This window comes from Arvicola amphibius, chromosome 7 (genome assembly GCF_903992535.2).
Source record: "Arvicola amphibius chromosome 7, mArvAmp1.2, whole genome shotgun sequence".
Lineage (NCBI taxonomy): Eukaryota > Metazoa > Chordata > Mammalia > Rodentia > Cricetidae > Arvicola > Arvicola amphibius.
Window position 1 is genome coordinate 116,184,429 of NC_052053.1, and position 130,970 is coordinate 116,315,398.

At 40.9% G+C, this 130,970-nt stretch overlaps 3 protein-coding genes and 1 pseudogene across 13 annotated transcripts; 2 read left to right on the top strand and 2 right to left on the bottom strand.

Moving 5' to 3' along the window:
• Window positions 1–4,789: 4,789 nt before the first annotated feature.
• Mia2 (MIA SH3 domain ER export factor 2) lies at window positions 4,790–75,402 on the bottom strand. 10 transcript variants are annotated; one of them, XM_038336532.1, is made up of 30 exons: window positions 75,062–75,401; window positions 70,345–70,478; window positions 67,608–67,694; window positions 63,500–64,595; window positions 53,877–54,059; window positions 53,677–53,777; window positions 47,817–47,948; window positions 46,717–46,738; window positions 46,531–46,619; window positions 43,682–43,750; window positions 42,095–42,121; window positions 41,492–41,602; window positions 38,890–38,961; window positions 37,402–37,506; window positions 33,348–33,470; window positions 30,840–30,960; window positions 29,031–29,077; window positions 28,275–28,365; window positions 25,914–26,052; window positions 25,215–25,316; window positions 23,429–23,489; window positions 22,929–22,964; window positions 21,520–21,587; window positions 20,341–20,423; window positions 17,906–18,034; window positions 14,612–14,767; window positions 9,457–9,573; window positions 7,828–7,886; window positions 6,586–6,820; window positions 4,790–5,341 (listed from the first exon to the last, which is right to left on the bottom strand). In XM_038336532.1, the coding sequence occupies exons 1-30, from the start codon at window positions 75,174–75,176 to the stop codon at window positions 5,160–5,162; spliced, it is 4,092 nt and encodes a 1,363-aa protein (XP_038192460.1). In that variant the 5' UTR covers window positions 75,177–75,401; the 3' UTR covers window positions 4,790–5,159. The 10 variants fall into 10 exon arrangements, with proteins under 10 accessions (XP_038192460.1, XP_038192457.1, XP_038192461.1 ...); XM_038336529.1 differs by having other exon boundaries at window positions 63,272–64,595; XM_038336533.1 differs by having other exon boundaries at window positions 63,272–64,595; window positions 70,345–70,507; window positions 75,062–75,184.
• A 13,348-nt stretch (window positions 75,403–88,750) lies between these two features.
• Window positions 88,751–88,955, top strand: LOC119819549 (annotated as a pseudogene).
• A 7,348-nt stretch (window positions 88,956–96,303) lies between these two features.
• Pnn (pinin, desmosome associated protein) lies at window positions 96,304–105,208 on the bottom strand. The gene is made up of 9 exons (XM_038337863.2): window positions 105,029–105,208; window positions 104,313–104,384; window positions 103,571–103,639; window positions 103,112–103,184; window positions 102,917–103,011; window positions 102,721–102,796; window positions 99,884–100,039; window positions 99,666–99,804; window positions 96,304–98,707 (listed from the first exon to the last, which is right to left on the bottom strand). The coding sequence occupies exons 1-9, from the start codon at window positions 105,139–105,141 to the stop codon at window positions 97,341–97,343; spliced, it is 2,160 nt and encodes a 719-aa protein (XP_038193791.1). The 5' UTR covers window positions 105,142–105,208; the 3' UTR covers window positions 96,304–97,340.
• A 3,647-nt stretch (window positions 105,209–108,855) lies between these two features.
• Window positions 108,856–124,527, top strand: Trappc6b (trafficking protein particle complex subunit 6B). 2 transcript variants are annotated; one of them, XM_038337811.1, is made up of 6 exons: window positions 108,856–109,172; window positions 116,809–116,876; window positions 118,150–118,267; window positions 120,583–120,666; window positions 122,981–123,074; window positions 123,902–124,527. In XM_038337811.1, exons 1-6 carry the CDS (start codon window positions 109,092–109,094, stop codon window positions 123,931–123,933), a joined length of 477 nt encoding a protein of 158 aa, XP_038193739.1. In that variant the 5' UTR covers window positions 108,856–109,091; the 3' UTR covers window positions 123,934–124,527. The 2 variants fall into 2 exon arrangements, with proteins under 2 accessions (XP_038193739.1, XP_038193740.1); XM_038337812.1 differs by lacking the exon at window positions 108,856–109,172 and adding an exon at window positions 112,188–112,336.
• Window positions 124,528–130,970: the final 6,443 nt, after the last annotated feature.

A 130,970-nucleotide genomic window follows, 5' to 3' on the forward strand; every position in this document is an offset into this window, starting at 1 on the left:
TTGGACTTATGACATGAATCAGTGGCTCTTTGTGACACGAATAACTACTGTGTACCTGGAGTAATATGCAGACAGATATGAATGATATGCAGGGGCCCCACACAACACTGGAATTGCTTCCTGGCCTTTTTCACATTCTCACAGAAAACACCATACAGCATATCGATAAACACTGGAAAGAATTGGGATCCCCACACCACCCACTAGCCTGAAACATTTGTATTTTCTTTATAATTACTAAATAAAATTTTTGTTTTTTTCAAGACAGGGTTTCTCTGTGTAGCCCTGGAACTCGCTTTGTAAACCAGGCTGGCCTTGAACTCAAAGAGATCCTCCTGTCTCTACCCCCAAGTACTGGGATAAAAAGGTGTGCACTGCCACTGCTCGACTAGCAAAATTTTTATAGAGCTTTTTCTGCATTTCCTGTGTGTGTGAATACACCTGCATATTTTCCTGCCACAGTGAATGTGTGCAGGTTAGAAGACAGTTTGCGGGGTGAGTTCCAGGGATCAAATCCAGATTGTAAGGCTTGCTGGCAGGTACCTTTTCTTACCCACTGAGCAATTCCCTGCCTCTTGAATAGAACTTTCAAATTTAATCTTGTCAGTTGTCAATCTCTTCAAAAATTTAGTATCGCCAATACCACCAAGAAACACCCAGCAAATGGGTGATAATGTTTTAAGCCTTTTTTTCAATATCCATTTGAAAATACATGTAATTAAAATTAAGACATTTAACAGCTTGCTTGCTTGCTTTGGTAGATAATTGCTTACTATAGGAATTTCAGTTGTAAGTGGATTTTTTCATTATAAGTACTTCCAATGAGTGATGCTACAAATGGCCCAGCTCCAATTGTAACCTCCTCTCTAGATCTGCTACTAGCTGGGACACCACTGGCAGCAGGCAGCAGCCTCCAGCAGTTGCTTTAGGAAAGTTAACAATTTTTTTATGTACATTATGCATGAGCAGGAATTACAGAGGAAAGCAGAGTGAGGAGCTCAGGTGGGGACTAAGGCTACTACACTGTTGTGGAATAATCTTTTTGTACACTGTGAAGATGTGCACTTGGATTGGTTGTAAGAGCTAGCTAAAAAAGAAGCCTAAGCTTTTGGCCAAGCTTTCCTGCTTAATAAGCCTCTGTGTGGTTATTTGGGAGGTGGCAGGTGGGACCGAGAGAGACTCGCTACAAATGGAGTCCAACAATAGGGGCATGTATTTCCCATAGAACAGGAGAAAGCTTTAAAAATGGTTGCAAACACAAAAACTGAGCCAAACTTGGTTTTCTAGTCCCACAGTCTCTCATGTGGGCCATGGTACAGTCTCTCAACCACTGCTATGGGATTGAGCCGCCAGAGCACCATGATTAAGCTGCTCAACAGTTTAAGATTTTGCTCATGTAGACAGAAAAGGTTACAAATACACAGTAAATCAGGTTCAGATGGAAAAAAAAACTCTATAAACAGGTTACAGTGTGTTTAAAGATGTGCGTAGAAAATGGGTATAGGCAGTCAGAAAAAAATGATTTACAAATAAGATAAAGTCTGTAAAGAGACAATAATATAAAAGGAAAAACCACATAGAGATGGGAAGCCTAGATCATGTATCACTGGTGTTGTGTTAATTTTGAGTTTTTTAAAAAATATTTATTTATTAGGTTTACAATATTCTGTGTGTAAGCCTGCAGACCAGAGGAGGGCACCAGACCCTTATACAGATGGTTGTGAGCCACCATGTGGTTGCTAGGAATTGAAGTTGGGACCTTTGGAAGAGTAGGCAATGCTCTTAACCTCTGAGCCATCTCTCCAGCCCTAATTTTGAGTTTTTGAATGCTAGTGAACAGAGAACAGCAGCTGCTGAGAGGCACTGGACTTACTGAACTAAACCAGCCTAGGTATTTTAGGAATGCAAGTCAGAAAATGTATTACTTTGTGGGGGGGTATGCTTTTGTTTCCAAGGCTGACAGAGATCAGGTGTGATCAGGGGAAACCCCCTGAAAATCCTGGCTACGGGCATAAAGAAATAAACCTGGAAAAAAAAAAAAAAACTGCAACACAAGTGATGTATATTTTACCTGCTCAAACATTTTTAAAAAATCATCTTTGCCTGGCTCGTGTACAACTCATAGTTTGTACTTGTGTTAATACAGATATGTATGTTACCTTTGAAAGTTTTTGTGCCTTCAGAGCAGGGGAAGAGCCCGATGGAAATGGGTGGCCCGGGTGATCAGCCCTTCAGAGTGCCTCTGTCAGTTTCCTCAGCTCTGCATCCAAAACAGCTTCAAGGCTGCTGGATGAGATGGTCCAGCCTCACAGACTATTCCAGCCAGGACCACAGATAAGCTTTGTACTTTTCCATTGTACAGAGACTGGACAACAAATGTTATGGCTAGTTTTTTCCAGAACTTGACCATTATCCCAATTTTCTCAGGGCTCCCCAAAAATGTCATCACCTCCAGACAACAAGAAGCAATCTAGAGAACATGATATCCACATTCCCAAGAGGTGCAGTAGGTAGTTTTTGGTTATTCAGTGGGTTATAGATGTTTGTCATAACTTAGGGGGCTTGGTTACAGATTGTTATTATTGGTCATGGTCAGGGAGAAAACTAAACAAAAGAGGCTAAATTTAAGTATCTCTAAAGGGAAAAGGGGGGAATACAATATTGAAATGATGAGATAAAAGAGTGGATTGTTGAGTCTACTTTTGTTTTGGGTTTTTTTTTTTTTTTGGTTTTTGTTTGTTTTTTTTGAGACAGGGTTTCTCTGTGGCTTTGGAGCCTGTCCGGGAACTAGCTCTTGTAGACCAGGCTGGCCTTGAACTCACAGAGATCCGCCTGCCTCTGCCTCCTGAGTGCTGGGATAAACAAACGACAACAACAAAAAAAACATTGTAGCCCATACTGGCCTCGAACTTGTGATCCTCCTGCCTCTGCCTCCTTCAGCAAATCCTACCGGCATGCACCACCACAACCGACGAGTCTACTTTTGAACAATCACTAGAGTCTCGTATTTTATATTGGTATAGGTGTTTGTATATTGATACAAATAAGATTACTTTTGTTGTATTGTATATATGCTTCTATTCTTTTTAAGATGTTGTACAAATGCAGCTCATTTAAAAATGCAAAGTTTTAGTACTTAAAAACTATTTTGAATAATAAAGAAATACAAGTTAATAGTCAACTACAATAATCGAACTTAGTCATTTTAGCTATGTTTTTAGGGTCATACAAAGATATGTTTTAGAGATGGTCTTCAAATACTTCAAAGACCTACAGAATATGACATTTAAAATATTTTAATAACCTAAGGCTTTTTATGACAATGGGACACATCTGCTCCTGGCAACACTAATCTACTTCATAAAAGGATGATGGGCATCAAAAAACCTCCATATGGAGTTTGCTTTCATTTGTGGCAAGGTTAGTCAATGGGCAAAGAAACTGCCTTTGCCTCAATTGCTGACAGTATGCTTGCTGTCCAAATTGAACAAACAGGACACAAAAGTTTGCCAAATTTTGCCAAGACAAGGTAGGACAATCTGTCAAAATTCCTGCTTCACAGAAAAGTCTATCAGATATTTTAGGCCTCTAGACCAGAAGTTGGTTGCCCCAACATTATAGAGGAACTTTGGGGGGTGACTGTTAAGGCAACAAGATGTCTCTATTGATTCTTACATAATTTCTCTTTCTCCTATTTTAACTATTTAAATTATATTAAATATATTTATTTTGTTTGTTTCTTTTTTTTTTTTTTTTTGGTTTTTCGAGACAGGGTTTCTCTGTAGCTTTGGAGCCTATCCTGGAGCTAGCTCTTGTAGACCAGGCTGGTCTTGAACTCACAGAGATCCGCCTGCCTCTGCCTCCCGAGTGCTGGGATTAAAGGCGTGCGCCACCACCGCCCGGCTTTTGTTTGTTTCTTAAAGGCAGGGTTTCTCTGTCTAGCCCTGGTACTTGCTGTGTACTCAAGGCCAGGCTGGCCTTGAGTTTACAGATGTCTTTTTCTGCCTCTGCATGCTAAGGTTTTCTCTCTCTCTCTCTCTCTCTCACACACACATGCACGAGTGCACACACACACACACACAATTGTTTTCAAACTGCTAAAAGAAAACTAGTTGGTGAACCAAGTTTAAAAAAATTCTGAAATTCATAGACAATATCCTGGCTTTCTTTAAAATGTAATCCATATTTAAGTTTTTAAAGTTTATTAGTTTATTATTATTATTATTCATATCTAACTGCAAGAAGTAGGGTACATATTCTGTAAGATAATCAAATCAGAAAGATCACAAAATCATTTACCTTCTTTATTTTATATAACTTTATATGTGCGGATGTTTTGTCTACATTTATGTCTGTGTACTACATGCATGCCTGGTGCATTTTTGGAGGCCAGGATGCTGGGAACCAAAACCCAAGTCCTTTGGAAGAGCAGCCAGTATTTTTTTTTCTAGAAAGATGGATCCTGTTATATTTTTTAGTTATTTTTATTTATGTACATGTGTACCATGGAGGCTGGGAGAGAGCACTGGATCCCCTGGAGCTAGAATTATATAGACATTGTGAGGTTGGACTCAAACCTGGGGCCTGTGCAAGAGCACCCAGTATTTTTAACCCCTAAGCCACTTCTCCAGCCCTGTCAATATTCTTGACCATTGAGCCACCATCTCTCCAGCCTCAAATGCTTTACTTTTGAACCACTGAATTATTGGTACAGGTAAAAAAGATTAATTTATGGAACCATGTTTATGTGAAACTGGCTGATTTTACTATTATCAATGCCAAACAAGAATTTAAATCAATTAAAAATTTATTTGATTAAACATAGTTACTTTTACATTTGTCAACCATGGTGAACACATTCCTAGTATAAAGACACAGTCTTTTGAGTTTTATGATATCCCCAACTATAAGATTACATATATAAAACTACCATAATTATGGATGAGGTAATCAAAGTAAAATATACTATCCAGAATAAAATAAAATGGAAATAATTTACTCATAAGATTCATATTTAAATCATCTTTATTTACAAAATACTATCCTGAGAGTTGTAATTCCATTAAGCTCCAAGTTGAGCAAAAATATAATCATATAAGTAACAGCCGTTACTTAAACTGAAAATGAGAAGAAAATGACGGTTTAGACCAATATCACCCTCAGATCTCCGGTGTTTCTGGAGGTTTAGCTGCAGGTTCCTTTGATGGTGAAATCAAGTCTGGTGGAAGCTCACTCCTACTTTCAGGATGTGGGGGTGGAGGGAAGAACCCAGCTCTTGCGGGAAGGTAAGGTGGAAAGCCCCTTAGTTGTGGTGTTGATGGTGGTACGAACACATTTCTCCCTGTTCAAAGAGATTAGTGAAGCACAATGTGAGCTGACACCCCGTACTGCACACCTGCCACACCACGAGCGTCAGCAGCTATTCTGATACTCAGACACACGCACCAGAGTATCTGATCTACTTCAACTACACAGGATTAATAAAATATCATTCGTTTCAGGTATGTTTGTCCAATCTTCGCAGTTACATAGATCTCAATACACTCAAGATTTACTTTTGGTTTTTCAAGATATGGTTTCCCTGTAGCTTTGGAGCCTGTCCTGGAACTAGCTCTTGTAGATCAGGCTGGCCTCAAACTCACAGAGATCCACCTGCCTCTGCATCCCTAGTGCTGGGATTAAAGGCGTGCACTACCACCTGGCTCAAGATTTACTTTATTTTTTTTTTAATTTTTTATGGCTTATTTATCTTTATTTTATGTGCACTGGTGTGAAGGTGTCAGATCCCCTGGAACTGCATTTTCAGACAGTTGTGAGCTGCCATGTGGGTGCTGGGAATTGAAACTGGGTCCTCTGGAAAAGCAGTCAGTGCTCTTAACCTCTGAACCATTTCTCCAGCCCCTCAAGATTTACTTTAAAACAAATTTTCAATGTAGTCAAATTTTTGGTGATTCTGATGGAATGTTCTACTAAAAACATTATCTGTAATGCCAAGGACCACCTTAAAACTTACCAAACAATACTCAATTGATTTACCTAGAACTTTAAAACCAGAGGTGAGATCAGAGAGCAGCTACCCAGGACAACTAAGCTAGTTCCTGTCTAGTACTTAAAATCTGTGGTTCCAAAAGATAAAGTGTGCTGTAAAAGCAATAAATTGCTTTTATTTTAAAATGTAAGGGAATGAAAGAATTTCAGTAAATTTGACAAATAACAAAATATAATCTTAGATTTTAAATAAATACAATCAGCTGGGAACTATTTATGAAAAAGACTAAAATATAAGTAATTATTTTAAACAATGACCACAATAACTTTTCTACCAAATGAAATAACGTAATTTTAGTCTTAAAACTGCTTGTAAATTCAGGAATTTTCTGAACTATCACAATACAGATAAAATTCAAAATCTGCTAAAGTGGATCAAGGGAAGACTTGGCTTCCTTCTTGGCTGGACTGTAACCTGTGAGCCGTCTAATCCTTTTCTCCTGGTTCTGCTCAGTGTTTATCACAGCAACAGGAAGCAAAGCTGAAGAAAAGCACAGATAAATGTTGACACATACATAAATTTTTTAAAAAGCTGACCTGGGAATAGAGGTGGTGGTGGGCCAGGGAAGTCCCTTGGTGGAAAATAATCTCGAGGCGCTGCATAGATGTTCCCTGGAGGAGGTGGAGGAAAAGGGGGAGCCCTTCTCATGAACTGGCTCCTTAGATTCACTGGGAACAATGGGGCTCTGACTGGAAGGAATGGTGGAGGGACAGAGCCACGGCCAGCTGCTTCACAGTCAACAGGGCGCGAAGGACCAGGCACAGCTGAGTTCTGTAACAGATTGACAATCAGCAGGTCAGTAAAGCGGCTCAAGTCACAGATCCTTTCCCAGGGGCACCAGACATAGAAGAAAGTGCGCAGGCGCATATGCAAAAGCCGACCACGACATTCTGGAAGGTGGGACACCAGGTCAGGTTTCCATACTGGCCTATGAGCCGCTTGTTCGCTATCTTAAGTGTTTGTACTAACAACAGAAAACTTTTAAGCATAGCAGCAATAGTCTACCTAGCTCATCCTAAAACACAAGTACAGTTCAAGCATAGCAATTTTTAGACATTTTAAAAAATAGTTTTATCAAATACACATACAAGAAAATGTTAAGCTATTGACACCAAATCAATGTTATATTTTAAAACTAAAATATTTTAAGATTCAAATAAAATTTCAAGGAAGAAAATCTGAAATTGTGTTCAGCTAGGAAAGAAGCTTTAAAGTCATCTAAAGGATGTACTTTTTTTTTTAAAGTGGGAGCTATCAGGTTTCTTTCTCTTGTTTTTTTTCTATTTATTTGACATGTATGGGTGTTTGCCTGCACATATGTCTGTATACCATATACAGTCAGTGTTCTCAATAGATAGAATAGGGCTTCAGATCCCTTGAGACTGGAGTTAAGAAGGGTTGTGAGCCACCACGGTGCTGGGAATCAAACCCAGGTCCTCTAGGAGAGCAGCCACTGCTCTTAACCTGTAACCCATTTCTCCAGTCCATTCTTGGGTTTTTTGAAACAAGATCTCCTTATGTGGCCTACACTGGCTTTGAATTCACAGTCCTCCCACCTCAGCCTGTCAAAATGCCAGGGTTACATGCATCATCAACACCTGGCTGCAACTGGTATTATTTTCCCACAGGTTACAGCCAGAAATGGAACATTGTTAATGCTACGTAGGAGTATGGTTTGTTAGTATCCTGAAAGTAGAATAGCTCTGTCTTTATTCTACTAAAACCAAGAAACTAGATATAGATAAATACATGGGTAGAGTTCAAATTTCAATACTTACACCAGGATCATCTTTGGTATCATTTTTACCGGATTCCATTTTTGAGGGTACTGGCCCATCTAGACGGAAAAATAAAACCAGAATATCTCATGAATTCTCACTTAATTGGTAGACCATTCCCAGATACCAATGACACTGGCATGTTCCTCTGCCCTTGCTGGACAGAACAACTTGGCACGAATACAACAGTAGTCCATATTAGGATCCAAAAGCAGCCTGAGGGCTGAGGAAACTTCAACAGAACAGACATTCTTCTGCAGTGTCGTGATGACCTTTCCAGCTGGGTCCTAGGCAATCTTGCTGCAGCAGCCTCCTGAGTGCACAGCTTGGGAGTCAGCACCCCGCTTCCTGTCTTTTCTTTTGCCCCCTTTCCCTCAGTACACAATATATACTTTTATGAAAGTACCCTTATAGAACATCTCAACAAGGGCACAATGAAAATTTAAATTGATTTCCTGAATCGTATTCTTTCTTAATGTTATATTCTTTGATAGCTACAGTACAACTTCAGTGGATAGCTGACTGGTAGTTGAAGAGGTCCTGACAAACAGATTAAATCTACTAAATATGAAGTGATTAAATGAGATAACTGATTGAGAACCTGAACTCAAATTATTCTGCTGATCGTGTTTTACACATACATTGATATTTGCTGCCTAATATCCTTGATTGCTAAACAGGATATATGTAAATGGACCGAAAACAATGAGAAGTTAGCTCTGGAACAGAGTAAAGTTTATATCATAGGGAGATACAGTAAACCCTTAGTATGGTACTAAAACTAACCTTCAACACATGTATTAGATGACATACCTATAATATGAGACAAGAAAGCACTGGAGAGATGGTTCAGTGGTTAAAATGGTTAAGAGTACTGGCTACTTTTCCATAGGACCTGTGTTCAATTCCCAACACCCATATAGCAGCTCACAACTATCTATAACTCCAGTTCCAGGGTATCCGATGCCCTGTTCTGGCTTCCCCAGGAATCAGGCATGCATGTAATGCACAGAAATAAATGCAGGCAAAACACCCATATACATAATATAAAAATAAACTGTTTTTTTTAAAAAAAAAAAAAAAAAGACAACAAAAAATACAAACACAGCCAGGTCTCGGAAAAAGAAAAAGACAGAGAGAGAGGGAGAGAAAGAGAGAGAGGGAGAGGGAGAGGGAGAGGGAGAGGGAGAGGGAGAGAGAGAGAGAGAGAGAGAGAGAGAGAGAGGGGGGGGGGGAGAGGGAGAGGGAGAGGGAGAGGGAGAGGGAGAGGGAACAGAGAGAGAGAGAAACACAGGAAATTTTGTCCTTAAAAGCAATCTGGGGCCAGGCAGTAGTGGTACATGCCTTTAGTCCTAGCACTCAGGAGGCAGAGACAGATGGATATCTGTGAGTTCAAGGCCAGCGTGGTGTACAGATTAAGTTCCAGGATAGGTTCCAAAGCTACACAGAGAAATCCTGTCTCGAAAAATTAAGGAAAAAAAGAAAGCACAATCTGGGATAACAATTATATTAGCCTTTCGTTCAATTCCCAGTCCTCTACACTACCACAACTATTTAATCACAGGCACATGTATGCTCAAACGCACACACACACACACACACACACACACTCACTCTTTTTTTTCTTACCCATTTTATCCAAAGAAGGCATATTGTAACTTCTGAGTTCTGCTGGTCCAGAGAGTCTACCGGAATTAGAATAAAATCTATCTTGCTTTTGTAAAGACGGATCAAAATATGGTTGACCTAAAAATTTTTTAGGATATTTTCATTAAGGTAAACATAAATCTAGTTTACTTGTGCTTATACTGACTTAAGCATTTCTCTGAATCCAAAAATTAAAGACAAAACCTGTGACCTATGTTTTGTCTTTGGTATTGGTAGGCACTAGTCAACAATTTGAGAAAAGTTACTTTGCCTTTGTATTAAACAGCAAGCATACTTTGATGCATCAGAATTTGAAAGCTTCAATTACGATGTAGATATAAGCTAAATCTACAGATAAAATGCAAAAACAAGACCCCTTAGGATATGTGAAAAAAAAATCAGTTAAGTTCATTTCACCTTCAAATTAATAACAGCACCTCAAGGAAACCACATCAACATGTCAGGGAAAATGCTGAGAAGAGCCTGCCAGCAAGAAGGAAAAGAAGAGCAGAAAATCTGGCCAACAGTTACATCTCTCACCACGGCAGAGAGTAAGCCAGAAACCATCTGTGATAGGATTTTCAGTAGCTTCAGAATTTGGGGTTTAGTCCACACTGAAGGAAAGATCCGGCTCAATAGGTGAAGCGAAGGTTCGGCACAGATGAAGGACCACTGCACAAACAAAAGTTTGGACGCGAACTCAAAAGCAAAGGCTTCTGCAGCCACCCTCATTTAGAATAACAAAATGGGGACTCGTAGTTCTTTGTGGTACTTAACCAAGTGGTGATGGCAGACTTTATGAGGTATAGCATGAACAGATCAACTCCAAAGAGAGACAAAGTGGGTGAACTGTGTGGCTTCCGATGCGTATCCTGGTAGTTTTATGCAAACCTGACAGAGCTAGATAGGAAGGAACCTCAATTAAGAAAACACCTTCAAAAGATCAGGCTGAAGGCATTTCTTAATTAATGATTAATGGTGGAGGGGAGCAGCCCATGGTGGATGGTCCTATCCTTGGGCTGGTAGTCTTGTGTCCTATAAGAGAGCAGGCTGAGTAAGCCATGGGGAGCAAGCCAGTAAGCAGCAGTCCTCCATGGCCTCTGGATCAGCCCCTTTCCAGGTCCCTGCACTGCTTGAGTTCCTATCCTGACTTTCTTCAATGTCGAAGTATAAGTTAAATAAATCCTTTCCTTAACAAGTTGCTCTTGGTCATGGTGTTTTGTCACAGCAACAGTAACCTTACTGCCCTACTACAGACAGCAGCAAACAGTGCCAAATTGCCTTCACGGCCTCACTAGGCAGGGGTGAACTCTTGTCAACTCAGTAAGATTTAAGCTCATGGGTGTCCCCTGAAACATCTCTCCTCCACAAAGCCAAGGAAACCACCGAGATGAAACAGTCATGGAGAGAAGTACATCTAATGAGCTCCCAGGAGGAAGGATGTAACTAAAGAAAGTTCCAAAACTTCGGAATAGAAGGTTATTTACACCATCTTTCAGATCTTAGCAAAGAGCTGTCTCAAAGGACCAGAACTAGTCCCGTAAAGCAGAGGGTTAAGAGAAAGCCTTCTATCTAAAAGAGACTGCCCCCTTTTCTTCAAACATGGGATTAATTAAACATAAGGATGAAATGGAGAAAGTCATCCTTAATCAGGTCTCAAGACGCCACATTAGTATTTTGCTTCTAATGTTCACCAAAATATCAGAAACTCAGAGTTTATTCTTTCACAAAACGTACACATTTTGCCCTCCCCTGACAAAAAGTAAGCTGTTCCTTAGATCCAGGCCTAACACACGGCAGGAGCTAAGCAGTGCAATGCATGCTGTCAGAGTGTAATGGCTATATAGAAATCAGTAAATACAGTGTGGCTGATTTTTTAAACATTCATTTATTTTGTGTGTATGTGTGTGCATATGCCATGGCATAATTGAGCAGGTTCAAAAGATGGCCTTCAGGAGTCAGCTTTTCCTCCCACCATGTGGCTTCTGAAGACTGAACTTAGATTGTCAGGCTTATTGGCAAGCATCCTTTCTTCCTGAGCCATCTTTTACTGACCATGTGTTTGGTGGTTTTGGTTTTCTTTCTGTTTGTTTTTGAGAACATGTCACCATTACAAGAGGCCTGGTACAACTGTCCCTTCCCTGTGAATGCCCAACTGGAGTTTATCTGAGGTGCTTCTGTGACGAGACCATTGACTACTGAATGTTTGGGAGGACCTTGGACTTAATTAACATAGTGAAGGGAACCCTGATGGCTCTTTGGCTTGGAGAGGGAGCGAGTGGGGGTACGGGTGGAAGGGAGGGGAGGGGAGGGGGAGGAGGAGGGGAGGAGTTGGAAATTTTTAATAAAAAAATGAGAAAAAAAATCAGCCACATTATATTTACTAATTTCTATTACCACAAGACAAGGCTGTCCACTCTCTGCATATCTAGTCAATATTGTACTTGAAGTTCTAGACAGAACAATAAGACAATTAAAGGAAATCAAGGGAATACAAATTGGAAAAGAAAAAGTCAAAGTATCACCATTTGCAGACAATAAGATAGTATACATAAGCGACCCCAAAAATTCTACCAGGGAACTCCTACAGCTGATAAACACCTTCAATGAAGTGGATGGATACAAGATTAACTCAAAAGAAAAAAAGAATGAAAGAAAAAAAGAAACCAATAACCCTCCTATATACAAACAAAAAATGGGCTGAGAAAGAAATCAGGGAAATAACACCCTTCACAGTAGCCACAAATAATGTAACATATCTTGGGGTAACTCTAGCCAAAGAATTTAAAGACCTGTATGACAAGAATTTCAAGTCTTTGAAGAAACTGAAGAAGATACCAGAAGACAGAAAGATCTCCCATGCTCACGATCAGTAGGATTGATGTAAAAATGGTCATCTTACTAACAGTAATTTACAGATTCAATGCAATCTTCATCAAAATCCCAACACAATTCTTTACAGACCTTGAAAGAACAATACTCAATTTCACATGGAAAAACAAAAGACTCAGGGTAGCTAAAACAATCCTGTACAGTAAAAGAATCTCCAGAGGTATCACCACCCCTGATTTCAAGCTGAACTACAGAACTATAGTAATAAACTAAGACACCAACCAAATGGGGTTGGAGAGATGGGTCAGTAGTTAGAGCACTGGCTACTCTTTCCAGAGGACCTGGGTCAATTCCCAGCACCCACATGGCAGCTCATAACTGTCTGAATTCCAGTTCAAGGGGACTGGCATCCTCAACAGACATACATGCAGGCAAAACACCAACACAAATAAAAATAAACCTAAAAAAGAGATAGAGACACACCAACGACTGATCCAGCTTGAGACCCATGACACAAGAGGGACCACCCCGACACTATCTGGAGAGCCAGGATCCAGAGGCTGGATAGCCCAGAGACCTACGATAGAACTTAGGATAGAATCAAACACAACCAGCAGAAAAAAAGTCAATGAGATGATTCCTAATGATACTCTGCTGTACTCATAGACTAGAGCATAGCATAGTCATCATCAGAGAGGCTTCATCCAGCAATGGTTGGGAGCAGATGCAGAGACTCACAGCCAAACAGTAGGTGGAGCTCAGGAATTCGGAAGAGGGGAAGGAAAGAATGTAGGAGCCAGAAGGGTCAAGGACATCACACACAAACTCACAAAATCAACTAACCAGGGCTCACAGAGACTGACCCGACGATCAGGAAGCCTGTATGTTCTTGTGGAACTCTTAACGGTGGAATGGGGATGTCTCTGACTCTTTTGCCTGCTTTGGGGGCCCATTTCCTCCTACTGGGTGGCCTTGACCAGCCTAAATATGAGGGGAGGTGCCTAGTCTTAGTGTAATTTATATGCCCTGTTTGGCTGCTATCCCTGGGAGGCCTGCCCTTTTCTCAATGGAGGAGGAATGGATCTGGGGGAGAGGAGAGGTGTGAAGGGTCTGAGAGGAGAGGAAGCAAGGAAAATTGTAATTGGTATGTAATTTATGAAAGAAGCATAAATTAAAAAAGTAGTAGTTGTAGTCTAAATTCAACCAGCCACAACCAGTGTGAGAAAACTCCAGGAAACAGCTGTGACAAGCTCGACAGCACATGCAGCAAGAGGCTCAGCTCAGGACCTAAGTGGGAGAAAATGTGCTTCTGAAGCACACAACTTGCTGTTCACGGCTGCAGTCTGAGAACCTGAAGCTCCGGGACTGTACCTGGCATCCACAGACACATCCTCCTGTGGTGGTTTGGATAGGAATGGCCCCCAGAGACTCATATGTTTGAATGAGTGGAGTGGTGCTTTTAGGATGCATGGCCTTGTTGGTGTCATGGTGGGAGGGAGCTTTGAGGTCTCCTATGCTCATGCTACTCCCAGTGTGACACACGGTCTCCTGCCACTTGCAGATCAAGATATGGAACTCTCACCTTCTTCTCCAACACCCTGTCTACCTGCATGCCACCATGCTTCCTGCCACATACAGGATGAACTAAACCTCTGAAACTAAGCCAGCCCCAATTAAATCGTTTCCTTTATAAGAGATGCCGTGGTCACGGTGTCTCTTCACAGCAATAGAAACCCCAACTAAGACATCTCTCTACAGGCAGGCCACACCTGGGAAATTTAGAAAGTAGAAGGCAGATCCTGTACCTGTACATTCCCCTCACTCCCAAGTAGGAGACACCTGCCAACCAGAAATACGGTCACTCCAGGGAGCATGAGCTGGGTAGTCTCAAAAAAGGTGGGAGAACCTGCTCAGGATGCAGGAGGATTGCTGAGAGTTCAAGCAGCAGTGACAAAGAATTTTAACAATTATATTTGTAAACACACACACATTTTTTAACCCCTCACAATGCGTAATTAAATTCTGGGTAAGCAATGCTAAGATGACAATGGATTTTTACTGCTGTAGTTCTACTCCCTACATTGTTCAGATTTTCAAAAACAAGCATGTATTTATTATTTGTATAAGCAGTAATAACAATTGGGAAAGCTTGCTATAATGTGAACAGTCACCTCATGATACTTTTTTCTAAACAGTATCACAATTTTTAAAATAGAGAACATATATGGCCCTCTTTCCTTCCATCACTGTATCCCAAACACAAGATGTTTTGCAATTTTGAACAGTGACTGTTGTCTTCACATACCTGGTGGAGGGGCCATCACCCTTCGGCCGTGTTCCCACGGAGGTGACAGGGAGCTGTCAGAAGGTGCTCTGGGGGCATCATATACCCTGTCATAGTTTGAATCTCCTCTTTCAATATTCATCTGATGGTCCAGAAAATTCTCAGGGCCTCGTGAGCCTAATTAAAGAAAACCCAGATCTGTATTATCTCAAAAAGTGTCACAAAAGACCACTGTCAAAATCAAGATGTTTTTTCAAAAGTGAATACAAATTCAAATAAAGCTTTCCTGAAATACATTTGATTATGATTCTACCACAATCATTTCCAAGAAATGGAAAAATAATTTTGCAATGTGTATAAACAAATACTTGCTTGCAGGCTAGAAAAATAGATTAGAGATTAGAGTATTTGCTTAATTAACAGATGGCTCTGAGATCAACCCACAGCACAAAATAAATAAATATCCAACAACACTTGCCTATAAATTTATCCTTAAGGATTACCACCATCATTATTTTATAATTTATATCTATAATTATAGCTAATAAATACTAAGTCTGAAAAACACGGTATAGAAGAAAAAAGCTGTAAAGACATACTAAGCAAAATTATAAGATAAATAAAAGATAAGGTTTTTGTTGCTTAGGCATGATTTCTATCAGTCATCATAGAGGCTGCACTACTGTATCAACGACCCTACTACTAACCAAGTAGCTGCAGACAACAAGAATTCTGTGAATGTAATAATTCTATCCAACAATGATTATATATTCTGGTAAATCCCCGCATCTTTCCTCCGAATCAGTTCATGAGAAGAAGGCTGGGAAGGGAGAAAGCTCAGGAGCTCACTGGGCTCAGGTGTCTCAAGTGAAGCCCACAGGCCTTCGTGAGAGTCAAAGATTCTCCTCATCACTTGCCCCCAGGACCAAAGTCACAGGCAGCCAAGTGACAGCAGGTGGACACTGCAAACCTGAAAACACGAATACTCCAAGGGTTTTAAGAACTAGATGTTCACAATTCACTCAATAAAAATAAATTGCTTTCCTCATACACAACTTTATTCGAATTCCCAGACAATAAGAGGAAGGAGGAGCCGCTCCGTCCTTTCACTGCTCACAGGAGACTCGGTCCCAGTGAAGCTTTTACATCTGTTGCTAACTCACCAAGAATTTCTGTAGCTTTTTAATAGACAAGAAGAAACCCTGCAAATAATCTGAACACACTGTCACTTAAAAGCAATTAAAGAGAAGAGGAAAGTACTTAAACAGGAAAGGAGAAAGGAAAGGTAATTTCTGTGATAATTTCAGACATTCATTGGACTACAAGCAATCCTTGACTTATGCAATTCAAGTTCCAGTGAGTTAGCTTAGCCAATTAAGCACTATTTCTAGGGTACTGTGTTCAGCTACGGATAGCTGCTACCCATGTGTGCTGTGCAAAATTGACTCTGTCTTAATGAACATTCTTCTTTTAATGAAGTGTGATAAAACTGTACAGAAAGTATCAGAAATCACAAGGCGCAATGGCAAATACTTGTGGCTGGCCTTAATTGCATTATATTGGTATGTAACATGACAATGTAAAAGGTGATGGCAAGGGGATTGGCTGATAGCACTAAGCCCAAATCTTAAGCAGACATGTAAATTTAAACACTTAACCCCTTTCTGGAATGTTACATACAACCCCCTTAGGACTAGGTATCTGACATAGTTACTTTCCCTAGAAGTTTCCAGTTCAAAACCAATACAAGCAAAGCTCTTTCTGAGGTAAACCAGGCTGGCAGGTGTGGGAACAGTTCCACAAGGAGCAAACTGAAGACCAAGAAGATAACAAGAGGAAACAGACTGAGCTGCTCCTTCACCTCAGTACCTAATACAGGGCACCTGGGAACCTGATATTCTCACGAAGAACAGAATTTTAGATGATTTACAATGGCCTTAGGTTTAGCTGTGTTTGCCTGAGAGACTCTTGAGTAAGTAGACTCAAGTGTAAAATATTGATGTTTGGTTCATCTTGCTAGAGTTTTGTTTGTTTTATTTTTAACAATTTTTTTAGCTTTTATGTGCATTAATGTTTTGCCATAGGAAGTTTCAAGACCCCTGGAACTGCAGTTACAGACAGCTGTGAGCTGCCATGTGAGTACTGGGAGTTGAACCTGGGTCCTCTGGAAGAGCAGTCAGCACTCGTCACGGCTGAGCCACCCATCCAGCCCTAGTTTGCTGGGTTTTTTTTTGAGTCTCACTTGCTCCTGACACACATTTAGTTTGTTACATCGCTTACATAAATGGTTACAGACATTTTATTAGCAGATCCTGTACTTAACACAGCTACAGAAATACAGAAACAGCAAGGTAAGTACAGGAGCAATGCAGGCAACCCCAGCATAGTCTCTCAAAGCATCATTAGTTAGGATTCCTGAAAAGGCCCCATGCAAACTCCACCTAGAAGAGCACTCTGCCTTCCTTCATGATTAAAAAGGGGGGAATAGGGGCTTTCATGTTATGACTTACTATTTTTTTAAAAAAGTTACTGAATTAAATATATTCATATAAAAGTCTACAGTCTTTTTATGCATTTTATGCTGGTTATAGTGCTATATCTTACATATTCTTTAAAAGGTTTTATGTTTTATAAAATATATAAAAAATATAATTTTGAAACATAAACATTGATTCCTCATTATCCAATATAGGCTGAGTACTCCTTACTGGAAATACACAGTGCCATAAGTGTTTGTAATTTTAAATTTGTGTGTGTGTGTGTGTGTGTGTGTGTGTGTGTGTGTGTGTGTGCATGCATGCTTATAGACCTTAAGGATGGAACATCACAAATCCAAAATCTGCAATATGTAATGCTTCATAAATCACAATTTTTTGAGTGCTACAGCCAAAGTGTCTGCCATTCAGAGCACTCAGGATTTCTGAGTGTTCAGAACTGGGATGGCCACCTGCCTTAACCTGTACACGAGAGAAAAATATCAGAACAGTGTAATATGGAGAGTTTTTGTTTGTTTTTGAGGCAGAATCTTACTATGCAGCTATGAATGGCCTGGAACTCACTATGCAGACCAGGCTGGCCTCAAACTCACAGAGGTCCTCCTGCTTCTGCCTCCCGACTGCTGGAATTAAAGGTGTGAGCCACCGTATCTGGCCCAAGATTCTTTACCCAGTTAAAAAAATAAGTAAATCTATGATAAGTGCAAGGAACGCTTGTACTTTCCAAATGTCTAGTTACAGATTATTTGAAAGTTAAGTTGAGATGAAAATGTAAAGGAAGGAAGAAATTTAGAGTAATAAAAATGTTTAAACCATCTACCTCTTCCTCCTCCCCCAGGAAGTGAAGGTGAGAGTCTGAGTGGACCCTCCAACAACGTTGGAGGAGAGAGAAAAGCTCTCGTTTCAGATGAAGGTCGGCCCAATGGTGAGGGACCAAATGGGGAGTGCTCTGGAATAATTAAAACAGCAGATGTCAATGCATACAAGTGAGCTGTAAAAAAAGTAAAGTCAGAATCCATTCAACAGCTGTCATCGGGTCATCCTATGTCAGCTTATCCCATCTGTGCCCTCAATACTACATAGATTTAAATAGAGAGTGCGGTGTTCTTAAAACTTTTCAACAAATTAGACATTTAGTCAATTAAAATCATACAGTTGTAAATATAAATACCTTGAATTCTGTCAGCTTAACACCTATATACAGTATTCTGACTTTTTAAGGTTTTACTTCATTTATGTGTGTCTATGTGTGGGGTATTTACATGTAAGCAAGCAGCAATGACCTAAAAGGCCAGAGGCATTGGATTCCTTAGAGCTGAAGATTACAGGGATCATGAGCTACTCCGTACGGGTGCTGGGAACTGAACTCAGGTCCTCTGCAAGAGCAGTATGTGTTCTTAACAGCTGACCCACCTCTTCAGCCCTGAGAGAGTTCTGATTTTTTAAAATGTGAAGGTAGTAAGGTCTGTGTTAAATGTCACTTATTTTTATCTGTGCAATGCTAAGGGCAGGCTACAAGCTCTAGAAAAATTTTAAGTGGTTAAAGAAACACAAGTCAAGACATGGTGTTTATAAAAACCAACCAACAAACAAAAGAACCACAAACAAAACCAAACCATTAGTTACTGTAAGTAACCACACAAGCTAAACAAAGGATGCTGCCGATGCTTAGGAGTTACTGAAAGATTTGGGGAGCATGAAGTTGGCTTCCTTTTTTTGTTTGCTCATTTTTTATGTTGCTGTTTTGTTTTTTGAAACGGTATCATATAGCACTAGCTGGCCTCAACTGGATATGTAGACCTGACTGGTCTTTAAACTCACAACGATTAGCCTGTCCTTGACTCAGACTAGGATTAAAGGTGATGTGGGAATTTGGTGACCGCGTACTTCTCACTATTTCAACCAGGAAGGTTTACAACATGGAAGCGCTTGATTTAAATCAGCGTCAGACAGTTCATGTTCAACCATGAAATGTTTCAGTTAAGTCTTTTTTTTTTTTTTTTTGGTTTTTTTTGAAACAAAGTTTCTCTCTCTATAGCCTTGGCTCTCCTGGAACTTGCTCTGTAGGCAGACTGGCCTCAAGATCTGCCTGCCTCTGCCCCCCCCGAGTGCTGGGATTAAAGGTGTGCACTACCACTGCCCAGCTAAAAGTCAGATTTTGAAAAGGAAGTAAATACATAAAATACTCTGAAGAATCAGAAATTACTTTGAATTTTACTAGTTAAACACTCAGATATTATCACGCATCCAATAAATTTGCCTGTAATCCAAATAACCAAGAGCCCTGCCATTTTACAAACGTAATCATTCTCAAATTGTGACTATACTTCGAAAGGTAAAAATTCAGCAACAAAAAAGAACTTAAACACCAGGGAATTCAAACTTGAGTAAGTCTTATAAAGTGTGTACCTGTTACACCCAAATGGTTTACAAAAAGATTAAAGCATGGTTTACCCTCCCATAGAATCCTGATTTGAATTTAAACAAAAACTCTGCCTATACACTCGGCACACCAAGCTTTGCTACTACTTGACTGAAGTCAATGATCTGATATTTTAAAATGTAAGACACATTTACACTTAGTGAAAGTTGACTCTCAAAAATGATTTGCTGAATTCCAGAGGTTATTAAAGATGGATTCTACCTACCAAGATTTCATTTCATAACTACAGGACCTTTTCATAACTACACTTCAACTAAAATCACTCTGAAAATGCTTAGCTGTTTGGAGACCATTAAAATGCTCAGTAATGAGTCTGCAGAGAGCTAACTGCACCTTTGAGGGCTAACTTCCTTGGGATGATTAGAATCATCAGCTGTGAACTACATCTGTGAACTAAGAATTTTTGAGTAACTATGTTAATTCTCACTTTATTCAAGCAAATTTCAAAGTATTGTTAATATGTAAATAGTCACTGCTATTCCACTTATGTACTTCTCATTCATTCTCCCAGAATCAGCCAACGGTACCTTCTTAAGAGCATTGGGCTGTTCAAGGAGTTTACAGCACTAAATACCTGCCATGACATTTCAATGAGAAAAGGAGATACCAGTCATTTTCATTACTGCTAGGAAAACAAAACTCAGAAACCCAAGGCCAGAGTTAATGAAACAGTTTCAAATAGAATCTTCACTACAAAATACAAAATATCATAGGTGAAAATGTTAACTTAGACTAAAGTAAACTATATACATAATATATATATATATGGATATACAATATGTATCTTAAACAAGGGTTAAAAAAAAGACTACCTCTGCCAAATGCTGTATTTGGAACATCAAGTGCATAAGGATCTTTTTCTAAAAGTTCAAGTTTAAATTCTGTCTCAGTTAATCTGCAAACAAAGAACAAACATCGCTACGTTACTCACCCGAAGGAAACACCACATTTTAAGCAAAGGCCACTTCTTAAGCAGCTCCTCTCACAAGCTCTACAACTGCTAAAGGGAGAAAGGCCTACCACTGGTCTGCCCAGATACCTTTCCATGATTCCCACACTTCCTGGGGAGACTGGCTTCTCGTTACAGGTACTGATGTTTAAAATTGCTTGCCTCTAAATCAAGACTCTGATGGGTGCTGTCTCTCTGAGTCCACATTTCTGAAGTAGAACAGCCAAACTAAACTAGTACAAATGTGTCACTTTATAACCACTGAACCTGAGGCAGGGACTGTGACTGCTAAATGAAAAGGCCAGGCTACAGCACAGAACTGCTCTGTTACCTACACTTCCCCTTGTAAAACTGGAAATCCCATTAGCTGATATGACTACCTTATCTCTAAACTTTGTATCTTTAAATGTTACATTTTTAAACAAACGTTATTTAGTTCCTGATTCTTAGATTTGAAATAAAACAAATGTCTGACTTGAATTTCTGAGCTTCGAGTTGGAAGACAAAGTGGCTTTTAATGATGCTAAAAGCAGAGTTTGGCAAGCAAGTGTAACACTCAACGAGATGCTACCACCGCACATAAAAGCATTTACTCTTCCCTTTTATTGCACACTTTTATTCTTTCTTTCACTTTACTACTGCACAGCAACACCCAACAACAAACCAGGGCTGAGACAGTAAACACTTTACCTAGTGATGAAGAACACAGATACTCTAAGCATCATTGTGTCAGAAAGAAAGCCTTTCTTTTGCCCACTCGTTTTTTCTCCACTCATACTGGTTTAATTTTTTTTTAAAAGTGACACTTTTTACAGTGTAACTTGTAAAAGCTTCTTTAAGGTGTCCCTGTAGTAGCCTAAGGTAAGTAAGTATTTCAAACAAACAAACAAAAAACCAAAAAACTTCAAACCTGCTAAAACCAACAATATTTCATAGCAGATTATATGGATTTACTACAAAGCTTTTAAAATTTAACCTTATATAAGCATTACATAATGAAGAAATTCTTTGAAGCTTTTAAAGTATTCCCATGCATACTTACTTTTGTCTATTGTAAGCATTTTCTTTCCTTAAATCATTGAGATTTCTTTCAAAAGTTCGAGCTGCCAGCTTGAAGAAAATAATACATTTTGAAACTATATCTATATAGTTAAACTTAAAAACAAGAGCAGCACAAATATCAGCATGATGGCATGTAACATCACAACCAAAAACAGACAAGAGTTGATATAAAACACTTTAAATTAGCCGGGCGGTGGTGGCGCACGCCTTTAATCCCAGCACTCAGGAGGCAGAGACAGGCGGATCTCTGTGAGTTCGAGACCAGCTTGGTCTACAAGAGCTAGTTCCAGGACAGGCTCCAAAGCCACAGAGAAACCCTGTCTCGAAAAAACAAAAAAAAAAAAAAAAAAAACACTTTAAATTGAGAGAATTATTCAAAAAGGGAATGAACATAAAGCTGGAGTTTAATTGGCACTTGCTAATGTAGGTTGCTACTAAAATGCAAAGTCCGGGCCTAAAATTATTTGGTGATGTAAATATCCAATCCTAAGAGGCATGATGGCAGTCAATGGAAATGGATGGTCATTATACCCAGAATTCTGGGAAACTACAAAAGTCTAAAACAGCTTCACAGGATGCCATATAGTTCATATTTTTAATAACTAAATACAGTCAATGAATCTTGCACATTTATTAAGTATAAAACAATGTACAAACACTAAGTAGTTCTGATGTGTATGCACGCATGCAAGTGCAAGTGTTTGTGGTGTGTGTGTGTTTCTTAGCAGCGTGCAGCATCACGCCCAGCTTAGTTATAATAAATACCAAGAACATGCAATATTCCCAAATAATCATTAACAAAGGCAAAACATATGGTGCTGTAAATGCTTCCCAGCCATTCTGTGGACTCCACAGATTAGATGCAGCATATATGAAACATTAGATAGATCAAATGCAGGAAGTGAGCTTACCATACACAGGTAGACAAAGACCAACATTCTATAACCATTTACAAATCAAAGGAACAACTACTAGGTAGACCATACGCAGGTAGACACAGACTAACATTCTATAACTATTTACAAATCAAAGGCACTCGACTTTCAAATTTGCTTTTACTTAAAACTGTGAAACACACATGAGAATTGACTATAGCCAATGAATAAACTAAACATTCACAGAAAACATAGCCTAAATATATTTTAGTACTATCAAAAAAGATGTTTTTGGCCGGGCAGTGGTGGTGCACGCCTTTACTCCCAGCACTCAGGAGGCAAAGGCAGATGGATCTACCTCTGACTATTTATCACATGATTTCATCACTGATAAAATTAATAAAATAGAGTGATTATTTTTAAATACTACCTATATTTTTATCTAATCTACAATGAGTAGTATATTTCCTGAAAGGAATTTGACAAAAGGGCTTTAAGAGAACTTAAAACTTACCCAATTATCATGTGCTTTCTTCTCATGAGAAATAACCTAAAAAATGCAATTATTAAAATTATTCTTAACTAAAAACATTCATTCCCACCACTAATATTTAGGGCACAAACCATAAACTCAAACTGCCCAGGAATCTCTGAAGCAGAACAAGCGTTTTGAAAGCATATAGTCTCACGTATATGTATGATCTGCTCTACTCAACTGTTAAACAAAAACTGAATGGAAATGTCTTTAATGCCAACAAAACTCATGTGATGATCAACTATGAGAGTTTCCAAGGAACAAATAACAAGCACAACATGGGACTGCAGTGGTGACAGGCATTATCTGGGCTACGTAATCTTCATTCCCAAAGAAAGGAAAGTCTCGAAATTCTTGGTTTTCAGCATCTTTGGGTCCCTGGGAATCTTTCGCGGGTTTACGAAACACATCAGAAGGGATGGAAGCTACAGTTCCTGCAGCCACTCTAGAGTCTCTGTGTGCACAGCAGTCACACGTACCTGTCCTTGAAGAGAATGGACTGTTTTCTCCAGCTCTTCTTCGAGATCCTTGGTGCGCTGTCTATAATGAACAAGTGGTTACATATAAGGAATGAGAGCACATGGCTACAAAAATACCAACAGAGTGTTCTACCTTAAGTATAACCCCGAGACTTATCTGTCGACGCTGACAGATTTTAAGGAGCATCTTTCCCTCCCCTAATTCTAACCTCGGCTAACCCTTGTGAGCACTCCTGCTTGAGTGGGGCTCGAACAGCATCACAAAGGACTTGTATGATCCTCAAGGCTTCATCCAGCCTGGCCTCGACCCCAGTTATAATCTTCCTATCTCTCCATCCTAAGTGAAGGAGTTACAGGCAATGTCACCATGCCTGATCCTCAGGTTTTCATTTTTAGGACAAGGAATCCTGGAAGATTAACTCAGATCCTGTAATCTTGACAGAGTCCCAGGGAAGAAACTCTTTTTTTTTTTTTCAAGACAGAGTTTCTTTGCGTAGTTCTGGCTGTCCTGGAACTCGTTCTGTAGACCAGGCTGGCCTCAAACTCACAGAGATCCTCCCAAGTGCTGGGATAAAGTGCCTGGCACAGGAGAGGAACTCCTAAAAGGTAAAAACATAACTAAAAGCCTTTATGAGACAAAGAAAGCAATTTTTCCTTTTAGACAAAATGCAAGTTTACTCTTCCCTAGGTAAAGAGATGTTCTATGACAAACTGCTGCAGTGTGCTTCTTTTTAACAGACATTCTAGTGCCTCCTTATATCCACTGAGGACTGGATACAGGATGCCCCTCTGTATGTTGTGAATATGTTTTATTACCATTAGTTAATAAAGAAGCTGCTTTGGTCTATGGCAGGGCAGAATATAGGTAGGCAAGAAAACTAAACTGAATGCAGGGAGAAAGAAAGTGGAGTCAGGCAGACGCCATGTAGCTGCTGAAGGAGAAAGACTAGAACGTTAACAGTAAACCACAAGTCTCGTGGTAAAATACAAATTAGAAATGGGTTAACTTAAGATGTAACAGCTAGCTAGGAATATGCCTGAACAGCTGGCCAAACAGTGTTATAATTAATATAATTTCTGCATGAATATTCAGGTCTGGGCAGCTGGGAAATGAACGTGGTCTCTGTTTACAGACTGAACCAAAAACCACAGCTAAGCACTTACTAAAATGCTAAGTGTGCCTTGTTCACTTAGTGGCACACTTACTGAATGTTAATACTGTGTTCATTCTTCCCCATTTGAACAAAGCCCAATGAATAAGCTTTAATAAAACTGTTCTCTCCATTTCCTTCTTTGAGATAGGGTCTCATTAAGCCCAAAATGGCTTCAAACTCACTCTTAGCCAAGGTTGGCCCTGATCTCGGGATCATTCTGTTCCACCTCCCAGTGCTACCACATAGCATTCATATTTACAAATTCTTAACATTAACATAAAATATGTCTATATTTTAAATATATAAAGTATATATGTATTTATTTTTATATAGTCACTGAAAAGAAAACTTTTTCTTTTTTATATTTTCTGAATATCTGCAAAATACCAAGAATTCAAATGCAAAGTAATGAAATAAAAATAAACTAATCCACTGGGTGGTGGAGGCACACACCTTAAGTTCCAACACACAGGAGGCAAAGGCGGGTGAATCTCTTAGTTTAAGGCCAGCCTGGTTTGCAGAGTGAATTCCAGGTCAGTCAGGGATACAGAAAGAAACCTTGTCTCAAAACAAATGCCATTTTGTTACTGTTTCCTGCAGCTGAGCATCCCACAAGAAAGAGAACTTCATACCTGTAGGTCTCCAGTTCCTGGTTTGCATGGCTGATCCTCTCATCTAGTTTGGAAATTTTTTCCTCTTTCTCTAATCGGCAATTTTCCTCTACTGTCAATTTCCTTAAAATAAAAAGCATTTTATTTCTCTTAAAGTATATAATAACTATAATCAACTACACTTTTAAAAACACACCAGAACCGGTGCAGCCCACAAAGCAATTTGCACACACCACTGCACAGACGGAGGGTAAATGCCGACAGATTAACGGTTCAGAGGGTTGACAAGCTCTGATGGTGAGACAAACATGGGACACACCAAAGGCATTTGATGATGATGAGCAGCTGCCCTGCGCTCAAGGCATGGGTACTGTCGTTTCCTATCTAGAACAAGGAGCACTGAGCAAGACTAACTTGTAGAAGAGAAAGGAATCAGTTTTACATACACCAGGCAGTTCCATCCAAAGAGATCACTCAGATTCCCTGACCCAGCTTGTCAGCATTAGTTTAAGGCGTTAATTTCATAAATGCTTAGAAGACATTAAGGAATTTGCAAGATAGCTTGGAAACTTCAACATCATTTACATTTTCTTCCAGGAAAAAAAACAGGCTTCAAGATGAAAAAACGTTCTTAAAAGTGAATGATGCAATCGAAGTGATAAGGAGGCCCTGAACATAGCAGGCGGTAAAGCTCTGACGCAGTCACTCAGCACGCCTCACCTGTGAAGCTTCATTTCGTTCTCTTGGTACAGTTCAGTCAGCACTTTGATTTTCTGCTGAAGCCTCTGCTTCTCGTTTTCCAACTGCATGCCTTCTGACTCCAGAGATACATTCTCAGACTCCAGACTTCTGATACGCTCTAGAGAAATGTTTGAAGTCATAAAGGCACAAAACTAAAGGAATTTTCATAAAAATAAAACCTATTAAAGACAGACAAGATAGGACACGCCTGAGGAGATACAACTGTAGACAATTACTACAGGTAATAGCAAACTAAACTTTCTCCAGCAACAACAAAAAACTTGTGAGATATTTTGTTTGCCTAATTGCTTTTCACTATTTTAACTGAGATGCTACATACACTATTATAAATTGTTAATTTTAATATAACGATCTCCTAAACCTTCAACAATCTAATGCTAGCATCTATTTCCAACCTTGGAGGTAACAGCGCTGAAAGGCTATGAGGATGAGTTTCAAAGGCAGGTATTTCAACTCAGCATTCCCTATTTCACATGCTAAATGTCTTACAACCTAATGACAAGTCATCTTGGGAACTTGATATTCAGGCTGGTGGACAGAGCCGAGTGGCAGAGCACTCGCTGGAACACACAAAGCCCTGGGTTCAGTCACCAGTCCCATAGAAACCCAGACTTCTGTTTCAGCCAGAACCTTACATATGTTGTCACTCAAGCTGGCGGATAACAGATGCTCATCTTCTAGCTCAGTGAGAGACAATGGCTCAAACAAGATCAAGACTGGAAAGAATAATGGCTTTAACTCTATTTCAACTGCTAAACTACTTAATCACCCACAAAAATGGGGAGATGGCTCAGTCAGTAAGGCACTGGCCACACAAACATGAGGATCTGAGTTCGGGTCCCCAGCACCCACATAAAATACAGGTAACGAATGAATGTAAGCCCTGTTACAGTGCTGAGGAAGCAAAAGTAGGATTCCCGGGACTCACTGGGTAGCTGTTCTAGCCAAAGCAACATGCTCCAGGTTTAGTGAGACCTTTGTCAACCAACAAGGTGAAAAGCAACTGAAGAAAACCCTGAACACAGATGAACACACACACATACACAAATGGAAATGAACAATTCTAAGTAATTGTGAATTCTGTATAAACCAGCACACCACTGTTTTTTAAAATCTCATTCTCTTTCATTATAATTATTATAACACTAAACAGCGCTAATATTAAGGGACCAAGAAGGGAACCTCAACTCTGACCTCCTCTAAAGCATCCCAAAACATATGTGAGTCAATCTAACACAAGACAAGATGTACTAGGAATAACATAACCAACATGGAAAAGTTTAGTAATTATATGTAATTGTATGCAATTATTCTAAAATGCCAGTTAACTAAACATACATATCAAAAGAACAGTGTGAAAATACATTAACAGTAATGGTACAAGTGCACAAAATCATACATAGGTGTTTTCTGCAAAATTGTGCAGCAGAAAAAAAAATTGCCCATCTATGCTGTCACTTAGCAAAGAAACCAATGCTGGCTGTAAGAAGCTCTACTGTAACTGAATAATACTTAATACAAAGAAGCCTTACAAAACTTGAGTTCTATAATCTTTATACACTCTAGTTCTTGTGTTACTTTATTTTACTTTACAACTTTTCAAAATTAGTGTGTGTATGTGTGCATACGCATGAGCCTGCATGCTCAGGCAGGCAAAGGTCAGAGCACAACTAGCAGGGGTCAATTCTCCCCTTCCACTGGGCACTGAATTTCAGTCATCAGCCACGACTGAAAATCAATTTCTCAATTGAAAAACAACTGTAAAGAAAATTTTAAATTTGATACTTTTTATCATCTAAAACTATACCAAACATATACTACTGCACAGTGGTTTGAATGAGAATGGCGCCATAGGCTCGTAGGGAGCAGCACTATTATGAGGTGTGACTTTGTTGGAGGAAGCTGTCACTGAGGGTCTCTTCCTGCTGCCTGCAGTTCTAGATGTAGAATTCCTGGCTCTTTCTCCAGCACCATGTCTGCCTGTGTGTCACTATAATGACAATGGACAACTGTAAAATTGATCTTGGAACAAGTATGGTCTACTACTTTAAATTATGTATATAGTTTATTTACTGGCACTAAAACTTTGAACTGTAAGTCAGCCCCAATTAAATGTTTTCCTTATAAGAGTTGCCATGGTCATGGTGTCTCTTCACAGCATAGAAACCCTAACTCAGACACACCATAATCCACAGTCCTACATGCTTTAAAAACTATTTCATAAACATAAGAGAAATGAAAATGCCTTTACCAACAACAGCAAAACTCTCAGAAGTAATTCATTCTCTTTAAGGAGAAAAGCCATTGAGAAAACCTTACCTGTAAGATTCTTTTTTATTTTCTCTAATTCAGATAATTGAGTGTAAAATTGGTTTCTTTCTCCTTCTAAGGCTTTTAAAGACACACTCAGCTTTAAAGAAAAGAAAAAAAGCAATAATCAGCTACAAAAGATACATCTCCCAATCCGCCCACACTGCACTGCAGCTATTTTCCCTCTGATGAGGTCATCATAAACATACAGCCATTACTACAGTGCTAAAGCAGCCTCCACACCAGGACTTCTCACTCAGGTTAGCTAAGAACAGGGAGAAGGAATAAACCAGAAGAAAACAGAGCTATTATATTTACTTCTCAAAATAGAATATGGAGCCATTGGAGTAAGAAAATAGTAAAACCTGAAGGAAAACACTGCACAGAAGAACTATGAGAATACGGTAACATTTTAAAGCATCTGCAACTGAAGAAATGAATGTTGGAGAGACAGTTCCGTGGTTAAGAGCACTGGCTGCTCTTCCAGAAGACCTGGGTTCAATTCCCAGCACCCACATGACAGCTCACAACTGTCTATAACTCCAGTTTCAGAGAATATGACACCCTCACACAGACATACATGCTGGCAAAACACCAATGCAGATAAAATAAATTAATCTAAAAAAATAGAAAATTCTAATCATTTTTCATATAACCTTATAAGGAAGCAATAAAAGCAATCTTTAAATTAGTTACTAAGAACAGACGTTTAATTCTTGCTGTAGGTCCTCCCCATCATCTTTATATTTACAAAATAATACAAACCTTACTAGCATTAATCAACTCATCCAAAGCTCCCTTCAGCTGAATTCCTACAGTGAAAAATAAAACTATAATTATTGAGGACATCCAAATAAATGTATTAGTTCCTCAGGTAGTCTTACAACCCCTCTTCTTGCCACAGTGAAAACTTGGAGCTGAGCTTAGCACCTCTTGCCTTCAATCCCAATACTCCAAAGCTAGACAAGGGGATTACGATGAGTTTGAGGCCAGACAGGAGCTATACAGTGAATTTTGAGCCAGCTTGAGCTACGGTGAGATACTGTCTCAACAAAACAGTATTCAAAATAAATATAATAATTTGTATAAGGTAGAGTGACCTCCTCTCAGGAAACTAAACATTAAAAGCAATCAAAGTACTACAGAGTCCCAACAAGAACTGAATAGTCCTACCTAAACACTGGCCACAGACTCAACTATGTTAGATGCTTACGGCATTATAGCATCCAAAGTACTAGTGAACCATGGCTCAAAATTAAGCATAAATTCTAAAAGAAAACTATTTCTTATATGATAAAGTAAAAATGAAAAACTAAATATATAACAGTTCCCATTATCTGTTTTAGGATCAGTTTGTCCAGCCGCCCGAAATGCCGTGCCACTCCCACCGCCTCATACAGCTGGACTTTCCAGTAGATCTTTCTTCACCTCTTCATCACAACTTTAAAACACACAATTCCTAAGTTCTATATTGCCTGTGGTCCTGAGTGGCATGAGGCCATCTCCCCTGTCCTGCTGCGTCCTGCCTGAGAAGCGACCCACCCTCAGTCTGTTCACCTCTCCTTACTCAGCCATCTCAGTCAGACAATCTGTTCCAGTGCTGCGGCAGAAGGCAACCATCCCCCATCACTTCCTAACAGTGTACTGCAATAAGTATCCTATTTTATTATTGATTCTCTAAGTCTCTTATTGTGGCTAAGTAATAAATTTCTAAAAGTACATGAGAACAGGAGAGGGCACAGTACACAGAAGGGGTTCGCTCAACACCACCTACAGTCTTAGGTCCCTACTGGACAACTTGAAAACTCGGTCTGTGAGTTGAGACGTCTACTCATTATACAACAGGTCAGGGAGCCAAGACAGAGGACACAAAGTTCAAAGAATCACCATTGCAGCTGGGCAGTGGTGGCACACACTTTTAATGGCACTTGGGAAGCAAAGGCAGGCAGATCTCTGAGTTCGAGGCCAGCAGGACCTATAGAGGGAGTTCAAGGTCAGAATGGTGTATAGAGTGAATTCCGGGACAGCCAGGACTATACAGAAAAACCCTATCTTGAAAAATAAAAATGAAAAAAAGCAAACAAAGGAATCACCACTGAAATAAATTAAGCCTAGGGTACATGGGGCCTTCTGGGATTATTTTTAATTTTTTTTATTTTATTCTACTCTTTTCAAATTAAATTTTAATTAGTCAAAGGAATTGGTTTGAAAATACAGTAAATAGCTAAATGAACCTTAGTTAGTTTTGTGACTGCCACAATATAACCAGCAACTGCAGTCACAATTTGTGGCCAAGACTAATGTACTATAATCTGTCTAAATCAGAGGGTTTCTGAATTACAGTTATTCTGACACCCATGTGACTAGCAATAAAGACAGGCAGCAGAGTGGCTATGATCCAAGTGTGTAAGTGCTGTAGTGAAGAGACGTGCGACACACGGACAAAGAGTCCAGCGCGAGGTGGTGGAGTGCACAGCACTTCGGGCGATGGCAGATGTGCCAAGTACAAGTGTGCGAGGAGCACAGCTGGCTCACACGCGCAATGAAGAGGACGCAAGGAGCAGGCCGCCATACCTAAGTGCGCAGCATTTTCTAGGTCATTCTTCACTTCCAAACCGAGATTACCATTGTTTGCTGAGTCTTCTCTAAAGACAACAGTCCAGACTTTCATCTTTACCAGGTTTTCCATCAGCGCCTGACATGGAGCAAAAGGGGAAAACAGAAAGAAAGTAGTGACTGGTGCTAATAACTTTAGAATTTAGAACTTAGCAGTAGTTTAAAATGCAATCCCAGGCCAATGAGGGCTCGGCTGGTAAAGGTATCCGCCATTAAACCTGATGACCTCAGTTTGAACTCCAGGATCCACATGGTAGACAGAGAATTGCCTCCCAAAAGCGGTCCTCTGAGCTCCATACACAAATCATGGCGTGCACATACCCTACACATACATACACAAATAAGTTTTAAAATATAATAAAGAAATTTTAAATCAATCCACATAAATTTCTCATGTGTTCTAATTTGCAACCTGCCATTAAGGTATGTAAATAGTTGTTTGTGAAACTGCAACATTAATTTACTATTAAACCTTAAAAAATAAAAAGCAAAACTTGCTGAGCATAGTACATCTTTAATCCCAGCACTCAAAAGGCAGAGAGGCAGGCAGATCTCTGTGCCCTACTACTCTACAAAGTGAGTTCTGGTAAGCCAGGGCTACCTCATGGAATACCAGGAGAGGAGAGAAGAGGAGAGAAGGGGAGGGGAGGGGAGGGGAGGGGAGGGGAGAGGAGAGGAGGGGAGGGGACCGCCCGCCTCCCAGTGCTGGGGTTAAAGTTGTGCACCACCAGGCCTGGCTCAGCAGTGCTGTTTTAATCTTCTAAAGTAAGGAACATTTTCTAGTAACACAGACACTACTGGCAGACACCAAGTGTGACAGTGCAAGTAACAACATGACCGTGCACCACTGTTTCTCTGGAGAGGCCATCCAAAACTACATGCTAATCTCTTCCCTTTCTTCAAGCTTTCTGCCACAAATAAAATGCCCTCCAACACCACATTCCTTTTTATTTAGGAAGAATTCTGAGCTTCTTGAGTAAGGAAGTTAAGAAGAAGGAAAATACAGCCATCCCTAAGCACCCACAGAGCACTGGCTCCAGGATGCCGGCCACTACCACTGCAAGGATACGGACTCCATGGGTGTTCAAGTCCCTTTACATAAAATAACAGTATTTGCATATGACCTATATGTATCTTCCTGTATACACCAAATTTCTCCTAGATTACTTGTAATAACTAATATAACACGGATGCTATATCATTCTGTATCTTTTAGAGAATGACAGGAAAGGTTTGCACATGCACAGAACAGCTGCAATTACTTTTCTTTTGTTACTATTAGTGTTTGTTTTGGTGTGCCTGCATATTAAGTGCATAGGGGCAACCACATGAAGATCAGAGGACAATTGAAGTCAGTTGATTTTCTCCTTTTACTTTTATGTGGTTTGGGGTTCAAACTCTGGTCATTAGTTTATGACGCAGGCACTTTTACTCAATAAACCCTCTCAATAAACTGTTAAGAGCACCATTAACAGTTTTGTTAATGTGACTGTGACTGAACTCAGAGAGCTAGAAAAGGCAGATACAGAGAGTCCACGATATGGCAAACTGAATAAAACTAAAGCGAGAATCTCTTGAAAACATTTCTTATTATTTCATTTCATTTATTTATTTAGGTAGGAAGCAACATATGTGCTGAGGCATGTGCACGAAGGTCAGAGGACAACTCATGAGAGTCAATTCTCTCTCTACAATGTGAGTCCTAAGGATCAAATGCACTCGGACTGTCAGGAGTGCACAGCAAGTCCTTTCACCCACTGAGTACTCTCAGCGATCCATGTAACGTCAGCAATTTTATTCCTACAATTGGAGTCAAGTTCCAGTCAAGTGTGTTCATGTGACCCGAGAACCACTTGTATGGGTTTAGGTACACATGCCACAACAAACCTACAGAGGTCAGAAGACAACCTTTGGGGGTCAGGTCTCTCACCACTATGCAAGTAAGACTAGCTGGCCCTCAGCCTCTTCCTCCTCCTCTCTGCTACAGGGCACTGGCACAGTGTCTACATTATATCCCGCTTCTAGGACTCTGGGATCTGACCTCACACCATCGGGCTTATGAAACTCGTGACTTATCCAGTGATGTCACCACCCCATCCTGAGTTTCAATTTTTTAAAAAGCTTTTCTATCAATGAAATAAGTAACACAAACTTAAGAGAGATAGTAAGAATATTCAGCTAATACATATAAACTACAAACAATTTTTCAGCGTTTTCTTAACCAACAGTAGCAGATGTCAGCAAGAAGAGGTAAAAATCATTTTCTGTCTTTATTTCTTGATAAATATCAGGCTAAAATCCCAGAGGAGAAAGACATGGAGTGTTAGCACACATATCACAAACCTGTGTATCTTCAAGAATGGATGTGATAAAAGACACAACAGCAATAAAAGCTTTAACAGTATTTGAATCTCCAGTAAATATAAAACTGTGGCCAAATAACCACTAAAACCAAAGAGCCAGTACCTTGATCTGATTTTCTTTTTCATTTACAACTTGCTCTTCCTGTACTCTGGATTCTACAAGTGTTACTTTCTGTTTATTGAGTTCATTCATTTGTTCTCTCACTGCTTCAGCTTCCTGTAAAAGCTGATATGAAAACAATAACAAGGATGTGAACGATAGCACAATGTTTAGATACATTTATTTAAATATTTAGATATATCATTAAATGACAGTACGAAGGTAGGGCTCCCTTTTGTAAAGAACTTTTAAAACAGGAGACTGTGAAGTAACAAATATTCTCCAACTGATTTAAAAGGTCATTTTTTTTTATCAAGTACAAGGTTTCTGACACACACTTATCTGAAAATCTATCTTTGTATTCCATATAATATGCCAGAGCTCACTTACCTTAATGATATATTTTTAGTCACCATGCTGTTTTACCTAGGGTTATCTGAAGACAGGTAACCCTCAGAATACTATTAATGTGGAACAGATATTTTGCAGATAACCCCAGCCTGAACTGCACTGTGAGTTCCAGTCTAGCCTGGGCTACATGGAAGAGAAGTACTTTTGATTATAGCATGAGAAATTTACAACAGGCATTGTCACTATCACATTCTCTGAAATCTAAAATGGCATAACAAAAATGTAAAAGGAAAAGGCATCAACCCCCCCACAAAAAAAAAGGAAAGAGAGAGATGAGGAAAAGAAACTTAGAGAAATAGAAGAGACACAACTGTGTCTACTGTCCACAAACAATAGACTGAAGAAACCTAAGCCAGTTGGAAAGTAGAAAATAAGATGATTTGACACATTCCAGAAAGGCTCAAGATTTGAAAGCAGTAATAACAGCGATAAGTAGAAACCAAAGAGAAGAACTGGGGCCTGGACAAATAGTTAAGAGCGCCCACGCTTGATCACAGCTGCCTCGAATCCCAGAGGGTCTAATGTCCTCTTCTGGCTGTCATGGCTGCCTGCACACATATGCACATACCAACACATAGGAACACACACACACACATGGCTCCTCCCTCCCTCCCTGCTCCTGTCTTCTAACCATGCACATACTCATTTTAGTTCTGCCACTCATCTCATCTCTGTTTCTTTATGCATACATCTAGCTGGATGTTCCATCCCTACTGGCTAGCTTCAATAGTGCTGGAAGGTGCTGTGCATGCTGCCAGGGGGAAAAAAGGAATCACCAATGTCACCGACCTGTGAGCCACACAAGCTACATGTCTACTGTACATGTCAGACTATACATGTCTGCCTGACATGTCTACTGGTGTAGTAGTGACAGAAATGTTATGAGGAACCAACTAGTTTCTAATTGAAAGTAGTTCAACCACTCGAGGCCAGCTCAACAGGATGGAACCCAGCACAGCACAGTAACACACACCTTTCATCCCAGTGCTCAGGAGGCAGAGACAGGGGAACTCTGTGATTTCAAGGCCAGTCTGATCTGCATAGGGAGTTCCAGGATAGCCAAGGTCTCAAAAAAAAAAAAAAAAAAAAAAAAAAAAAAAAAAAAGAAAAGAAAAGAAAAAGAAAAGAAAGAAAAGAAAAGAAAAGAAAAGAGAAGAAAAAGAATCCATTCCTGACAATGTCAAGAAGTCCACTGGTCTACACACAGTTACACATATGTATCCAAATGCACACATTAACACAATCTCACACACATCCACAAATCAATAAATAAAAAATTTAAATTATCACAATAAATACATAAAATAATTCTAGTAACCCACAGAATCAAGAGGTGTTTCTAGAATGAGTGTCCACAAAATGAAAGAAACACAGAGGACATCATCATGTCCTCTCAGAGCACTAAAGACAACAGAAAGATATTAAGAGCTTATAAAGAAGCTCCACACCACTCCAGTCTCAAGACCAAAGGAGGAAAGAGAGGACAATACAGCAACATCAAGATTTTATTTTAAAAAACGCAGACAGACCTCCAGGTTTAAGGCCAGCCTAGGCTACACTGTGAGTTCAGAACAGCCAGGACTATTACACAGACAAACCCTGTCTCAAAAAACAAGCAAACAAAAATGTGGAGCAAATGAGTATCCAAATAGCAGAAACATGAAAGAGGACGAGGAGCTGGAGCAACTGCTCAGAGGTTAATACCATGCAGTTTCTCCAAGGTCCTGACTTCAGCTCCCAACACCCACAGCAAGCTGGTCGCAGCCACTTACAACTCCAACTCCAGAGGATTCAACACCCTCTCCTGGCCTGTGGGCACCTTAATCATGACCACAAATGCACACAAATACACACATATAATTAAAATAACACATTTTTTTTTAAAAAAAGAATCTTTTTTCAAAAATGAAAAACAACAAGACATTTTCAGCTATGCAACCTCCTTTTAAAATTACCTCCTGTACCTCATTATCAGAAAGTTAATCAAAATAATTAACCACAAAAGAACAAGTCTTTGATACAGGAAATAGAACGCTTAAGATGAGAAAACCAGAATCCTTGGCAGCTGAGTGAAATGAAGCCTCAGGATCAGAAGCCCAGTAGAAATATGGAACATGTTCTTTTCTTCCTTTTTTCCCTTTGTTGTTTTGAGACAGGGTTTCTCTGTGTAGTCCTGGCTGGCCTGGAACTCACTCTGTAGACCAGGCTGGCCTCAAATTCTCAGAGATCTGCCTAAGAGCTGGGATCAGATCAAAGATGTACACCACCATTGCCCCACAGAACACATTCTTATTGCATCAAAAGAATCTAAGTTCCCTAAGAAAAGTGGTTCCCAGAAGAAAACAAAGGGAAAGGAGACAGCTCAGTGTTTAAGAGTGCCTACTGTTCTTATGCAGGATTTGAGTTTGGTTCCTTTTATACACTTCTCGGTTGGCTTATAACTGCCTGTAATTTGAGGTCTGTGGGAGATCTGATACCTCTGGCCTCTAAAGGCATCTGCACATGTATGCACACATTCACACCCAAAACACACGCACACACACAAACACACATATAATTAAAAATAAAAATAGAAGATAAGGAAGAGAAAGAGGTAGCAGCAGGCATAGTGACACATACCTATAATCCCAGCAGTTAGGAGACTGAGTACCACAGAGTGCCTTCCAGGCCACCCTGAACTACACTAGACGACTTTCTCCAAAAATATAAATAAAATAATAATGATACTAGAATCTTAAATGAACAAAATAGCCAAACCAGGCAGTGGTGACACACATCTTTAATCCCAGTAAACCATGCTAGTTTGCCATAAAAACTGGGTAGTAGAGATACACACTTTTAATCCCAGCACTAGATAAGAATATAAAACAGGAGGAGACAGGTCTCACACACAGTCTCATTCTGAGATTCCTGAAGGCAGAATCACCATTTCAGACTGAGGTAGAAGTAAGAGCCAGCAGCTAGCTGTTTTGCTTTTCTGACCTTCAGGTTGAACCCCAATTTCTGTCTCTGGGTTTTTATTAATCATGCTACAAAGACTACCTATGCGGTCATACACAATGGAAAAAGGACAGTCTTGTCTCAAACAGTGAAGGTAAGGACCAACACCAAGCTATGACCCGTGCACACTTGAACTCTCACACAAAATACACACATGCACGTGCACATACACTGTGGAAAAGAAGGAAGGGAGAGAGGGAGCAAGGGAGGGAATGGAAGGCAGGGAAGAAAGAGGAGGAAACAGGGCAGGAAGACAGACAGAATTTTCATGCCAAAAATTGTACTGGGAGACAAAAGGGAGGTTATATACATGCAGGTGCCTATGTGAGAGGAGAATGAGAATGAGAGCTACATTTCCATCTTCCCTGCCCCCAGAACGCCTTCCTCCTCTGGGCCCCCGACTGGAATGCATTCTCCGCTGTGAGTGGTGCTAGCCGCTGTCTCCAGTGAACGTCAGAAGGCTGACCACCTTGGCTTATCTCTCTCCTCTCATGGGAGAAGAGAGAGGGAAAGACACTTAGACCCTTGGGAGACAGAAGTATGCAGGGGACTGTTGCTCTCAAAAGCCTGCTCGTTCATCGCACGGCTCCAGGCACTCAGAGCTTTGAAAGCTAAATTCAGATCTAAGTCTCTACAGACTACAAACCTGTTTCTGGCCTTCCTCAAGTTCAGATTTTTCATTCAAGGCCTCTTTTATTGCTCCCTTAAGTCGTTCTTCATTGATTTCAAATACTTTAAAGGTAGTTTTCGCCTAAGTAAAAGAAATATACAGTTTATAACAATTTAACAGAAGGTTTCATGTTTATGTATTCTCCACAGAACATAAAATTTAAGCAAAGGCCCAAACAGGCCACTGTTAACAGCAGCAAAGGCATAACCAACACTACTTTGACACAACAAACAAACCACGATCCAGGGCCCCACCCTACCCCTACCACTCATTTGCCATGTAACTCTGAGCAAATTATTGAACCTTCCGTGTTCTATGCAGACAATTTTGTTAATTGCTGAAATAGGAAAAACAGAAAAGAACAATTACTAGCTACTGACTTATAGGTTTATTTAATGATTCACACTACTGCTTGTACTGCCTATTTGTCAAGCATGGCTTTACCTGCTACCTGGCACAGAAAGGCCCGGAGAAACAACAACGGGTTGTTGCCTTAAGCAACCTGCTGACTGCCACGTACGCTTTGAAAAAATCTTGCTTGCTTGCCTGACCACTTTGTGGTTTTAGAATACAAACCGGACCCAGAATAGAAGCCTTTCAGGAGCTGTCCTGACTTCAGTCCACTGATGACATCTCTTCTCTTCCACGCTTACTAGTGCCCAAGTACTTATTCCAGAAAGATCCCGCACTACTTAATCTGTCTCCTACCCTAAACGTCAGACTATAGGAAGCAACTCTGTTTACTATTGTTACATATATACACACAACTTCAAGAGTGCTCAGCTACAGCCATAGTTTAAATCTACCCAGGGAAAAATAAATTTCATTGAAAATAATTCAAGTTAAAACAAATGCATATTTAAGATTCCCTATATTTCAAATACTAATGTAATATCTTATTACCTAATGTGTGACTATTCTTGGTAATCATCTATATATGGAATTAACTAAAAAAACTGAAGTGAGTAATTTTTCTTAATTAAATCATTTGAAATAGAAAGACCCACCTTTAATCCGGATCCCCATTTTTCTGGTAGCAGCCTATCTAAAGGACATGGAAGGAGGAAGCTTTTGCTCTCTACCTGCTTCTCCTTACTCTTGCTGGCAAGTCCATTCCTTCATTGGCAACAGAGCCTACTTCTTTGGGACTCCGGTGTATACTGAATATCACATGAGACATCTAGCCTCACGGACTGAGCAACTACTGGTCTCTTGGACTCGTTGTTGGTAGACTGTAATCGCTGGACTAGCTGGACCACAGCCGGTAAGCCACTCTAATAAATCCCCCTTAAATAGGGAGGGAGGGAGGGAGGGAGGGAGGGAGGGAGGGATCTACAGATGTCACCCTGTTAGTTCTAGTCCTCTAGAGAACACTGACTAATATACCTAATAATAGGAATAACATAAAAACATAAAGGCTCTTCAAAAGTGACAGACCAATTAAAGTAATTCAAATTAACTTACTTCAGCCACTTGGGATTTAAGAGATTTTGATTCATCTTCTAGAGACTCTATCGTTTTTGAAATATCAGCCATCTGGAAAGACAGTATCAGTCAGTAAGTATTTAATAAGTTCCTTTAGCTCCAAGACAACATGTATTAGGTATATTGTTAATTTATTATCAATAAAAGTGAGAGGCCAGATGAAGAGGACTTGCCAGCTTGCTTATAATGTGCCCACAGGATTTTACAAATTACATGACAATAGTACATCTTCTCAAATTCAATGTATCATAGTACTTTTCAGGTTCAAGATAAACCCACAAATTTATATTTCAAATAATCTCACACACATCAAGATTTTCCTTATGCCAGACTTTAAATTAAAAAAAAGTTATAATATTACTAATAATATTTTTAAGTTAAATATGCATATATCCATTCACATTTCCCATCTGGCTATCTTCTGCCCTGCCATAGGCCCAAAGCAGATTCTTTACTAACCAATGATAATAAAACATATTCACAGCAAACAGAGGGGAATTCCACATCACCTCTCCCTTTCTGTCTAAATAGAAAGGAAGATTTTTACTTTAACAAAGTAAAATTACATATAACAAAACAGGTATCAAGCATGAATTGTAGTTACAACATTTATATCTACCTTTTATCATAACTAAGGAAAACTATAATTATAACTATCTATTCTTCAACTCCATCAAAGACCCCAGAAAGATATATTACCTATTAAGTTAACAAGAAGTGCATTATAAGCAACTTCTAATAAAACTCTAGAATTGACAGAGACATCTCACTGCCTGGCCAGTCACCCAAAGTTCTTCTGTAACATTGGGGCATCCATCTTCAGCCTGCAGGCCCAGAGTATCTGGCAGACTTTCCCATGAAGCAGGAAATTTGAAGATCTGTTTTGCCTTGTAAGGACAAAGTTCATCAGATGCTTTCTTCTGTTTCCTACAAAAAATGCCTGGCAGTTCTTTCATGAAGCAAGAACCCTGAAGGACTGTCTCATTTTTAAGCAAGTTCAGCAGTCATTTTTCTGTGGGTCCTGCATGTCCAGTTTATACAGCATGCCATAAAGCAGTACAGGCAAGAGCAGTCTCTTGCCTAAATGGCTAACAAACTCTATAAGGAGCCTCTCCAATACCCATCATCCTCTTGAAGTAGATTGGTGCTGCCAGGAGCAGGTATGTCTTATTGTTGAAAAAAGTCTAAGTTATGAAAACGTTTAAAATGCCATATTCTGTACGTCTTTGAAAGGTTTGAAAAATACCTATCCATCTGAAATATATCTCCGTACATCTAAAAAACCACTAACATGACTACAAGCTTGACTATGATAGATGACTATTAACCTGTATTTAATTATACATTACATTTTTAAATGAGCTGCAGAAAAACAACACCTTAATCAAGAGCAGAAATATACATATAACAAAATTGACCTTATATTTGTATCAAGAGACCATGATCCATACCAATACAAAGTATTCATCTCTATATCATAACCCCCTTTAAATGAAAACATTTATAAACAATATTTGGGAATATGGGCATAGTTCTTTCCAAACTGCTTCCTGCTTTTTGGGGGCAAAGTATTTTGGGGGTTTCAGGGAGACCTTTCAGGGGTCTTGGTCCATCAAACCACATTTTTTACTGTCTATATAGTAAAAATATATTTTTTTTCATATTTCCTGGCTATATTCTGCTCTTCACAAGCCCAAAGCAGCTTCTTTATTAACCAATGGTAATAAAACATATTCACAGCATATAGATCCTTCACTAGAAATATGATTATTCAATTTATATTATTTATGTTACTTCCACAGCAAATATGGAAATATGGAAATTTTCTTTGTAAATGTAAATGCATGAAAGCGCCAAGTGTTGGGGACACACTTGCAATCCCAGCTATTAAGAGGCACAGGCAGGAAGATCAGGAGTTTGAGGCCAGTCTCCATTGCACAGTTATACAGACTGGGCCATAAACCAAGACTGTCTCAACAAGAAAAAAAGAATATGCATAAAAAAAACCTCTGATCACATCTGAAAAGTGAAAGAGTAGATCTGAAAATTTTTGTTCTCATGGTTTTCTACATTGTTTTTTTTTAAATATTTATTTATTTATTATGTATACACTATTCTGTCTGTGTGTATGCCTGAAGGCCAGAAGAGGGCACCAGAACTCATTACAGATGGTTGTGAGTCACCATGTGGTTGCTGGGAATTGAACTCAGGACCTTTGGAAGAGCAGGTAATGCTCTTAACCGCTGAGCCATCTCTCCAGCCCCTACATTCTGTTTTTTATGTGCATGAGTTTTTTGTTTTGTTTTGCTTTGGTTAGATTTATTATTTGGTTGGTTGGTTTGGGAATTTTATTTATTTATTTTCATTTATTTACATTTTTGAAAATAGTGTCTCTTCTCCCTGTACAGGCCAGGCTAGCCTAGAACTCCTGACTCATCCTCCCAAGTGCTAGGATTACAAGCTTGTGCCACTATGGTTGGCTTACATGTAATATTTTAATCAATATCAGTATTTATTCAATATTTAATCAAAAGTACTAATATGTAAAATTCATAATTCTCTTGGAATACACAAGACTCACCAACTCATCTTGTTCACAATGTTTAGCTCTCTCTTCTTCTAGCTCCTTCTCTAAAAGGAGTATTTCATCTTTAAGTTCAGATTTGGATTTTTCTAGATTTTCACAAGTTGCCTAAAATAGAAAGCTAATTTTAATAAACTAGACATACGAATTTTTAGTTAGGGTAAAAAAAATCAAATGAGTATAATCAAACAAATTTATAAACACTTTATATATTTATTCATTTCTCTAATATTAAAATAGCAGCAAGTCAAGCAGTTGCCAGCAACTTCTATAAAGAGTGTAAGTATTATAGGCTCCCAGCAGCTAAGCATGAGAAACAAAGACTACCCACGAAGGAATTAATATGGCTACATTCCAATAAAACTTTCATTTACAAAGATAGAAGACTAAAGAAAATCCACCAAGCACAGCTTGTCAACAGTTCTTAAGCATGTTAAAAAGCATGTTACAGGGGAAAAGGACAAGTTCAATTTAATATAAAAAATGTAAATCAAGATTGCAACATATTTTCCATTAAATGACATATTTTATAATAGTTTTAATTTAAAGTGATTAATTATTAGATTCGTTTTTGATTTTTAAATACTATAATTAACATACCTCTGATATTTGTGATCCTTCAACAAACTTGTTAAAAGAAGACAAAAGTACGTGTTACAGTAGTCCACACCTGTTTACCTGTATCTCCCCAAATCTGATTATTTCATCACCAGACTTCTGGCTTGAATCAAGATTACTCTATTGGTTTTTACCTGCAAAGTCAACTCTCAAGCTTTGTAAAACTTGTATTTCATTATAGTCTGTGTCCAACTATGACTACTGTCCTTACAAATGTTTACAATTACTACAATTAGCAGATAATTTTCTAAGGTAGTTAATGTAACTGCATCTCAACTCATCTTACTCATAATTCACATGTTTATTGTCATAACAAACTTGTATGTTTATATTACCTGTAATACCAATATTAGATTGGTCTGAATAAATATTTGTTACCCAGTAACAACTTTTCTGTTACCATGAATACCAAGCAGCTTCTAAAACTATGTGTTTTGTTTTGTGGCATTTGCTTTGATTTTGTGCATGTGTTTGTTTTTTGAGACAGACTTGGTAATCCTCCAACATTAGCCCCCCAAGTATCGGGAAGATAAGCATACCCTTTCATTCAGAGAAACTAATAAATACCCACTGGGATAGCATTTATAATAGAGGCAAACAATACAGAGAACAAAAGGTTCTTGATGCTTATTGAATAAACCTACAAAGAGTTCCTGAGGCTATTTACAATAACAAAAAAAAAATTAAGGATTTATTTAGAGTCTAAACTTCTTGTGGATACTACAAGGGCGTTCTAAATCATAAGACACAGACTTCCTGTGAGGACAGACGACAACACTGCACGCCGGACTGAGCACAAAGGTACAACATCGATTTCTATTGTATCATCAGCAGGGGCAGGCTGCTTCTACCACAGAGGCTCACGACTCAGTTTTTACAACCCTTCCATCTGTAATAGTATCAAGGCACACCATCATATCTTAATCTGTCTGAGAAGAGGAATCCTTGCATGCTCTAAAACAGGAGCATTAACTGTGTGTCTCTACAACTCCCCACTCGGTGACATCACGTTACGGACTGAAAAGTGGCCATGATGAAATGTGTAAACAGGGGCTGCTCTGTAGACAGGGACTAAACATTTACCACCATGCCACTATTCACATGCAAACCTCTGCTCTAATCCTAGTTAATGCCTGCTAACATGGTAAGAAAAAAAAGTAATATGGTCACAGCTTACTTGTCTCCTATTATGCTTGAATTTGTGAAAGAGTTCTATGTCTCTTTCCTGGAGCAAACTATGTCAAAAAAAGGAATGGATGGTCTCCTCAATGCATTCTTAGGAATACAGAATAAAGGATTTCTTTCTATAAATCTATAGATTCTGATAAATGTATCCTTCAAAACAAGTTAATAATAAGAGCTCGAATTGTTTTGTTTTCAAATGTTTTATGCCCCCTACAGATGTTCTGTTTCTGCTTTTTCTATAATTTTAAGATACGCCATTTCCTATTTCTCTGAAATAATTATTTTTGAGAAGATAACATATTTTTAAAGTTTGTTATTTAATAAGAATCTTTTCCCTAGCTTTTAAATCATACTTTTTGGGTTTGTTTGTTTGATTTTTTTTACCTCCAAACTGTGTACTTCTGACTTCTTGTCAAAGTTGGCCTCCTTTAAAGCTGACTCTAAGCCTTCAAACTGAATGAAACAAGGCAACATGTGAGTAAAAACTACAAACTTTATCTCAAAGTGTATCTAAATAGACGCCTAAAAAGCAAACAATCTATCTCCACATATGTAAAATTCTCTTGGAGCAAAGCTGTCCCAAAGTCTGCTGGGGGTGGAAACTCTAATAGCAAGTGTGTGCTGATGAGCACCCAAGAGGTGAGAGCTCTGTCACCCCAAACAAATTAACACGTGTTGACACCAGAGGACAAATAAAGCAAGCAAGGAAGATAAAATCATTAAAAGACAAAATAATCAACAAGGAATAAAAAACCAAGAATAATAAAATATAAAACATCACAAGATTTGGCAAATCTTTTAGGGGGTGATTAAACTGAAGACTATGTTGTTTTTGAATCAAGCTTTCTGCTGAACAACAGCTAGATAACACACCAAAGGACAGAATCTGTCTGAAGGCCTCTGAGAACTATTCAAACAGTAAAGATGAATGGGAGAAGAGAGCCCTGCAGACAGGCAAACCCGGGAGTGTGCATATCTTTTTCCAATAAGAGACTCACACAGGCAGGGAACTAGGCAAGGACTGCAGAATTAGAAGCCATGAAGAAACAATGGATATACTTCAGGACCTGCTAAGTCAGATGAGCTTTAGAACAGGAGCCTATGCTTTCCTCAAAATTTCAAAAAGTATCATTTTGATAACTAAGCAAGACAAAGACAACACAAGAAAAAGAAAATAGATCAATGTGTCTGGAAACAACTACTGCAAAATTCTCAATACATTTTTAACAAATGTAACTTAATGCTGATCTCAAGATTAGAAATATAATTATGTGGAATTTACCCTTGACACTAAAGCCAAACATAGTGTGATCCATACTTCACCAGCCCACATGAGCAAACACAAGCACATGGATCAACATAGAGCTGAACAAAAGTCAGCTTCCTTTGACCAAAAGCTTTACGTGTAAGATGAAAGATCCCTATCACAATAAAGGTCATTTATGGAAAATACAAGCAACACAACAAATGGAGAGGAAATGAAAGCAGGGCAAGGTCAGCCCCTTCCTCATTTTATTCCTCATTTGTGTGCTTATTACTTTAATCTGTAATATTTATTTTCCAATTACTTATACATACTTTTTAATTATTTTTATTTATTTATTTGTTCTGAACATGTTAAGTGTTTGGTTGGTATGTAGGAACTTGTGTCTTGCTGGGAAAGGCTCTTCTATACATCCTATTCCTCTAACCTAATACACAAAATTTTCTCTATTGCTTTTCATAACTCTGACACGCGTTTCCTCTTTTTCTAGTGTTCCCTTTCTGATCCTTCTTTATGTCTTAAATACTGGTAAGTATTATTTTCTCTGTGACTTTTCATATCTCTAACACATTTAATCCCAGCACTGAGAAGGTAGGAGGCACACATCCAGCACACACATATACATGCAAGCAAAACACTCATACATATAAAACAAAAATAAAGAGCATTTGCTCCTCTTCCAGAGGACCCAGGTTCAGTTCCCAGCACTTATACGGCAGCTCACAACTGTCTGTAACTCCAGTTGCAGAAGATCTGACACCCTCACACAGACATACATGCAAGCAAAACACCAATGCACATAAAATAAAAAAAAAAGGGAGGAGGAGGAGGAGGAGAGCTGGGCAGTGGTGGTACACACCTTTAATCCCAGCACTCTGGGAGGCAGAGGCAGGCAGATTCTCTAAGTCTGAGGTCAGCTTGATCTACAAAGCAAGTTCCAAGACAGCCAAGGCTATACAGAGAAACCTTGTCTCTTAAGCCTCAGCACCTCAGAATGTGTGTTATTTGGAGACAAAGCCTTTAAATAATAATGGACAAAATGAGGTGGTAAGACGACCCTAACCTAATATGCCTGGAATCCTAGAAGACGGAGTGAGACAGGGCAAGCAGGCAGCACTATCTGCAAGTCAAGGGACAGGCCACAGAAGAAGCAAAGCCTACCTATGCCTCCATCTTGGACTTTTGTTTTCAGAACTGTAAGGAAATTCACTCGTGCTGCTAAAGTGGCATTTTGTCACCGCAGACCTAGCAAGCTAATATAAGCCAAATGAAAACAGTAAATAAAGTCTCTACGCAATGACAAGTAATGGCACCACTACACCCTTGGTAAGCAAAACTCGACACATGACAGTACACTAAAATTCTAATACTAAACCTCTACCTTCTAAGACACCAAACAGAACAGAAATGTTAGCCACAAGATATCTGCAATCCATACATCTGACAAAACTCTTATATATAATATATAAACTATTCAAAACAAAAGTCCTACTTCTATATGACATAAAGAGAAAGAGATTTTGAGTGCTTTTAAAAGGGTGGAAATGGGCCAGTGAGATGGTAGGTACTTAAGGAGCTTGCCGCCAAGACTAACTTCAACCCCAGGGACCCACGAGGAAAAGGAGAGAACCGACTCCTCCGTGTTCTATGATCACCACACAAATGCCTTGGTACATGTACACACTCACCGACACAAAGAGAGACACACAATAATAATGTCATTTTTAAGGTGAAAAAGACTTAAAAATGCAAGTTCACAAGAAGACTATCTAAATGAACAATAAACAAACCAAGGTGCTCCACCTCGCTAGTCAGGAAAGATAAGCACTAGACATCACCAGGGTGGCTGCAAAGAGAAGGGCTAAGTGAGGCAGATGCTCGGCAACAGAGCTCTGATGGCCCCGAGTGACCCACGGAGAACCACTGAGCCCCACACTCGCCACTGACATCGTTTTCAGACACCTCTCACCTCCTTCTGAACGAGGCTGAATTTATCAAGTAGTTTACATTTCTCTTCAATTAATGCTGAAAGTTCTAGAGCAAGTTTTCTTTCTCTTCCTGAGAAAGCAAAAGAAAGATTATTATTATAACTAAACTGTTACAAGTTTTATTAATTATATACAAGCACGGGATCTAAGACAGAAAAAAAACTTACCCACATAAAATCGGCTTTGAATCTGAAACAAATTTTTAACAAAATTACATTAAAACAAATACACCTTCAAGTAAATCTATATGACTTCTCCTAAGTTAATAACTTTCTTACAGCTTTACAGTGAGCACATGACCCAAAAGCATTCTATTCCCAGTGAGAACAATGCTACACAGTGGGTCTCCCATCCTAGAGCCACACTGTGCTATCATATTATAGACATTATAAAGACACCTGTTTAATTCCACTTAAACCCACGTTTCCCGGGCTGGAGAGATGGCTCAGAGGTTAAGAGCACTGGCTGCTCTTCCAGAGGTCCTGAGTTCAATTCCCAGCAACGACATGGTGGCTCATACCATCTGTGCCTTATTCTGGCCTGCAGACAGACATGCAGGCAGAAAAGTATATACATAATAAATAAATAAATCTTAAAAAAAACATGTTTTCCCATGCACATATTTGGCCCTAAGAAAAAGTATTTTTAATCCCAGCACTCAGGAGGCAGAGGCAGGTAGAATTCGAGGCCAGCCTGGTCTACAGAGTTCCAGGACTGGCTCCATAGCTACTGAGAAAACCTGTCTTCAAAAACCAAAACAAACAAACGCAGCCCCCCCCCCACCTCAAAACAGAAAAAGAAAGGGGTGGGGCTTTGGAACTAGTGTACAATATTCCTACAAAGAAAATCCTTTCAAAATTCCTTACATGTGAAAACATTTCTCTAAATCCATATTCACTTTCTAATAACTACATATTACCATAAGCAGCCCAAAACACTATGGCCTAACTTATTTCCCTGAAATAACAAGTTTCTCCAATCAGTTGTTCTGTCTAAAGACAAAATGAGGGTTGGAGAGATGGCTCAGTGGCTAAGAGCACTTGTTACTCTTGTAGAGGACCAGGATTCAATTCTCATCACCCACATGGTAGCCCAAAATCATCAGGAACTTCAGTACCAAGGGTCCTCTTCTCACCTCTGTGTGTACCAGAAACACATGTGATACACATACGTACACGTAGGCAAAACAGTCATACATATAAAGTAAAATGAATTTAAAAAACACAAACCCAGAATGACCATTCTCCTAGTCTGAGTGGTTACTTACTGATCGGAAGGCTCTCCACAGAAACAGGAGGAAGACAAGCAGTCCAACAGTAAGCACACAGATGACCAACTCCACTGAAAATCCATTGGCACTGAACTCTGCTTTCATATCTTCAGGCAATGCTGCCACGACCTTCAAGACAAAGGAAGTTAGCCTATCAACGCAAGTGGCGTTACAAAGACAGGCACAGGTGGCTGAGGTCAGCTCCAGGAATATGAAATGGGCTGCCATGTAATACTAAGCAGAAAACCTCTGACTATGTTTTCTTACAACTTACAGATGTGCTCATACTGAGAGACAAGTGTGGTGTGAAACACAGTGGTTTTCAAACAGGAGCTATGAGGAGATTCCCAGAGCTTAAACTCCAGGAAGGTTTCAAGGATAAGGCAGTGGTGGTGCTTGCCTTTAATTCCAGAACTCAGGAGGCAGAGGTAGGTGGATCTTTTTGAGTTCAAGGCCAATCTGGTCTATAGAGTGAGTTCCAGGACAGCTAGGACGGTTACACAGAGAATTCCTGTCTTGAAAAAAAAATGTTGTGGAATATATACCACTCATTTATACTGTGGAACATTTGTTTAATGATGCAAAGATGTGTTGCGTTCTTTTATGTTACATTTTTTTTAACTCTGTAGAGCTGTGTTACTTTGCCTAAAACACCTGATTGGTCTATAAAGAGCTGAATGGCCAATAGCTAGGCAGGAAAAAGGATAGGAAGGGCTGCCTGACAGAGAGAATAAATAGGAAAAATCTGGAGAAGAGTAAGCAAGAAAAGGAAGAAAGGGGGACACCAAGGGCCAGTCACTGATTAAGAAGGACAGAAAGACACATAGAATAAAGGTAAAAAGTCCAGAGGCAAAATGTAGTTAAAGAGAAATGGGATGATTTAAGTTAGAAAAGCTGGCTAGAAACAAGCCAAGCTAAGGCCGGGCATTCATAAGTAAGAATAAATCTCCATGTATTTAAAGGCATCTCAAAAGGGCATTATTCTTTACTGGGGAAAAACAATGAGGAATTAGAATCTTAGCTCTGGCCCTGGCTAGGTGTCCTCTTAGGTAAGAAGTTTCACAGCCAAGAAACTCCAGTTTCCGGCAGCCAGAAGAACCACGTGTAACTGACCCCTGTTCAAAATAAATAACGTTCAGGCAAATTGACTCCGGAATTGAGAACGGTGCGGGCCCCTCTGGAAGTTCCACGTTGCCTTCCGTATGCCCTGGCCCCTTTCCCCGCGGCGAGCAGCAGCCGAGCACAGGCCGGGCGAGCGCTCTGAGCTCCGGCTAGGTTCCCCCGCCGCAGACGCTCGGCCCCACCGGGCCCACGGCTCCCGAGCCCAGGACTCACCCAGCGCAGCAGCTCCAGAAGCAGCCGCACGCACCCGGCGGCGGCCCCGGACCCCACCATCGCCGCGCCCACGGGCGGAGGCCTCGCAGCCGGCCCGCCGGCCAGCAGCAGGCCCGGGCGCAGTCGGCGGGGCGCTGGGAAGGCGAAGGCGCCGGCGGCCGGCCCGCACCACCGCGGGCCCCGCGGGGGGAGCCCGCCTCTCACCCCCGGTCTTGGTCTCGCCGGTGCGGTGGAGACGCCTCCTCTACCTCTACCAACTCCGCGGACACGTCCGCGCTCGCACTTAAAGGGCCCAAGCTCCTCGCCTGGGCCTCCAAACCCTGAGTAAGGAGATACAGAGCACTAAGCCTGCGACTGCTGTCGCAGCCGAGGCCTCGGGAGCGGTCCCGGGGTGAAAAGACACCCCTCGTCCCAGCTCCCAACGCGCTTCAGTCCTCTCTTCTCAAGCACTAAACCAACACTGCGTTGCGGGGCAGAGAGACGCTGGCCTTCGTCACAATTCCGACCAGAACGTTCGGTGGTGCACGAGCCCGCGCGCGACAAGCCTTCCGCGTCGGCCCTTCGGACTCTGGCTACGAAGGCGTTCGGGTCAACTGTGTGTGTGCTCTGGTCAGAGTTTAACCTCTCCTGGGCAAGCCCGCTTCAGTCCTCCTCTGCCCGGCCTTCAGGTTCACTCACCTGAGGTCACCTGGTGGGCACTAGCCAGGAGTCCCCCAGACTTAAACTCCATTAGCGCCTCGGTACCTAAATCAAATCAAGCCCGTGTGGACTTTTGCCCAGCACGGGGCGCTCACGGAGAAAGGAACTAAATGTAGCAGCTTGCCCTCTAAATTTAGGGCTCTATTTTTAGGGCCATGGCATGAAGTACTGGGAGAGACGATTTTAAGCATAAGGTTTAAAAGATAACCTGTCTCTAGTGTGTGTTTTCTTTACCAACACCTTCGTCTTATCCCAAACTAACGTGTCTTCAGTTAAGCAGTTCAGAGGAGCCCAAGAGAACTTGAACAGGAAATCATAAAACCTTTGTAAATTCCTGTAATAAAACCTTCTAGTGAAAACACCACTTTCATGTCACAAGCACTCACACAAAATCAGAAACATCCACGGTTACAGCCAGTGACTTAGGACCAAACTGAGGCCTATGTTGTCGAAACTCAAATTGTTCTTTGCCACATCACCCTAGGGAGTTTCAGAAACTGCTGCTATCGGAGGTAGCTGAAGTTGCTCAACTTTAAGTTAGTGCACGACTTTCATACGTGTCAGATTGGGTTGAAATTAGCTTATGTGAATACTGAAGAAGTGAGCTTAAAATTTATCTTTAAATTTCAAAGACCCTTAAAGCTTCTATTACAACACTGAATTAATTACTCAAAAAAAAATTCTTCAGTGCATCTGAGCATTTTTAATGGGCTCCAGAACCTTACTGGGATCTTAGAATTTGTAAATAGGAAAGAAAGAATTGCTCTGCTCAGCCTGTCTTCCTATTGATAATCGTGTGCCCCTTTCCAATCTGCAATAGTTACCATCCCAAAGGCTAAAAGCAGAAATGAGACAAGTGAAATTTTAGAACGAAGAAAAACCCAAGCATACCTATAGCAAAAATTTCTCCACGGCAAAAGCAGTAAACTTAACAGTCAGTGCACAATTTGAAATTAACTTCTGAACGCATTCGCCGGCACAGAGACACTGACCTCCTCACGCAGACCTTCCGGCTCCATGTCTTAGGAGGTTCATGTTAAAACACCCCAACATGGAAATACAGCTCTCCTGAACACTTCATATCCTTGAGAAAGAGTCCAGATCTTAATACCTTCTGCACTCCTGTTTCCACACACACAGGGTGATCCTGTTTGGACACTGAGACAGAGGGGTGCTATAGGTGGAGCTGTGACTACCAACCTGGAATCCAATTTCATGGACTTCAAAACTTATTGAAGACAATGTGCACACATATTTATGCCTGTAGATAGTTATTTTCTTAACTATTATACATAACACACATTAAGATCCACAACTGGAAAGAAAAGTCCTAAGATTGCTAACTACTGAAACACTAAAGTTTTTATCCTACAGTCTATTCACATAGAGTACGTAAGTCCTACCAGACGAAAGATATTCCAAGACTATTCTTTGTAGACATGAGATTTTATTATCTGATGAAGGACCTGCTTTCAAGGAAACGACAGCAAACGATATTAGTGCTCTTACCAGCTACGAGAGAGCATCCACTGACACTAGATATCGCTAACCAGAAGACCCAGTCCACAGCCTGAGAAACTGATTTCCCTCATGAAGGCCCTATGTCAGAGCTGTGACTAGCTACTCCCAGAGTTCAGCACTAGTGACACACATAGAAGCACTCCTCTTTTGGAAGGAAGTCTGTCGTGATGCACTGCTATTCTCTGTAGGTATGATGTAAGAGCCGTTCTCAGAATCTATTGAATCAGGAGCTACCTGTTCAATAGGAGTGGGCCATGGTCTTGTTTATGACACCTATAAATGAAGCATTGCGGGGAGGAACAGAGGAATGTTAGAACTTCAAGAGGTTCCCCAGCTAGTAAATGAAGTTGGTAAAAAGCTGTGTTGGCTGCTATGGCTCGAGTGAGACCAGGAAAGCACGTCTACACATCAGCAGCCTGAAACACTAATTAACCGAAACAATCACCGCAACCAGGCAAGAAAATGTTCACTCAAACTTAACTGGAAAATTGCTCCAGTTTTTTGTTTGCAGGAGCTTTTCAGATCTGTGTAATGGGTGCCTCAAAGCCGTGCCAGATTGCTAGGTTCCAGGTCTGTTAGAGGCTCTTCAGAACATTTAATCCAATGATTGTGGGCTGCGGGCCGCAGAGAAGCCAAGCAGTTAAAATACATGCAAGCGGTTGTACAGTACAAGTCTCCGTTCGTCAGCCTGAGCATTGCCAGACTAGAGAGGTTTCTACTGCAATCTTTTTAGCTTTCTGAGAGAATCCGGAATTGTTAAATGAACTCACATTTTAAATATTGACAATAGATTTGTGTGTGTGTGTGTGTGTGTGTGTGTGTGTGTGTGTGTGTGTGTGTGTGTATGTATGTACTCGCTGTGTTTTGTTACAGTTGTTTTCAGAACTGGGGAACTAAACCCAAGGCCTTGTGCAACCCAAGTTCTCTCCTCCATGGGGCTGCATCACAAGCCCACATCACCAGACAGGTTTCTCTGTGTAACAGCTCTGACTGCCCTGGAACTCTCTCTGTAGACCAGGCTGGCCTAAAACTCACAGAGATCCACCTGCCTCTGCCTCCAGAGTGCTGGGATTAAAGGTGTGTGCCACCACCCTCAGGTCCGACAATGACTTTAAATGTACAAGCCCACTTCACCAGGAGCCTATTAGCTAGTCTCAGCCTCTAACACTGAAGGTTTAATACTAAGACACTTCTCCAAAGAATATGTAACTTTCCAAGACCACAAAAAATTAAAATAGACTTAAATTCAATATTTTTATGTCTAAAGAATTTCAACTGAAACAGTTAAGGAAAATATATTTGACTATATTTACTAAGCCCACAAAAGTAAGCATACTTCGTAGGTTTCATTAAATAAATATTTCAGATGGAGTTTCACTTTGTAGCCCACGCTGAACTCCAACTGACAATCCTCTACTTCTCAAATGCTGGTATTGCAGATGTGTGAAATCACTCACATTTAGCAGACAGATTAGCAACAAAAGAGAATGTGAACAGAATTTGGAATTTTTGCTACAGTAAAGTTAAATACTACAGTGCTGGTTGGTTTTGTATTCTTATTACACTACTTCAAGATCACAACTGTCATTTGGTACTAACAATTTGCTCAAGACTCTTAACTCATACTATTTCTAATTGACTCATTTAGTATAATTTTACCGACAAAACAAAACGAAAAAACAAGAAAATCATTATTTATATTTTAAAAAAAATTCCTGCTGGTCAGTGGTAGTGCATGCCTTTATATCTAGCACTTGCGAAGCAGAGGCAGGCAGATCTTTGAGTTTGAAGCCATCCTGGTCAGTAGAGTGAGTTCCAGGATAGCCAGGTATACACAGAGAAACCCTGCCTCAAAAATAAATAAATAAATAAATAAATAAATAAATAAATTTCTAACAAAATCTATTAACAAAACCTTTATCTGAGAGGAACTCACGTAAGATTTCATGGAAAGGAAAGCACTGCGAGGCTTTTAGAGGGAAGAGTCACTCAAGCATATAAGTCATTCCTATATTCGGTAAAAAAAATACTGCAAAAGATTTAAAAATCCATGGGGCGGGTGACATGGCTCATCAGGTAAAGGAGCCACCAAGCCTAGTGGTTTGATCCCTAAGACCCACGCGGGGGAAACAGACTCCAACAAATTGTCTTCTGACCTCCACATGTGTATCAAGGCGCTCTCTCTCTCTCTCTCTCTCTCTCTCTCTCTCTCTCTTTCTCTCTCTCTCTCTCTCTCACACACACACACACACAAAGACAACACATTAAATAAATATAAATAAAAATTTTAAATCTGACTCACCCTTTCTATAAAAATTTCGATTGTTGAAAAAGCAGAATTCATGAAGCCGAAGACATCTATCTGAAATAAATACTTCAGAATCTGAAACTCTGCATCATTTTCTGTTGGTTTAGAAATAAAACATATCACCATGTGCTCTATCATTTCCGAATCTACTTTCTTCTTCAGCCGATGAACTGGAACAGATAACCATTTCTTACCCTGTTGAGAAACCAGCTGACTACCAAGCAAGGCACCTTCCACAGAGCCGTCAGCGTCCGCCACAGCAGGCCCTTCAGGGTCCTCCCAGGATTCTGAATCTTCCTCGTTCCTTTTCGGAGGTGAGCTTTTGGAATGTGTTCCTTCATGGACACTCACAGGTAACTCTACTTCGGAGGCCATATCTACAAATACATAGAAAGAAACATCTTTTCTAAAATCCTTGCTTCATAGTTGGCTCCTTTTATTTTCTGAAAAGTTATTGTTTGAAACAACATGGCCAGTATGACACGACATGGGAGAAAATGTACGAAACATTAGCTGTGGCTTGTATCAGTTCTTAAAGTAGTGTGTGGCAAACTGACCACAAGTTTTTGGCTTAAGTAATAGAATTTGTTCTGTTAGACTTTTTGAAGTCAAACTCTTAAAGCCATATTTGCAAAGCTATGTTCCTTCTGGTAACTTGAAAAAACAACCTCTGAAGTCCTTTCTGCATGTGAGATAACATATGCCCATGGGGCTGGAGGTTAAGGCAGGCCTTGAGGGGCTGGTATTCACATAGTGCTTCCTTTATATATTGACCAAGGAAGATCAAAAATAAATAAATAAAAGTACTGTACTCAGATCTACTCTACACACGTATGTGGGGGGGGGGGGTTGTCCTAAAAGCTGTGTTCAGGCAAACAAACATTTTTTTTAAAAAATTAAAACATGGGAAAAAATTTTAAAATGAAACCAATCATGGTGGCACGAGTCTGGAATCCCAATATTTAATAAACAAACAGAGGAGAGTGACAAGTTCAAGAGCAGCCTGGGTGATCTAGCAAGACCCAGGCTTTAAAAAAGAAAAACCCAGAAACTAATGACCATCAACACGTTTTCCTCTACCGTACAAGCTCATGATTAGGAATAATAAACAGGTCCCACTAAGATTCCATCCCTTTCCAGGCAGTGGTGTCACGTGCCTTTTATCCCAGCACTCGGAAGACAGAGGTAGGTGGAGTTCTGTGAGTTCAAGGCCAGCCTGATCTACAAAGAGAGTTCCAAGAGAACAAGGGCAACACAGAGAAACCCTGTCTCAAAAAACCAGCCCTCACACTCACAAAAAGAAGTTTAATTCCTTGTACTGATCAAGATGGCTCAGGGGGTAAAAGTCATTGCAGCAAAGTATGACAACCTAAGTTCAAGTTCTAGGACACACACAGTGCAAGGAGAGAACCGATCTTGTTGAGAGACAACCGCTCAGCAATTAAGATCATTACCCTTTTCTTCCAAAGGACTCAGGTTCAATTCCCAGCACCCACACGGTAGCTCACAACTGTCTATAACTCCTGTTCCAGGGGTCCTGACACTCTTACACAGACATGCAAACACCAGTGAACATAAATTACAAATAAGTAAGTTTATTTAAAAAAAAAGAGAGAAAGAACTAACTTTACAATTGGTCTCTGCTCATCACACATGCACCATGACATATGCATACGAACACATACACACATACACATAAATAAAAATACACATTTTTAAAGTAAATAAATAATTTTTTAAAAAGATTTCATTCCTGGGGCTGGGGAGATGGCTCACTTGCTGCATTTGCAAAGGACCCAGGTTCAATTCCCAGCACCCGTATAATGGCTTACAGCCATGTGTAACTCCAATTTCAGGGGATCCAATGCTGTTTTCTGGTGGTACACAAACATGCCTACAGGCAAAACACTCACATAAATAAAATAATCAAATTAATTAAAGGAAAAAGATTTCTGCCAGGCATGGTGGTACATGTCTTTGATCCCCACACTAGGGAGGCAGAGGCAAGTGAATCTCTGAGTTTGAGGCCACACTGGTTTACAGAACAAGTTCCTGGTCAGCAAAGGCTACACAGAGAAACCCTATCTCAAAAATAAAATAACAAAACGTTTCATTCCTGTTAGAAACATGCACCCAAAAAGATATAATATGCAGACATCACTTAGTGAAACAGATTTTGCTTACTTTATCTGTTAGATAACCAGGGAGTTTGAATGGCCAAAATTATTTACAGTGTCTACAGGATGCTAATATTGGTAGCTAATTCTATCTAATAAATAGAATAGTTACAACAAGAAAAGCCATACTAGAGTTTACAGTAATTGATTTTAAGTTCCAAAACTGATCCCACTAGATCATGTGTATGTAATAATAGTTGCCATTAAATATAAAATCCACAATCACTCAAGATTTTTATTGTGTGCATGTGTGTGTGAAGGTCAGGGGCCTTTTGCAAGAGTCAATACTTTGCTTGTACCTTGTAAGACCTGGAGATCAAACATTTATACAGAAAAAGGGCAGCAACGCTAGGTTATTTAGGAAGAAGTTTGCAAATGATAAGGTGCCGATCAAATGTCACACGTTGCTGTTCTTTATGTCCTTTCAGGGATTCATTAAATTCAAATTTTGTCCATGGTTGTCCCTTTAATCCCACATCCATTCCACTCCATTAGCATGTACCATACCATACGACATAGCTGAGGGAGCATATTAAAAAAAAAATCATGCCAGGCAGTGGTGGTACATGCCTTTAATCCTAGGACTCTGAAAGCAGAGGCAGGCAGATTTCTGTGAGTTTGAGGCCATCCTGGTCTACAGAGCGAGTTCCAGGACAGGCTCCAAAGCTACAGAGAAAACCCTACCTCAAAGAAGAAAACAAAACAAACAAACAAACAAAACTTCCTGGAACTCCCTCTGTAGATCAGTCAGGCTGGTCTCAAACTTACAGAGATACACCTGCCTCTGCTTCCCAAATGCTGGGATTAAAGGAGTGTGCCACCACTGCCCAGCACAAAAACAATTACTTTTAAGAAGGCTTTTAAAATTCCACTCAAACCCATCCTTTATATCAACTGAGAATTTTAGAGGAGTAGATACTCTAGAGGGGAATCCTCTTCAGCTAACACAACGTCTTGTATACTTTTTGTATTTACTTATTGCAACAGGGTTTCACTCTGCAGTCCGGCATGGTTTCACAGAGAATGTGCTCTTGTCTCAGCCTGTCCAGTGCTGGATGATAGCTATACACAGCCACATGCAGCTCTTACTACGTCTCCCATTCAGAGTACATTATGTTAGTGACTCAAATACTAGAGGGTGTCGTGTAACACAAATAAAATAACGTACCTATAATGCCAACACTTGGGAGGGAAAGGTAGGAGGATGAAGAGCTGAAGGTTATCCTCTGCTAGTGTGTTTAAGGCTAGCCTGAGCTACATGAGGCCCTGTCTCAAAGAAACAAACAAGAAAAAGATTGGCAGAGTTTAGACAATGACATTTTGTAGTTCTATGTTGACTCTGTACATGGAAGATACAGATATTTGCAATAAATAAATAAATAAAGCAATTATTAAATCCATGCTGCCATGAGTTTGTACACACAAATACTTTTTTCTCTTTCAAGACAAATACAGGACAAGGCTGTACTGAAAAATTAAGTTAAAAACAGTACTAAGCTGTATTTTTGGTCATTTTGGCTATGATCACTCCAGGCAAAGGAAAACTCTTACGCAAGATTATTGTTTCCTTTGGTAATTTCAGAAGGGTCACACACTGCTTTAGCAAGATAAGAATGTCAAATTACTGAAAGCAATCTCAGAAGATGATGAAACTTGTCACTACCTTTTCTTTCCCTCAGAAATTAATTAGACCTATTTAAACAAAAATCCATGTTATCAACCAAGCATGGAGGTACACTCATGTAATCAAGCACTCATGATGCTAAGGCAGGAGAATCATGAGTTCAAGGCCAGCCTGGGATACATAGCCAACCCCAGTCTCAAAAAATTAAATGAGGTGGTCATAGCCCATGCCTTTATTACCAGCACTTGAGAGGCAGGTGGATCTCTGAGTTCGAGGTCAACATAGTCTACAGAGCGAGTTCCAGGACGGCCAGAGCTACACAAAGAAATGCTCTCTCAAATACAAACAACCCTGAAACCCACATGGTGGAAGGGAAAAATCAATGTTCACAAATTGTTCTCTGACCTCAAGGTGTACACTGTAGCACAACTGTCCATCCCCCACCATATACACAGACAGATACAGACAAAATAAATAAACAAATGAAAAAAATTAAACAAAAACAGGTGTTGCAGGAAGTCCAAGGAAAAGGGAGGGAGCAGAGGTAGATTTGATCAAGATATATTATATATAAGTATAAAACTCAGTCTAAATTTAAAAAATTTTGAATGCATGTTTTCAAGTGATAGAAAGATGTCAACAGTTAAGAGCATTGGCTGTTCTTCCAGCGGACCCAGGTTCAATTCCCAGTGTTGACGTGGCAGCTCACAATGAACCCTATGTTCTCTTCTGTGATGGATAGACATATATGCAGGCAAAAATAGTCATACACATACAAATTAACTAATTTCTTTTTAAAAACATGTTATCCAACTAATAATTTTTCTTTTTCTGGATTTTCATAACAGAGTTTCTTTGTGGAGCCTTGGCTGTCCTGGAACTCGCTCTGTAGACCAGGCTGGCCTCAAACTCAGAGATCTGCCTGCCTCTGCCTCCTGAGTGCTGGGATTAAAGATGTGTGCCAACACCGCCTGACTAAAAATTTGTATAACTTTAGGAAAATATTTATTTTATATCTCAATTAAATAGAATTGAGTTTATATAAGTTATATATTTCTGAACTTTCTGTTTATCCTGCAATTTTTTTTAGACAGGGTCTTACTCTATAATCGAAATTAGCCTTGAATTCTGGACCTTTATTCCTCACCCTCTTAAGGGCTAGGATCACAGGCATATGCCACCACACCTAATTCACACACACATCTTTTAAACAACCCAAAACATGCCTGAATGTAACTTCAGAATAAAAATACATGTGCACATCTACTGAAAACCTTCATTTTTAAAAAAGAAAAACACCAGAATTTATTGAGAAAACATAAAAGACCAAAGAACTTAAAAAATAAAGGAAGATGATGAATTGACTTAGACGCTTACAAAAAGTTCCAATTCTTCCCAAATTAGGCTATGCATTCTCTATGAAGCCTACATTTTCAAAGGACTATCTGACAGGGAGATGGCTCAGTAGGAAAAGGCACTTGCCATCGAGATTGACGACCCGAGTTTCATCCCTGGAACAATCACGGTGCAAGGAGAAGACTGGCTCTAGAAAATTTTCCACTGACCTCCACTCAAGCACCATGGCATGCATGTGCACATGCACAATAAAATAAAATAAAATAAGAATTAAAGAGTAACAAATTTTAAAGAATTATATTTTCCACAGAATTAACTTTTAACATTTCCAATTTCAAACACATATAGGTCAAAAATTGCTGTTTATAATGGTGTACCATATAATTATGTCCATATCAGATCAAAAGAGCCATCAGCTTATTTCGAGAAAATCAATGATGGGGGAGCCAGTAGGATGCTTCAGCAGGTGGAGACACTTGCCACACACTCCCACGTATGGAAGACCGAGGGAGGAAGGGCAGGAGTTTGATCACAGCCTTTGCTGCTGGGAAATTCACAGCCAGCCCCAACCAACCCAGGACCCTGTCTCAAAAGGAAAAACTGGCCTGCCTGGTCTACAGAGCGAGTGGCAGGACAGGCTCCAAAGCTACACAGAGAAACCCTGTCTTGAAAAAACAAACAAACAAACAAACAAACAACAACAAACTGAAAGAATAATCTCAGCACTCTGGAGGCAGAAGCAGGCAGATCTCTGTGAGTTCTAGGCCAAATGGGTCTTCAGAGTGCGTTCCAGGACAGCTAGGACTGTTACACAGATAAATCCTTCCTTGAAAAAAAGAAAGAAAGAGAGAGGGGGGGGAATGAAAAAAGAAAAAGAAACTTTCCTAGTATTCATTGCTTTATGAAATGATAAATGAAATTTAAAACACTGATCTTTCAGAATACCTTGAAATCATCAAGTTAAGTTGTGACAAATTTCCATGTATCAGTCTCTTTGAGCAGTAAATAATTTTATTGGAGATTAGGAACAATCTGTCAGAACTCTCATTTTCCATGAATTCTTTTTTCTCTTTAAAATATTTTTTAAAATATAATATTTGACCGTTTTTAAATCTCCTATATTTCTAGATTTGATGTTGCTTTGTTTTGTTGTAGTCTCTTTTCCTTCCAATGCCTCTGATCAGCTTTTCCACAAATACTTTTTGGGAAGATTAACAAGTTTAAAACAAGGGAATGCCCTTTACAAGAAGCCCTCGACAACCAAGGTCCCTAATGTATGTGGTTGTGCACCATTCTCATGTGGAAAGAAAGCTAGGTCCATATTATACTGGCGCTGATAGTAAGCAAGTAGAATATTGAAATATTAACAGTTCTTGAAAATATAGGAAAATCTATTGGTTCCAATGCAAATGTGTTCCCTTCTGAGTTCTTAGCATTTTGGGTTACTTTTGAAGGGTTTTATGTCATTCTAAGGATCAGTTATTTTGTTATTACTGATAAATATTTTCTGAGGATTTTAAAAATCTTTTCTTTCTCATTTCTATTAACGTACACTTGTGTGAGCCTTCTCCATGTATGCATGCAGTGTCCCAAAAGGCCAGAGAAGGCTGTTGTTTCACATATAACTGCAGTAACAGGATTTTGAGAGCTGCCCGATGTACGTGCTGTGTCAGGACCCTGAAAAGCATCGAGTGCTCTTAACCACTGAGCCATCTCTCCAGTCCTTTGCTGGGTTTCCAATCTGTCACAGACAAATCAGAAAGGGGCTGACAGCTATGTAGTTCAAATCTTTACTTTAAAACCCATATAGGAGGATTTTTATTCTGTGGTATTGTGGTGTTTTTCTTTATTTGTTTTGGTTTTTCAAGACAGGGTTTTTCTGTGTAGCTTTGATGCCTGTCCTGGAACTCTCTCTGTAGACCAGGCTGGCCTCAAACCCACAGAGATCCTCCTGCCTCTGCCTCCTGAGTGCTGGGATTAAAGACATGCATCACCACTGCACGGCTTGTTGTTTTTATTGTTTGTTTTGCAACAGGGTCTCTATATGTCGTCCTGGCTGTCCTGGAACTCAACTAATGTAGACCAGGCTGGCCTCAAACCCACAGAGATCCACCTGCCTCTACCCCTGAGTGCTGTGATTAAAGGTGTACACTGCCACAAATGGCCCAACCCATGTGGTTTTAATTACAGAAATGGCTAATAATGGACATCTGAATAGAGGTGTGTCCTCCAATATTCACCCACTGCACAGCCCTCTGCTGAACTCCTTTTTTTTTTCGAGACAGGGTTTCTCTGTAGCTTTTGGAGCCTGTCCTGGAACTAGCTCTTGTAGACCACGCTGGTCTCGAACTCATAGAGATCCGCCTGCCTCTGCCTCCCGAGTGCTGGGATTAAAGGTGTGCCCCACCGCCGCCCGGCCTGCTGAACTCTTAAAATAAGAAACTGGAAAATCTTTTACAGTATTTGTGATTGAAATTTTTTAGTGCCTTATTCTTATTTTATTTGCCTAAATGTTTTGTTTGTGTGTACATGTGTGTGTGTGTGTGTGTGCATGCGTGTGTGTACACCACATACATAGCTGGTGCCTACAGAGACCTGAAGAGAGCACTGTAGCACTGTACCCCCTGGAACTTGAGTTACAGGTAATTGTGAAGCACCATATGGGTTCCCAGAGGAACTGGTCTTGGCTCCTCTGCTAGAGCAGAGAGTACTCTTACCCACTGAGCCATCTCTCCAGCCCTGCCTTTAAGAATGAAAACCAGCTGGTAGGTAGTGCCGGCCTTTTATCCAGCACTGGAGGCAAAGTCAGGCAGATCTCTGTGAGTTCGAGGCCAGCCTGGTCTACAGAATGAGACTTTGGCTTAAAAAAAGAACCTGAACTATTCTGAATTATTGATGTTGCCCTTGGCTTAGGTTTCAAAGAAAACCATTGACACATGATTCTATCAGGAATGTTTTAAAACTGAGTTTCAGTAAATGAAATCCTCATCTAGCAGAATGGAAAGTCAGCAGACCTTGACTATAATAGATTAATCAAAGCAAAATAATACAAAGGTTTTATTTAGGAAATAAGAGGAAAAAACTAAATGGTCTTAAAAAACAAAACAAACAAAAAACTAAGACTTTTGGAACAACGGTGAAAATAATGACAGAAAGAGGAAAAATTGCCTTCACTTTTAAAAGACCTCCACCCTATTTAAATTTTTAAATCTATTTACATAATATAGTTCTCTGATAACTACAATAGACTGTAAATATTTTAAGATCTTCACATAGAATCAGGACACCACTAACCATTCTTTCCTTAGTTTTTATTTTGTAAGTTCCAGGGTAAATCAAACAATAACAATTGTTCTTGTTGGTTGTTGACTCTTCTGAAAAACCTGGACTTCTTGTTTTTTTAGACTGTGTTTGTGGCCCACAGAACAAACTACGCAGGGTTCATAGGGGCTCACAGAGCCAGAAGCAGCAATCATGAACCCTGCATGGGTCTGACCTGGGTCCTCTGGATGTACGTCATGACTGTGTAGCATGGTGTTCTTATGGGATTCCTAACAGTAGGAGTGTGTATGGGGGTGTCTCTGAGTCTTTTGCCTGCATTTGGGACCCTTTTCCTACTACGGGGTCACCTCATTCAGCCTTGATATGAGGGTTTGTGCGCAGTCTTATTGTAACTTGTTATGCTATGTTCAGTTGACATCCCTGAGAGGCCTGCTCTTAGAGATTTTTGTTGTTGTTGTTGTTGTTGTTTTTTAAGGGAAATGGAGGAGGGGTGGATCTGTGGGAGAGGTGAGGTGGAAGGGGGAAACTGAAATGAGTGGAGGGAGGGGAAACTATGGCCAGAATGCAATATATGAGAGAAAAATGAATGAATGAATGAATGAATGAATGAGTGTGTATGTATTTGGGTATGTGTGAGTGTGTGCGGGTGGAGACCTGAGTGGAGCCTCAGTTTCTCTGTATGTTATTTACTGAAGCAGGTCTCTCACTCAATGGAGCTCCCCGCCCCAGCTAGTCTAGCTAGTCAACTTGCCCCTGCAATCCTCTGTCTCTCCCTTCTGGGTGCCGAGCATACAAGCAGCCACCATGCCTGCCCTGCTCGTCCTATGTTTGGGGAGAATCCAAATTCATCCTCATGCTTGTGCAGCAGGTGTTTAGTCCTCTGAGCCATCTCCCCAGGGCAAACATAACCTTTTTATCTGATTGGTACTTAGAAATATTAACCATTTGCGGCTGGAGAGATGGCTCAGCGGTTAAGAGCACTGACTGCTCTTCCAGAGGTCCTGAGTTCAATTCCCAGCAACCACATGGTGGCTCATAAGCATCCGTAGTGAGATCTAGTGCCTTCTTCTGGCCTGCAGGCATACATGCAGACAGAACACTGACATAATAAATAAATAAAAGTTTTTAATATAAATCTTTTCACACCAACCTGACAGGCTGTTTGTGCCCTCCAGCACCATGGGCTCTTTGGTGCTCTCAGCGGCAGAATTTTCAGTTTTGTCACGTTCAGCGATATTATCTTGATCCAGCGTCTGTGTGGAGAATGGTAACTCTGTGTCCTCTGGCAGACTCTGGGAGCTCCAAGGGTTATAGAAGAACTTCTTCAGATACTGCATAGAGTCGGAACCATCCGTCTTCTCCAAGGCGCTTTCCTTACCTGTCTGATCTTCTGTTTCCACAACAGTTATCATTCTGCTTTCTTGTTCCTTTCCAGGGTCAAAATCATTCGCTATAGGATGTTTGTGGTTCTCAGCCTCACCATCTTCACGTTTCCCATCATCGTCGGAAACACTTTTGTCTTCATCGGCATATGCAAAGCCGAGAATACCAAAACCAAAGTCAAACCAAGTTGGACTGGGAATTGAACTGTCATTGATGACCTTATCTTCCTTGTCTGCTGACACTTCTCTGCCTGGAGCTGGGGCTTCTTCATCAGCTGAAACAGAATTGGGAACATCTTGTAACGGCGGATTGTGTTCTTTGGACAATAACTCAAGTCCTGTGTCCTCCTCTCCAAAACATGTAGCAGGGGCTTCTTCATCAGCTGAAACAGAATTGGGAACATCTTGTAATGGCAGATTGTGTTCTTTGGACAATAACTCAAGTCCTGTGTCCTCCTCTCCGAAACCTAAATAACTTGTAAACCCACCACCAAACCAGCCAGTGGCTTGAGGCTTGAGGGTGTTCTCTGACTCAGACACTAGCTCATACAGTTCCTCTGGGGCTGGACTGAATTCTGGTGTCTCTGAATCAAACTGGGCTTCTGGATCTTGCTCAGGCTCCATTTGGGGTTCACCATTGCTTAGTTTCTCTGGGTCATTCTCCTCCTCCACTGTTAATTCTCTAGTTTGGGATGAGCTTTCTTGGGTGGATTCAGAATCCGCTTTAAAAGTCTGCTCTTCTTCTCTCCCCAGTCTAAACAGTCCTTGCATTTCAGGTAAGTCATGGTCCATGTCGGAAGTATAACCCTGCTCCCCACTGCCCGTACTTCCAGCCTCTTCCAAGTCCTTATGCTCATTGGAAATCTTGAACTCTTCACGGGTTTCTGATGCTGAAATTTGGTCTTCAAACAAAGTCCCTTTAGACGCTGCATAAAAGTCAAGTTCTGGCTGAAAATCACTTTCATATATATTATAGTTTTGGTCTTCATATTCTTCATATGGGTACATATTTCCATCACCATCGCTGTTCAACTCACTATGTTCACTTCCAAATATGTAGCCTTCCCCAAGAAGACAAAGAAAGTCAGATTCCTAAAAGAAAAAAAAAGTCATAAATACCTCTCTGTAAACATCTTGAGATAGCAGACTGTAGCCAGGTGTGTTATTTCACACCTATAATCCCAGCACTGAGGCGGCAGAGACAGGCAGATCTCTAAGACTGAGGCCAGCCTGGTCTGCAGAGGGGTTTCCATGATAGCCAGGGCTACACAGAGAAACCCTATCTTGGGGGAAAAAAAGCAAAACCAACCAAAACAAAAATCATGCAAGAGCACTTATTGCTCTACAGAGGACCCGAGCTCAGTTTTCAGCACTCCCTGCCTCCAATGCCAGTTCAGGGGATCTAATACCCTCTTCTTGTCTTCCTGGGCATCTGTATACATGTGGCATACACTCACACAGACAAACAAATAAAAATAAATGTTTTGTTTAAAAAAAACTATTTCAAAAATAACATAAAAGGATGACTATGATTTTCTCAAAAATATACAACGACCTTAAGCCCAAAATAAAACCTAAAATCAGGTCTCTGAATCTCAAATACATGTAACACAACTGATTTCTGAGGACTAATGGTATAAATTCAAATGAAAATTCTTAGAGTATGCTTTATTTGTTCTCAAACAGCTGAAAAGCATAGATTATTAATGCTTTGAGTATATTCCACAAATAAGTTCTGATGAGAAGGCATACACATGGAGTAGCTACAAAATCCGGTGCCTCCTAAGAGTGTGCTAAGTGAATGCACACATTTGTGCAGTGATTTCAGGGCACGGGCTATATAACTTAAATGTGTTTCCCCAAAAGCATATACAGGAAACTTAATGCAACCGTCATAAGAGACGGCCCCTTGTCTTTAGTGATTAGGCCACGAGGGCAATGTGAATGGATAAAAAAAAAAAAGCTGTTATCATTGTCACTGGAGTGGGCACATCATCCCAGGAGTGCTTCTTTACCAGGGGTGGGCTCAGCCCCTGCTCTGTCAGGCCTTCGCTCGCTCACTCTCTTTCCTGCTGCCATCGGCTCTCCCATTTGGATTGTTCCGCAGGTAAAGGTGCCTATCACCAAGCCTAAGGACCTGATGGTCAAACCTACATAATAGAAGGACAGAACCAACTCCAGCAAGTTGACCTCTAACCTCCACACATGGACTGTGGCACAAGGACACACACATGCACACAGATGACTAACGTTGAGCACAAGTATACCATGATGTCCGTGTGGAGGTCAAAGGACAAATTTGTAGAGCTGATTGTCTCCCTTCCACTTTCACAAGGGTCCCAGGGATCAACTCAGGTCACCGGGCTTTGTGGCAAAGCTCCTTCACTGGCTCAGTCATCTTATTACTGGCTCCATTTTTTTTAAATTGCACACTAACTATAACATCCCCCCAATCTATACAGAGTGATAATTGGCTCACAAAAAAAATGCACATAATGACTGCATCGAATCTGCTGAGTTTAGACAAATCCACTGCCTTAGCATCACTGGAATGTAGACAGAGGCTGCTTGTTTGTTTCCTGGCTGCCCAGACCCAAAATAATCACACAGAAACTATATTCTGCTTGGCCTATTAGGTCAGCCCTTTGGTTAACTAACTCTTACATCTTAAATTAACCCACTTCTATTATTCTGCATTTTACCACGAGGCTTGTGGTTTACTGGTAAGGCTCTGGGGTTTCTTTCTCCTTTGGCAGTTACATGGCGTCTATTTGACTCTGCATACTCTCTCTATATATATCTCTGTTTGGATTTCCCACCTGGCTTTATTCTGCCCTGACATAGGCCCAAAGCAGCTTCTTTACTAACTAATGGTACTAAAACATATTCACAGCATTCAGAGAGGAATCCCACATCACTGGAGTCTAGGTAAATACTCCAAAAGTTTCCTGAGAAGCACTAAAGATTTAAGTCAGCACCTATAGGGTGAGAAGAAACCAGCTAGATGAAAACAGTGTGGGGTGTCCTACCCAGAGAGAGTCCCTTCAAGCGTCTGGGCTAAGAAAGAGTTGGAACATTCTAAGGACACCCAAAAGCCAGTCTATACACGGGTATGTGTGGCTTATGGGAGGAGGGGGGCACAAGACAGAAACAATGGCACAAACAGGATCTGTGAGGCCAGGAATGGAGTCTGAGCTGTATGCCAGGGCCAGTGGAAAGCCATGGAAGGTATTAAAGGAGAGGAATGACATGACCTGATCATTTGCTTTTGTTTTCACAAGATCCATTGCTTTTTGAAGAATGGACTGGAAAGGAGCAAAATAGAAGGCTACTGTGTTCCGGTCAAGAAGTGATGATGCCTGGCCAGTGAAATGGTTCGGTGAATAAAGGCAATTACTGTGCCAGGCTGGGAATGTCAGTGTCATCCCTGCAGTCCATTTAAGTATGAAGGTGAGAACTTACTCCTCAAAGTTGTCCTCTGACCTCCACAGGCGCTCCCTGCAATGGCTCTTCCCCTTATTATGCACACTAAGCACAATAATAATAAAATAGAATTTTGAAAAAGAGAGACGACGACGCCTTGGAAGAGGTCTACAAGAGTGGACATACACAGAAGAGAATGAGCTACAATACAGCAGAGATAGAAATGACAGGACCAAGTATCCAACAGGAAGTGGACAGCTAATCCCAGTGCCAACGAAAGACAGTGTGGAAGCAAACAGTCTTATTTCACTATGTCGTCACTCCTGGTGAAACCTGGAATCTGGATAAACTGGCAAGTCAAATTCATGTATTGAAATATCATTTTGTGATTCCTTTTCTTTTTTTAATTATATATTTTATTTAGAGTATGTTGTGTCTCTCCAGAATTTACTTTTTAACCACTGTACTCTATTACCTGTTAATTGCTCAGAAAGCAAAGTCTTTAACTGTGCTGTTTTATCTAATTGTAGTCACATACCCAAACCATGCCGAGAACAAGTTCTTAATAACAATTGCTTACAGTCACTAAAGAAGGCACACAACCAATGACATTTATTCCAAGGAAGCCATTTTGCCAAGAAACTTTTGAATCAGTTAATATCTGAGAATGAGTTTACTCACCTTAGTTGGCATCTCGACTTCTTCGGATATGAACACCTCTTCAATCTGGACTGCATCTCTGGGGAAAAATCCAAAGTCCTTTCCTTTCTATCAAAATGGAAAGCAATGTTATAAAGGAGAAGTGATTGAAGCAGTCATAACTACTGAGCCTCAGTTCTTCTTGTGACCTTGACTTTTAGCTACATGAAATCACAAATCATTAATTGGCTCTCAAATGCCATCTAAAAATCACGAGTGGGGACTGGGGATGTAATGAGGTGGAAGAGTGCTTTCTTAGCATGCACAGGGCCCTGGATTCAAGCCTCAGTGCCAAACAAGCAATAACAACAAAGAGAACACGAGTGAGGCTTTAGCTTTTTGCTATTTGACAGAATAATATTAACTTAAGGGCACAATGACCCACACTGTAAATGCCCCTGTCAAAACTGGACTATATACTCCTACTATTCTCGCTCTCTCTCCATTCTTTCATTTTTAAGATTTATAATATTTTTCCTTTTTTTTTTTTTTGGTTTTTCGAGACAGGGTTTCTCTGCAGCTTTTTTAGAGCCTGTCCTGGAACTAGCTCTTGTAGACCAGGCTGGCCTCGAACTCACAGAGATCCGCCTGCCTCTGCCTCCCGAGTGCTGGGATTAAAGGCGTGCGCCACCACCGCCCGGCTAAGATTTATAATATTTTTATTCTATGTGTATGGATGTTTTGCTTGTAGTGCCTGTGGGAATCAGAAGAGGACATCAGATCCCCAGAACTGGAGTTATAGACAGTAGTGAGCTGCCATGTGGATGCTGAGAACCAAACCCAGGTCCTCTGGAGTATAGCAAGTGCTCTTGACTGCTGGCCATTGTTCCAGCCCAGCCCCTCCCTTATTTCCTAAGCACCTTCTTCTCTCAGGTTCTGCAGATTTACATTTTTTTATCTGAGATATCAAAAAAAGACACAATTCAGGTGACAGCTAAGGAAGACTCCAGAGGATGTGACAAAGTTGGAGTTTTCAATGTGTCACATTCAAAACAGCATTTAAACTCCCAGGAGCTGCAGATGTATTTATCAAAGTAGCTAAGGTCCGTGTCTCCCCAAGGGAGGATGCAGTTCCTTTTGGCTCCTTTCGACTTTTCTGGGCTAGCCTGGTAACAGAGTCTTTTGACCCAGTTCAAGCACATGTAGGATGTCCCCCAAGAGTGAAGTCATCCCTCAGCCACTCGCAGCTCTTACGCCTGTTAAGGTTACACAGGTATTTTTCTGTCTTCTGATCGATCTAATCACACATTAAACGTGATTCTGCTATCTCTCATTAGTTACAATACATAGTAATAGCAATAGGTATTCCATAGTACATAGACTGTTTGGAAATGGCCAATGAGTCCACAGTATGAGTCCTTAATGGTTGTAAGCATGACTACCCATCTCTATTTATGTTAGCAAAAAGGCAGAGAAGCAATTAGACTAAACATTTAATGTACCAAACTAAAAGCAACTGAAACTTCACTCCGATTTTATCCATTAAACACCATTTTATGTAGAATTAACATTTTCATACTTAGTAAACAAAAAAGATTGTTCTCTTGGCCTCTTATGACTTATCCTATGTCATTTTCTTATACCTGCATCAGATTTCTGTGATGTATTCAAAATACACAATCTGGTATTTTAAAGCCATTCTAAGCAGTAAAGAGTCCCAGTAGCTGCAGAGCAGGGCAAATCTGGCCAGTGGCAAAGGTTTGGTTAAACATCCCCTGGTGGGAAGAGGAAGGGTTCAGATACAGTCTGTGCCTTCAGACAGGTACGGTGTTGCACAACAGCAACATCGACACTCGGGAGGATCTGGCATTCAGGCTCAGCTTCACTGGGAGTTTATGGATGGCCTGGCCATTCAGACAGTGAGCACAGAGACTGCACTGGGGAAGAACCTGGTACATACACAATATGGGAGCCCTGTGGGACTCTACCAGATTGGTCATGTCTGGTGAGCTTGGAAGAAAACTCGTATATCATAGCATGCTGTTATTACAAAAAACATAATACACAGCAGAGATATAAATCTTTTCAATCAAAAACATTCATTATTATCCTTAGAGATAGTTTAGGCCGCTTTTAGTTTGGCAAAATAAAAGGTCTCGCAGTTATTCCTTTATTGTCCATAAAAAATATATATACCTTTCTTCCCTAGAGTATCACCCTTTCTGTTGACCTCTCCAACACACTCAGTCCTCGCTCTTCAGATAGACATGCTTTGAAATCTGATCAATTAACGTCTCAGTCTTTCTCAAACTTGGTCACTGACAGCACAGAGAGATGGTTGTGGTGGCCGTTATATCTGTTAGTACTCCTAAAGGCTTTCTAAATAAATATAAATTCTAAGCTTAAAACAATCTATGTTATGTAAAGATAATTTTGAAGCACTTTTTTATTCCTTCATTTCAAGATGCCTATCCAAAAACTTCTTTTTATAGAAATTTTAGAGCCATAGCTAAATGTGATTTTTTTTTATTTTTTTTTTTATTTTTTTATATTTTGCCCTGGCTGGTCTGGAACTTGCTATGTTGATCAGGCTAGCCTTGCACCAAGTACTTGGATTAAATGCGTGCATGTAATCATATTTTGTTTGTTTGCTTGCTTAAGTATGATGAGGGTTTTAATATTTATATAGTGATAAGAGTTCCTTTATAGACTAACAGGGAGTATCCTTGTGCAAGTTGGCCATTTATTCCACATTCAGTTCTTAAAGGTAGATACTTACACTGCCTGCCCACAGATCTTCTCTCTCTCCTGCAAGTTTAACATAAACAGATATCTCTTCGCCCTCAGTAAAGTTCAGGTACCGACAGTCAGGTCCTGTGTGATCTGTCAGGGCTAGCACTCTGCTGATTAAGGCTGCATAGACACATAAAGAAAAGCACACACTTTAAAAATGTTACTACCTCTCATTTACTTATTTGTAGACAAGGTCTTGTTATGTATCCTATACTAGCCTCAAGCTTAAAATCTTTCTGCTTCAGCTTCTCCCAGGTGCTGAGAGATTATACACAATGCTTGACTCCTCCAGCCACTTTGCCTTCCTTCAATCTATCCTTTAAGGTTTTTCTTTTTTCTTTTCTGGAACTAGCTCTTGTAGACCAGGCTGGCCTCGAACTCACAGAGATCCACCTGCCTCTGCCTTCCGAGTGCTGGGATAAAAGGCATGTGCTACCAATACCTGGCCATCCCTTATGTTTTGAAATGATAGCTGGGCCTGATAGTTCACACTTGTAATCCCAACATTCATGACGCTGAGGTAGGATGATTTCAAGAATTTAGGCTATGTCTTAGTAAGGGTTTCTATTGCCGTGGAGAGACAACATGACCACAGCAACTCTTATAAGGAAGACATTTAATTGTGGTGACTCATTTACAGTTTCAGATGTTCAGTCCATGTGTGCAGGCAGACACGGTGCTGGCTATATCTTGATCAAAGGCAACAGGAAGTGTCTGTGCCACCCGGTGTTACCTTGAGCATAGAAAACCTCAAAGTCTGCCCCCACAGTCACGCACTTCTCCAGGAAGGTCATACCTACTCCAACAAAGCCACAATAGTGCCACTCCCTATGAGCTTCTGGGGACAATACATTCAAACTACCACAGGCTATTTCTATAATAGTAGTAGTAGTAGTAGTAAAGTTTGAAATACTAATCTCAAAAACCAAAATAAACTTTTCACTACACACAGATTCAAGCACAGATTTTTTTGGCACAGCATTAAAGATTATTTACAATGATCCCACTTAATCATTTTTTATTTAAATTACATTTGCATGTGAGCACACGTGTGTGCATGTGTGCGTGTACATGTATAGTGCATGTGTAGAGGCCACAGCACAACTTTTGGGAGTCAGTTCTCTTCTGGTATCCTGTGGGTCCTGACCGTCAATAAACTCAGGCTGTCAGGCTTGGCAGCAAGTGCCTCTACCTGCTGAGTATCTCACAGGCTCGCCCTTCTTTATTGCGTTTTATGTCTTAAAGATGTCTATATTTCATTTTATGTGTTTGAGTGTTTTGCTTGCATGATTGTATATGCACCATATGTGTGCCTGGTGTCCACTGGAATTGGATCTATGGGTGGTTATGAGCTGCCATGTAGGTGCGGGGAACCGAACCCAGGTCCTCTGCAGGAGCAGTAGGCCCTCATAACTACAGAGCCATCTCTGAAGCCCGCGCCCTTCCCTGTTTTAAGCAACCTCTGTTGTTCCTGTCCACAGACTCCAGCTTGCAAATATGTTGTTCTCAAAGGAGTCACCACTGTTCTCCAGTGCGCAGGATGCTGACTTTCTTTCTGCTATCTGCATGTCCAGCCATTGTATTTCCATTCTGTTAAATCCTCCGTGTATATCTATAAGGCAAACAACCCCATTTCATCCTAAAAGTGAGCGTTTAGCTAAGGCTTAGGGGGCTGATCATAGAGCTCTGGTTGGCTAGATCTGCCCTGAGATTTTGTTAACTGCAACATCACCTTCCTTATCCTAAGCATCTATCTTCCCTCAGTCCAGAAAAAAAATCCACCTCTCTTCTTGCTTAGCTCGAATCATGCTTCCTGTCTGAGTCTGAACACCAGCATTACCTGCTGTCCTCACAATTCTCTGTCACCATTGTGTCACTTTGATCTGTTGTGCCATTAGAATTAATATTTCTACAGAGGATAAAACAGCTCACATTTCACTTTATTTCCTTTTAAAACACATTGTATTAAAGCACATCCCCTGAGACACGGGAGGCCCTCAGTGACTCTGAGTGAATCATGTATGCTTGATTCAGCCCTCCAGTGTCTAGGGTAACATACACATCATATAACTATTATGGTGCCAACATGTAAAATTTAAAAACATACTGATTAAGTCCTTCAATCAGAGTCAAAATAGTGCTGGGCAATGGTGGCCCAAGTCCTTAATCCCAGCACTCAGGAGGCAGAGGCAGGAGGATCTCTGTGAGTTTGAAGCCAGCCTGGTCTACAGAGCAAGTTCCAGGACAGGCATCAAAGCTACACAGAGAAACCCTGTCTTGAAAGAAAACAAAACCAAAAGAGTCAAAATAGCATTATAAATTACTATGAATTTGAATTTCCGTTGAATCCTAAAGATACAATAACAATGTGGAAAAGAATTGTCATTGTAGAGCACTGTGGTCAGAAACTTCTCTACATATTGAATGACTTTTCCAAAAAGGTTTAAAAAAAAAGGATAATGCATAAAAATATCACTTATGAAATGTTTACATTTAAATTGATCATATTTTGCATTTTGAGATGCTGTCTTCAGGATATGATGTGGCTGCTGCACTCACAAATGCACTGCAGCTGTGGTTGTTTGCCAAAGACCTGTGCAAGATCAAACCACTGACATCCCAGAACAGAGCAGGAAGGGACTGCTAGCTGAGGGGCTACTGAGTCCATGGCTTCTGAGGGAGGAGTCAGTTGTCTAGGGGTGTGGCCACTGGTTGGCTGCACCTGCTCCAGTGGGTGGCTCCACACCCTCAAGGTGGTTCACAGCAATCTGTAACTCCAGTGCCAGGGGCTTCCATGGCCTCCTCTGACCTCTGCCAGCACCAGGCATGCATGTGGTGCACAGACAGACATGCAGTACAACACTCATATGCAAAATAAAATGAATAATAAATCTTTTAAAAAGAACTTTCTTTTAAAAATTAAAAAGGAGAATATGAATTGGGAGAGGGGATGTTGCAAGAGTCTGCGGGTGGAGTCAGAAGTGAGATACAGGGTAGACATGAACAAAACACATCGTAAAGATGTATGAAACTGCTTAAGGATAAATAAAAATGTTATTAAAATGTAAAAAGCAGTTATGAGAGAAAAATTAAAGAGTCTTTACTATGAAATACCATGTAGTTGGCAGGGAGTGGTGGCAAAACCCTTTAATCCTAGCAATTTGGGAGGCAGAGGCAGGCAGATCTCTGTGAGTTTGAGGCCAGCCTGGTGTACAGAGTGAGTTCCAGGAAAGCCAGGACTATGTAGAGAGACTATCTCAAAACAAAAAAAAAAAACACAAAAACCAAACAATAAAAAACGATGAAAAGAAAGAAGACAGGGAAAGGAGGGAGGGAGGAAGGGACAGAGGAGGGAGGGAAGGAGGGAAAGATGTAGTAAACATTAGTTTCAAATGACTTCTGAGAAAGGTTACAAAACTTTTTATTCATAAAAATATTACTACCTGGGTGGTGGTGGCACACACCTTTAATCCCAGCACATGGGAGGCAGAGGCAGGCAGATCTCTTAGGTCGAGACCAGCCTGATGTATAAAGCAAGCTCCAGTCAGCTTGCTACACAGCAAATAAATCTTTTACACACACACACACACATATTAGAAATGTTTGTTACATATAGTTATATTTGTATTAAAATTTACATTTTGCAAAATTAAAAATAGTTTTCATGTTGGAAAGATAGAAATCATTTTCAGCAACTCTAAGATGAACATACATTTTCTTTTTCTGTTTTTATTGTTGTTGCTCTATTTTGAGACAAAGAACTCACTACGTAGATCAAGCTGGCCTGGGACTACAGATCTGCCAGCTTCTGCCTCCTGAGTGCTGGGACTAAAGGTGTGTGTCATCATACTCAGCGGTTATTTTGCATCGACATGTGAATGACAAAAAATTAAGTTCTTGGAGCTAGAGAGATGATTGAGTGGTTAAGAGTACTTACTGCTCTTGCAGAGGACCCAGAACCAGTTCCCAACACCCACATGAAAGCTCATAACTATCTGTAATCCAACGCCCTCTTTTGGATTCTGTGATCACTAGGCACATATGTTGTATAATACATAAATACATACATACCTGTGGGCAAAATATCCATATATAAAATAAGAATTTTAAATGTAAGTTCTTAAAAAACAAGTATAAATTAATTTCTCATTATAGAAACTCAAGAGAAATTAATATTGAATGTTATAAATCATATGTATAGGATCACTTATTTCAGCATTTTGCATAATAAATTAAAACAAATGACTAACATTTGATACAATTTAAACAGCTAAATCATGACACTTGAAATAAAAACATTTTTGGAGAAACTCATGAGAATCAGAAAGTGTTCATCGTGAAATAGAAACTAAAATGCAGAAGCTTCATAAAGGGCGAATTACCAAAATGCCCGATGTCTTTTTAAACTACTCAATTATCTTTAAGAAATAGTAAAAGTTTTAGTTTTTATTTAGTTTTTGACACATAGATTAATGCCATTTCTGACATATTTCTATACCAATCTTATTTTTCTCTTTTATGTTTTATACTAACACTGTCACAAAATGTTTTGCTTCGGAATTCCCTTGTTTGTATCAAGCTGAAGTTTATAATTCAAAGATTTCTCAATACTATTAACGTTGATTTCATCACACAGGTCCGCAGTAGCATTTAATGTAACTTTTAGAACTCAGTGGAAGAGTGAAGAAGAAAAGCAAACTTACTTTCACATTCCAAGTCACCACATTTTTTGAGGTGCGCCAGCAGCTTTGTACACTCCAGAACCTTGGCCAGAGAAATAAGCAGAAGGAGGATTCTTGGAACACTAATTTCCGCCATGCTTCCACAGGACACCAGGACTGCTGAACTAGCGTCGGAATGCTTGTCAGGTCGCAGACATGCCAGCCAAGCAGCAGACACTCTCTTCGGTAGTACAAGAGGAAACGGCTGAGTACTTTTCAGTTCCTCCGTAGCTACATTTTCCTGTCGGTTACTGGCTCAGCTTCAGGAATTAACACTCTTTGGTCTCAATCTGCAGTGTCAGTTAGCCAGATGATACAGATGGGCTTAATAATTAACGGAGATTTTTAGTTGGACTAAGGTTTTGTAAAGTAGCCCACGTGAAACTGACTCACTGAAGGCACCTTGCGCTCGGTGGGCAGTTCTTCGGCTGCCACAAAAAGGTAGTCTCTTCCGTCGTCTTCAGGCAGAGCAGTCAACAAGCACAAACCAAATGCGTACTGCATGCGAATTCTAACTTCAAAAGAAAAGGTACAGAGCCAGAAAATGGTGACTAATGCAGCCAGTAGATGCATTCACCATGAATGACAACCTGAGTTCCATATAACCTGGGACCTACTTGGTAGAAGGACAGAACCGATTCCCACAAGTGGTAGTCGGACCTACAGTCTCTCTCTCTCTCTCTCTCTCTCTCTCACACACACACACACACACACACACAGAGAGAGAGAGAGAGAGAGAGAGAGAGAGAGAGAGTAAATAAATAAATGTAATTTTAAAAGCTAAATGCATAATTTAAAATGAATTTACTCCTTTGCAAAAAAAAGCTTCAAATGTAGAAATTAGACTAGGAACAATGGCTGTATATGTGGCATTAAAAAGAAGGTATATACTTATACAAAAAAACCAGTATGAATTCATGTTAAAAGTATAATTTTGAAATATGATTATCAGAAAAACTCTTCCTTTGGGTATTTGTAAAAACAATCTTCAGGGTTACTATGAAGTCATAATTAGAGCAATAGCTAAAACATAATAACTACTTACTATGATCCACATATTATCTGAAGTACTTAGTTTACATAGATACATGATCTGATTTCAACTTCATACCAGCTCTCTGGGGTAGGTGACATTATCACCCGATATGTGCATAAGAATCAAAGTAGAGACAGGCTAAATTACCCACATTCAGTGAATAAAGATAAATTTAAACGTATGTACTGTGAAAAAAAAACAGCACAGCATCTACTGCGTCTTAGGTCATCTTCTATGCAAAGATAGAAATGGAGAATTATTCTACACTTAAAATGACACGTGTATCCTTGAGATTGGAGGGGACGTGAAAGATGGGAGAGCCCTGACACTGCTCCCCACAGGGTGGAAATGTTGTTTCAGAATGTGTTCTCCTTTATATAGCTCTCTTTTGTAAAAACCAGGGAGCACATGCCATTTAAAAATAAGGTATGAAAATTGAGTCATTTGAATGCTGTTGTTGCTTTAAGAGATCAAAGTCCTATATTGGGAAATTTTGTTTAAGGGACTAGATCTGAAGGTGCCCAAGTCCGAATGCAACACACTGCACTCTAGTGCCAGACAGAAATGACACATATCCATCACCCCCGACGAGCTAAAGGACCTTTGCTTTCAAAGTCCTAAAAGGACGGAAATACAATTGCCTGCTGGTTTGTTTACACAGGAGGGTCAGTCAGTCAGCTTGCAACAGAACATTCATTCCATAGCTGTACACAAACACACACACACATACACACACACACACGGTGTAGATTAGGTTCTTGACCAATTTCATAAGTCCAAAATTATTATTAATGACATTGAAATAAAAATCAGCTCTTTGGGGCCAGGTGTGGTAGCACATGCCTTTAATCCTAGTACTCCAGGGAGGCAGGATCTCTGTGAATTCCAAACCAAACTGATCTACAGAAAAAGTTCCAGGGAAAGACCCTGCATCAGTGAGAGAGAGTGGTTTGGTGTGAAGCTTTTGCACAATTTATTTTATCAAAGCCACACTAGAAGCTTCAGAGGCAGTACGTCTGGGAAGAGCACTGGTATTCTTTTTGTTTGTTTGGTTGGTTGTTTTTTTGAGACAGGGTTTCTCTATGTCGCTTTGGTGCCTGTCTTGGAACTTGCTTTGTAGACCAGACTGGCCTCAAACTCACAGAGATCCTCCTGCCTCTACCTCCCATGTGCTAGGATTAAAAGCGTGTGCCACCACCACCAGGAGAGCACTTATGCTCTTGCAGAGGACCCAAGTTGAGTTCCCAGTATCCTGAGAGATCTATCACCTCTGGCCTCTAAGGGCACCTGCACCTCATGTGCACAAATCCACATATAGACACATAACTAAAAATAATAAAAATAAAACTTTAAAAATTAAAACCAATAATAAATTGAGATCACAACTATTTTAAGTGTCATCATTTATATTCAGTACTAAAGACCTCATTAATTAAATTCAGAATTAATTATATTCTAAATTAGTAATAAATGAATAGATGAGATAGATGGCTTAGTGGGTGAGGTGTCTGTCCTGCAAACCTGCTGAACTGAGTCTAATACTGAGTGTAATACAGGTGAAAGAAAAGAACTGACTCCACAAAGTCTGTTCAGATCAAGATTTAAAGATAAAAGGAAATGTAAGCGGGTGGTTGTGACATACTCCGTTAATTCCAGCACTCAGGAGGCAGAAGCAGGTGGATCTCTGTGAGTTCAAGGCTGGCCTGGTCTACAGAGCGAGTTCCAGGACAGCACGGGCTACACAAAGAAATTCTGTCTTGAAGAAAAAGAAAGGAAGGAGGGAAGAAAGGGAGGAAGGAAGGAAGGAAGAAAGGATAAAGAAATAAATTACTATAAATAACAGCTACAGCAATTTAAATATTACCTAACAGTTGATGCAGTGTGTAGATTAAATGTATCTATATTCATCTACAAAGTCAACACTAAGGAAGATGTCATGGCAACAAAATGCAGCCACTGGAGATAGGAAAGCCTACTGTACAAAGCTGAAGACTGGATTGTTAAAGTCATACATCATATTCTCCAGACAAAAGCACAGAGCAGCCTTTCCATCAAAACATAGAAGCATTCTCATGAGTGTTTGATTGTTAATGTAGAGGCATTATTGACAACTCTATACAATATTGCATCCTTTCTAATGTCTCAAATTTCCTAAAGTGAAAATGTATTTCCTTAAGCCATCTGCCTGTCTCTCTGGCAACGTATAAGTTCAGCAAGGAACACCTTAGAATACAGAACTGAATAAAGCCATAGGGCTGTACCAAGGTCCAGGCATGAGACCAGAGCCTTTGTGTAAAGTCCCTGAGGTCAGCAGGCGCATAGTAAGAAAAAAACCTAGGAATGACTGGGCGTGAAGCTTGTGTGGAAGACAGGACTATCTGCCCAGCTGCTCTGAGTCCAGTCAGCTGACAGTCTCCAGCAGGCTGGATGTCAAAGTCTGCCTTCACTGCAGGAATCACCTTGCCCAAGATTATTCCTCGTAGGTGTGGTGTTCTAGTGCATCTCGGGGGATAAACAAGATAGGAAAGGGCAAGGTCATTTCTCATCCAGTGTTTCCTACTGACGGTGATTTGATGTTTTTGGTGTTTTTCTGCTTTCTCCCCCTTTCTTTTGAGGAAATTAATCCCTTAAGCCCCAAACTTATTCTCAGCATCTGATTCTCTAGAAGGCCCAATCTTGGAAACCATAAGATACAGACCAAGAAAAAAAAAGTAAACATACATGTTTCAGTCTATCATTTGTGCTAGTCATTCAGACTTCCTTGTGTGTTTTGTGTTGCTGAAGTCCACAATGTAATTCTCACCATTTTACATTTTGTTTCTTGGTTTTGTTTTTTGTTGCTGTAGTTTTGTTTTGTTGTTTCTAGACAGGGTTTCTCTGTGTAGTAGCCCTCGCTGCCTTAGAAATTGCTCTGTAGACCAGGATGGCCTTGAACTCACAAAGATCCACCTGCCTCTGCCTCCCAAGTACTGGGATTAGATGTTGGAGGAGGCCACTTGTTGGTCCCAGCTGCTTTTTTTGGTTTTTCGAGACAGGGTTTCTCTGTAACTTTTTTAGAGCCTGGCCTGGAACTAGCTCTTGTAGACCAGGCTGGCCTCGAACTCACAGAGATCCGCCTGCCTCTGTCTCCCGAGTGCTGGGATTAAAGGCGTGCGCCACCACCGCCCGGCAGCTCTAGCCTCTTATTGGATGACTCTTACATCTTAATTTAACCAATTTCTGGTAATCTGTGTATTGCCACAAGGCTGTGACTTACTGGGTAAAGTTCCCAGCGTCTGTCTCTGGCAGGGCTATAGGGCTTTTCATGACTCTGCCCTTCTTTCTCCCAGTACTCAGTTTTTCCTTCCTCCTAAGTTCTGCCCTATCAATAGGCCAAGGCAGTTATCTTTATTCATTAATGGTATTCACAGTATACAAAGGGAAATCCCACATCACCTCCCCTTTTCTGTTAAATAAAAAGGAAAGTTTTAACTTTAACATAGTAAAATTACATACAACAAAACATGTGTCAAGCAAGAATTATAGTTATATCTACTTTATCTTTTATCATATCTAAGGAAAACTATAACTATCAATTCTTCAACTCTATCAAAGACTCCAGAAGGATATATTACCTAAGTAAACAGGAAGTGCATTGTAAGCAATTTCCAAAACTGTTGGGGCCCAGTGCTAGCCTGGACCACAAATTATTTCTCTCGACCAGACGCCAACATAAACTATCTCTCTGGACCAGCGTGGAGGAGACGGAAATAAAGACACAGCACATATGGTTTCATCAGAAAGGAGATTCTCAGTGGTCCCTCCTGAAGTCCTGAGTTCACATTCTGAAGAATTTCTCTCATTTATTCTCCAAACAGCTTTTATACCAACACATAAACTGAGCGGGAAATACACCAACATTCTGTCTCCTAGGTAACCAGGTGAATGGTGTTTTGTCACGTCTGCATCTACCTGTCTGCTGTGTATGCTAGATGCCATGTAGGCTTGAATTAGCATCTCTATCAGGCATCCTCCAAATTACAAAGAAAAGAGCGACAACATCCTGACCTTTTGTTAGGGCAGTGACAGCCTGTCTGCAGGGCTACGTGACCACCTCACATGGAGCCTATGGCTTCAGAGCCTGGCTGCCACATCATATAGAAATAAAGGCCTACACAAAACTCTAAAATTGACAGATACATCTTGCTGCCTGGATAGTCACCCAAAGTTCTGTACTGTTGGGGCATCCATTTTCAGCCCACAGGCCCATAGTATCTGGAAGACTTTCTCACAAAGCAAGAAATTTCAGGGCTGGAGAGATGGCGCAGAGGTTAAGAGCACTGGCTGCTCTTCCAGAGGTCCTGAGTTCAATTCCCAGCAACCACATGGTGGATCACAACCATCTGTACTGAGATCTGGCACCCTCCTCTGGCGTACAGGCATACATGGAGGCAGAATGTTGTATACATAATAAATAAATCTTAAAAAACAAAGAAATTTCAAAGACAGTTCCACCTATATTAGCAGTTTGACAGTCACTTTCTTCTGTGTCCTGCAGAATGTCTAGCAGACTCTTTCATGAAGCAGAAACCCTGAAGGATTTTCTCACCTTTAGGCAAGTTCAGCAGTCATTTCTCTGTGGGTTCTGCATGTCCAGCTCATCAAGCAGTCCAGGCAAGAGCAGTTTCTTGCCCAAATAGCAAACCACCTCCAGAAGGAGCCTCTTCAATGTCCACCTTCTTCTTGAAATAATTGGTGCTGCCAGGAGCTGATGTGTCTCATTGTCATGATAAGTCCTAACTTCTTAAACATTTTAAATGCCATATTCTGTAGTCTTTGAGAGGTTTGAAGAATACCTATCTATCTGAAATACATGTCTGTACATCTAGAAAATCTAATGACTACAAGCTTGACTATTATAGATGATTATCTATTAACTTATATTTCTTAATTGTACATTTTTAAATGAGCTGCACAAACACAATACCTTAATCAAGAGCAGAAATATACATATAACAAAATTGATCTTAAATTTGTATCAAAAAAACCAAGATCCTTGGGGCTGGAGAGATGGCTCAGAGGTTAAGAGCATTGCCTGCTCTTCCAAAGATCCTGAGTTCAATTCCCAGTGACCACATTGTGGCTCACAACCATCTGTAATGGGGTCTGGTGCCCTCTTCTGGCCTGCAGGCATACACACAGACAGAATATTGTCTACATAATAAGTAATAAATAAATAAATAAATAAATAAATATTTAAAAAACCAAGATCCATACCAATGCAAATCTCTATAGCATATCCCTCTTTAAACGTAAAGAAACATTTACAAACAATATTTGGGAATATGGGCATAGTTCTTCTCCAAACTGCTTCCTGCTTTTTGTTGGGTGAAGTAATTTTTGGGGGTGCTCATGGAGACCTTTAAGGGTGTCTTGTTTCATCAAACCACATTAGTCTGGAAGGATTCCACAGGTTCTCATCCTCTGTGGAAACAAAAGAAGAACCTCTTTTCCAAAGCAACATATCCTTAGATCCATATTTTGAAGACAAAATACCTTTAATGTATATATGTTGGTTTAGCTTACTAATACCCAGAATCAAATGTCTCTCTTCAGTCAAAAAATTCAAAGAAGGGGCTGGAAAGATGGCTCAGAGGTTAAGAACACTGACTGCTCTTCCAGAGGTCCTGAGTTCAATTCCTAGCAACCACATGGTGGCTCACAACCATCTGTAATGAGACCTGGTGCCCTCTTCTGGACTGCAGGCATACATGCAGACAGAATACTGTATATATAATAAATAAATAAATAAATCTTTAAAAAATTTCAAAGAAAACCCAATAATATACATAATCCAGACTCTCTGTGAATTTTCCATCTTTATGTGGCTTATTTTTCTTTACTCCTTTTAATCTATGACTCTCTGTACTCTGTTTTTTAAAAGACTTTACTTTTTTTCTCTTTATCTTCTCTCTCCCAAGCCTACATACATTTATTCAACACTGTGACCCATTTAGAGGTCTTGAGGTCTTGTCCATCTGAATTTGTCTTTATTGTATATCTGTAATTATTTTCTGACCAGAAGTGTTTCTTAAAATGCTAAGCCCTTCTTATGAACTTAAGCAGAGCCATTGCTAGGGGAATTATGGCACTGCCTGCTTGTTCTGCCCAGTCCAGCATGGTGGAGCTGTTTGCTGCCCCTGAGAGCCATGCTCACAGTCCCATTTTTAGGCACACAGCCAGTCTACGTTAACATTAAGGAAGTTGTGGCACTCTGTTTATAAACCCCATTTAAATGCTCTATAGACGGACCTTCTTAACAGAGTTCACTGGCAGCATGGCCTAGGAAGCCACAGACATTTCAAAACAGTGTGGCTTTTTTGCTGCTACATCTGAATCAAAAAAAACCTCTCTTAAAGGAGCCATGCTTCTGCTTGCTTCTAGCAAACAGAGCCCACCCAAGAAAATGCCACTACCAAACCATGCTTAACTCTGTTATTTTGTGTCTATGATTCCTTTTTAAGCTTTCTCCAGTTTTATGTAGATTTAGTTCAGCACATTGGCACACCAATTTGTTGGAGGAAGCCACTTGTTGGCCCTGGTTGTTCAACCCCAAAATAATCACACAGAAACTATATTATTTAAATATATTATTTAAATATATTACTCTGCCCTTCTTTCTCCCAGCATTCAGTTTAGTTTCCCCAACCTACCTATGTTCTGTCCTATCAACAGGCCAAGGCAATTTTCTTTATTCATTAATGATATTCACAGCATACAGAGGGGAATCCCACATCAATTAGAGGCATGTGCCACCATTACCTGGTTTGTGTTTTGTTTCTACCAATAGGAAATGAATAGACATTCTGATTGAAGGGTTAATAGATACATGTGAGGATTCTAAAGGGACAGTTTACAAAGGTGAAGACTAGGTTAAAGGGGAGAACATGGATGGAACACCCTCAGGCAACTTGCTTGGTGAAAGCTACAGGAAAGGCCTGCCCAACAGGAACTGGAAGCCGTCAGAAACGACAGTAAATCTTAGTCAAGAGCACCTCATCTTCACAGTTTTTTGCTATTCTGACAGCGCTTTCCATAGACCAAAACCAGCAGACACCGGCAAAGCAGGGAGCCCTTTGAAGAGGCTGCATTCCGGGGGCATAAAGTATAGTGACAGATTGAAGAGTGGATTAGAAAGGACAAAGAAAACACAAGCAGGCCATGATTCTTTTCCTGTGTACTGTCAAGACCCGAAACAGCCTTGAACTGTAGCCAGTTTGGTGTGTGTGTGTGTGTGTGTGTGTGTGTGTGAGATCACATGCACATAGAGGATAGAGGTCAGGGGACAACTTTCAGGCTTTTGTTCTCTCCGTTCACTATGGATTCTGGGATCAAACTCAAGTGTTAGGCTTGTGTGGGAAGCACCTTTACCCCACTGAGTCATCCCACTGACCCCTAGCTCACCTTTAACAGTGCCTTCCTTTCTTCTAGCATGCAGACGAGGCCATGTAGTATGGGATATACTCCTCCACCTCAGAAATATCGAAGCATCAGAAGAAACTTCCTTTGTTCTTGGAGCTCAAGGGAAAAGACAGACCTGAAGACTCTGTGTGCCTTTGGGGCCCCATCATGGCTGTTTGTGACCATGAGCTTATCTCATCTCTTTTAAAGGAGGAACCTGCTTTTCAAAAAAAGATTTATTGACTTGTATTTTATATATGTGAGTGTTTTTGAATGCATTTTTTAAAAAAGATTTTATTTATTATGTATACAGTGTTCTGTCTACATGTACACCTGCAGGTCAGAAGAGGGCACCAGATCTCATTACAGATGGTTGTAAGCAACCATGTGGTTGCTGGGTCTTGAACTCAGGACCTCTGGAAGAGCAGACACTGCTCTTAACCTCTGAGCCATCTCTCCAGCCCCCTTGAATGCATTTATGTATGTATGTATACCATGTGCACAACTGGTGCCCACAAATTACAGAAGAGGGCTTAGATCTCTGAACCACCATGTGGGTGCTGGGAACTAAACCCTGGTCATCTGCAAGAACAGCAAGTGCTCTGAACATCTAAGTGATCTCTCCAGTTCACAGACCTGCTTTTGATTATAAGTTATACCTCTGTTTTTGTTTACTTTTATTTTGTCTTTCGAGACAAAGGGAAAAGACAGACCTGTAGCTTTGGAGCCTGTCTTGGAACTAGCTCTAGTAGACCAGGCTGGCCTTGAACTTACAAAGATCCGCCTGCCTCTGCCTCCCAAGTGCTGGGATTAAAGGCGTGCGCCACCACCGCCCGGTAGGTCTGCTTTTTCAATATTTGTCTTTGTTATTGTATTAATGTTAGCAGCAGCAGAAAAATCTAAACATCCAGGAAGCAAAACTATGGAAAGCCCTCCGATTAACAAACACTGCAGTAATGCCTGCCCAGTTGCCGTGGTGTGCAAGCACACAATCATTTGGGAAGAAGAGATAGGAGGATTAAGAGTTCAAGGCCAGCCTGAGATGCACAGTTTGAGGTCCCCCTGGACCACATAAGAAACTATCTCAAAACACAAAGACCAAAGATCTGGTCAGCAGCAAGAAGCAACACTGAAGAAATTCTTCTATCATTCTCTCCAAAATATCTGCTCCATTTTCTCCTGCTATCCCGGCCCCATGTATACACATCACCAACAACAATTGTTGTAGTGTCCATATATGTCCCTAGAAACCATGAGCTATAGAACTTGTGAGTGTGAATGCATGTGTGTGAATGCACATGTGTGTGCCGGCAGAAGCCAACCTCCTGTGTCATTCCTCAGAGCTTTTTACATATTTTAACCTTATTTTTTATTATTGTTTGTGTGTGTGTGTGTGCACTCGAGTTCCTCTGTTGTCTTAGTTGATTTGTAGATCATAGTGTGCACATGTATGCATGTGCATGTGTATACCTGTTTCTGAGGCAGTCTCTTGTTGGGATTAGGGATTTACTGATTAGCCTGTGTGCCTGTCTGTTAAATCCATGGCTCTTATCTCTGCCTTTCCAGCACTAAGGTTGCAAACACGTGCCACAACCCAGGCTTTTTTTTAAACCACTGATATCAGAGATGGATATCCCACTTATGCAGTAAAAATAGAAAAATTAAGCCAGGCAGTGGTGGCACAGGCCTTTAATCCCAGCACTTGGGACATTGTATTGGGTGTTATGCCTCCTCAATTCTCTATAAGGCTTTTGGTCTACACTGATCTTAATGCTTTGGAATGTTCCTTACTTGGGGCTGCTTGGGTCTTTCTGGGGAGAAGGACACCACAGAACAGCATCCCAATGGTTACACACAACACATATGTCATGGGGAGGACACCACAGAACAGCATCCCAGTGGTTACACACAACACATATGTCATGTCACTGGTGTCACTAACCTTGATCACTTGACTGAAGCAATGTCTTCCAGACATCTCCAAAGTAAAGCAGCTGTTTCCTCCTCCTGTCCTATTCACGTGAGGAGAGTTACTAGCTCCAGTCCGCTTCCCAGGAGAGCTTTGCTTCACTCCTGAGGATTATCAAGGAACTCATCAGAAGGTTCTCTGATGGGAAGAAACCCAGATCATTAGCTTCAAGATTTTCACCTACTTGTGCTCCACTATGTGTAGAGTTTCAGAGCCGACAGCTGATGTTCGTACTGAACAAATTTACCAGTGAAAGCTGGCGGTGGTGGCGCGCGCCTTTAATCCCAGCACTCAGGGAGGCAGAGGCAGGGGATCTCTGTGAGTTCGAGGCTGGTCTGGTCTACAGAGTGAGTTCTAGGACAGTGAGAGATGCACAGAGAAACCCTGTCTCGGAAACAAAACAAAACAAACAGAATTTATTTACCAGTGAGGTGTTCACCTGCTCTCCTTTCTGTTTTGCCCTGCAATGTCTAATTTCATTTTTACAAAATAATTTAGGTCAGTCCCCTGCTTCTCCACTCTGGTAAAATGATAATATCATACAATTGTAACATATTTGAATTTCCTTCTCACAACCTACATTCCATCTCGTGTTCCTCTGTTGTCTTAGTTGATTTGTAGATCATAGTAAATTCTATGTGATCTAAGTATATAGTTCTGTGAATTTTAATGAACATACAGATGTATATCCACTACCACTATTCCACACACAACAGTCCCAAGGCATTTTAAAGTTAACTTTCAATATAAAATTTTATTTTATCTAAATTATATAGAGAATTCTTAACTTTGTCTATTCTGTTCACAGGTTTGTTAATCCTTTAGCAGAACTGAAAAAAATACTTAAAACAGGGGCTGGAGAGATGGCTCAGAGGTTAAGAGCATTGCCTGCTCTTCCAGAGGTCCTGAGTTCAATTCCCGGCACCACATGGTGGCTCACAACCATCTGTAATGAGGTCTGGTGCCCTCTTCTGGCCTGAAGGCATATAGACAGAATATTGTATACATAATAAAAAGAAAAAAAAGTGAAAAAAAATACTTAAAACATAAGATCATTGAATGCAAATTTAATATCTTTGTCTCTTAATATTTGTAAGATTAAATCCAATAAAGGGTACCTTTGAGCCCTTGAACTAGTTCAAAGTTGAAAATGCTCCAACAGATACCTTTTAAGGCTTTTGGTCCTGAGTCAAGAACTCGGGCAGAGGTAGACAGACTTCTGAGTTCGAGGCCAGCCTGGTCTACAGAGCAAGTTCCAGGGCAGCCATAGCTATGCAGAGAAACCCTGCATCAAAAAAATCTACCCTCCTTGGGTGGGGCGGTGGTGGCACAAGCCTTTAATCCCAACACTCAGGAGGCAGAGGCAGGCAGATCTCTGTGAGTTCTAGGTCAGCCTGGTCTATAAGAGCTAGTTCTAGGACAGCTAGGACTGTTACACAGAGAAACCCTGTCTCAAAAACAAACAAACAAACAAAAAATCTACCCCCCGAAAAAAGAACTCAAAGTCACCTGTTAAACTCAAAATGCTTAATCAAAATACATTTATAAACCTAAATGCTTTAATATGTTATTTCTTCAGAAATAATTTTCATAACCCATTCTGTTCCCCAAACACTGCCTGGCCACTTACCTGCTTTTACCTACATCTCAGCACTCCAGCTAGCTTGGCTTCTAAGGAAGAAGTAGCAGGTGCTTGCTAGGCTGTGGTAGCACACACCTTTAATCCCAGCACTCTGTAGGCAGAGGTAGGTGAATTTCTCAGTTTGAGCCCAGCCTGGTCTACAAAGCAAGTTCCAGGACAGCCAGAACTGTCTTGAAAAAAAGAAAGGAAGGAAAGAAAGAAGGAAAGAGAGAGAGAAAGTGAGAGAGGGAAAGAGAAAAAGAGAGAAAGAGGAGGGAGGGAGGAAAAGAGAGAGAGGGAGAGAGAGGGAGAGAGAGGGAGAGGGAGAGAGAGGGAGAGAGAGAGAGAGAGAGAGAGAGAGAGAGAGAGAGAGAGAGAGAGAGAGAGAGAGAGAACCAGAACAAAACAAAACAGCTTCAGTTAGCCAGACATGATGGTGCATACTTGCAATCCCAGCATGTTAGATGGAGGGAAGAGGATCAGAGAATCAAGGCCATTCTCAGCAGCACAGTTGAGTTCAAGGGCAGTCTAAGTTATAGGGCTATTTCAAATTAAAAATAAAAACTAAAAATATATAAGTAAATTAAGCTTTATTAACAAAATTAGCCTTGATCTATAATCAAAATTCTTACTAATTACAGATTAAATTAAAATGACAGAAAATCTTAAAGCATCAGAAGAGTTTTGCTTTGTGTTAGCGACTCTTCTGTTGCGGTGACAGACACCAAGATCAAGGAGACTTACAGAGGAAGCTTATTCTGGCGTCCAGTAGCAGATAGAAAGTATCCACATTGTGGGGAGGCAACACAGCACATGGCAGGCAGGGTGACAGGAGCAGGAAGCCGAGAGTGCCCATCTTCCACGGCAAGCAGGAAGCAGAGAGAACAAATTGAGGTTTCTTTATCTCAAAGCCAGCCTCCAATGTCATATTTCCTCTAGTGAGACTATACCACCTAAAATGCCCAAACAGCAGCAGCAACTGGGGACCAAATGTTCAAATACGTGAGCCCAAAAGAGGCACTCCCTTTCAAACCACAACATGCCTTGTTCTTCTAACTCCCAAAACATAAAAAACATTTTTTTTTTGTCTTTTTGTGCTACCTGATACTGAACCCAAGGGCCTGGCTCACCCTTGGAAACATCCCCTACCATTGAACTAACTGCCCGGTCCCTTTCCTTTTTTCCACTTTTTAATTTGACACAAGGTCTCACTAAGTTTCCCAAACTGATCTTTACCTTTCTCTGTAGCCCAAGCAGTCTTTGAACTTGCAATCCTCCTGCCTCGGCCTCTTGGGTAGCTAGAATTAGAGGTTTGTACTGGCCTGGTCTCTATTCAACTTGAACAATGTGATTGATTACCTTGGAGAACTGAAGAGCAGAGTTGAAGACAGTCAAAATTCAGTTGACTGGTGCACGTGTGTGTGTGTGTGTGTGTGTGTGTGTGTGTGTGTGTGTGTGTGTTGCTCCAGGTTCACTATCAGCACTGTAAAAGCAGCCTATTTATTTGTTATCTCTAAGTATCCAGTTTCCAGTAAAGAACTTAACTACAGAGTCCTCTCCTAAGCTACGTGTCTGCCTCCTCAAGCCGCCGTCCCGCCATCAGTCATGGATCAGGTAATGCAGTTTGTTGAGCAGTCGGCAGTTCGTAAACGGCTCAATTCGGCTGGTTAAAAGATGCACCAAGCCCTACAGAAAAGAATTCCAGAAGATTTCCATGGCCACAGCCATAGGATTTCCTATCATGGGATTCATTGGCTTTTTTGTGAAACTGATCCATATCCCTATTAATAACATTATTGTGGGTGGCTGAGTGCTTTCTCTTCATGGAAACTAGGAACAAATGAGGGTGTGAGAAGCTTATGGAGTAAAAAGTTGCCTGTATACTTTGTGTTTTTCTCTTTTTTCCCTTCCCCAAGAGGTTTTGTATTTCTAAACTAAATAATTTAAAAATAAACATTTTTCCCATTACAAAAAAAAAAAAAAGAACTTAACTACAGCCTCCCAGAGTTACAGCAAAACTGGTTATCCCTTTCCAATACCAATTTATGAATCATCATCCTGGGAAGGCACATGAACTATATCCAAATATAGTCTTATTTGCTTGCTTGCTTTGAGACAAGGTCTCACTCTTAGCCCACACTAGCCTAGATCTTACAATGTAGCCCAGGCTATATGGAATCCTTCAGCCTCCCAAGTGCTGGCATTATAGCCATGAGCCACATTTTTCCATATTTTTGAACCAGATAAATTTTGTGGAATGTTTATCTGCTGACTGATGGATATGTGTACTTTGAAAATCATAGTGAATACATAGAATTAAAGATAAACTTACCAATGTGGGTTCCTAAACAACTCCTAAAAACTCATTACACCAGGCGTTTTAGTTGCAGCACTCAGGAGTCAGAGTTTGGCAGATCTCTGAGTTCGATGCCAACATGATCTATATAGCTAGTTCCAGGATAGCCAGGGCTACACAGAAAGATCCTGTCTCGAAAATAAATAAATGAATGAATAAATCAATGGCATATTACTTTGAACTAAATTACAGTAAGATATTATAGTAATAAATAATCTACAAAATTTCTGTAATTTTAGACAGAAAAAAAGCTTATCTTTAATTTCCCAAGTTAATCTGGCTGTTTGTCTTTGGTGATTTCCTTCTAGATCGTGACCCAGAGATCCTGAATATTTCCATTTTGTGACTTTGCACTCCAGATCACATGTCCACTGAAGTCACCACAGAAGTGAAGGAGGACATGCTGAGAACCATGTGTGGACTTTCACGGTCCAGCCTGAGAACACATCCCCTTTACCCAGACACTGCAGAACCCAATCCCGTGGCCACAACCTGACTGCTGGGAAGGCTGAAGTGAGTGCCCAAGAAGGTGAAACACTTGACCTTAAGCTAGCTTCTCCCATCAAACCTCTGAAGTATGGTCCTGCAGATATGCACTGGTAGTTCTGAACTAGCCTTTCTGCAAAATTGTGTGTGTGTGTGTGTGTGTGTGTGTGTGTACACAGCACTTTCCAGCCTCAGAAATTCATGACTTGTTTAAATGAGCACTACAGTGGAATTTTGTTCAAACTGGTTGCAACTCTGAGTAACAGGTCATAATCCCTAAGTATAGAACACACTGTTCCATGCTGCATGTTCAGTGCTGAATCATATGCTTTCACTCTGAGTAGGGCTGGAGACAGATAATGTCTTAGGAAAGCTGAGTTCAAAGGGCTAAATGACTACATAGGAAATTACCTTGCAGCCCCACCCTAAAAGTAAGTCAAAAAGGACTGAGGACAACATGCTTGACATCTAGAAAAAGTAATTTTGCATTTGCTCCAGGACACAGACGGATCAAACTATCAAGTTCTATGTCAACATTATCCAACATCAACAGACTATGTGTGGATGTCGAGATGGCTCAGGGGGCACAAAGCACTTGCTTACTGACCTGAGTTCAATCCCCAGGGCCAGATGGTAGGAGAGACCCAACTCCCAAAGGATGTCCTCAGATCTTCACATATGCTCCATAACACACATCCCCGTATACACACTAAATAAAGCTTTAAAATAAGGAAGAGAATGATAGAGGGAGACACCTGAAGTCAACCGTCTGCCTTCCCACACTGCATGCGTGCACATGCAAACACACACCCCCTCAAAATTATCCTCAGCTACACAGTGAGCTTGGGATCAGTCTGGGATCCTCAAGAAGAAAAAAGAAGAGAAAAAAAAGCAGAAGTGGGCTGTGTTTGCATGTCTGTATGTGCATCCCATGCATGACTGTCGCTCACTGAGGGCAGAAGGCATCAGATCCCCTGGAACTAGAGTTTCACGTGGCTGTAAGCCACACTATGTAAGCACTGGGAACACAATCCAAGGTCCTCTGCAAGAGCAGCACCATTTCCAACCACTGAGCTTTCTCTCCAGCCCCAAAGATAGTTTCTTGTTCATACTTAATGATGGATATGAAGTGAGCATGAGACGACTAACCTTTGACTAAGCCATCTAGAATATGAGGCATCCAAGTAGCTGTACCCATGACAGTATAGAGCAGGGGGACGATTCTTAAAAGACCAAGCCTTTGGATCTCTGTGAATTTGAGGCCAGCTTGGTCTACATAGCAAGCTCTAGAAGTGATGTTTTATTTTTATGTTTTAATAAATAAAGGTTGTCTAAAGATCAGAAGGTAAACTAAGTCACTAGAGACCAGGAAGAGGTGCCACACACCTTTAATCCCAGGATTTGGGAGACAGAGGCAGGTGGATCTCTATGAGTTCAAGGCCACCCTGGGCTACACAAGATCAATGCAGAAACAGATCCAGGTGGTTGTGGTTCACACCTTTAATCCCAGTACTAGGGAATCACGTGCCTTTAATCTCAGCACTAATGGGGAATGCAAAACAGGAGGAGACAGAGGCTCAGGGCTCAGTCTGCAGTCCCCCAGCCTTGGAAGAGGCAAGACCTCTCTAGTAGCTTGGCTGTTTTGCTTTTCTGATCTTCAGCTTGAACCCCAATATCTTTCTCTGAGTTTTATTTTTCATACTACAGAGACCCTGTCTCAAAACAAAACAAAGACCATGCTTGAAAGTGGTTTGTGTGACTCCTGAAGTTGGGAGGCTGAGACCAGAATTACCAATGTTGCAGTTCCAATCTACAAGGCAGACACTTATCCAAATCAGTTAAACATGTCAATGGGTCCAATCACAAAAGGCAATTTTCTTGTCTTCCTGGAGGATGGATTCTATGATTCAATAAAGTATGGCCAGAAAACACCACAGGAGTCTATTCTGGAGACAAGAGGAAAACAGAAGCTTCCTACATTCTAGGAAGACATTTAAATCTGTTTCGACATATTAAGTAAATGAAGTTGGCATGCAATGAAAGCATGAAAGTTTTATTTATAATAGCAAACACACAAAAGCTGTGAGGAACTAAACTGTACAAGCTGAATGAAGAAAACCATCAAGATTTTCATAAGGACTATAGGTGACAGGATAAACTGAATTTCTTTGTTTAGATCGACCCAGCATTCTAAAGATGTTATTTACTCCCAAATAAATTAAAAGTTAATAGGACAACTAAAAAGTCTAGAGATCAAGTTCCAGAACAGCCATGACCACACAGAGAAACACTGCCTAGAAAGACAAAAACAAATGAACAAACAAACAAAAACAAATAATTTTTGGTTCTTGAGAAGTTATTCTAAAATTTGCATTAAAACTAAATACAAAGGCTGGAGAGATGGCTTAGCAGTTAAGAATACACATTGCTACTGGGCAGTGGTGGCACACACCTTTAATCCCAGCACCTGGGAGGCAGAGGAAACAAATCTCTGTGACTTTGAGGCCATTTGGTCTACAGAGTTCCAGGGCAACCAGGGTTACACAGAGAAACAGTCTCAAAAAAACAAACCAAACCAAAAATATACATAGTGCTCTTGCAGAGGATCAGAGTTCAAGTCTCAGCACTCATGTTAGGTGGTGGCTCCCAATCTAACTCTAGCTTCCTAAGAATCTGACACCTCTGTCTCCTTGGGACTTACACTCGTGTATGTAACCACATGCAAGCACAGAGGTAGTCATATCTCTTTGAGTTCGAGGCTAGTCTGGTTTACATTGTAAGTTCTAGGCTAGCCAGAGTTACATAGTGAGGTCCTGTCTTAAGAAAAAAAAAATTAGTCAAAATCAGGCATAGTGATGCAGGCCTATAGTCCCAACACTTGGGTGATGGATGCAAAAGGATCAGGACTTCAAGGTTTTCCTTGTTTCCACAGCTGAGCCCAAAGTCAGCCTGGGCTGTGCGAGACCATCTTGACACTCCCCCTACACACACACACACGCACACACAGAGAGTGTAAGACCATCTTGACACTCCCCCTACAAACACACACACACACGCACACACAGAGTGTAAGACCATCTTGACACTCCCCCTACAAACACACACACACACACACACAAACACACAGAGTGTGAGACCATCTTGACACTCCCCCCTACACACACACACACAAAATCTGGTATCAAAATTTCATGAGAATAAAAGGTAACTGTGGAGAATATTTGGTTAAGCTCTGATTAATTTTTGTTGACAAAAATTAATAGCTTGACATTATAAAATGATAGATTTTTTTTAATGATAGATTTCTAAGACTTCTAAAAATTTGTGTTGAAGGCAGGTGGTGGTGGTACACATCTTTGATCTCAGCACTCAGGAGGCAGAGGCAGGTGAATTTTTGAGTTCAAGGTCAGCCTACTCTACAGATGAATTTCCAGGACTACACAGAAAAACCATGTCTTTAAAAGCAAAAAACAAAATTTGCTTTGTGCATATAGAAGTGTCTGAGGAGACTAGGAGAGGATGTCAAATACCCTAAAGCTGGGGTTACAGAAGTTATATCAGCCTGGCCTGAGTGCGGGGAAATTAACTCAGGCTCTTCGGAAAACCCATCTTTCTAGCCCCTAAAGTGATGGATCTCAAAATGCTCAAAATAAAGATCAGGAAAATGCAACTGATTCTGGGTTGGGTGGAGAAGGAAATAAGGAACACATAGGAGACCTTAATCATAATTTTCTAGGTCATTTTACTTACAACGAAATCAGTAACCACATAACTGTGCTTTGTAACACAAAGGTAGGCAGCCGTGAACACACCATGGCTATATTAGAAGTTCCTGAGTACTCACTAGAACAGACATCTATTTGAAGGGAGCTTGAATGTGTTTCTCACACCCTCCTTTACGCTCAAAGACTGTGGGATACTGTTATGGTTGAAGAAGTTGTTTAAGATTTAGTGTTTTATCTGCATGTATGACTTTGTCAGAAGAGGGCATCAGATCCCACTCTAGATGGTTGTGTCATTGTGTGTTGCTGGGAACTGAACTCAGGACCTCTGGAAGAACAGCCAGTGCTCTTATCTGTTGAGCCATTTTCCCAGCCCCTTGGGAAGCAGTTTAAAATAGGCAGAGTACTTGCCTACAATGCACAAAGCCCTGGGCTCCACCTCCAACACTGCATAAACTGGGAGTCACGCTAAACATCTGGGTTACATGAAGCCTATAAAAAGATATGGGCTGTCAATCAAAATAGAAACTTTTTATTACTATTGTACGTATTTGTGAATAGAGATGTACATTTGCAAGAGATTGGTTCCAGGGATCAAACTCAGATTTGGCAATTTTTTTTTTTTTTTTGTTTTTTTGTTTTTCGAGACAGGGTCCGTGTAGCTTTGGAGCCTGTCCTGGATCTTGTTCTGTAGACCAGGCTGGCCCTGAATTCAAAGATCTGCCTGTCAAGTGCTGGGATTAAAGGTGAGGACCACCATCGGCTAGGTTTGCCAAACATTTTTATTTGCTGGGCCATCTCACTAGCCATGAATTCACAACTATTTTTTCTCAAGACACGATTTTTCTGCTTAGTCCTGGAGAATTCACAATTTAAATGCACACACACATACACAAAGAATCTTAGTTAGGGGTTCACAAACCCTTCTTTGTAAGATCTACAGTTAATGACTACTGGGGAGACATTTACATACCTGTGCTCTTATAAGTAGCCCTAATTAAATTTGGAAAGTCACTAAAATAAGGACATGAGACTATTTGGGAAGAGAATGAACAGTGGGACAAGGGTCAAGAGGAACAAATATGTAAAATATAATATGTGAAATGTATATACATGCTAATAAGCCTCCCCAGGCTGGAAAAATGGCTCAGCAGTTTCCAGAGCACCAAAAGGGAACTCAGGGACTGCCTGTTACTCCAGCTTGAGGGACCTGACACCTTCCTCTGGCTACACACAGAGTAGTGAATAAAATACTAAATTTAAAAAAAACCTAAGCCTTCCAGTTGAAAAATGCATATAAATATAGTGCTTAATACTTATAAAGCTTTAAGTGGAAATTGTAAATTACTCCTTTCTTATGAATTATACTCCTTTGGTCATTATCCACTAGCTGAGCTTAAAATGTTTATATACATTTTATGTTCATAAACATAAAAATTGCTCAAATGTCCCAGGTAAAAAAATGAAGGTTTGGATTAGGGAGAGGCAGGCAGATCAGAGTTCTAGGCCAGTCTATCTACAGAATGAGTTCCAGGACACCCACAGTTACACAGAGAAACCTTGTCTCAAAGGGAAAAAAAAAATCCAAAACAAAAGCCAAGGCTTCAGGTCCAACTCAGTAGTAGAGATGTGTTCAGCCAATACAAGACCCTAAATTGAATGTTAATCATGAAAACAACAGAAATAAGCAAAACTTGTATCACACCATAGGATGCACCCAGGGCCTAGCAAGTTCTAGGCCCTGGACTACAGCTCTATTTCGGTACACAGGCCCTCAACATACACTAATGTCATCAAGAGTTACAAGCTCCTAACTGCTCAAGCGGAGGACTCAAGTTTGGTCCTCAGCAGCCAAACCAAGCACTCTCACTCCAAGGGATCCAATGTCTTCTGGCTTCCTTGGCACCTGCACATACCCATACAAACATATTTAAGTCAAAAATGTTATTGAGTACTCCTTCCTTAGAGGGTCTCCCAATCCCAGTTCTCACCTTTCTGTAATACCCATGTACATTAAAAGACATCAAACTTTTTTCCTCCTCAGCTACTTTAAATCTAGTCATTCCTTTACCAACCTGTCACGTTTTACCCAGAGTACAAGTTGTTAAGATGGTTTTGGTGTAAACAGGCTCATGAGTGTAGGCGGTTCTATAGTTTGATTTTTTTCTTCATTTTACCCAAGAAAAGGATTTTTTTTTTGAGGGTGGGAAGGGTTTGAGACAGGGTTTCTCAGTAGCTATAGCGCCAGTCCTGGAACTTGTTCTATAGACCAGGCTGGCCTCGTACTCAGAGATCCGCCTGCCTCTGCCTCCGGAGTGTTGGGGTTAAAGGCGTGAGCCACCATTGCCAGGCAAGAAAGGGATTTTTAAAAATTCTTTTCGCATTTGCTTTAACACATGGATTGTACAGACACAAAACTAAATGAAGATGTTTGTTCTTTTTTCACGCAAACTGTTTACTTGTAGACGGCATACTTAATATTTAAAGTCAAGCTAAAGCTACAATGTCAAAATATCAACTCAAAAATAGTCACTGTTATTTAAATGCTCTCATATTCATCAGAACGTTAATACAAGTACTAATCTTAAACAGTCACAAGTCTAAGCCACATTTATTTGCACATATATAGTAATGGGCAACAGATACTCCAAGTCCATACAAATTTATAAACAAGGTTAATAATCACTTGGTACACTTGTGTGTTATCTTGTTTACATAGTCAAGTCTAGATGAGCTTCCTTCATTGTGTGAACTTTCATACAATACTTCCTTAAACAAAACTTGAGAACACAAATTGGCATGTTTCAGTTATAGCCAACAGAAAAGACAAGACCACAAATTCAAAAACCAAGTTTAAAAGATCCTTTTACCCCCCACCACCCAGGAGGTGATAACTCTAACAGATTTATACACTATGCTGTTATCACACAAGTAGCTGTGAGGACAAGAACGATGCTCCCATATTCATGAAATGACAACCAAATTATACTGTTTAAGATATCTACCAACTGAATGGAGCAAATGAAAAACAGGAAAATGCTTAGATTAAAATAGTAAGATAGGAAATATTTAAATGTTTTAAAAGAACTATTCCCCGTCAAAGCTGTAAAGACCTGGTAACTCAAAATAACTGTTTTCAGGCAAATCCAAGTGATGAACTTTCAAAAACATTCTAATCATGTTCAGTATCTTGTGACAAAAACTGAAAATGATATAAAGATATTTATTATACAAGTGTTAACAAGGACATCTCAAAAATAATGGAAGATGCACATTTATTTCTACAAAAGCAATGTATGGTACAGAACATAAAGTAACGAGTTAAAGATTTACCTATTAAAATATACAGATTCTGACCGAGGAGTAATGGGGCATTTAAAAAAGATGACAAGGGATGGTAATCTTTTTTATTATTATTATTTTTACAATATTTTAGAACCTCACATAATTTTGATAAATAACTCTTACAAAATTATGCAAAAAGTACAAGAATGTCTGGTAAACAAACAGTCTGTATTTTCCAAAAAGAATTTTTACAACATGCAATTCTTAAGGCAGCATCTTCCTTACAAGGTAATCCTTTTCACTCATCTTCTGCTGCAAATAGGCTAAGAAAGCCTGGCTTCTTCCATTAACGCCTTTTGTCTTTCCTGTCTGATTTTCGGTCTCTTTCACTTCTTGAAGATCTTTTGCCTGATCGACTACTCTCTGAGATAGACCTTTTTCTGTCAGATCGGGAATTCTTATCCTTTGATCCTTTCGTATCTCTACTACTACCACCTTTGGAAGACTTGTGACTTCTCTCTAGTCCTGAAGTGTCCCTTCGCTTCCGGTCCATGCTCCTCCTGTGCTTCCTATCTCGGTTATGTCCTCGGCCCCTACTACGACTTCTACTCTCACTGCTACTGCTAGTGCTGCTGCTGCTGTCTCTGCTGCTGCTCCCACTGGTGCTGGAACTGCTGCTCGAGCTGCTCCGACTACTGCTACTGCCACTGCTGGAACTGCTGCCACTGCTGCTACTGGTGGAGCTGCTACTGGAGCTGCTGCTGCTGCTGCTCCGGCTTCTACTCTTGCTGGTCTTATTTCGCGCCCGACCTCTGCTTCTGCTCCTAGTTTTGTTTTTATTTTTGTTTTCTGAATGTACTGTCAAGACTGGCTCTAGAGGCACCTCAGGGAGTTTTATAGACTCTATAGGAAAATCCTTCCGCTCAGGTAGGAGATTCCCTTGCTCCTGAATCACCTGAAGCGGAGGCTGCAAAACTGTTAATGGCAAAGTCTCAGGCTGAGAGAGAGGCTGGGACTGGAGTACGGGATGGGGCTGAGAATGGGGCTGGCTCTGGGGGAAGGGCTGAGGCGGGGGCTGAGGCTGAGCCATGGGCTCAGGTTGGGGCTCAGGTTCTTTATCTTCTTTTTCCTCAGACTCCTTTTCCACTTCCACAGAATTAATATTCTCTTTTCCAGGAGAAAGAGATTTACATTCTTTATCTGGCTCAACATCAAATTCCATCTCTGGCTCCAATTCTTTGCTAGTTTCATTTTCTGAAGGCTCTATACTTTCGACTTGATTACTTCCCATCACTTCCTGCTCAGCAATTACATTTTTGACACTTTCAACCATCTCTAACACATCCATAACTTCTTCTGGCTGACTATCCTGCTGCTTCTCACCTTCTCTTACCTCAGTCTCCTCCTCCATCTTAGCCTCCATTTCCTGCTTTTGCTCCTCCTCCTCCTGTTCTTTCTCTGCATCACTATGAACTGCACCTGCTTCCTTCTCCTCGTCCTCTCCTGCCTCCTCCATTTCTACATCATTGTGCTGATTACCTGTCTCCTCCAACTCTTCCTCTCGCTGAGCCACCTTACCCTCTTCTTGTTCCGCCTTCTGGTCTTCATTACGCACCACCTGATGCTCTTTTTCCTTCATTGATTGTCTTCTAGGCCTAGCCTCCATTTTATTTATTTGTTCTGCAAATTCGATGCGTCTACCTTCAAATAAAGCTAAACAATAAAAATTACATATGTACAACTTATAGTGGTTAAGAAACTTAGAATAATAATTTTATACCATGACAAATTATCACCGTCACCTAATCATCTTTTTATAATTTTAGGTGGCTTTTTTTTGGGGAGGACGACAGTGCTGGGAACTGAATTTAGGGATCTTATGATACAAGCTAGACAAGCACTCCATAGCTGAACTAAACTTGAGTCCCTAAATGTTCTGAAGAAATGACAATACTGATTATTGTAAATGCATTACAAGCTCACACATTAAAATCAAATATTGACAGGACACCTACGGACCATGAAATTACAATCTTGTAAACCTGGACATCTACCTGAGGACAAACAGGGACATCTTTGCTGATGAACTTCATGCTAGATGAAAATCAAAACGTTTTAAAGCATAACCACCAATACAGTTAATGTTCCTGGTCTCAGGCAACAACAAAATGCCCAATTAACCAACCTAGTAGTGCCTAGCCCCTCACATGAATATCTGATATGAACTTATGTTTATTTTGCCTTGTTTTTTTTTGGGGGGGGGGGAGGCTTCTCTGTGTAACAGACTTGTTTGCTTCGGAACGCGCTCTGTAGACCTGGTTGGCCTCAAACTGAGATCTGCCTGCCTCTGCCTCAAAGGTGCTAGGATTAAAAACATGCACAACCACTGCCTGAATTGTCTTATTTCTTTAGCATTCTTCAGTGCCTACTAAGATTATAAAGCACAAAGTAATCTTTCAAAATCTTATTACATATAATCACGATGTACAAAATGAGTTAAGTTAAACTCAATTATGCAGAAAATACTCCTAAACCCTATCTAACCCCACTATCAATTTCACAATAACATAAAAACCCAAAACTGAACTATTAAATCATTTCTAAGAAACAGGCATATGTGAATGTATTGATTTTAACATTAAGAAAACTTCAGTGGACTTCATTTACTTACCATTCATTTTTCTCTGTGACTCTTCTATTAGTTTTTGGGTAGCTGGACACATTCTTCCAGGAATATAGAACAAATGGGGCTTTGTCTTAGTTCTTATGTACTTAATTATCTTGGCATTATGCTCATTCCATTCTTCTTGCTAAAAAAAAATGTAAAAAGGTCAACTGTCTGTAAACATAAAGAATCATCTAATTTAGGACTTATAAAACACGGCTCACCAGCTGCGCAAGCTCAACCTTCTGCTCCAGAAGCCTCAGTTCTGTCTGTTTGGCACGTCTCTCCTCAAACAGTTCTCGCCTCTCATTTTCCACTTGTTTTCTCTCTTCTTCAGCCTGAACTTCAAGTTTTTGTTCAATTTCTTGGCGTCTCTTTTGCTAAAAATAAGTAGCCTGACTTAGTATATAAGACAATCAAGGTTTTAGTTCAATTACAATAAAAGCACCATAAGTTTTGATTACCTAAAACTTACAATTTTACTAAATAAATTTATTTGCACCCTTTTATCTGCATCACACTTCCAGATACTAATAATTTGAACTTAGTATTTGGGAATGATTGCAATGGACAATTTAAGAAATCATGACTAAGGTCCTTTCCCATAAATATCTAAATTTGAAAGTCACTAGTCACAGATTAGCCACCCCACTGTATGATAAAAGTTTTTTTGATATTACTTAACGTATGTCTGCAGGATGGCTCACTGGATAAAAGGGCTTGCTGCAAGACCTGAGCAACTGAGTTCCACTCCCAGAGCACATGGTGGGGTATGCACTATTACCCCACAGGCCTGTGGTGGCATCTACGCCTCACTCTTCCCTGTTAGTTTTCCCACAGAAGCATTAACATCAGTTCCACTGAATGTACCGAAATAAAAATGTATAGAAGCCAAATGAAATAAACTGCAGAGGGCAGCCTTTTGCTTCTAGAGTGGTAAGGATTGCCTTGGAGTGTGCAATAAGACTCAATTACAACCCTTGAGTCGGTCCTGGTGATTTAATGCCTGTAATTCCATCATGTGGGTGTGGGAGGCAGGAAGACCAATTGCTCAAGGTCATTCTTAGTTACATAGGTAGGTCCAAGCCAGCCTGGATTACATGAGACCCTATTTCAAAATGACAAAATCAAAACCAAACACTTGAATTAGTTGCAAAACCCCAAACTCCTTATTTGAAGAAAAATTTGAGACCTAGAGCCAGTAAGACGGTTCAAGAGATAAAGGTGAATGCCACCAAAGCCTGATAACCTGGTTCCACCCCCAAACCCACATCTTGGAGGGAGATAACCAACTCCCCAAAGCTGCTATCTGACCTCACTCAATACATGTCCCTACCACATAAGTAAATGTAATTAACCCCCCCAAAAGTGATACCTAAGTAATTAGGACTGTACTAAGACCCCACGATGAGGGGACCGGAGAGATGGTTTGGTGGTTAAGAGCACTGACTACTCTTCCAGAGGACCCCGGGTTCAAGTCCCAGCACCCATATGGCAGCTCACAACTGTCTGTAAAAAGTTCCAAGGGATCTGACACCTTCACACCAATTCACATAAAATGAGGTTAAATAAATAATAAAAATTCTTATTTTTTAAAAAAAAGACCCCACGATGAGACTGAGCTCAAACCAGAACCTATGCTCTCAATATTTACAGGTCCAGGCTCTTTATGACTATACAAAGAACATTCGAGCCGGGCGGTGGTGGCGCACGCCTTTAATCCCAGCACTCGGGAGGCAGAGGCAGGCGGATCTCTGAGTTTGAGGCCAGCCTGGTCTACAAGAGCTAGTTCCAGGACAGGCTCTAGAAACTACAGTGAAACCCTGTCTCATAAAACAAAAAAAAAAAAAAAAAAAAAACAAAAACAAAAACAAAAAACAAACAAACAAAAAAAAATCGGTTGAAAATAAAACAAATTTTGAAGGTTCTAGTGTTTCCTTGGATTTTATCTTGTATTCCCGTATTCTTTAAAGGCCCACCCCCCCGCCACCTTTTTACTGGTGATGGTAGGAGGGCCAGGGTTGTACTGGGAACTGAGCCTAGGGCCTTAATTATCCTGGGCAAAGACTCTACCAAGTCTCCCCAGGACAGAATTTTTGAGACAGGCTTCTACTATGAATAAGAGCTTTAAAGCTGATAAAGTGTTCCAGCGTATCACTGACATAGGTGAGATCAGAGTCCAAGGCCAGGGTCAGGTGAGATGGACTAGCAAATGAAGGGGCTTGCTAACTACTGGATGTCAGTCCTTCAGGCCTACATGTAAATTTTTCTGTTACCTCCACAAGACAACATGGAATATATGTGACCACATACATATACACAATAAAATAACAGAGTATTTTAAGAATTAAGATCAGCCTGGACAACCTAAGACAATGTCTCAAAAAAAAAAAAAGAAAGAAAAAGAAAAAAAAAACAAAAAAAACAAAACAAAACAAAACAAAAACTTTTCTTTGATTGGTTAATACGGCTGAGAAAAAAAACACACCAGAGGACCTGCACTTGATCCTAATCACCCACAAGGCAGCTCACAGCTCTATGCCTCCAGCTCCAGAGGACCCAACAACCTCTTCTTGCCTTCACAGGTACTGTACATACAAAGTGCACAGACATATATAAAGGCAGCACCATACACATAAAATAAAGGCAAAATCCTATTAGAAAGCAAGGAATGGTGGCTCACACCATTTAACCTTTAAATGGTGGCATTCAGGAGGCAGAGGCAGGCAGATCTGAGGCTAACCTAGTCTACATAGTGAGTTTCAACACAGAGCTACACACTGAAGCTCCCATCTCAGAAACTCAAAGGCAGGCAGGTAACCTATCCAGCCAACCAGCCAGCCAACCCCAGCACTTCTATGCTATCTATTTACCTACCTACCTACCTACCTACCCACCCACCCACCCACCCACCTACCTACCTAGTCAATACCAGCTGAGCCAGGGCCTCACAGCAAAAGCCCTCAGCACAAGAGCAATGAGAATTTTCAAGCTCTTTTTAGGATCATTTGTCCCCATTTGGCAATGAGTAAATGAAAAAAAAACAAAATTGCACCAATACCCTTTCAGTCGCAACAGTAGATTCTTGTTTAAATTTTTGTAGGGTGCCCATCAACAAGCCAAATATTCGTCGGTTCCTAAAAAACAGCAAAAGAAAATCAACGTCTGCAGAATCTACACCAAATCTGCCGTTTTTAAAGAGATTCTATAGGTATTTAACAAAAAGTACTCTACTATCTGACATGTCCTGCAGATACCTTTGCTTCCCCTTTTCATCCATGTTTTGGTCCTGGATAAGGTCTCTACGTGTGCGCTCTTTGGAGGTAGCTACAACGGAAGACTGCAGCGCAGGCTACAAGAGAAAAGGAAGTCTTTGAGATTTCCTGCACACAGGGAACATGCTTCTCAAAACGCACTAAGAATCATGTTCATCCTCTATTTAATTTCAATACCTTTTTAACATCATCATCTTCCGGGTCGCTCTCCTGGCGTGATTCTCTTCTTGTTCGCCGCTCCCCACCCAGCCTATCACAGGAAAAATAATCTAAATGATCACTGGACAATCAAGTGCACACATAACCAAAGGCAAAGGAGTTTTCTGAGACTCAGTTCCAGAAGCCACATTCCATCAGTTTACACCTCTTTTACTTTTTGTCAGTGAAAAAATAGAAGCAAAACACTCAAACCAAATTCTGCTCTCTTATGGTACCAACATTTCTCACAATGATTTCAAAATGATTAACAAAACAGAGTGTTAGTTACATCTTCTAAGCTTACTGACTTTTCTAAGACACTGGCTAGCCCAGGTCAAACACCTTAGGCTGCTAAATCTTAATACAACACAGGAATATCCGTCGTTTCCCAGAAAACAAGGCAGGTACTGATGCTTCACAAATCTTCTAAAAACATACCTACTGACTGCCCCTTCCAGGTCTCTCTGTTTGGCTGGGGGTCCTCCTCCACTATCTGAGAATCCACGCCTGCAAAGAAAAACATTCAACAGAAAGCTTGAGAAACATAAGTTAAATTGATATTTCTAGTTGGTGAGAGAACTTAATTGACTTCATAGAAAATAAAAACATTTCCAAATGTAGTAAACTTAACTGAACATTCACAGGAAAACGCTGCCTTCTCCCTTCCGCCGATCAATATTCTACCACCAATTATATTCTCAGAAATCAAAAAGCATCGATGGTATTTAAAAACACAATAAAGCTTTTAAGAACCTGTTCTAATTAACACTTTTTGGGGGTGAGACAGGGTTTCTCTATGTAACAGCCTTAGCTGTTCTGGAGCTAGCTCTTGTAGACCAGGCTGGCCTCTGCCTCCTGACTGCTGGGATTAAAGGGGTGCACTGGGCACCACCGCCCAGCTCTCATTAATACTTTAACCTCTACTTTTCCATTACGTTTATTAAAAACCTAGCAGGTCATTACATCTGTCATATATTTGGTTCAATCTGATTTTTTTTCACCCCAAGACAGGGTTTCAATGTATAACACTCCTGGCTGTCGTGGAACTCACTTTTTAGATCAGAGATTCATCTGCCTCTGCCTCCTGAGTGCTGGGATCAAAGGTATGTGCCACCACCTCAGCTCCTCATAATTAAGTTTATAAATTTTAGCATTAGTTAACATACATGAAAGATCTTACCTTAGCAATAAACTACCACGTCCTCTACCTCCACCAGGACCAGAAAGGGCCAGCAATCTGGCTTGGATGGGCCTATAAGAGATTTATATAATCAGTGCACAAGCCCCTTTTAAACATATGCAAGGGCATCATATACTTCCACAGGCATGGCACGCCCTAAGGAAAACTGAGTTTCGGATCCACTTCTCTGAAACAGGAAATTATATTCCTTTTTCTTATTTCCCCAAGACCAGTATTTCGGAAAATACATTATCTCAAGGCCGAAACACATTAATAAGGCTCGATTGGATTAGCTTCTATCTGCCCGCCCAAAGAGAGGGACACCTAGGCCAGAATAGGAAGAGGCGGCCACTCTCGTCCCCCGAGGGTCTCGGGTTTGGCCCGGGCTGGGGGCCGCCGGGGTGGAAAGGGGCTTTGTACTGCAGTTCCGGGCCTGCAGCGCCAAGGGCGGGAAGCCGTGGGCTCGGCCTTCCCACCGGTGCGGAAGCCATGCCGCGCAGCCAGGCTCGCTCTCCCTCGGTCAGCATCTGCGCTCAGCGCCCTAGGGCGCAGGGATGGCGTCTCCCCCACTTAGCCGAGAAGCATGCTCGGCCGCTGCCCGGGAAAGAGGCCTCATGACCCCGGCCGGCCCACAACCGGCCGGCTGCCCTCCCGCCCCGGTTCGCCCCGTCACGAGGAGTGCCTCGCCGACCTCGCACGTCCCGTCCGACCCTCACCTCACATCGTTTGGGTCCCGGCCGGTGAGCTTGCGGATATTCTCGTCCACGTTCTTGAGGCTCTCTTTGGCCTTTTCTAGCTGCTCCTGCAAAGTTTTCACCGCGACCGCCATCTTCTCTCTGCAGCAGGCTTCGCGACTGCTCTACAGGCCGCGCACTGCCGCGCCGCGCCCGCCGCCGGACGCGGGAAGACTGACAGCTCGCCCCAGCCAATGAGCGCAGGCAGAAGCTTCCGGCCTTCACCACCCAGGAACCGGAAAGGAAAGACGCTTGCCGCTCCGTGACTCTGAACCAATGAGAAGCCGGCAGGGCGGTCGGACCCTCCCCTTGCCGCCGGCGGGTGGTTGCGCTCCGCTTCTGGCGCAGAGCGGGGTGGGACTATGTCGGCGTGCTAGACCCGGGCTGGCGGTCCGGGAAGGCGGCCCCTTTGAGTTTGCGATGCCGCCGACTTTATAGTGATTTTAAACATCTGCTGACACCCGTGGGACGGGAGCGACCGTACCTTCCTTCTTTCCCTCCACAAGAGATTTCATTAGGAAAGGGCATGGCAAGTTATGGTTGTTGCGCATGCCCAGAGTGCAGCTCTGGAGGCGCTGGCTGCTTTTCATTAAAGTGAACGGGAAAGTAAAGGAAAGAACCACGAATCTTCATCCTAACAGCTAATAATTGTTGTGGACACTGCAAATAACTTTGCATGCCTTGGTCGATAAGAACTGGAAACTTGGATAAAATGGTTATTAATGATAAGGAGATTGAGGCGTTGGTTTCCCTAGGTCAAGCAGATCAAGTCCGATCTCTATAGAGAGGTACTTTATGATCTGACCCGAGCAAGGCCTCTTCACCTAGCCTAGAGCCGGCTAATTTAATAGTGAGTCTGGGGAAGTAGCCAGATTTTTGCTGTGTGTTTTCCAGACTCCACTCTGACCTCCCCGCAATACTAATATTGGAACTGGTTTTGTTCCAGAATGAATGGACAGGCTGTAGCTCAGAAAACACACAGGTCAAAACCTTAGAGGATTGCTTGTGAAAGAAAGGACAGTTTTTGTTTTTAGTAACAGTAATTTGGTCTTAACCTATATACTATTTATGCGGAGGCCCATATTTGGATAGGTGAGGAAGAATTTCACTATCTTATTAAATAGTAAATGTTACAGAACCTGTCATTTACAAAACAGGACAGCCAGGGCAACACAGAAATCCTCTCTCTCACAAAACAAAAACAGCCACTTGGGAGGCAGAGGCAGACAGATCTCTGAGTTCGAGCCAAGCCTGATGGACAGAGCGAGTCCAGGGATATCCAGCAATATACAGAGAAACCCTGTCTTAAATACAATTGCCACCTATCCTCCCGAAGAAGAAGGAGAAAGAGAAGAAGAAAAGAAGGAGGAGGTGGAGAAAAAGAAGGAGAAGAAAATTTTTTGAAAAAGCGTGGGGGGAAAAGTGTGAAGATATTAATCAAAAGAAGTGAATGATATAGGGGCTGGGAGGTAGCTCAGAGGTTAACAGCTCTGACTGCTCTTCCAAAGGTCCTGAGTTCAATTCCCAGCAACCACATGGTGGCTCACAACCATCTGTAAAGGGGTCTGGTGCCCTCTTCTGGCCTGCAGGCATACACACAGACAGAATATTCTTTACATAATAAAATAAATAAATATTAAAAAAAAAAAAAAAAGAATACTGATTGTTCTTCCAGAGGATTGGCATTTGATTCCTGGCACCCACATGGCAGCTCACAACCATCTGAAGCTCCAGTTCTAGGGTGTCTGATGCCCTGTTCTGAGTTCCAAGGGCACCAGATGTGCAAATGGTGCATAAACATACATGTAGGCAAAACACCCATGCACATAAAAAATTAATATTAGGGGCTAGAGAGATGGCTCAGTGGTTAAGAGCATTGCCTGCTCTTCCAAAGGTCCTGAGTTCAATTCCCAGCAACCACATGGTGGCTAATAACCATCTGTAATGAGGTCTGGTGCCCTCTTCTGGCCTGAAGGCATGCAAGTAGACAGAATACTGTATACATAATAAATAAATAAATATATTTAAAAAAAAAATTAATATTAAATTTTGCTGGGTGGCACACACCTTTAATCCCAGGATTCCGGAGGCAGAGACAGATGGATCTCTGTGAGTTCAAGGCCAACCTGGTCTACTGAGTGAATTCTAGGACTGGCTGCAAAGCTACAGAGAAACCCTGTCTTGAATAAAAAAAAAAAAAATCTTTTAAAAAAGAGATCATTGCCGGGCCGTGGTGGTGCACGCCTTTAATCCCAGAATTTGGGAGGCAGAGGCAGGCAGATTTCTGTGAGTTTGTGGCCAGCCTGGTCTATAAGAGCTAGTTCCAGGACAGGATCCAAAGCCACAGAGAAAACCCTGTCTCGAAAAAAAAAAAAAAAAAAAAAAAAAAAAAAAAAAAAAAAAACAAAAAAAAAAAAAAAAGAGAGAGAGAAAGAAAGAAAGAAAGAAAAAAAGAGATCATGGAAATCCTCCAGGCTGCTGCTGGTGAGAATGGAGTGGCACCTTGCATCTGCCCCCTTTGTGCTGAAAGTCTCTGAAACTCTGTAATTACAGGCTCAGATCACCCCGTGTGGCTTTCAGGTGGAACTTTTATGTTTGATTCATATGATGAATGACATAAATTAATCTAAATGCTAGAAGGAACATTTTAGGAAAACAGAACAAACAAACCTATGCAGTTGTTCTAAATAACAATGATTCCAAGTTTCTTAAGAACTTTGCCTAGAAAGATTGCAAGGAAAATGTCCTTTAGGAACATCAGCCATTTGCATTGGAGGGAGCTCTACTTGTCCCTTGAATCCCAACTCCCAAAATCTTTGCAGTCAAGATGGTTTTCAGGTTTTTTGTTTGTTTTTGTAATCTGATATTTGCAGTCCGAGCAGCATTTAGAGGCAGGCGTGCTGATGCAAACTTTCAACAGCAGCACTTGTGAGACTGGAGGAGCCCAAAGGTTGAATGAAGTCAGCTTGAGCTACACAGAGACACTCTTCCTGTACCTCCAATTTATTCATTCTTTCCGTTTATGAGACAGGGTTTTACATCTCAAGATGCTCAAATGGGTCACAAACCATATAGCTGCAGATGACAGATCATATTCCTCTTGCCACTTCAGCGGTGTTGTGTGTCCGCATGGACTCCTAAGTGCACCTGGCCATAGTGGCCAAAGGAATCAGATCCTCCCCTGTAGCTGGACTTACAGGCAGTCGAGAGGCACTTAATGTGGGTGCTGAGAACCGAGTTTGAGTTCTCTTAACCACCGGAGATAGCAGAAACATTTTTGTTTGTTTTGTTTCTGGAAACAGGGTTTCTCTGTTTAGCTTTGGAGCCTATTGTAGAACTCGCTCTGTAGACAAGGCAGGTCTCCAACTCACGGAGATATTCCTGTCTCTGCCTCTCGAGTGCTGGTATTAAAGGCACGTGAACTACCACCACCTGCCCAAACAGATTTTTCGCTATTTTTCTTTCTTTCTTTCTTTCTTTCTTTCTTTCTTTCTTTCTTTCTTTCTTTCTTTCTTTCTTTCTTTCTTTCTTTCTTTCTTTCTCACAGGTCTCATTTTGTAATTTATGCTGGTCTCAAACTCAAGGCAATCCTCCTGCCTCAGTGTGCTGGGTGGGATTACATGCATGAACCGCTACGCCCGACTTCCAAGGCAGACCCTTAGGTTTTGCCCTCCAGCTCTAGGGCACCTTTACTCTGCCTCGTCCTGGTGAGAACCTGGGATAGTTGGTAGCAGCTCCCTTGTCGCCTCCCTCCCAGAGCCCAGCAGAGCACCGGAAGTCGCTCATCCCCAGACCGGAAATTGCTCACGCCCCGCTCCCGGCGCCCTCGTCTTGGCGGGGTGTGGAGCTGTCACAGCGTCTCGGGGCCCAGTGGCGGCGGCCCTGGGGAGGGGCGCGGTCGGTCCACGGCGGCCCTCCGCGGCCTTGGCAGCGGGGTTAGGCCGCCGCTCTCGGGGTCTGGCGCGGGCCATCGGCGCGGGCTAACGGGAACCGCGAGTCCCGCACTAAATTGGAGCCTACTCGGCGCTGGAGGCATCGGCGGGAAATGGCTGACGAGGCGTTGTTTTTGCTTCTCCATAACGAGATGGTGTCCGGAGTGTACAAGTCCGCCGAGCAGGGAGAAGTGGTGAGTGCTGCCACGTACCCAGGGGTCCTGCGGGACGCACCCCGGGATCTTGCGGGATGCACCCCGGGGACTTGCAGGATGCACCCCGGGGTCCTGCGGGACGCACCCCGGGATCCTGCGAAACTCACCCCGGGGTCCTGCTGGACGCACCCCAGGGTCCTGCGGGACGCACCCCGAGGTCCTGCGGGACTCTTCCGTTCTTCTCCCGTCCCGCGGCCGCAGATGCCCATTAGGTTTGACCGAACTGGTCCACCTTGAGGCATCCCACAGCATATAACCTGTGTCTCGGCTGTCTGACCCAAGTTATTCTCGTATCCCTTTCTGTTTTGTGTCTTCAGTTTGGAGTATTCGTGTCAGTACAGTATGTTTTTTTGAGTGCATACCACAGATTTTTTAATAATTGGCCCTATGAGGATTTGCTGGAGAGCAGCTGATTTTGGCATATCTGCTTAAATTTCCTGGCGCTCCCAGCACTTGGAGAGGCCCACTACCGCCATCCCAGAGAGACTCTTTCATCTCTTGACTCAAAATAACACTCCACACAATTCCAGGGCCGAACCGTGATGAACCTTGGAGTTAAAGCATAGGAAACCTTGCAAGATTTTTAGCAATAATTATGAATACACTTAAATTAATTACTTAAAATATTTGGTGTTTATTTTATCAGAGCTGGTTTTAGGAGTTTGGCCCCATCCTTACGTCGGATGTGGAAGTTCTTATTTCCTCATGATTCTTATAGGAAACATCTAGTGGGACTGGAATTTAATGATCAAAGTATTGGGTCGCAATTAGGCATACAATCACAGAATGTTATCGAATTTTAGAAATGAGACAGTCTGAAGTTATGGTCAGGTCAGCAGGCTTTTTTTTTTTTTTTTTTTTAAACCCTTTATCCCTGGTTTGCCTGGAACTCGATACGTTTGATCAGGCTGGACTGGAACTCGCAGAGATCCTCCTCTTAACTCTGCTTCCCTAGTGCTGGTATTAAAGGCATGTGCTGACACACCTGGCAGGAGCCCCTTCTTTAATGCTGTTGATAAAGAGGGGCAAGGCCAGGAAAGGAAAGCATCCTGGTTACAGCACAGAGTTAGGAAAGAGTGAGGACTTTGTTTTGGAGACAGGGTCTTACTGTATATCTCTGGCTGGCCTGGAACTTGCTATTTGTAGACCTGGCTGGTTTCAAACTCACAGATATCTGCCTGCCTCTGTCTCCCAGATGTTTCTCAGTGGGAGACTTAAAGTTAGGGAATGGAGTGGTCCATTTGCGTGTTATGAAGATAGCTCAGTGTGTGGACTAGAGAAAGAACTTTGTAGTGAGGAGATGTATTATTGCAGGAGTCGGGGCAGGGGATGGTCGGGGTCTGAACTAAAACAGGTAAGTGAGAGCAGAGAGGAGGCTTAAGAGGTAGGGAGGTGGACTCTAAGCCTTGGTTACATATGGGAATGGAGGTAAAATTAGCCTGTGTAGATAAAGCATGTGGGTTGGATGGATGCACGGCTAGTAAGAGGGGTGAAGAGAAGAGGTACGGAGACTATTGAGCTATATGCAGGCTTAATTTCTGAGACACTTAAGGAACGGTGCTGACAGATTGTAAACCAGAAGAAAGGTGGGCATGGCATAAATAAAATACCATGAGGAAGATGATTGAAGCTGAGGGTTTTGGTTGGTTAGAGTCAGGGTCTTACAGTGTAGCCCTGGTTGACCTGGAGCTTTGCTGTGACCAGGACGGCCCCAAACTACCTCCCAAGGGCTGGGATTAAAAGCGTGTGACTCCACGCCTGGCCTTCAAATTTTTAAAATTTATTTGTGTGGATATTTTGCTTGCGTGTATGCCTGTGCATTCCATGCATGCCCCAATGCCACAGAGCCAGAAGGGGGCTTCATAGTCCCTGGAACTTGAGGTACAGACAGTAGTGAGCTGCCGTGTACCCAGGACTTCTGGAAGAACAGCTAGTGCTTGTAACTGCTGAGCCATCCCAGCAGCCTCCTCACATTCTATTTCTTCTTTTTCCTTTCTTTCTTTCCTTTCTTCCTTCCTTCCTTTTTTCTTTCTTTCTTTCTTTCTTTCTTTCTTTCTTTCTTTCTTTCTTTCTTTCTTTCTTTCTTTCTTTCTTTCTTTCTTTCTTTCTTTCTATTTGGTATTTTGAGACAGGGTTTCTCTGTATCCCTTTGTTAGACCAGACTGGCCTTAAACTCACAGAGATCCACCAGCCTCCGCCTCCTGAGTGCTGCCTCTGAGTGGCATGCACCACCACTGCCCAGCTTAAATCCTGTTTCTAATTATACTATCTATAACAGATGCCCTCCACCTTTACACATTTGTTATTTTCCCTAAGCTTACATTTATGCTTTTCTCACCCCCAAACAATTAATAATACATTCATTCCTTTATCTTTTATCATGAAATCCCACCCCTTTTTCCCTCTCCCTCCCTCCCTTTATTTCTTTCCAGACAGGGTTTCTCTGTATAACGGCTCTGACTGTCCTGGAACTTCACTCTGTAGACCAGGCTTGCCTTGAACTCACAGACATTCGCTTGCCTCTCCCTCCGGAGTGCTGGGATTAAAGATGTATCCTTCCACTGCCTGGCTTCCCATCCTTTATCTCATCTTCCTACTTTTTAATTCACTTTTTCAGTGGGTTAGCCCAAAATAATACAAACATAGTTGTTCTGTTCACAACAGATCCTTATAAACAAACAAACAAAAAACCCAAAAGCTTTGAATTGTTTACCTGTTTCAGTGTATTTGAGTTGGGAGGGGAAAATCAACAGGGAGCAACAATGCTGACAAGGATAACTGGGTGTTTTACTACTCAGTCCTGGCTGGCTTGGGCTCCCAGAGCTCCGCTGCCTTGGAGTGCTGGAATTAGAGACGTGCGCCACCATGCAGCCTGGTTTTTATTTATTTATTTTTTTAAGTTACTTTCTGAGGAGACTTTCCCACTCCAGTGGCCTTTGTGACGTATGCTATGGCAGACAGTGGTCCATTATCCTCATTTCATACACTTGCAAAATAGTTCGCCTTTGATGAGTACATGGACCTCCATTAGTTGGTGTGGAAGACATTCTCAAAGACAAGAAAGCAACAGGGTCTGATCATGCTACGAAATGCTACAAAATGTTTCCAGCTAGAGAAGGCCGAGGAATCCAGAAGTTGAGAAGGTAACAGTGGTTGTGAGCACAGTCTGAAACACACATGCAAACTGTTTTGGTGGCTCTTATGTTATTATCAGGTGACAGTGATGCTGTGAGATTGTTTTTGTTTTGACGAAATATAAATCTTTTCAACATTCTTATTTTACTTTATTTTGTGTGTATGGGTGCTGTCTGTGTACTAATTTTGCCCCTGGTAGCTGTGACACTGTATACCTGTGAGAGGAGAACCTGGTACAGTCAGCTCTTGTTTCAGAGGGTTCCAGGGTCAGCTTAGGTTCCACTGTTGCTAACAAGCACCTTTACCTACTAAGCCATCTCAGTGACTTCTTTTTTCCTTTTTTTTAAATTTAAAAACTTTTAGAATGTGTCTGGATATTTTGCTTGTATGTATATACACAGATACATATATATGCATTGTATCTATGCAATACCTAAGGTGGCTAGAAGAGGGAGGGCATCAGATCTTCTAGAACTGCAGTTACAGACGGTTGTGAGCTGTTATATGGGTGCTGGGAATTGAACCCAGGTCCTCGGTAAGAGCTCTTAGTGGCTGTTGTTTTAGGTTTAGGGGTACTTCTAGGTCTTAAGAGAAAAATATTGTGATGTGTCAGTGAGACTCCGTGGGTGTAGCTTCTGACATTTCTAGGGACAGTCTCACAGCAAACTTCTATTCCTCAGGCTCTTACAGTCGTTCTGCCTCTTTGGCAACGTTCCCTGAGCCTCAGGTGCAGGAGTTGTGTTGTAGATGTATCAGCTGGGATTTGACTCTACCCCCGCATTTTGAATGGTTGTGGTTTTCTGTAGTGGTCTCTGTCTGTTGCAAAAAGAGATTTGCTTGATGAAGGGTGAGATCTTCACACCATATCTAAAGATTTTGAGCTAGGAACTTCAAATGAGGGAGAATTTGTGACGTTTTTCTTTTTGGGTTACTTCACACAATGTGGTCTTTTCTAGTTCTGTCCATTTACTGGGGTAGGCCCTTGGGAAGGACGTGCAGAGTCTGCTGGGGGAGAGGCTGGATGTGACTTCTTTTTACAGTATTTCTCCCCCACTTGTGCGATGATCCCTGAGCCTTGAGAGGAGGGTGGATGACATAGATGCCCTGTGTAGGGATGAGCACTCTGCAGTCGTAGTCTGCTCCTGGTGGCCAGAGTGCCTTTGTTAATCACCATCGGCTGCAGACAAGTCCCCGATGAGGTTGAGAGATGCATTAACTGTGGGTATAAAGATGAATTACTAGGTGTTGCTTCAGTACTATATCCATTTAGCAGAGTCGTAGTAATAGGTTCTCCCCTTGGGGTTTTTTTTTTTTTTTTTTTTTTTTTGGTCTTTACAGAATCTAGATGGTAATCCTATGGCTGATGTATACTTAGAAAAGATTTTTTTTTCATTCCATCATTCTATAGGCTGTCTCTTCTCTTCACTTTGTTGACTGTTAAATGTAGGAACCCTTTATTGCATATGATCTTGTATGTCAGTTGTTTATTTTTGAGACAAGGGTTTCTCTGTAGCTTTGGAGCCAGTCCAGGAACTTGCTCTGTAGACCAGGATGGCTTCGAACTCACAGAGATCCACCTGTCTCTGCCTTCCAAGTGCTTCCCCGCCCGGCGAATTTCAGATTTTTACATTAAGGTTTCTGATCCATTTGAATTCATTTTTGTGCAGAGCTAGAGATCTATTTTCATTCTTTTACCTTGAACATCCAGTTTTTTCAGGGATTTCACCCCACCCCCTGCACACACCCCAGATGTTAGGGACTGTACCCAGGGTCTTATGTGATTCTCCCACTAGGTAAGTGTTCTGTCATTTAGCTGCATCCCTAGCTTTGTTCACTAATGTATGTTTTGCTATTTTTATGAAAAATCAGCTGTGGCTATGTGAGTTTGTTTCTGGGATTGGTCTCTGCGTCTGTTTTTGTGCCAACATCATGCTGTTTTCGTACTGTAGAACTGGAGTGTGATAGAAAATCAGATATTGTGATGTCTCTAGCATTACTCTTTCCACTCAGGATTGCTTTGGTTTATGTGAATCTGATACAGTTTTTAGGTTTCATTTGTCTGGTTCTGTGAGGATGTTACTCGAATTTTGATAGGGTTTGGGTGCTTCCACAATATATGTTCTAATCCATGAACACAAGAGGTATTTCATCTATTGCCTTCTTTTTTCCTTCTTTTCTTCAGCTTTATTTTTTTAATTTAATTTTTTTGAGAATTTGGTGCATTAGTACTGTTTTTGCACCATTTCCACTCCTTTTTTTCTCTTCCAACTTACCCATGTCCCCCCAATTTCAAACATGAAATTAATTATTATACACACACACACACACACACACACACACACACACACACACACACACACAGAGTCCCTCTAGTGTTGTTTAGAGCTGTAGTATTGTATGTATTGTTCAGGGCTGACCACTTGGGATTGGATAACCTGTAAGGGACTCCTCCCTCAAGAAGACTGATTCTCCCTCACTTTGCGGTCCCTAATTGTTCATAGCTCCTCATTTAGGGGCAGGACCTGTGAGGTCTCCCATTTCTTGGTATGCCAGCTGGTATTTTTATTGTGTAGGTGACTGTGTTGTTGAGAGTTTACGAGTGCAGCTTCCCTGTCAGATACAGGAGGCACGAGAAAGTCTCATAGCAGATAATATGGTCCTCTGGCTCTTGCAGTTTTTTGCACCCCTCCCCATATTCCCTGAGCCTTACGTATAGAGGTTGCATTGTGAATGTCTGTTGGCATTGGGCAGCTCACAGCCAGTTGTCTCTGTCTTACTGTTGTGTTTCTGTAATGGTCTCCATCTGCTGCAGAAGAAACACATCTAGGCATAAAGTAAGTATTGAGAGTGCAGTTAGAAATTATACTGGCTTAGGAAAAGGGCAGTGGAGGTTCTCCTCTGGAGTTCATGACTTCACAGGTAGTTGGCTAGGGTCGTAGTACCAGGCACGAGTTCCTTCCTCTTGAACAGGGCTTATGTCCAACTAGGTGGTTGCTGGTTACCCTCAAGACTTAAGTGCCAGTGCTGTACCGTTGGGGACATTCTGCCATGCTGGTCGTTTTTGTGGTTTATAGGCATCCCAGCTGGGTAGGACTGTTGATTGCTGTTTTCCTTTGGCAGTTTGCATACCATATTTGGATAGTGTGGTAGCTAGCCTTCAGGGAGTGTACTTCTAATCCGTTCCAGCCCAGTTCATGCAAGCTCTGTACATGAAGTGTGTTGTGTCTTCATCAATAGGGTTTTCTTACTTCAGGTTCTGGGAGGCAGCCAAGGACAAGGGCAATAGCCTATATTGTTTTGGAAAATTTCCTGAGCTCCTCTTAGCAGCAGCTCTCAGAGCAGTGTCCCACACCTGGCACTGAGGTTTTCCTTAGTTAGCCTGTGGCTCTGGGGTGAGCTTTATTCAAGTGTGTGTGTGTCTGTGTGTGCATGCATGCGTGCCATACTCACAGTGTACATGTGGGAGTCGGGACAAATTGAGTTGGACCCACCGGAGCGAGCCAAGTCAATTTGTCCTCTGACTCCCACATGTGCATTGTGAGTATGGCACGCACACGTGTACACACACTAGATGTAAGACAAATTTAGGACTGTTAAGTTGCTTACTTACAAAGGTGCTTGCTGCCAAGCCTGAGGACCTGAGTTGAATTCATATGGGGAAAGAGAACTAATGTCTACAAACTGTCCTCTTCTGCTTGTGTGCCGTGATGGCCCCCTCAAAACACTTATAGTAGGGACTGGTTAAGAGCACTAGTTGTTCTCCCAGAGGACCCTGGATCAATTCCCAGCACCCACATGGCAGCTCACAACTGTCTGTAACTCCGAGATCTGACACCCCAAAACACCAATGTATATAAAGATAAAATAAATATAAAAAGAGAAAAAAATACTTAAAATAAAACATTTAAATAGAAAGTTGTTAAAGTTTTTATTGTGAGCCTCTTCTACCTTTAAAGTAATTGTGAATTGCCCCCCCCCCCCAATTTTTTTTTTGTAAGTGGTATATAGAAAAGATACTGATTGGGCTGGAGAGATGGAGAGAGTACTTTGTGCTCTTCCAGAGGTCCTGAGTTCAATTCCCAGCAACTACATGGTGGCTCACAACTATCTGCAATAAGATCTGGTGCCCTCTTCTCTGTAGGCATACTTGCAGGCAGAACATTGTATATATAATAAATAAATCTTTAAAAAAATAAGAGGTATTGATTAAAAAAATTTAGTTTGTGTGTATGTCCATGTGTGTCCATGTCCCCAACTGCCATGTGCATGTCATAGTGCACATGTGGAGGTCAGAGAGCTCCTGGAGTTCTTTCTCTCCTTTAGCATGGCCCTATGGGTTAAGTCATCAGGGTTGGTGGTAAGTACTTTTACATGTTGAGCCATATTCCTGGCCTCTGATTTCTAGTTCACTGTTTTAAAATACAGATGTCTTAGAATTCTAAAAGTATTCAATTTTTTCTTTTTTCTTTTTTTTGGCTAGGAAAATGGACGATGTATCACTAAGCTGGAAAACATGGGGTTTCGAGTGGGACAAGGACTGATAGAAAGGTGAGCAGTATGGATTTGGAAATTTTCTTCCAGGTAGGTTATAAACACAGACCAATTTTAAATCCTTACAGAAGCTTGAGATGCTTTGTTTTCAATTCTTCTCTGCTTTGTGGTTGATAAGTTGAACATGTTCTTAAGAGGCTGCTGGTGTATCAGTCGTAGACCATGTGTTCAGTGAGCGTGAGGCCCTGGGCTCCAGCACTGGAAAAAACATAATTCTCCTTAGATCTGGTGCTACTTTAACTCTGTTATTCAGGCTTTATTATTTTTTGTTCATGGACATGGCCCTGCTGTGTGACCCAGACTGTCTTCAGACTTATTATTCCTGCTGTCAGTCCTCTGACTGCTGGGATTGTAACTGTCCCTCTACTGTGCCCAGCTTCCTATTTCATAATTGAGGAAGACCTATTTTACATAGGTGATTTTTTTTCCCCATGAAAGGACTAATACAGTGAAATTCCTACTTTCAGTCTCATTGCATTTTCTGCTTAGGGCTTAGTAGGTTTTTAAAAATGGAATGAAATTTTGTTTAACTGCATAGGCATAGAAATGCCTTGAAGTCTGTTTATGATCTTTGCTTTTTTGTATTCCTTTCTGAATATCTAAATAGTTGAATTTAGATAGATTATGTTTTACATAAAACACTCCAATTATGCTTACTTTTTGGGCAGGAGGGTTTCGAGACAATGTTTCTCTGTGTTAACCTTGACTGTCCTGGAACTTGCTCTGTAGACCAGGCTGGCCCCAAACTCACAGAGATCTGCCTGTATCTGCCTCTTGAGTGCTGGGATTAAAGGTGTGTGCCACCACTGCCCGACTTTTTCTGTCTTTTCTTTCCTTTTTTTCTTGTTGAGATAGAGTTTCATACTGTATCCCAATGTTCCACCCTGCCCTGGAACTCGTATAGTCTAGGTTGGGACTCAGACCCGTGGAGACCTTACCTCAGCCTCTGGAGTGCTTGGATTATAGCACAAACCACCATGCTCACTTGCGTCATTTTTGGTTTTTTTTGTGTGTGCTAATTAATTATGACTGAAAGCATGACTGACTAATAACAAATGGACTCTTGAGCCCCATGATTACATAACAGATTGTTCATCCACTGAGATGAGATGGGCTTTGGTTGGTCTTTATCCCTGTATGATTGTCAGTAAATGTCTAGTGCTAATGGCATTTAGAAATTAGTAAATAATTTGCTTCTTCTTAGAAAAAACTTCCTCCTTTGTTTCCTTTGGAAGAAATATATTGTATTACTTCGAGTTGCTCTTTTTAGGTTTACGAAAGATACTGCAAGGTTCAAGGATGAATTAGACATCATGAAGTTCATATGTAAAGATTTTTGGACTACAGTATTCAAGAAACAAATTGATAATCTAAGGACAAATCATCAGGTATTTAGATAAATCTGTTCTTTGTTGATTTGAAGACCTATTTTCTGAAAGTCACTTACTGTGAATGTCCTTTGTATCAAGTATTTACTTTCCTATGGTTGTGTGTGATGTGTGTGGGAATGTAGCTGCTTGCGTGGCTCATATATCACAGTGAGGGTAGAGGACAGCTTCCGGGAGTTTTCACCTACTGAAATTTCCAGGATCCAGAAGAGATTGTGAGGCTTGTGCACAAGTGCTTTTACATGTTGAGCTATCTTTGTTGACCCTTAATTTACTTATTTAAATTAAATTTTTTGAGAATTTGTTTTTATGTACATAAGAGCACCAGGTGCATACGGTGGCCATAAGAGGCTGCTGGATTTCTTGCAGCCGGAGTTACAGAAGTCTGTGAGCTTCAGTGTTCCCTCTGGCCCTGAACCTGGGTCCTATGCAAATGTAGCAGGTGATCCTAATAGCTGAGCCATCTGTCTCTCCACTCACCTAGGACTCTTTTTTTTTGGTGGGGGGGGAATAAACTTCATGTTTTTCTAATAATATTGGTAAGTCAAGTCTTTTTCTCTAGTAGGGTAAAGGAAATAAGGAAGAGCCATAGTTATCATTAACTATAACTGTTTCTTTCCTCTAATTACATAAATTGTGTTAAAATTTAAAATGTAGCATCAGGAGGCAGAAGCAAGTGGATCTCTGAGTTTGAGGCCAGCATGGTCCACAGAATGAGTTCCAGGACAGCCAGGGTGACATAGAAAAACCCTGTCTTGACCCCCCCCCCCCCCTTAAAAAAAAAGTAGCAAATGAGGGCTGGAAAGATAACTCAGTGGTAACCACTAAGCGTTCATTGCTCTTCTAGAGGACCTGAGTCTGGTTCCCAGAGCCCATGACAGATGTCTCACAAGCTCTTACTATTTTAGTTCCAGGAGGATTCAGTGTGTTGTGTCTGGCTTCTTTGGGAATCCACATGCATGTACACACACATAACTATAAACATATAATTAAAAATAAAAACCCAGCTGGGCATGGTAGTACGTGCAACAAAACAAAAAGTAGCCTCTATCAGTGAGCAAAGGGACACCTCATTTTTGGTATTTTTATACCTAGGGCTTTCTACATTCAGGGTGGCAGGAACATCATTCATGGCAGTGATTCAGTGAGAAAGAGATCAGTCTGTGGTTAAACCTGAATAACTCACTGGCTACAAGTTTGTGCCACGACTGGGTCTATGAATAGAGGTGGATAAAACAGGGTCCTTTTTAGCATTAGTGAAGGGTCCCTGGACACAGCTCTTCATTCCACTGACTAGAAATGATAAAATAGATCTTCTTTTCCAAAACATATTTTTCAATAAAACTGTTAGAACTGGGAAAAATAAAATTTGTAGAATGTAGCACAACAGAGTAATTGGTTTAGGATTGATTTATTATTATTCAGAAATATGATAGTATTCAGAACTATATAATATTTATATCTTTAGAATAATTTCTGATTTTTTTTTTGGCTTTGGAGCCTGTCCTGGAACTAGCTCTTGTAGACCAGGCTGGCCTCAAATTCACAGAGATCTGCTTGCCTCTGCCTCCCAAGTGCTGGTATTAAAGGTGTGCACCACCACCACCCTGCTAGAATAATTTCTAAAGTCTAAATCGTAGACCATATTTAACTCTTAAATAACTTGCTTTGGTTTGACTAGAGAGATGGCTCAGTTAAGGGCTTGTGCTGTTCTAACAGAGGACCCGAGTTCAGTTCCCAGGATCACTGTCAGGCACTCATAGCTGCCTGTATTTCCAGCTCCAGGAGATCTGATGTTTTTTCTGACCTCAGTGAGCAGCTACACTGATGTGCACATTTTCACACACAGATACACACAAATTTTTTTTTTTTTTAAATTTTCAAAGCAGAGTTCTCTGTGTAACAGCCCTGGCTGTCCTGGAACTCTCTTTGTAGACCAATCTGTACTCATAGAGATCCGCCTGGCTCTGCCTGCCAAGTGCTGGGATTAATGGTATGTGCCAAGATCGACTACCCACACAATTTTAAGAAGTGAATCTTATAAAAGAACTTGTTTGGGTGTGCATTTGTTGGTTTGTATTTTTATTTATTGATTGATTGATTCATTCACCTGTCTCTGTCTGTCTGTCTGTCTATAGCTGTATGTGTCTATTTATCTACCTGTCTTATCTATTTTATCTATTCACTCTATAGTCAGGCTGCTGACTTTGTGATGGAATCATAGCCATGGGAAACTACACCCGCCTAGGGAAAGGTAATTTTTAAGGATTGAAGACTAGATTGACTTCTGATATTGTTTTTTGATTGTTAAACAGGGGATATATGTGCTTCAGGACAACAAATTTCGACTGCTTACTCAGCTATCTGCGGGAAAACAGTATTTAGAACATGCATCAAAGGTATTAATAAAATTTGATTTTGTAATAAAACAAAAAATTTATAATAACAGGAAAAATTACAAAGCCAATCACAACTGATTGAAATTAAACACAGTAATTTCAGCAGCTCACTGAGGAGCCCATGCTCATGTTAAGTGTTCCTTTTTTTTCTTTCTAAATTTTTTTTATTTTCTTATTTTGCATGTATGAGTGTTTGCCTGCTATTGTGCGCTATTTCGGTGCCTGATGCTTGAGGAGATGGTGAGCTTCCATGTGGGTGCTGGGGATTGAATTCCTGTCCTTTGCAAGAATAACAAGTGGTCTTAACCATTGAGCCAACTCTCCAGCCCCCTATTTTTTCTTAACCTGAATGTTAAGAATGCCTTTTAGTAAACTGTTTGCCAGTGGCAGCGGCAGCAGTTCATGCCTTTCTCCTAGCACTTGGAAGGCAGTGGTAGGCAGTTTGAGGCCAGCTGGTATTAAAGGCCTGTCACTGTGCCTGACAGAATAACAAATTTTAATGTAAGTGTTCCTTTGCAATAATTAAAGTGTCTAAGCAAGTATAATTTGCTACTTATTTGTAAATATTTGTTCATTTTTCAATTTTCTTTCTTTTTTTTAAAAAAAAAGATTTATTTATTCATTATGTATACAACATTCTGCCTCCCTGTATGCCTGCAGGCCAGAGGAGGGCGCAAGATCTCATTACAGATGGTTGTGAGCCACCATGTGGTTGCTGGGAATTGAACCCAGGATCTCTGGAAGAGCAGCCAGTGCTCGTAACCACTGAGCCATCTCTCCAGCCCCCATTCTTCAATTTTCTATTAAGTTTTACAAATTACCATACAAAGATAAATCATACAAAGATTTCATGATTCTTCATGTATGCTTTGTTCTTATTGGTCCTCCTCGCCTACCGCCCTCCCCTTGTCTGCCTCCTTCGTGCTGACCTCCTAAGTGCCCCCTGATAGCCCCCTTCTGCCTTCGTGTCACAGCGACTATAGTGCCCGCTTTGTTTATGAGAATTTCCCTCCTGTATCGGAAATAGATTGCAAATGCAGTGTAGTTATGTAGAAGTCACAGAGCTAGAACCATATGAAGTTAGGCTTCAAGCATTTTTATGGTTAATATACATACATACATATGCACACACATACACATTATTGCTCTTTTTATTCACATTTTACTATTTTTAGTTTCCACTTAACTTTGGGGCATCTTACTTTCTTCAGGTGTGAAGAATAAGTTAAAGATTTTTCTTGCTGGCGTACTGAATTGATGTCTGCTGAGTTAAGAGCTCCTATTACAAAGCCCAGGCTAGTCTCCAGCTTGTAGTGATCCACTTGCCTGAGCCACTTTGAGTTCTAGGATTACAGACAAGCCTCATAGCTACACTTTAAGTCTTAAACAAAATGAGATGTTTGGTTGTAGGAAGCTGGATGCGATAGCACATGCTTGTAATCCCAGTATTTGGGAGATGGAAGTTGGAGTAGGAAGTTTGAGCCCTGACTGACTGACTTGAGACCCAGTTTCAAAGAGGAAAAAGGAAAAAGAAGCACAGAGATCTTTGCTTAGTCAGCAGTATCGATAGGAAGGCTGAGAAGATAGAAATTAAGGAGGCTAAAGTGCCTAGCTGTGCTAAGCTTCTAGTTAGATCCCTGTGCACAGCATGGAGAACACTCACAGGCCAGCACTGTTGCTTCTTTTTTTAAAATATTTATTTATTTATTTATTAAGTATACAATATTCTGTCTGCATATATGCCTGCAGGCCAGAAGAGGGCACCAGATCTCATTACAGATGAGCCACCATGTGGTTGCTGGGAATTGAACTCAGGACCTTTGGAAGAGCAGACAATGCTCTTAACCGCTGAGCCATCTCGCCAGCCCAGCACTGTTATTTCTTGACCTAAACTTAACCTGTTGCTGTTCTGCGGTTACACTAGATTCAGAGTCTTGTTCTGCAGCCCCAGGTTGGTTAAGGTGTCATTTACCCATGTACAATTACACATGTACATGTACATGCCATGTACAATTAGCTTTAACTCCAACAGTCTTTTTATAGTGTCTGCACTGTTTCTTTCTAGTTAGAGGTTGTGTGGCCTTGAACTCAGAGATGAGCTTGCTTCTGGATTAAAGGCCAGCTTCACAGCTTCCTTCTTCCTTACCCCTGCCTTCTCCTCTTGCTCTCACCTCTGTCCTCCCCTTCTCTCATTCTCCTGTTTAAATACAGCAGTGATGTATTGACAGCATAGCTTAAATCAGTTCCCTGTTTACCAATACCTTATTGTTTTTGTAAATCCTTAAGATTTTTTTGTATTTTTTCCTCCTTTTAGTATCTAGCATTTACATGTGGCTTAATCAGAGGTGGCTTGTCAAACTTGGGAATAAAAAGTATTGTAACAGCTGAAGTATCTTCAATGCCTGCCTGTAAGTTTGTTCATCTTACATATGTTTTACATCTTTTTTTTTTTCAGGTCTGTTTCTTTTAAATGTAGAAGAAACTAAATTTTGAAACTTTCATTTTAGTATCATTTATTTCACATTTATTTTGGTAATATGTAATATCTTTTCACTCAAGGACTAACCAAGAACAAAATTTAATTGAGTTTCAATATTTCTTTTCATTTTTTTTTTCCTTTTTTTTCCCCCAGGACAGGGTTTCTCTGTGTAGCTTTGGGGCCTATCCTGGAACTCTCTCCGTGTACCAGGCTGGCCTTGAACTCACAGATATCCTCCTGTCTCTGTGTCCAAAGTGCTGGGATTAAAGGCGTGTGCCACCACTGCCCAACTGGATTTTTTTTCTATCCACTGACAAATTAGTAATGAAATACTCAGAATTGCTAGGCATGGTGACTCACGCCTTTAACCCCAGCACTGAGGAAGCAGAGGCAGACAGTATCTGTGAATTCGAAGCTTGCCTAGTCTGGTCTACATGGTGAACTCCAAGCCAGGGCTACATAATAAGACCTCCTTGTCTCAGAAAACACACATATACACACACAGAGACACACACACATGGGGGGGGGTTATGTGAGAGGAGGAAGACACCCAGGATATGGGAAGGACACCTCCTCATAAACTAGACAACTGTCCAATGGGATAGACTTTATTGGCTACCTTAAGGAGTACGAAAAGACCTTTGACACAGCAAGTTCTTTGAGTGAAACTACTTCCTGAATGGAAATGAATATACTTGTTTTCCTTATGCCTGAAAATCAAAGAGTAATTGTTTTGTTTTCTGTTCTGTTCTTCAGGCAAATTCCAGGTGATGATACAGAAGCTGTAGAGTGCAGTGACACACGGGCGAGGCCGCTCCTGTGCCAAGTACTACAAGTGCTGATCTCCGCTCACCGTTGCGGTCTGTGCTGGAGCAGAGGGCTTACCTCACCAGATTCACATAGACCAAATCGAAGGCTATCGATAAGGTCCTTCCACCATGACGTAAACTAGCTGAACTGTTTGACTGATGTCAGTGAACTCGACACCAAGATGTACAGCTCTTTATTTTAAACATCTTTATTTCCTAGTGTGATATGTATTTAACCATAGATTGAGAAGTGAAACTCAGGGTGTGTTGAATTGCTGTATAAAAAAATATGCACCAATCAGAATAGTTTCTATTCAAATGACCAAAATTTGTTAAAGTATAAATGTGTTTTAGTTATTTAAAAAAAAACAAACCACTATGCTAAATTAAGCTTAATTTTTATTGTATTGTTTATAATTTATTTCTCTCGAGAATTTGTATGCTTATATAAGGATTTCATTTATACATTGTATGTTTATATGTATATATAAATACATATGTTACTGTCTAAATTGTTTGAAGACTTAATTTTACTTTTAATAAATTTCAGTCTTTGAGCCCTCCACCGATTAATTGAAGTGAAATGTAGATTAGCTTGGTAACTGTAGCACTAGAGAATATTAGGTATGTTGGAAGTAATTTTTATACTAACTCCTTTTATCCTTTTAAAAATATTTCATTTTAGTTTGTGTGTGTGTGTGTGTGTGTGTGTGTGTATCAATTTTCCTGTCTGTTCTGTTGGTGAAACTTAGGTTGACCCTATAACTTAGTGCTTGTAAACAGTGCTATAGTAAACACCTATGAGCAAAAATCCCTGGTTTGGTAATTTGGAGTCTTTCAGGTAATACCTGAGTGCTAGAGTTGGACCACATAGTAGGTCTTTTTTGAGGAGCCTCCATACTGATTCTGTACTGGCTGGACAAGTTTACATTCTCAGCCCTCCATTTTGTCTACAGCCTGACCAGAACTGTTGTCTTAAGCAGTGCCGTGCTGAGATGCTGAGATGGGATCCCAAGTTGCAGTTCTCCTCTGGCTAGCGATACTGAGCACTTTCCACTCTGTTTATTGGTCTCTGGTACCTTCTTTGTGAGAACTGTATACTCATTTCATTAGTCAGTGTGTACTTCATTAATTGTAGCCAAAATGTAACTTCTTTTAGTAGAAACAAGGAAAAAGTTAAGTTATTAAAGAGATTATAAGGAAAATTGAATATGCTTTTTCTTGAGGTGATAGCAGACTTAAAAGGCTTACATATAAAAATAAAGTCATAAAGTACTACTTTTATGATCTTCTAGTGAAGGCCTTTCCAAAACATAGATAAATGGTAAAGGGAAATGGCAAACAAAACAAAAAACAAAAATGAAACAACCCCCCCCCCCCATCTGTATTAGTTAGGTTTCCATTGCTGTGATTAAAACTATGACCAAGAACAGCTTGGGCAGGAAAGGCTTTATTTGACTTCCGTATCTAAGCCAAGGCAGGAACCTGGAGGCAGGAACTGAGACAGAAGCCATGGAGGCATGATTCTGACTGGCTTGCTTCTCCTCATCCCCTGCCCTGTATTCATATGCAGTCCAGGCCTACAGTGCCCTGGGCTTTCCTATATTAGTCATTAATCAAGAAAACACCCCACAGATGTGCTTAGAAGCACGCTGATGTTTGCTCTTCCTAAATGACTGTAGCTTGTATCAAGTTGACAAATCCAACCAGCTCATCTCTTCTACAAATGCTAGGAAAGTAATACCCATATACAAAAGAGTGAAACTGGATCATTAGACTAATAATACGCTCAGGAACCAACTTGTGTGGATCAATATAAAATACTTGAGACTCTAGTGATTGTTCAAAAGTAGACTCACCAGTTGTGGTGGTGCATGCCGGTAGGATTTGCTGAAGGAGGCAGAGGCAGGAGGATCACAAGTTGGAGGCCAGTATGGGCTACAATCTTTTTTTTCTGGGCGGAGGTGGTGCATGCCTTTAACCCCAGCACTTAGGAGGCTAGGCAGGCGGATCTCTGTGAGTTTGAGATGAGCCTGGTCTACAAGAGCTATTTCCAGGACAGGCTCCAAAGCCACAGAGAAACCCTGTCTCGAAAAACCAAAAAAAAAAAAAAAAAAAAAAAAGAAAAGGAACTCCGTACTCTATATCACTGTGGATATAACAGATGGAACATCTTGGTATTCCCCCAGGTATGATATGATACAACCCTTCTGTATGCAGGTTCGTGTAATAAGGGCAATTGACTAGTCACTCTGGGATGCTCAGTGCTTCACTGACATCATCTATGGACAGTCTCGGGAAGTCCTTTGCAGTAACTCCCCTGCTGCTGGGATAAATGGTATTGATCCAGAAGAACTAAAATGAAGTACCCTGGAGTGATCACTGCCAGGTTCACTACATTTCTCACAATAGCCAAGAAGGGGAAATAGTAAGAATGCAGGAATGGAGACATAAGGAAAATATGGTTGTTGGGAAATATTATTTTCAACTGTGTGACTTTTGTTTATGCTGCATTTGTTTAACTCTGTGAAGCTGTGTTACTGTACTTGTCTAAAACAATGATGGTCTAATAAAGAGATGAATGGCGAATAGTGAGGCAGGAGCAAGGATAGGCGGGGCTGGCAGGCAGAGAGAATAAACAGAAAGAGGAATCTGGGAAGAGGGAGAACAAGGAGCAATGAGAGAAGGCCACCAGGGGCCAGCCACACAGCAAGCCACAGAGTAAGAAGGAAAGTAAGATGTACAGAAGTTAGGTAAAAGCCTAGAGGGAAAAGGTACATGGGTTAATGGAGGTGAAGAACAGCTGGCAAGAAACAAGCCAAGCTAAGGCCAGGCATTCATAACTAAGAATAAGCTCCATGTGTTATTTATTTGGGAACTGGGTGGTGGGCCCCTCCAAAAGTTAAAAGAATAAAACATCATACAACGTATGTGATATACATACTAAATATTAACAGCCTTTAAGAAACTTTCTGGGACTATGGATATAGCAGAGTTGGTAGAGTATTCATCTCGTACGCATGAAGCTGGGTGTCACCCCAGCACCACATACTGGACATGATGGGGCATAGCATTCCAGAGCTTGGTAGCTAGATGCAGGAGGATCAAGAGTTCAAGGCCATTCACCAGTACATTGTAGACACCAACTGTAGTCTTTGTGGGGTTTGAAACTAGCCCATTTGTTCTACATGAGACTTTAAGAGAAAAAGTAAAGGAGGTTCTGCCATACTTCAACATGGATGAACTTCGCAAATATATGTTAAATGAAATAAGCCAATCACTGTTTTCATTAAGATTCTAAATCCAGTCATACTGACAATGAAGATTAATTGTCAAAATCTCCACTCCTTGTCCACTTGAAAACCTGACAATTACTTTAAATCATAAAATTCTTTTCATCCTATAATACAAAATATACTTAATTCATTTTTGCAAATGCCCATAATGCTTAGTATTCTCATAACTGTCCCATAGTCCAAAGTCAAGGCAACCTCATAAAACATATTTGCAACATATAATGAATGGCAGAGTAAATCTACCTATTCCAAAAGGGAGGAATGGGAGCAAATCCAGGAAAGATGGACCTGAGCAGGACCAAAACCCAGCAGGGCAAACACCATATCCTCCACTTCCATATCTGGCGTCTGGGGAATTAATGACCACTCCAAAGAAATTGGGTAGACTGCAACATGTTCTAACTCCTCTTGGGCCAGCACTGCTCCATGTCCACAGCTTTCCTCTGTTGATATTTTATGGTCCTGGCATCTCCAACATCTCTGGGTCCCCATGGCACCTTAAGCCTCACTCACTTTCATGGTTCTACCACACATTGCTTAGCCTCAGCCTGGAACCTTAAAAACAATTATCGGCACATGCCTGTAATCCTAGCACTCAGGAGGTTGAGAAAGCAAGATCATTAATCTGCCTAGGCAGATTAATTAAATATCTGCTTCAAAAACAACAGACCCTAATATAATCCAGGTATGGAGGCACACGTCTGTAATTCCAGCACTCGGGAGGATCCAGGAATTCAAGTTCATTCTCTACATAAGTTTGAGGCCAGCTTGTGATAAGCACATGAGATACAATTTCAAAAGATTAAAAACAGGACATAATTAAAAAAAATAGGTTTGGACGCTTGGTATGATGTTGTATGCCTATAATCCAAGCATTCAGGACGCTGAAGTTGGAAAAGGCTACAGATTTGAGGTCAGTATTGGTTACATATCTTGCTGGCTAGTTTTATGTCAACTTCACAAACTATACTCATCTGAAAGGAAGGACCCACATTTGGGAAAATGCCACTATAAGAACGGGCTGTAAGCAGAGGAGCCTGTAAGGCATTTTCTTAATTAGTGACCATAGGTGGGGACATCCCTGGGCTGGTGGTTCTAGGTTCTATGAGAAAGCACTCTGAAGAGTTGGGTCATGGTGGCACACACCTTTAATCCCAGCACTCGGGAGGCAGAGGCAGGTGGATCTCTGTGAGTTCGAGACCAGCCTGGTCTACAAGAGCTAGTTCCAGGGCTGTTACACAGAGAAACCCTGTCTTAAAAAACCAAAAAGAAATGCACTCTGATCTAGCAGGTAAGCAGCATTTCTCTATGGCCTCTGCATCAGCTCCTGCCTCTTGTGTTCCCTCCCTGCTTGAGTTCCTACACCGCTTTCATTTGATGATGTGATGTGATTTGTGATGTGGAAGCATAAGTCAAATAAATCCTTTCCTCTCCAAGTTGCTTTTGGCCATGGTGTTTCACCATAGCAACAGTAACCTTAATTAAGACAAAGATTGGTACCAGGAGTAGGGTACTGCTGTGACAGACCCCACATTTGGGAGAATTGTGAAAGAACTTTGGAACTGTGGGGATAGAAAAGCCATTGAGTGTTCAAAGCTTGATGAACTGTTCTGTGGGAGCTTGGAAGATAAGATTTTTGAGAGAAATGCAGACAATGGAGGGAGGCCTGGCTTATGAAGTTCCAGGGAGAAGTTTGAGAGTTACTCCAACTCTTTCTGGGCAGTTACATCCCCCTTCCCTGAGACCACTGCATATTTTATTTTAAATTAAGAATCTGTGGTTCTGGTTATCTGGGGCTGAAGAATGGCTATGATTACAGGATACCAGAACCACTAAAGTGAAACCTTTGCTTTGCTGGGACACTTGATGCTGGTCAGCTGGAGCTGAGAAATTAACAGTGATTAAGAAAAGGCCGGCATCATTGAAGTGAAATCTGGGAAGTGTTTGATCAGTCAGCACACGGAAGCCATGTTACAGAGGTGGTCAAGATTGTACTTTATAGCTGGGTGTTGTGGCACACACCTTTAATCCCAGCATTCAGGAGGCAGAGGCAGGTGAATCTCTGTGAGTTTGAAGCCAACCTGGTCTACAAAGTGAATTCTGGGACAGCCAAGGATGTTATACAGAGAAACCATCACAAAAAACCAGACCCCAACATTTTGTAGATGCCAGTAGCATGGGACAGCCATCAAGAACATTAACAGCAGTGGAACTGAGTTTAGGAGACAGTCTGTGAAGGCTACAGTGGGTGGAGCCTGAGAAGTGACCCAGGCCTTTTGGAGGAGCCCAGAAGTTTGTAAGTGGATCCTAGGCATCCGACAGTGAATAACACACACAGTTGGAGTTTGGTTTCATAGTGTGACTATGCCGTGGTTCTCCCCTTGAATGCCTTTTTGATTTTATAGGAGTCCACAGTTGTAGACTTTGGATTTTTTTTAAATTATATTTTTAAAGAGACTAAACTTTTTAAGTGAATTTGTAAGAAGGCTGTGGGATTTTGAATTTTTAAAGTGCTTTATATTAGTAGTTCTCAATCTACTAATCTCAATCAATGGGTCATACACGATCCCTTTGAGGTCGCATCAGATACCCTGCAATCATATATCTACATTATGATTTATTGCAGTAGCAAAATTACAGTTATGAAGTAGCAACAAAATAATTTTACGGTTGGGGTTCACCACAATATAAGGAACTGTACGAAAGGGTCACAGCATAAGGAAGGTTGAGAACCACTGCTTTATATCATGATGGGGTTATTGTGCAAAGGTCTTATGGTTCAAAATGTTTACTTCTATTTGCCTTCAGCACCCAAAATATTCTTTTTTTTTTTTTTTTTTGTTTTTGTTTTTCGAGACAGGGTTTCTCTGTAGCTTTTTTAGAGCCTGTCCTGGAACTAGCTCTTGTAGACCAGGCTGGCCTCGAACTCACAGAGATCCGCCTGCCTCTGCCTCCCGAGTGCTGGGATTAAAGGCGTGCGCCACCACCGCCCGGCTCACCCAAAATATTCTTACACTAAATTAAATCATTTTCTCACTTTTGTTCACAATCCTCAAGCCAAATCAGGTATGGTGGCTCACAACTGTTATAGTATTTGGAAAACTGAGGCATGGATTCACACAAACTTGAGACCATGTTGGGCTATAGAGTGACTTCCAGGTCAGGCAGAACTATGGAGTAACATCCTGTCTTAGCAATAACAATCCTTTAGCTTGCTAGTAGAGATGGAACTGCATTAAGATAATAGTCTGTATCTCTTAATCCACTGCATAAGCAAAACTGCTTTGTAAATGTTACCTACTTAGGAATTTTACTGTAAGTAGCATATATAACTTTATGCTACTAGTTATGGAAATTAAAACCATAATTGACACTTCATCTGTACGGTATCATCAGTCCCAGTGCATCCTTCCTTATTTATGTATACGAGTGCTCTATCTGCATGTACACCTTTATGAAAAGGGCATCAGATTGTATTATACGTACTAGAGATCATCGTGAGCCACCATGTGGTTGCTGGGAACTGAACTCAGGACCTCTCAAAGAGCAGCCAGTGTGCTTAGCGACTGAGCCGTCTCTCCAGCCCCACAATGTGAAGCTTTAGGTCCAGCTGTGGTGCATGTTCTTGTTTTTAGACTTTATTGTGAAGATTTGTTTATTTTTAATGTATAGAAGTGTTTTGCCTTTATGTAATCCAGTATGCACGCCTGGCACCTGGAG

Coding starts and splice junctions, on each gene's coding strand:
- Mia2 (XM_038336529.1), bottom strand. CDS start 75,176: ATGGCGGAAATTAGTGTTCCAAGAATCCTCCTTCTGCTTATTTCTCTG. Junction 30,961..33,347: donor AAAAAGAAAATCAGATCAAG/GTACTGGCTCTT, acceptor GCTCCATGTCAG/GCGCTGATGGAAAACCTGGT. Junction 29,078..30,839: donor AGAAAATGCTGCGCACTTAG/GTATGGCGGCCT, acceptor TTTTCACTGTAG/GAATTCAGCTGAAGGGAGCT.
- Trappc6b (XM_038337811.1), top strand. CDS start 109,092: ATGGCTGACGAGGCGTTGTTTTTGCTTCTCCATAACGAGATGGTGTCC. Junction 109,173..116,808: donor CCGCCGAGCAGGGAGAAGTG/GTGAGTGCTGCC, acceptor TTTTTTGGCTAG/GAAAATGGACGATGTATCAC. Junction 118,268..120,582: donor ATCTAAGGACAAATCATCAG/GTATTTAGATAA, acceptor ATTGTTAAACAG/GGGATATATGTGCTTCAGGA.
- Pnn (XM_038337863.2), bottom strand. CDS start 105,141: ATGGCGGTCGCGGTGAAAACTTTGCAGGAGCAGCTAGAAAAGGCCAAA. Junction 103,012..103,111: donor AAGATGATGATGTTAAAAAG/GTATTGAAATTA, acceptor TTTCTCTTGTAG/CCTGCGCTGCAGTCTTCCGT. Junction 98,708..99,665: donor GTCACAGAGAAAAATGAATG/GTAAGTAAATGA, acceptor TTTATTGTTTAG/CTTTATTTGAAGGTAGACGC.